The 144,179-nt window shown below is 35.4% G+C and overlaps 5 protein-coding genes and 1 long non-coding RNA gene across 14 annotated transcripts in view; 4 read left to right on the top strand and 2 right to left on the bottom strand.

Annotated features, from left to right (window-relative positions):
- Window positions 1–29,101: 29,101 nt before the first annotated feature.
- Window positions 29,102–102,500, top strand: LOC127845154 (glucose-6-phosphate isomerase-like). 2 transcript variants are annotated; one of them, XM_052375888.1, is made up of 17 exons: window positions 29,102–29,337; window positions 30,515–30,605; window positions 31,477–31,614; window positions 32,256–32,390; window positions 32,698–32,841; window positions 34,274–34,348; window positions 36,612–36,656; window positions 36,858–36,911; window positions 38,252–38,312; window positions 38,554–38,633; window positions 40,669–40,752; window positions 41,334–41,496; window positions 44,012–44,088; window positions 44,608–44,736; window positions 45,498–45,573; window positions 46,861–46,927; window positions 100,666–102,500. In XM_052375888.1, the coding sequence occupies exons 1-17, from the start codon at window positions 29,201–29,203 to the stop codon at window positions 100,787–100,789; spliced, it is 1,680 nt and encodes a 559-aa protein (XP_052231848.1). In that variant the 5' UTR covers window positions 29,102–29,200; the 3' UTR covers window positions 100,790–102,500. The 2 variants fall into 2 exon arrangements, with proteins under 2 accessions (XP_052231848.1, XP_052231847.1); XM_052375887.1 differs by lacking the exon at window positions 100,666–102,500 and adding an exon at window positions 47,506–48,548 and having other exon boundaries at window positions 29,103–29,337.
- LOC127845171 (uncharacterized) lies at window positions 91,677–93,848 on the bottom strand. Its single transcript, XR_008033081.1, has 3 exons — window positions 93,830–93,848; window positions 93,227–93,411; window positions 91,677–92,816 (listed from the first exon to the last, which is right to left on the bottom strand). It is a non-coding gene; the product is annotated as an uncharacterized LOC127845171 (long non-coding RNA).
- A 2,839-nt stretch (window positions 102,501–105,339) lies between the features above and the next one.
- Window positions 105,340–114,099, top strand: LOC127845150 (proprotein convertase subtilisin/kexin type 6-like). 4 transcript variants are annotated; one of them, XM_052375879.1, is made up of 12 exons: window positions 105,340–105,710; window positions 105,906–105,989; window positions 108,653–108,826; window positions 109,156–109,247; window positions 109,336–109,424; window positions 109,801–109,985; window positions 110,381–110,569; window positions 110,983–111,077; window positions 111,479–111,582; window positions 111,761–111,869; window positions 112,136–112,410; window positions 112,645–114,099. In XM_052375879.1, exons 1-12 carry the CDS (start codon window positions 105,531–105,533, stop codon window positions 112,875–112,877), a joined length of 1,809 nt encoding a protein of 602 aa, XP_052231839.1. In that variant the 5' UTR covers window positions 105,340–105,530; the 3' UTR covers window positions 112,878–114,099. The 4 variants fall into 4 exon arrangements, 3 of the variants coding, with proteins under 3 accessions (XP_052231839.1, XP_052231840.1, XP_052231838.1); XM_052375878.1 differs by having other exon boundaries at window positions 105,341–105,710; window positions 112,136–112,422; XR_008033078.1 differs by lacking the exon at window positions 112,645–114,099 and having other exon boundaries at window positions 110,983–111,072; window positions 112,136–112,175.
- A 5,784-nt stretch (window positions 114,100–119,883) lies between these two features.
- LOC127845148 (furin-like protease kpc-1) lies at window positions 119,884–129,930 on the top strand. Of its 3 annotated transcripts, XM_052375875.1 has the most exons (13): window positions 119,886–120,234; window positions 120,585–120,668; window positions 121,006–121,131; window positions 122,019–122,159; window positions 122,866–122,954; window positions 123,654–123,742; window positions 124,605–124,795; window positions 126,044–126,238; window positions 126,527–126,633; window positions 127,200–127,297; window positions 127,447–127,555; window positions 128,500–128,765; window positions 129,118–129,930. In XM_052375875.1, the coding sequence occupies exons 1-13, from the start codon at window positions 120,052–120,054 to the stop codon at window positions 129,342–129,344; spliced, it is 1,905 nt and encodes a 634-aa protein (XP_052231835.1). In that variant the 5' UTR covers window positions 119,886–120,051; the 3' UTR covers window positions 129,345–129,930. The 3 variants fall into 3 exon arrangements, with proteins under 3 accessions (XP_052231837.1, XP_052231836.1, XP_052231835.1); XM_052375877.1 differs by lacking the exon at window positions 128,500–128,765 and having other exon boundaries at window positions 119,884–120,234; XM_052375876.1 differs by lacking the exons at window positions 127,447–127,555; window positions 128,500–128,765 and having other exon boundaries at window positions 119,884–120,234.
- On the top strand, window positions 129,135–133,035 carry LOC127845161 (uncharacterized). Of its 2 annotated transcripts, none has more exons than XM_052375919.1 (4): window positions 129,135–129,283; window positions 130,320–130,411; window positions 131,258–131,980; window positions 132,316–133,035. In XM_052375919.1, exons 2-4 carry the CDS (start codon window positions 130,378–130,380, stop codon window positions 132,696–132,698), a joined length of 1,140 nt encoding a protein of 379 aa, XP_052231879.1. In that variant the 5' UTR covers window positions 129,135–129,283; window positions 130,320–130,377; the 3' UTR covers window positions 132,699–133,035. The 2 variants fall into 2 exon arrangements, with proteins under 2 accessions (XP_052231879.1, XP_052231878.1); XM_052375918.1 differs by having other exon boundaries at window positions 129,144–129,283; window positions 130,317–130,411.
- A 10,786-nt stretch (window positions 133,036–143,821) lies between these two features.
- LOC127845165 (leucine-rich repeat-containing protein 69-like) overlaps window positions 143,822–144,179 on the bottom strand; it is a 15,803-nt gene continuing 15,445 nt past the window's right edge. For both annotated transcript variants that reach the window (XM_052375922.1, XM_052375924.1), the window contains one exon: window positions 143,822–144,179. This exon is cut by the window's right edge and continues 3,104 nt beyond it. The gene's annotated coding sequence lies outside the window, so the exon portion shown is untranslated.

The raw sequence follows: 144,179 nt of genomic DNA, 5'->3' as shown, positions 1-144,179 counted from the left end.
CCGGTACATTAAAGGACCTTTTATATAATTAAATGCAGGTGCGAATATCTATTTCCAAACTGTTATGTGCTGAGTAAAGAGGTGTACCGGCCGTTTGTTCACAAGTTGTTAATGATGAGATGCTCGTGTGAATTTGTCTTGCACGCGTTTCAGTGAGATTATACCATTTTATATGCGTTAACTTGTACTTGATTGATAAAAATAACAAACACACAAAATTAGCGCCCAGAGCCGATAGTGACGAAGATATTTTCGTACATATTTTCCTATAATAACCGAAGCATTCGTCTTTAAAAAAATTGAATCATGCAAAAAAAACGTGCTTCCCGAGAACTTTCTGAAAATGAAAGTGAATTTCTGTAAACAATTACCGTGCGTTTAAATGTAACTAAATCATCTGGAAGGGGGTTTGTTCCGCTATGGAAGGGGGTTTATTCCGCCTGTCTGAAAACTCGAAGGGGGTTTGTTCCGCCTAGGCAAAACTAGCGAGGGGGTTTCTTCCGGGTATGCAAACTATGAAAGGGGGTTTCTTCCGCCCTGCCATTTTTAGCGAAGGGGGTTTCTTCCGGAGGGGGTTTCTTCCGTACACCAGGCTGAGGAACAAGGTCTTAGCCAGTTATCAGGGTTTATTTTCCACTTTTTGGGAAGATAGCCCATGGCTTTGGAATTGGGAATTTTATCGGCATTTTCATGTAATTGGGAAAATAAATTCATTAGCCTTTTTTCCACACGAAAAGTCCAGTGATTAGGGAAATACTAAATTTGATATAACTCTTTATAATCATTCAAATTAAAAGAACAAAATCATATAATACTTTGTTAGATGTAATTGATGTAAAATTGAGAAAAAATACGCATTAGACACTTCTTTCTAAAAAAAAAAAAAATTTTTTTTTTTTTGGAATTTGGGAATTTTTGGTCACATTTTGGGAAAAAAGTATACTTTTTGGGATTGGGAACAAAGCCGAATTTCGGCTATAAAATCGGGCCAAAAAAAAACCTGGTTATGATAGACTTTTTCCACAACTTGGTGACCTCCCTTGGAAATTACCTCCCTTTATTGTAAATAAGTTATTGTCAACAGTTTATGTTCAATTCCCGGTACTCTTTGTTTAGTCGTTCATTTTAAGTATGCAGCTCTTGATCATGTACATCACGTTGAATGTAACTTTCAAACTTATGACACATTTTAAAAAATAGTTTATTTATGCTCGAGTATAACATAAATGAACAAATAAAATCAAGGTTGTAATTTTTTTTAAAGAAAGCTAACTCAGTTGTCTTATTAGAGCCATTTTATAACTGATATATGACACCTGTTTTCTCAACAGATGATTGATTATATATATGTCTGGAGTTAAGGGTCATTAAAAAAAACATTCAAACCAGTGTTTCTCAATAGATAAGTGATTTTATTCCTGAAGTTATGGGTCATAAAAATTCCAAAGTCACAAACCAGTGTTTCACCACAGATTAATGATTTTATTCCTGAAGTTATAAAGGGTCATAAACATTTCAAAGTCACCAACAGAGGGCTGTTGTCACCATGCAGTTAGAATAATACCACTTATCCAAAGCAATTGCGCCACGATGATAAGGATCTGCAATACTGCATGTGATGACAACTGACATGTATACACCATGCATTGTCAGCAATATTTCTGTCTCAAACAAAAGTATACAAAACAAACTGTCATTATTTCCATTTGTGGCACTTGCTATCTCATCCACTAAACTCCCATCCTGGGGTTTTCTTGCTATTTAACCCTTTGCATGCTGGGAAATGTGTCGTCTGCTAAAATGTTGTCTGCTGAATTTCTAAAATTATCATTTTCTTCGATTTTTTTCAAAGAATACTATCAGAGAAGCAAACAGTTTAGATCCAGATGAGACGCCATGTTCTGTGGCGTCTCATCTGGATCCAAACTGTTTGTAAAGGCCTTCAAAATTCGGTTCCAGCACTGGAAGAGTTAAACAAAGGCACAAAGGCAGCACAACACACCACAACACACCACAACACACCCGATTCCAAACCAAAATGTTTAAAAAATATATCCTAAGTTCCACAATTTATTTTTTTTAGAGATAAGTGTCTAATGATTATAATAAATCAATTTTATTTCATTAACATCTAACAAAGTATATAACTAATTATAATTAATATGATTTGTGCTCCTAATTTGAATTATTTGTAACTGGACCGCGAAACTGTGCCCTTGCTATTAATAGCACAACACAACTCGCTTGCTGCGTTTACTCTTTTATTCATTCATAGTTCTCATAATTTCTCCACAAATTCCATCCTCCTGTATTGCATTCTTAAGTACTCCTTCCTAACTCTAATAAATTCCTATTGGATCTTTCCCAACTTAAATTGTTTCTAACCTATTTCCAACTGTCTCTCTAACTTGTAACTGACTTTCTAACTTTCCACTGACTTCTTACTTCTTCCTTTCTTTAACTCCTTACTCACTCTTTTAAAACCCTTTCATCCCTAATACCAAGTCACACCCACACATCTCACTGACCAATCATCTCTATCTCTCATCCACCTATCATACAGATCCCTAATACCAAGTCACACCCACACATCTCACTGACCAATCATATCTATCTCTCATCTACCAATCATTCAGTACCTTACTTCCTTACTTCTATTAGATTGTAATTAATTAGCACCTAGTCTAAGAATCTTTAGATCTTTAGTCACAGTCATTATTTATAGCTAGAGCTGATAAGCATACAGTCTGCATCATGAGTGTGAATTCAACATGAAGACTTCCAAGACTGTAACTAACACAATGTAATCAAGTTAAACATGTGGCTCCAAGTAACCTACTACTGCCATTCAGTATACAAAGAAATCATACTCAAACATATTCACAGAAATCAATTTGTTCTCTTTAAAACTGTAACTATGATATTGTATGAATTTATAATGCACTCAATAAAAATCAAATATTAATAAAACAAGACTATTGCCAAGCAATACATGTCCCCTACCGGCTCCACCATTGTCAGAAATATATATATTATTTTTTTACAGACAGACTCACAGACGCACAGAGCGCAAACCATAAGTCCCCTCCGGTGAAACCGGTAGGGGACAATAAATCACATTGCAACAGTAATCATTCCTATGAAAATAACAACTTCATGCTGATTTCTCGTGAATTTACCAGTGCACTTTTTATGCAATATCTTTTGGAACAGACCTGTAAAGTTCAACTGTGATGAAACTGTACAAATAATTACTTTAAAAAGGAATAATCCTCAGAACAGAATGATTGTTCACTGATTTACACACAACACAAACATATAGCAGCCAAGTAAAACACAGCTCAAACCAAACATGTGACAATCAATCCAAGCATGGGACAATCAATTTCACAATCAATGGCTTCAGTTTGAATAATGATATTGATTAGCAAAAGTAAACTTGGGAAACAATTCAAGACATAAACATTACAGGTTGGCATTTATCATTGACCTGCCTCTGCATTTGAGAACTCACTGACAGGTTCTTTTGTACTAAAATTGAAACTGAATCAGGACCAAAAGGTCAACATTGCCTTAGGTTGCTCACCTGAGGTTGATGAATCACGTTTTTCATTAAAGAACATAGCGTCTGCACTTTCACTTAATATTAACATAAAAACATTTACATTTGCTCTTTACAAGCATTTATTTGGCAAGAATTTAAAGCCTATTAACATTCAAAATCAACAAATATTTTGTAAATTATTTCATCAAATAAAGTAAACCCATACAAAATCACTGTTTCTTATAGCAATAGCCAAAATTTACGCTAGATGTGGTATTGTAACAAAGATTTAAGAAGATACAAAATGCTGGTATATATTTTTGGGGGACAATATATTCCATGTGATTTTCCAGTGAAATTTTGGCAATTGCTTTAAGGCACACTCCCTTTTTTTATGTGTTAACTTTATTTTACTAAATATTTAAAAAAATATTTGTTGATTCTGAGTGTTCATGGGGGTTTAATCCAATATGTTCAATGCCACAATTTTTATATCTTCCATACATGCCTTCATTGGAACTTGAACTTACACCTAAAAACATTGCCCACTTCAATGACAATTTTACCAGACCAAAGTATTGCTATTGATTGTGCATGTGTATAGCCGTGTCTCATGTACATATCATTCTTAAAAAGTACATTTCTATTAGTGATTTTCTTGCAAATGCTAAGTTTCCAGGTTAAAATTTTTAATTGAAGAAAAAAGGAAATAAGTTATCAAATACATTTTAATTAGCATTGATGAAAATAAGACATTTATGTCAAACAACCATTTCATAATAACTTTTTTAAAAACAATTCTAAATGCCATGGTTTTAATTAACCATCAGTATGCCCCTTAAATGCTTTCAAACATTTGATAGTTTGCAAATAAATATGACAAACAACAGAGATGTTTTTTTCTCATAAACTACCCATACAAGGCTAATGCCTAAGGGAGGAAGAATTACAGAATTCCTATTTGCCCTCAGGGGTTTTTACCTTATATAACAGTGTTGAATATCGGCGTCTTCCCCAACCAAACAAGGCTCTTCTTTCCCCCATTCCGGTCCAAACAATTCCCCCTAAAAAATTTTTTTTGTTTTGTTTTTGTATAGAAAGATGTGTCTCATGATTATAAAATCTCAATTCTTTTTTAATTTAATCTTGTCAAACGTACTAAATTATGAAAAAAGCAATGAATATAGTGCAAACATGTACAAATGTTATAATGAGAGTAAGTATTTTTCCCCCAAAGTAGAAAATCGTGCGTAAAATTTCCGCCACATAAGGGCTAAAGGCCCCATCCCCCACAACCCAAAAAAACCTCCTGAAATCAGAGCAGATGAGTTATAGACATTGATTAAAACAGTTTTCATTTTTTCCCCAAATATATCTCTTTTGCACTATATTTTCCCCTTTCACCCAGCGTCTTCCCCTTTCCCTAAAAACAACAACCTGGCCCTCTAAAAAAATCCTAAAAGGAAATAAATCAGCTGCATCAATTCATATTTAATTTCGTTTCGAAAAGAGCATACAATAAGCACTGAAACTGAACATTTGAGCAAAATGGCTTTTCAAAGAATATTCAGATGGGTTTGAGCAATAACATGTATGCAGTGTCCGACAAATTTCTTATTTTTCAGGTAGCCCACTGGGCTACCAAAAAAAATATTTGGTAGCCCATAAAATTTTCCTACAAAATGATAAGAGGCAGATTTTCATCTTTATTTTATTTCTTCATTTACATATACATAATATGTATCCATACATATACATAAAACAGCAAGTAGTCTGATGTACACAGTCAATATCGTAAATTAAAGTTACAGTACAGGCACCGTGTACTTAAATGTAAATGTACCAAAGAAAATCATATACTACATGAAGATATTACATGTATGAGCACATGTATGTGTACTTAAATTCGGACAGCACGTTGAGTCGTAAACGTAAATAAAGCATTTAGATGATCAATACGATTGACTCGTATGGTATTAATCAATGCAATTGCCCTTTTTAACAACAAATACCGAGTTTCAAGAAATCAAGAGCATCAAATAATTTATTTACTTGTGTCCGACTTTAAGTACTGTCCGAATTAACATATGGCATCCGTATGTTACAACACTTGTGTGCAGTCAGTATACAATACAATAATTGTTTCAATAATGAAGGAACTGATACAGCGTAACGGTAACGATACAGCGTGTTTACATGATATTTTATTAAGAGAAAATGTCAATGCCAAATAATTCGCGAGATACCTCGGTACTTTAGTTGAAATTCTCAACGAAACTTTTAATTGAAATTAAATTATCTCAATGTTGTACCCGCTACGAAATTTTTATTTACAAATAAATACACCCACGCCAATTTTCGCGCGCTTTTTATCAGGACAAAGAAATTCATTTCTTAAATGTAGAATTTTGTAACCTAAAATAGCTGTATAAAACGCGTGCAAACCGTGGCAGGTTATTTACGCATGTTGCAATACAACGGTCCTGATTGGGAGCTTATTTCATTATATCTTTAAATAGAACCATATGCCGAAATTCATTTGACACTTTAGAAAATTTCAAACGTTTGTGTTTATGACTCTTATCGTCTATATTACCCACCCATAATTTGGTTTTAAAAATATAAATCGGGCATATATGGGATTATTGATTAACAGTCGATTAATCCAATTATTAATTGACAATGCAAACTAATTAGCAGGTGTTAACCGCGTTTACAAAGTTGTCATTAATATTCATTTTCGGTTTCGTTACGGTTTTGAAGAATCCGCTATTGTTTTGATTTATTTAATGTTCGGCGTCCTTGGATATTTAACGACATCAAAAACGTTGTCGCTATTACTCATTGTTGCGGTTAACAAAGAATTCCAAACTGCGAAATGATGTTGCATCATGTGCGCCAACTATCCAACCGGCTCTCATTATATTATTAGCAGACGACAGATGTTGATTCTGATTGGATGATGATAATAATACACTGTTACTGTTAAAGACATTACCGCAAGTGATTGGTGACTGATTAGATAATTGATTGCACTTTGTTTTCGGATTATAAGCAATACACAGTGTACAAACACATGGTCAGCGTGTTTATCCTACGTATGTCTGTCAATATAACATTACATATCTTTATTCTGGCATAAAATAGCACAATGCATACTTATAGCCAACAATAGAATTATAGCGTGACCGGGCTACCGCTCTTATAGATTTATTAGTAGCCCGGCGGGCGTCAGCTGGAAAATTTCAGTAGCCCGATGAAAAATTTTGGTAGCCCCCGGGCTCCGGGCAATGGATTTGTCGGACACTGATGTATGTACCATTAAGCAATTAAAAAGACCCATATTTCCAAATCTGAATATTTCATGACGCAAATTTTCTAGATAGTAGTTTTTGATTGTAGTTTATTGGGGAAATTGTTCCCCAATTGACACATAACCAATGATTTTCCCAATTGCGGAAAACATCTGCATGAAAAACAGTTAACAGCAATCTTGCATTTTTTGTTTTTGTTTTTTCGCATTCATCAATAATACAATAAAAGTATACACATCTCCCATGTATACTTTTTGCACTGATTTTTACTTACTTTTTAATCCAAACACTTGGCAGTGAATCATCAAAATATCAAAGCAGTCAAACTTCCAAAATTGTACCTGTTCTGCTGGACAAAATGTTATTTTAATGTTTACAGTGTTGCCCTGAGAACCAGTATTTTCCATTTTTAAATCTTTCCAACTTATTTTAAGTTTGATTATTTTAAGGACTGTCCCAGAGACATTTTAATGCAACCAAATAAACTAAAGGCAACGTTATAAAATATCTGATGGAGTTGTCCAACAAAAGAGCCTCATTGATCCAAATAGCAAAAGAACTTTGAAACGCTCCAAAGGTGGAACTACAAGGCAGACTAGAATACGTTTGCAAGCCCCTCAGACCTCTATACTAGAGGCCTTAAGACAAAGGATCTTTAACATCAATCGAATAACAAGGAACTTCAATTTCCAGCTATTCTGAAAGGAGCTTCAGAAACAACCCAGCAGGGCCCACGCAAGAACTGCAGGCACTTTTGGATGGAAGAGCATTAGGATGAAGTCAGCAGCAGTAGCAGAACAGAAAGGCTCCCCTCCAGTTTCTTTCTGCTGCAGCAGCAGAAAGAAACTGGAGGGGAGCCTTTCTGTTGACAACGGAATTGCCCTAAAAGAAACCACTGCCAAGTACAGAGGAGTGTGCCTTCAAGCAGCAATATCAAGTCTGTGATAAAAACTGAGAAGTTGAACTTGGATTGTGAAGGAAACAAGCTGTGGAAGCTGACCAAAGTCATGAATGGTGAAGACGCAAGGGCAGTGCCAATTACAATCTCACAAGACCAAAGTTGCTTGTATAAAGAGAAGCAGCCAACCTTTTTTTAGATAGTTATGAGGAAGTCAGCAAAAGCGCTGTATCTGAATAAAACAAGACAGAGACTACCCTACGGGTGACTAAAGCGATAATTTCGCACTAACGCCCGTGATTTTGCCCTACGAGCCCAGAAAAGCGAAGATCAAGTTGCCCAATTTTTTGAGTAAACAAGACTGGAAAAAGCGAAAATGAAGCCGTCGGACTATTTTTGCTAAGGCGTGCTACCGCCATCAGGTGGTTAGCAAGTTTATTGTTGGTTGTTTATCTAACAGTTACACAATTTACCCCCAGCACGGATCGCTAATTGACCGTGACAAAGCAGTCGTTTAATATTGGTTGCTATAACAACACACTTGTTTCTCTTAGCGTGTGCCGTAAGTTGTCTTATGATTACGTGATAATTGATTGACCATCCGATAATTGCAGGTTTTTGGCAGACGGCACGGTTAAAAAAAGTTGGCAAAAATAATTAAATAAAAACATAATTGATCAAAGGTCTATTAATTACATCTACGTAAAGTCCAGCGAGTTTTGTCAGTTTGTTAATCCACTGATAATTGCAAGTGACACGCATCTTATATAAACTGGAATCACAGTTAATTTTTTATTGTACTGTTAATTTTGATTGATGGATTAATGTAACGTTAAATTGAACAAGAGATTGCCAAGCTATATGGTCACCTACCAATGAAACTCCACCATTGTCAGTAAAAAAACATATTTTTTTATATTTGTTGCCATAGCAACCAGAATTTGTGAGGTAGGCACAAAATTAAATGACGCGCATAATCTCCATATTGCCATCTATCCATTTTTCAAGTTTCATGAAAAAATATTGAGAACTTTTAAAGCTATCGCAGGATCCAGAAAAGTGTGACGGACTGACTGACTGACTGACAGACAGACGGAGTGCAAACCATAAGTCCCCTCCGGTTTCACCGGTACGTGACAAAAAAATGTCACAAAAGACTTCAAGTGGATTTGGATTTCTCAAATCAGGAAGTGTTAATAGTGGTGTAAAATGAAAGATTGATTCACCAAATTCAGAAACTGTGTTTACTCCTAAAAAGAAATTTGTAAAAAACTTGAATCATGCCAGTTTTGACTGGTATTTGTGTGATGACAAAGACTTTGGCATTGTTCTGTGTGTCGTGAAGCCAAATCTGATAATATATACGCACATGGTCACAAACGGCCCGCGAAAACGACTAACCACAAACGACACGCTGAATGTAAGTACGATTTTTTCCTAAAGTAAAGCTATTACAGTCCGTTGAATACCTCATTTAGAAGGGAGATATTGGCAATCTTCAATCTTTGAATTGCAAGGTCCGTTATTACAGTTATCAGACTAAGGTCTATGGTAAAATTTCATCTTGATCTCTATCGTAACCTCAGTAAGCTTTTCTTTCATAGCGAAATAAATAGCTCACATGTACACAATGTACATGTAATCTCAATTCTGGACTTTGCATCCAGCAACAGCAGATGCGCGATAACACGCTTGGTCGATAAAATTTAAAATCTACAAGCGAGACAACTGGTACATCCTCCTAGAAAATTACGTACTGCAGTTGTCTTTCAGAGTTTCTTGTTGATATTACGAGAACCAATACGTCAAAATGATAAGCGTCCCATGGGACGCAAATTAACAAATATGACGGGTCCTGACTCATGGCATTTTATGCATGTTTGACGCAGAATATCGCGTCCCGTAAAACCCTTAATCTGTTATGGAATGCCTTATCTGAAAATCAATTTAGGAACAAGATTAATGTTAATTTGACCGTAGATTCTAAGATTTGTACATTTTTTTCAACAGCTGGTTCCCACAAGTCAGCAGTTACCAAACAGAACTTCAAGGGTAAAGATGTTCTACCAAAACAAGTAGACAAGATCGTTACTCAGGATACTGAAACCATACCAACATACTTAGAGATAGCTTACCACCAGGCTAAACACGAGCTTCCTAAAGCCGCTTTCAAACAACTTGTGCAGCTTTCAGATACTTTGGATGTTGACTTAATTAAGGACAAATCTTCTGAAGTTCTTTATGAATGTATTAGTTAGGTTATTTGGCAGGACACCAATGATGATGAAAGTACTGACATAGGTAACAAGAAACAGTTGCTTGCGTACATACAATATCTAGACCAGGACGGTGTAAGGTGCGCACTGCTAGAGAACTTGCTTATTACTACCGCATCAGCATATGCTGATACCATTGTAGAGAAAATTACAGACTGCAAAGAAAAAGATTGACATTAGTAATATGGTTGAAATTGAAACCGACGGAGCATCAGTTATGACAGGTAGCAAAAATGGTGTAGTGGAAAAACTGAGAGACTCAGGCCCCTCCCCTGATTGGTGTACATTGTGCGGCACATCGCTGTGCTCTTGCTGCCTCTGAGGCTGCCAATTCAATCCCTGAACTCGCCTCATTTAATAGGACAGTATCAAACATCTACTACTTTTCCAACTCTGCCTTGAGATCAAACAGGTTAGCTGAAATACAGTCCCACTTGCAGTCACCAACACTGAAATTTGTTAACATTCATTCAGTTAGGTGGTTGTCTCTGCAGCATGCTGTAGAAGTTTTGTACCGCAGTTACCCCGCTTTAGTGACGGCTCTTGAACATGAAGCTATCAGTTACCCAGTTGCAAAAGGTTTGTTAAAGGAAGTTGTGCAGTACAATTTCAAATTATGTTTATTGGCCAGCTCAGTAAGACCTTTCAAACAAATGTAATAGACTTAAGTAAGATCAGACCAGCTGTCTCTGCCAATGGGATTCTCTAAAGGATCTCCTGGAAGCTACACAGATAAGTTGTCAGAATTCGTAACAAATGAAGATGGTTAAAATGAGTACAAGTGCCCTGTTTCAGAGAGCAACTTTTAGCTGCTGTTTTGAAAAACAATATATCAGAGAACACTGATGGTTTTAGTGGCTTTGAGCCAGTGTGTAGTAATGATTATGACGATGAAGATGACATTATTCTTGAGAGCAGTGCCCAGTTTAATGGTGAAAGTGAAATCATTCATTGTGTAAGTTTGAAATATGCTGATGTTCAGAAAAATGTGTTGCAAAGAGTACATTAACAAAGTTGCTCAGAATCTCAAAACATGGCTTAAAGTGAGGAAGGTTGAAAAAGCCTGAAAAAAAAACCCTGGGGGCCAGGAAGGCCCCGGTTAGCTCCAGGGCCATGCCCTGGTTGGGGGCCCAGGGGGCTGAAGGCCCCCGGAAGCTCCTGGAAATTAGCATTTTAGATGGCCAAGGAATGCACTATCCTGGCTTTAAATTTGGAACAAAAATTAATTCCAGAAATTTATATTAGAATTTAGAATGATAAGAAAAAAACATATCTCATACACCAATGACCATATTGCATTTTTTATACAGCTGCAGACCATTTCTTGTTTCTTGTCTTCATAAGCTTCAAAGCTTACCTTTTACCAAAAACAAATATTTAAAGGTAAAAATTCAAAGAACTAAAATCAGAACCAATTGATGGAAACTTTACACATATCACTATATCTATTAATAAAAACACAACAATATTGTTTGGTGAAGACACACATCACTATATGGATTGTTGGAACACATTTCACTATACACTATAAACACACCCTGATGATAGAAACTTGATTGATAATTAATTATGGAAAACAAATATCACTACAATTACACTTAATAGCAGCACTTCCGTTAGCTTTTATAAGTTGAAAGTCCTGACTTCCAAGCCTGAAATTTTGGACGTCCCAGACATAAATTTGAAATTTTGAAGTCCTACTTTTATTTCAGAAGTTTAATATAGGTACACGTTCCAACTCTATCCATTACCCTATAATCCAGTATTATTACGATTTCTATTTTCAAAACCAAAATACGGCCAATATTGACGTCCGCCATATTACGCAAGTGCATCTACAAATTGAATTTTGGGATGGGGGAACTCCCATTGAACAAGCGTTAATCATGTGACGCGATTTGAGAGCATAGAGCACTGGTCATATTTAGTAATTAAGACATATCAACGACTGAATTTAAAATGTTACATGTACCTCCTTTCAGAAAAGTTTGCAGAGGTGAAAGTGAATTTCGATGTATAAAAACGCGTCTTTCTTTAAATTTTACCGAGTACACTTTGAACATTCCGAATAGCGATATAACTTGTCAGGTCATTCATGCATGTAGACCAATATGTATGCATAGTTTGGCAATCTCAAAACATGTTATTTATTTACTTATTGCATTATGTGTTATGACTGTTGATATAACAAAATACATTATTCAATTTGTGTATTTTCAAATGCATATAATTAAACGTGTTATCCGAAATCATTTCCAGATTTTATTATTCACTGGAAGTTAAGAAAATTCTACAAATAAACATTTCTCGTGTATTGCGCGTACAGATGAAAAACATTCTTCCTCGGGGAAAGCGTGGACTTAAATAAATGATGATTGCTGAATAAAAACTTTGTAGCGCAGAGGCCCCTAATATTATTGTATACAGCTTCACGTGGGGTCGGCGTGTATTCGGCTGCCTGAGCGCTGATTGGCTGATGCGCTTACCAAGAAGAATTTGATTGACAGCTCGAAAAATCAATATTGGCCACTCGCTGAGAAATTCATTGACAACAGTAGCTCTTAGGCGGAGTTAATGTTCTGAATAACCCAATTAACTCAATAACTGTTGACATTTGTTCGTGTTGTGTATAAGAAAATAGCGTACATGCGAATTATCGGACGAACAAAGGACTCCCACCATTGGCATAATGGATGTACGACTGCCGTTTTCGGGCGTAATTTACGCCTGGACGTCCACTGACGGAGGCGCTGCATGAAATAAACATTGACTCACGAGTAGTTCACATCTTTATTGAATTACACAACAGTTCAACACCAATTAGCTGTCGAGGTCGTTTAACCTCTAAGTGATTAAAATCGGTTAAATGGACGGATAAAGCAATGAAGCTGTGATCGCCATCTTTGTACCGGATTGCCAAATATAAAATATCAGATTTCCAGTTTGCGAAGTCATTTTTTGCCAATTCCCAAAGGGCCGAATATTTATTACTTGGATTATTTACAATGTATCCTAGTTTTCGGAATGCATATTTCCGATTCCCATGTTGCCGAATTCTTTGATTCAGCTTCTTTTTTATTTGAATGAAAACCAAGTATGTATAATGTTAGTGTATATGTTACACGTACATGTAAGTGTAACTGTCAACGCAAATCGCGAAAAAATGTGAATCACGGCTGTTTGCACCGATTGCCTTACAGCGAGATACATTGCGCGACGGTCACAGTGGAATCGCCGAGACATCATCCAAATTTTCTTAAAGCTTGGAATCACCGGGATTTGTCACGTTGCATTGATTCCGGTGATCCGGTAATCGCGGCAAATATCACGGATCGAGTAGTGTATGTCCATGACAATTTTATAATACTTATACTGTTCCAAATTTCAACATAAAAATGTTAACAAGAATAGTGTGTTGAAAATTTGTTCTGTTTTCTAGGGGTTCAAGCAAAGGATAAAGTGTGTAGGTTGTCATTCAGTTAAATTGTACTGTGTTTATGAAGTTTATTCATCGCTTTCCTTAAATTAATCAGTTATGAACGACGTCTGTGTAGTGATAGGCACTGATCAGCAGCAGAGAACTGCGGTTGTGTTTATGAGGGGTGCATATGGACTCGCAGAGTTGTCACAACAAAAATTATCAAAGGCTCAAAGAGTCGTTTACATGGACTAGCAGCCTGGAGGACCTGCAGCGCACGGTTACCTTTGCGTGATCGGCCGCCGTGTTGATCTGAGTGATCGCCAAGAAAAAGATTAAATTTTCAAATAAAAAACAAACATTGGTAGGCTTTGTGATAAAATTGCCAAAATTATGCCATGTTTACCTTTCAATTTCATTTCTGACGGTTGAATTTCGCGGAAATAAGTACGAATGCTTCGCCGTACAGTGATTTACTCGATTAAGGTTACTCAATACCATACAATTTGTCGTTTACGCATCACCATACATAGACGTACTCTCCGGTTACAAGAAATACCGGATTCTACCAAAACCTACCGGAATCTAGCAAAATTCTACCGGATCCAGCCTAAATCTACCAAAATCTACAATAAAACGTTATATTTTGTATATGTATTGACAAGTATCATAAAATTGACAAAAAATAATGAAATTCTATCGAATATATAACCCTCCAAAATCATCACAAGACTTCCAATTGACGCTCTCGTTAGGGTAGGATATTACAATATGAAGAAGTGAATATGTAGATCTACTGTTTTAATGCAAACTACCGCGGAAAACTGCTTGCATGTATTGAATAAAAAGGTTGATACAATTTTTGCATACTGGAGTGTGCATAATGCGCATATAAACAATCATGAACGTTGATACGCTTTGTAATTTCATTGTGTTATTTCAAGGTAAAATGTTGTTATACAGTTTTTAATTTATTAATTCTTGGTTTCGAATTTGGGAAAGTGTATCGTTCATAATGAGGCATTAAATATTGAACAAAAACGGCAAAGTTCATGTTTGGGTATGCGGATCCTTTTACATAAACTAATTAAATATATAGCATTATGCATACATAAAAGTTCCATTGAGTTTATTATGAGCATACACATGAATCTTGCTACTGGTAACAATACATACTATATACAAGGTGCCGGATCACGTGCTTTTCATGGGGTTAACAATTGAAAGTAAATGGATGTAAACACACCGGTACGTCGGCTTTTCTCCAAATAACGCTCGATTAGTCACTGTCGGCTCGGGTACTACTTACATGTACCCCGAGTTCTATTAAGTATACTTACATGTACCCCGGGTACGGTAAATATACTTAAACGTACCCGGTCGATATTACACTGTTCCCGAGTTGCATTCCCGACCAAAATCCGATGTGGTTAAACGCGCTACAGATAACCGTAAAACGATATTGTTTATCTTAAACAAACTTCTCTGTTAAAAAAAATGCTTTAATATGCTTTTTGAGTATAAGTTTCGATAAAATAGAGGCCATGTAACAGAAAATTTGACAGAAATGTGAACATAATTATTAATATAAAAAATAGCCGACAACGACCGATTTAGCGTTAAAATCCCGGGTACGTTTTAGTATATTTACCGTACCCGTGATACATGTAAGTATACTTAAGAGTACCCGGGGTACATGTAAGTAGTACCTGAGCTGACAATGACCAATCGGGTCCAAATAACTTTATAAAACGATTATTCTTAATAATTTCAACTAGTGCATAAAATACAGTTTTTATGCTGCATTTGGCAATGTGAAATACATCAGAATTATTTTATTTAATAAGCCGGTGATCTTGGCCAAATATTCGATGTGTAACGCATTTATGTACATGGTTATGCTGCACGCAACGTGAAATTTTGGCACCAAGCTCAGACGTATTCAATGGTTTATTCTTTAATATTAACACATTGGCACAAACTGCAAGAAAAACGGTCTTCTTTTGCACTAAAGATTTTTGCAAGAGTATTTGAATAACTTTAACTATTAAAATAAAAATAAAGTTCTTAACGGCGTGTTTACATTCTGTCCAGCCCGTGTGTAAACCCAGTTGATCTTGCAACCTGTATATATTTCGATTTTTATTTGAGCTTACAGGTAGACTAAAATATATAAAATTGATGACAAGGTAAGTGAGTGAAAAGTTGATGACAAGGTAGTGGGTGAATTAAATGAGTTATTGAAATGTTTGTAAAATAAATCATGCACATGTTTACTGATACTGGTACATGTCTGAGGTTTATTTTGTACATTAAACAAGTTATATATTTTATCTATTTTCAAAGATTAAAGATGTCTATGTTGTCATATATATATGAATAAAAATTTAACACATTAATGCTAGATAACCGTACAATCGAAGCGTGATACTTCGCATAGTAACGGGAAGACACACATTTATTAAATGGAAGTACATGTTTATGGCGTTTGTTGATGTGCCACATATTCTGGAAATATCATTTTTGATAATGCACACACTATTAATAATGTAACATTTTCACACCTGCGATATAACGTTTGTCCATTGTCTTGCCAATCGACTTACCGATACTAACCACAAATCGAAAATACAGTCGAAACGGTTAACAGTAAAAATGCGGTAAATTGCCCGGATGTAGTACGATGTTGGTAGACGAAATATATTATATTGTTAACATCGAATTTTCTAATTCGTACAGTTCTTCACTTACAAACTTTTTTTCGATGATTTTATTCTGAGAATATTTTTAGCACCATTTTTAGTGCACTTTTTTAACGACCATTTTGAGTGAAAAAAACGTTCTTAGAAAATAAAACAAATATCGTTAGTAAAACTATTCTATTATTGGCAAAAGTGATAAACGTTTACTATACAGATAGGGGGGCTAATCACGTGATAGTAAAAAATGGCGACGTCTATGCCGAAGCAGGTTTTTCGCCGTTTTATACCCTTAATTACTTGTATTAATTTTGTAAATGCCTTTAACTTTCAAGCCATATCAGCAAGAAAGAAACTAGTGTTTACTTCGTATTAGTATTCATCCTATATCTCGACTTTGTTCGGTGCGAAATTTCTTAAAAGGATGACCTATTACCGCAAATTTGCACTAAGAAAATGTGTGGGAAGTAAAGTCGGGGTATCCAGTGTATTTTAATACGAAATAAACGCTAATTACAGTTCTAATGATATGGCTGGAAATTAAACATCATTTAACAAAAGCAATATTATATAGATATTGTAATGACCCAGTCCGGTTATTATATGCCTATTTGTTTACTGTTTATACTTACATGGAATGCAGTTACCAGAGTTCTAATACTAATACTTATACTTATAGTAATGATGATGAAGATGATAATGATGAAAATAATAATAATTGCACTTACCTCGTTATTCACGTAAGGCTGGCTATGTCCATTGTTTACATCATTTAACACCATAATCCATTTCTTTTCCATTACTTTTCCATTATACTTCGAATGATAAAGTGCACAAATAGAACACCAAGTATCAAATTAACTGTTTCCATTCGTTCCTGTTGTTTATAAACAGGCCATATTTATACATTCGTATATAAATGTTATGCATAAATCTGACCTGTCATGGCCGCTATGTTGCCAGCACCATGGTGGATTCTGACAGCTCAGGCTGACCGATTGTGATTGGTTGATTTACTTGCTCTCAGAATCCTATTGGCTGATTGTGATGATGCTGGCAGTCTGTCATATTGTCATTGGTCATTTGAGGTCATTTGGGCAATTTCGAGAAAGTATATAAGGGCGGTAGAATTCAAAATTGACAGCACAACTTCCTCTTCAGTTGCTCGACGTGGCAAAGAGTGTGAGTAAAACCATCTTTGGTAAATAGAATTAAACAGTAAAATATTGAATCCTCGAAAGTGCCCACCAAATCTCGCTTTATTTTAATATGCGTACTGTACTTTCCAATAACATACGGATTTTATCAATTTAATAAACATATCATATAAACTTCTGTACGTCTTGTTCTAGAGGAATAATAAAAGGACGACAATCCCAACACAGTCCGAGTTCCCCATCCTGACGGACGCCACAATATTATAATTCGCCGCGACAGGTGAAGGTGAAAGTCAGCGTGACGCATAGGTAGCGTATCCGCTTATGGATCGAGACATTACGAGTTCGAATACCGGCGGTGTACTTTTTTCATTGGTTTTCTTACTACAAAAATTAGTAAAGTATATATACAAAAATTTAAGATTTGTAACCAATCATATCGAATGACATTAAAAAAAGCAAGTTTCTAATAACAATTCCCTTAAAACGTGGATGGGAACGAGATTTTGATGAAATGCTCGTAGTTCCACTTGTTTCATTTATGACATCATTCCAATAAATATGTTCCTAATATTTGTTTGCTATTTATTTGCTTTTTTTGCATACTCAGTTATGTGTTGTTTGTTTAAAGTGCATCTCGTCGTATTTGATTTTGAGATAACATACTTTTTCAATGTATTTATTAATGGGGTACGTAAAATTACACAGTTTTAACAGATACATAATTGCATTGTTTCTTGCAGAAGACTGTCGACACAATCTAATTACATTTATAATGAACACCAATAATTTGGCTAACACGACAAGCAACGAAATTCAAGGCAAGCACGACAAGTCGATATTTGGCTAAAAGGACCAGTTGTTATTAACTATGTTTCTGAAGCGATGTTATTGTCGAGTTAATAAAAAAAAATAGAATTTCAAAATATTTTCTTGATCGGGCACATAAAACACAACAAATACAATAGCTTCGATGCTGTCTTGTACAATTGCTATAAACAATTGGAAACGTTCACACAAAAACAAGCTTCGGAATCTGATAGAGAGACTATATGTCTGAAACAAAGTTCCAACTTAATCTGGCGACTGTCTGACACACCTTTCTGGAGTTTGGTTTCAATTTTATCTTTTGATTTCGATGAACAGTCCACAATAACTCCACTATCGTTAAGAAGAACTGATTGATATAAAATGGCACATTTGACGCAGCATATCAACACATGTTTCTTTGATCGTTGTAAACTTTTGTAAAAGATGCTGAAGTATACTTGCACTTGTGTTTTTTTGGCAGGATTATATTACTAACATTTTATTTGTAGCATATTTATGTACGTTTTGATAAAAAAATTCTCAATGCACACATAGAATCATAACAAGTGATATATCGATCGGTATTGCAGTTAACTTGGCTTCGATTGATCCTTCTGTTGGTTATGTCCCTGTTCTTTCCAACTGTTAAGGCCATTGCAAGGATTAAACTGTACTGTTGTAAACGTTGATTTAAATTGCTTGTACATGTAGATTTAGTAATGCCCGTTGTCTTGTAATTATATATGGTTAAGTGGATATAATATTTGAAACGGTAACACACATGACACATACATTACATGTATATGATTATAATACTCTAATGGTGACAATACGGTGAATACAGAATAAAAATGCATAAGTATTCGATTTTACATATTTGATGTTTTCAGATACACAGCATGACGACAGAAGCGCGATATATATGTCCTATATGCGCCAGAGGATATAAGCACAGACGCAATTTGGTATATCATGAAAGATCACACGATGGGATATAACCCTTTAACTGTTGCGAGGCTGCATTTCCATCTTGACGACAATAACAGAGAAACAGGTCATTGTCATATAGCGCTCCCGAGAGATAGAGTGTGAGATATGTGAGCACAAGACAAACATTTGCGAGAACATCTGAAAACACATAATGAAGACAAAACACCTGTCTGCAGAGTGTGCATAGCCCCTTACACAAATATCAGCTAAATGTGTAGGCACTACGGGTAAAAACACAAATGACGTGTATAACGTGGTTTCACCTGTCTGTGATTTATTTGTTATTTACCCGTGATTTAATAATTGTGATAATAGCTTTATCATCAAATCTCAGTCATAATTAACATTTGAATCTTATCTGTTTATACCACGATGTTAACTTGTTTGTAGATTGTGATTTACGTGCGATTTAATGATGCCATTAATAATAAAATAATAATACAACATGCACTGCGTAATGTTCGTTTCTGAAACAAAATGAATGAAAACAAAACAAATCGGTTCAAAATGTATGCACAATCCGTGTAATTGGTTCTCACAAAGAGGGGGCAAATCTTCGTTGTTCGTAAACTGCATGGAGCAAATCACACGAAAAAAGAAAAGTCAAATGAGCATTTGTGTTATATTAAACATTACTTTTATCCCAATTTTCACAATTATCTCTGTCACACGATAAATAAAATGAAGTATTATCTTTTGTCATTGGCAGCTGAAATATTTGATAGTTTTGGAACATTTAAAGAGTTATACAAACAACGTTTGACTCAATGATGGTCAAAGCTTTTATTTATTATTTGTAAGCAATTGTGATCGGATAAACAAAAGCGACAAGAACACATAACATTAACATTTATTTGACCGAAGTAAATATTCAGCACTTCCATTACATTAAATACTGGACAATTAAAACACATATTATGCACGTGAATATATTTATATTTAAATATCTGTTTTATCTTAAGTCAAGCTACTTGATTTCAATCCCTCTACAACAAGGAATTCTACAGAAAGGAGGTATCTGATTAAATTTCTTGCATGTCGAGTCCAAGTCTATAAGTAGGTAACAACTTGCTCTCGTTTCTTCTCACACTATCCCACCGTACTCCTAATGTTCACCTTGCAACAGCATTTCGACTGGGACTGTGTGATGATTAAATATTGTGTGTTTTTGTATTCATATTTGACTTAATTGAATATTTCATCTTTGATTTTGATCCAGAATTACATCCACGTTGGACATTCGTGTTTCTGACGTCTCGTCTGGGTACTTTTGCTTCGCTTTTTGAGTTTGAGTGTTGGTTTTTGGTCTCATGATTCCTACAAAGAAAAAATAAATATTGTAAGAAAACAAAAGAAAAAAGTTCTTATTATACATGTAGTTCAAATATGAATCTGCTAACAATATTCACTTTTCTTTCGTTCATTTGATGTTTTATCTTTTTTATTTACATCACAAAAAAAGATTGGTCGGCATATTTTAATTTGACACTTTTGCGACTGTTCCAAATATATAGTCAACATAATTTCTGAATATAAAAAGGCAGTGTCATAACGTGACTATAAACTATAAAACTATAAAAGGCATTATTTTGACCGTACAAATATGTTGCATATGAATGCATACTTGTTTATACGTTTTAACAAAAACTGTTATCGGTAATATAAACATTAAATTCACGACCCTTCACCCCTCATGGGCGAAGAGTCTTAGTTATGGTAACATAATGTCTGATTCAGTAGTCATTTATAAGTGCAGATTGTGTTCATTTGTTCTGTTTTAAAATCATAAACACGTTACTTTATATACATTATACATGGCTGAACGCACACAGGACAGGGCACAGAATCTCACAAGACAGTAAATAGATACAAACTATTCAAGGGGCACACAGATTTAAATTAATTGAGATATATAATTTGACAACATAGAATTTACCAATTCTACACTTATAAATACTAGTCGTTCTAGCCAAATATCGACTTGTGCTTGCCTTTAATTTCGTTGCTTGTTGTGTTAGCCAAATTGTTGGTGTTCATAAGAAATGTCATTAGATGGTGTTTTAAGATATTTTTCGGACAAAACACATCTTATGTGGAATTATTTACGTCCGCATATATAGGTACACTGCAAAAATGAATATTAAACGGATATTTTGGAAGATTTAAAATGTGCTTGTCGTACTTGCGTGCATTGTAACGTAAAAACTAAGAATTTGCCTCGAATGATAGACTAAACTACTCATCTGATGTCAAATATTTATATAACCGAGAATAGTGCTCAAGTTTACCCATAGCCTGCGCTTTATTTCGTCAAAATAGAGTAAATAATAAGATACTTACGTGGATTTGAATTTTCAATTTTGCATTTTATCTAGATGCGAATAAATCGATTGTATGTGATGGGAAAATGTTTCGTCCGATAGTGGCCATTATACATCTTCATTTCCCGTTCTGCTTAATTTGTCTGCCGTACTGTTTAACGTACCACACACATGGTAAGCAGATAATGAAATGCCCTTTTGAATGCACCAAAACCAAATGCGCCTTGATATGGCATTTGTCAATATTGCCCATATAGACCTGTATATGTTTTAATAGTGACATGAATCCTAATTGGCATACTTGAAGTTCAAGGACGTTGATATGCGCCTTTTGTTCATTTTGTCGAATGCCCCCAAACATATAACTGGAAGAGTCGGTGTACAAAACGGCATCTGGTTCTTGTATCAGAATGCTCTTTACACATAGTTGAACGTGTTCTAACCACCAATTAAGACTGTCGACGAGTGATTTATTGACCGTAAACTATTTAAGTTTCCTTTGTGGGTCCGATGAGCGGCGTCTTTTATCTTCCCAAGAGGCCTTATGTATAGAGGCGCGTGCGTTACCGCTGGCTGTTTTGCCACGAGTTTCCCGATAATTTAAGATAATTTGTGTATGGTTATTCTCCGGCAGTTAATAATCGTCTTTCACGAGTGCACTATGTCATCGCACTTGTTTTTTGTTAATCTAACGGTCATTGATTTAGAACACAGAAGGAATCCTTAAAACAGTATTTGCTGTTTCGGTACTAGAACGAATATTTTGATAGAGATAGTGAATCCTAAAGCATCTAGTAAGTTTACTGTTTCTGTAATGTTTTCTTGACAAGACTGGGTGGAATCGCCTTGGTGACATGTGTCGTCAATGTATATAGAGCTAATGTGACCTTTCGCTCTGAGTATAGCAAACACGAGCTTTGTGAACACTAACGAACTTTTAGCGTAACCCATCACTAGTGCCCTGAATTGATACTAAACGTTGTGAATATAAAACACCGAAAAAAAATCCTGTCCTCATTGTGACTGAGGATTGTATAAAAAGCATCCGCGATGTCAACAGATCCAAAATAACAATTCGGTCGGATTGCAAATGTCACGGACTGTAGCGTTTCCATTTCAAATTTTAAAATGAAATTTGTTTACATATTGTGCATTAAACGATTTTAAAATATTCTCACACGCCCGTCTGCTTTTGGTATTAAAAAAATATTTGAAATGTATTGTCAAGGGTTATAACAAAAATCGTTTGATTTCCGTTTGAACTTTTGAATTTGTTCCTTGTTTGAAATTGTAAGGTGTAGGTGGATTGTATTGAGAATTTGAGACGGAATAATAGATAATTGTACTCTGTAACCGCAAACTGTATCTAAAATCAACCTATATGTGATAATATTGCTTCATTTTCTTAAAGCAATTGCAGTTTTTCACGCTTTAAAATTTTCCACTGTGTTGGTTAATGAATGGTAGTTATGGAGTATGGCATGACTTACAGGTGTTCTTATGGATTTCTGTTTTCCGGTTTGTACACATATATGTTGTTGTGGTTCCTGTTCTGTACGCGGAAATGTGGTCGTCCCCGTTCTGCTTTCTTTGTTTGTCGCTGACATGTATGGCGAACTTGCTGCTGGTGTTCGGGCCGGAAATCCCGGCTGCCTGGCTAAAAAACGCTGCTTGGTGATTGGCTGCGTCGTTTGTTTCAAAGATTTTAAGTCTTTGTCCAATGTGTCTCCGAACAGCTGTGTAGCGGAGGGGACGTTTTTGCAAACCGCGTGATACATAGGATGCAGCTCCTTTTTAATTCTCTTGGCGGAGAGATGAGGTTGCTGTCACTGCTTTGCTAAGGATTTTAAAACTGTCACCAACGAGTTCTTTGAGCTTGGGATCGTTTCCTTTCCGAATGGCTCCATGGATTGTAGTGTGGGCACTAACGCAGCGCAATAATTGTGTTACGCTTTTTGAAGTCCAAGTCCTTGATTGGTGTGACAGTTGTCGCCACATTGTGTCATTCACCTTCGGGACTAGCAGGTTAATAACGTTCTCGGGCCTGCTATACTTTAGCAGTTTCCTTTAGCTTTCCTTGCAATGCTGCATTGCATAGTGTTTTGCAGTTTTATTATATTTGCTAAATGAGGTATCTGTTAGTTATCTTATCTGATCCTAATGTACAGCAAACTTATTTAGAGCAAATCAACACTAGGGTCCAAATTTATTGAGATAGACACTTTGACGTTGTATCTGCATTTGGAATGGATTTTGTTCTTATGTTAGTTATTTAACAAAACAATAATGAAACATTTCTTTGTATACACAGAATTTTAATTGATTGATTTTTTTTGGTGTTTCCATGGTAACCAAGATAACTTTTATAATGTGTTCTTATTCTTGAGTAGTATTAACTACATGTATATGAATAAATAGCAGTTCCAGACAGAAGAGAACTAGATCTACATTTAAAGTTCCAAGTTTCCAAATAAAACAAGGTGCAAAATGACTAGAGATTTCGTAGACATACTTTTTTAGTGTATAAAAATATATAAAACATGAGATCATCAAGGTTTTGTTCTTATTCTTACTACACGCTGCAACATCAAGTTAAAAATAAATTTTCGTATGAAAACAACCGATCAGCACTTAAACTTATATTCATAACTTGACAAGAACTAATAAGATGACTAGAAACACTAAAATGCAAGGCAAATTAACATGAACATACACAATTATAGGCCGAACGAGTCCAATGCACGTAAAAGATTCCGGTAATTTAGGTATAAACAGAACCAGCATACATTGCAAAATAGTGCTATAAAACTGTCATCTTGAACTTACACCATGAGGGGGCAAATCTCACTTTTGAAAGGGCTAGGCAATCGATCCGCGGCGACAATGTACTTCTTGTACCGGCGTGAAAATACCCTAAATGACCGGAATGGTAAATGTGCTTAAATTAACCGGAATGCCTGAATAACAACACACTCCCCGCCTGATATCTGTAGATATCACAATCTTCGACTCTTTATAACAAAACTAATTTCTACTAAACTTAATAAACGGTATAAACTATAACACATGATGCACACCAAATTCTTTTCACAAATTTATAAATGTCTAACAATTATCCGATAAAAACATCATCAACACTTAAATATATAATTTCTCTCTGCAGTAAGAAAAATAAACAGGACACACTAACTAAAAATTTCTATTTAATTTCTATTTTTGCGAGACAGGTGTCAGTATTTAATAAAGTCAAAGATACTGGTTCCAATGATTAGTTAAGTTGTAAGGTTTCTCTCCTGTTTGCATCACAGTCTATATAATAAACTGTACACTTGTAAGGTTTTTTCTCCTGCGTGTATACTAGATGTGTGCAACATCTTTTCAATTCAGTTCTACAGCAAGGTTATTTCCCATAAACACATCTTAATGTTTAAATATGACCTATTTGTAAAGTCTTTTTATATAAACCTTATTTTCATGTGGCTGTACACACTTTTCATTATCAATGTTTTTCATTGAACAAATTTCACAAATTCGGTTTAAATCATTTGTACACACATAAAACAGTAATTAAAGTGTACAGCCAAAATAGATTCATACAAACACATGAAATACAATATACTATCTAGGTATAAACATATAGTAAATCTATAGGTGTATTAAAATGAGTTCACTAACCATAATATCAATTGTGTACACACCACTATACTTAATACTATCATTAATACTATCAATTTGGCATTTCACTGAGAGCCCAAAACAGACTATTTACAAGCTCTATTGTGTTTTAACCAAGGGAACTAATTCGACACCCGGTCGGATAAAGCAGGTCAGTTTTCCATTCTTTATCAAGCCGACTTCTACTTGGCGCACTCTGCCGTCTTGACCGGGGAATACGCGAGTAACTCTTCACATGAGCCAACTGTTGCAACAAACTTCGCGATCCCTTACATGAACAACATCATCAACCTGCACAGGAACTTGCTCTTCTGTCCAATAACGCATCGGCTGCAAGACCGTGGTACTTTTGTCGCCAATGCAACTAAAACTGATCAGCTAAATACTGAACCCTTCTCCATTCTTCCTTGTACAACTCTTTTACGTTAAGATCACCTAACAGATGTTGATCACACTAAATTTTCTGAGTCAATAGAGCAGAAGTAGACAGAACAGTTGGATTTTCCTATCATTTGAGACAGCAAAATGAGTCGAGCATTCATTATGGCAGCTACTTCAGCCACGAGAGTAACAAGGACTTCATGGGTAAAATTATTCACATCTGCTTGCATTGACTCGAGTATGCGACGAGCAAGCCCTATCATGCATTCCCATGAATCACCCATATGAGAACTATGAGGAGGATTAAACATCCAAACTGACTCTGCCTTCCTGAGGTAGGCCTGTGAAGGCGCTTTTCTACATTGATTTCTTCCACCTGTATGTTGTCAGTGGCCCCAACGAAGTTGGTCCCTCGGTCAGAGCGAAACTGTGTGACCTTACCTCGTACTGCAACAAACCTACGCAGAACATTAATGAAACTACTGGACGAGATGTCCTCCAATACCTCTATATGCACAGCCCGAATAGTTTGACAGGAGAAAATCACTGCCCATCTTTTTGAGGACGCCTGGTCTCCACGAGTGCATCTAGAGGTAACACGCCAAGGACCGAAAACATCAACAACAGTGTGAAAGGGGCGACTTCCTCAAATCTGTCAAGTGGCAAGTCCGACATCCTCCGACATGCAAACTGGCCACGCAATTTCTTGCATTTCACGCAATGGTGCAGAACTTACGATACCAAACACTTTCCGCCAGTTACCCAAAACCCTGCAGCTCTGACCGCACCTTCCGTGTTATGACGAACTTGATGCTGAACACGACAATGGTAGTGCTGCACTAGAAGTTTGGCTACATGATGCTTGCCCGGCAAGATGAGTGGGTACTTTTAACTCTGCAACAAGCTGCGGCGACTGAGCCGCCCACCCACACGTAACAAACCATCCTGATCCAAGAAGGGGTTCAATGACACAATGGGACTACACTTTTTGACTCTTTGCTCCTAAGACCCGATATCTTATCAGCATAGAACTCGCTTTGAACTTTTTGGATAATGAAAGACTCAGTTCTCGACTTACGCTCAACAATTCCAGAAAGCTCACACTGGTTTGAACCCTTTAAACATGTGGACCCTTTGCCCAGCAACTCTGCCTTTTAGTTTAGAAGATAAAAAGCTGAAATAAGAGAACTCCAAGTTGAGATTTTCTTGAACCTGTCAGAAAGTGATTGTCTACCCTGGAAATCTACACTGGTGGCAGATACTGTTAACTGACGCCGTACTTCAGAATCTGGCTCTAAAAGTGGAAAGAACTCGGGTATATGCTTGGGATCTCTGAAAATGGAGGTTGGTCCCTTTAACCAGAGACTGTCGGTCAGATGGACCGGTTCAATATCTCTGCTACCCACGTCTCCCGGATTTGACTCTGATGCAATGTAGCTCCACTGCGAAGAGTTACTACCGCTTCTGATTTTCTGAACGCGATTGCTTACATACGTGAAAAACAGTCTGGTCTGGTTATTGACATAACCGAGCACAATACGACTGTCCGTGAAAAACCTGACATCTGAAAAATCCATATCAATGTTGTCTAATATAGACTTGTACAGCTCAACTGCAAGGACAGCAGCACATCATTGAAGACGGGGTATTGTGTGGCCACTGGCGGGTGCAACTTTGGCCTTTTCAGAAACAAACCCATCACTTATCTCACCAGAGACTCGGAACCCAACCATGTATGAAACAGCTGCTATTGAAGACTCTGATGCATCTGAAAAGACATGCGACTCTACCCTGTCCATGCTTTGCGGTGACGTACGTACCGAAGTAGCTTCTAGGAATCTGAACAAGCCAGAGGTTTCGTAAATCAGCTCTCCATTTGACCCACTTGGCTTCAAGTTCTGCTGGCAAGGAATCATCCCAACCACTGCACTCCGAAACTACATCTCTCATGATCAATCTATGCTTCGAATCAAATTGGAATGACTTTGAAGTAAAATGCTCGAACATTTCAGCAATATTTTAAGTTACTTTTGAAAAATTCCAAAACCTCATTTGCAAGAAAAGGTCAACGAGCCAGCCAGGACCCGTATTCACCAACCCATTATTAGACTTAAGAATACACATGTATATAATAGACTTGGAACTAAGAACAATACGTCTTGCTTTTGAATATATACAGGCTTGCACTGGGGATTATGTCAGTAACAAAATGTTATAAAATAAGAATGATGTACAAAAACAAAATCAATACCAAGTTTGACTCAAAATTAAAGAAATTCTTCTGTTTTCGAAATAAAAGAATATGCTTTATTCGTAAACTTAAGCTTAAGAATAGTTTGTTGAATACGAGCCCAGGAATGGCAAGGTGACATGTAATTGGACTAATAATAATTTTGATTCAATAAATCATGTCCTGAAATAAATTGTCAATTAAACAACACAAGGTTTGATAACATTGACCAATAGTTACATACGTTGATTCATGGTCAATTTTAAGAAAATCAAAGTGTTCTGTTGGGTAGCGGAACATTGAAATAAGTTAATTCATGCAAACACTTAGGTAACCAAGTCACACTGATTTAGTATGTCAATCAAGGAATGAAACTGTCTGTAGAAATTGCGCAAGTACAAAGTTTCGGCCATAAAGATGGTTACTACGTCTAATGGTCAGGCCCGTACTATCGCCCCAAAGACGAACGGCAATAACCGGGCACGTGTAACTCGTAAAAGAAGCATAATTGTCAGAACAAATTACCCTGAAGTGCCCGGAAATTGCAAACTAAGATATAAATCATATTGCATAAAAGTATTACGGCAAAACATTGTAATTAAACACCTAAATGTAGTATATCAAAAGCTTTCTAAATAAATGTCAGAAGTTGATATACATGTGATTAATAAAATTGATACAACACATGTTTGGAGTCTTTTGTTGTATATATTAACTTAATATATAATTAATATATAACTTTAAATATTCAGAGCATACTGGATTTTTGGTGTTATTTAGATAGATTTTTGGTAGATTCCGGTAGATTTTGGTAGATTCAGTTAGGTTCCGGTATTTCCAGTGACCCCGTATTTCATCTATTAATGTATGTTTGGGTGTAGCCGAAAGTGTATTATTCGGTTGAACTTTTAAATTAGGTCACAATATACTAAATAGTTTCCCTATATAATTTAATGTAAAAGCAACATCTTTGAGCGAAAATAAATTCAACATTTTGCACATAGAGACCCCCATAACCATACCTTTTCTTAAAGGCCATTCTAAGCGGAATCGATTTATGCAATAAAAAAGATATGTCATGTTCAAACCAAAAAAGAACGTGACGCTAATCAAAATCGACTGTTTTTGCATCTTTTTTTTTCGGTCGTTTCTTAGTGGAATGTAATCTTTTTCAGTGCAAGGCTTTACTAAATTTTCCAAGTTTATCATATGTCAGGGATTCGGTCGTGAACACCTATTTATTCCCTACCATTATCTCCGAAAGATAAAACCCGAACAATAGTTTAAGATGTAAAACATGCCTTCGAGTCAACTATGATATTTTTTTAGAGAGTACAGCCCTACATGAAACAAGTATTCCTACATGAAACAAGTATTTAGTATATTGTAACCTTACATAGACAATGTCAAGGCCGTTCGGCAAGGTTACTTTCGCAGAGTCCGTAGCTTTAATTCTCATATCGTAAAGTTTAAAAGTTTTCCCAAAGATGACATCTATTAAAAGACCAGGTCTGACATCTGAAGCATCGTTTAAGGCGTTGCAGAATTACTTCGACAAACATGGACAATCGCTGAACATGCTTGACATGTTTAAAAAGGATCCTTCCCGATTCCAAAAATTTAGGTTTGTTTACATTTTTATAATTTTTCAACATTTCAGTTTTTTTTATTTTTGCTGGTCATCAGTATCGGAGGATTGGAACGGATTCCTTTATAACTTGGATCTAGTAAGAAAGGCTTTTAATTGAATATAACTTTCAAAGGGATACAATTAAAGATCAGTTAATATTTAAATTACTGTTATTTGTAAATAAATGTTTCCTGATCATTTACAATGTTTTAGTTCTGGCTACCATAACTTTAAATATCGCTTTTTAAGATTTTTTAGTCTTTTTTGACTGGCTGACTTTGAAGTTATGGACCAACCCCATTAGGAAAGTCAACCAGAAATACCCGAAAAGTTGACAGTTAACAAAGACCGGTCCAAAACAGCTTTTACAAGCAGTTATTGGGCCAAATGACCACTTGATCGGAAAGATTGACATATTTCACATTTAACTGATATATTCTTATACAAAATACTATCTTAAGCATTTAAAATATATCTTTTTTGCTCTAACATATCGACAAAAACAGCGATGCAACAAAAATTTTGAAATGCGAATCTCCCGAGATTTCATGGTCATATGACGTTATTTCTATTTTTAGTAACATACCATGTGCTTAAGTGTTTTCCAATTCAGAATGACATTTCCCGGTATTTTAAATTATTCTTTCTTGTTTTGTAAACAAATTGTAGTGTAAATACAAACTCAAAGTAAAAATATTTAAAATTACCTGATTCACTTTGAAATCAGTATTTTAATCCACCAGACATAAGTTGTTAATCACAAATAATTAATTTCAGAAAACGAAAGTAATGTTTACCATTTCAGCCATAATGTCAAGGTCGATCTAAAAGTATCCAAATGAAAACTCGTCACGTGACAAAGCGACAATGGCGTCGAAATTGTGAATTCAGGCTGATGAGAGTTATTTTCATCTGTTGTAAGATGCATTTTAATTTAAAACATTTGAACCTTAAAATATGCCTTGATGCAGTAATTTATATTCATTTACCAATATATGTAGAAATGTATCCAAGAAAATGCACTGTCTTTGATTTATAGCGTGACATAAATATGTTATGACTCTGGTTGACTTTCAATATGGGGTTTGCTTCAGCGTACAGGTCTGTCAATACTATATAAACTGTACGCTGAAGTTTCTTTAGCTAACAATGTTAATGCATCTTTTTTCAGTGCAAATATATCTGGCAAAGATGGTGATCTTTTGCTGGATTTCTCAAAGAATTTAGTTAATGAAGATGTGATGAAGTTATTGTTTGATCTGGTATGTGATCTTTTTGTTTGATTTGTATTTATGATTAAAATTTGAACTAATTGCATTAATCCAACTCCCAGCTATTAAAACTATTTTCTGGCATAAATAAACACAAACAGATCTTATATATATCACTAATGCGCAAATTAAAACAACTTACGTGATGTGTGCTCGCATAATAATGATATTAATCCAAAGTTTCAACACGTCAACGGTTTATGAAAAAGTGTAAGTTTTTGTAATGGAAAAAGCTGAGTATTCCGAATTTGAAAATACGCTATCGATTATCTCTGGAATCCCCCGCGAGATAGATCTCGTGTCTAATTAACCAATCGTAATACACCGACGTTCTACGGAACCTCCGTAAGATAGATCGAATCGTCAATTCAAAACATTGACTTTCTGTTTGATAACAGATTTTTATAAACTTTTAGTTTTGAGCATTTATCCACAAACAACACGCAAATTGATATTTATGGTTACAGGTATTGTGTTTGTAGCGCTGTTTTAGGTTGATTGAGTTCAAATTAATAGACAAAATTGAGACTTATTATTTGGACATTGAATTTGGTTTAATCAAGAAGAACGATGAGCTGTATGTATGTACCCATTAAAGCTCAGAACATTCAAGAAGAACTAAAATTTAAACCATTTCTCTGAAAATTATCCACTTTAACAATGACTTAACTATGTTAACAAATACTGATATAAAATTAAATTTTGCTTAAGGTGATTCATAAAAAACATTCAGATTTTTAACTAATAAGCCAGTTTCCGGTACTAAGGTACATGTATTTTACATTTCAATGTTTTTAGGCTTTTTATTGCTTGTTTTTTTAATGTGGAATGCAATGTTCTGAAATATATTTTTCATTTTCAGTGTCGTGAAAGGAAAGTAGAAGAAATGCGCAAGGCCATGTTTGGAGGGGAGAGAATCAACTTCACAGAGGATAGGGCTGTACTGCATATTGCCTTGCGCAACAGGGTTAACACCCCTATCTTGGTCAATGGCAAAAATGTGGGTGTATAATTTCTTATAAAAGCTTCAGTAGGAAACAGCAGAATGTTTAGCATTTAAAATAGCATATACTTAATTTTTTATCAGTATCTGTTTGTTTCATTGATTTCAACAACTTTGATCCTTGGTTAATAATGTAGATAAAAACACAATAAATCACCATTAATTTCTTATTAAAATACTCACATACCGGGTAACTCAATTGATATTGTTCTTTATATGTTTAATTCTTAATACCTGATTTTCCCTGCAAAATTTATTGTTTTACTTTTAAATATAAAGTCATTGTTTTACAGGGCTTTTGATAATATGGATGTGAATATAAACAATAATGGTTTATATGATAATCATTCAATGATAAAGTCAAATTATGTCTTATTTTCAATAACAAGTTCAATGTTCAGTTAAGACTTACTTGTTTTAGCTCTTTTGCAGCGAAAGCTTTACAACATTAAATAGTTTGAGAAGTTAATGAGCATATTGAGAAGTTTGATGTTTTACATGATGTTGTATGATCACTTCAATATTTTACAAACCGGTGTAAAATCAATAATTACTGGTAGTTCAATAATTAGTTTTACATAATTCTCAATGCAGTATTTTTCATAATAGCACAAAGCCATTACACATTTTCTTGACAGGTGATGCCAGATGTAAATGCAGTCCTAAAGCACATGAGGGAGTTCTGCACGTCCGTACAGTCAGGGGCATGGAAGGGATTCTCCGGTGAGACGATAAAGGACGTGGTAAACATCGGCATTGGAGGCTCCGATTTGGTGAGGAACAACATCTGTGGGATTGGCAGTCTTGATCATACAAATCTTTGCAAGGAAAATCAAATATTATTTCATCAAACTGAAAAATATTTTAAATATATAGGATTCAGAACAAAATCCTTCATTAAATAAACAATAAAAACATGTACTTATTATTTTTAATGGTAAATTGTGCATGTGATTTCAATTCTGTTTTTTTTTATTAATCTTACTTTACAGTTATTCTTTGTGAAAGATTTAATAAAAGGAATGTAGTGGTAATCAATTGTTCAAAGTATCGGTATGTTGATGTAATTGTGCTTTTCAGGGACCCCTGATGGTGACAGAGGCCCTGCAGCCATATCAGAGAGGCCCCAATGTGCATTTTGTTTCCAACATTGATGGTACCCACATGGCCAAGACACTGAAACGATTGAGGCCGGAAACCACCCTCTTCATTATTGCCTCAAAGGTAGGTGTGTTGACAAATTATATGTATAGACAACAACAATTAATTGAAATTAAGCTTTCCTTTTTTGAAAACGGATACAGGATTTGTTTTTGTTTGATCAAAACAAAATGTATCTTTTTTCTAGAGAAAGCTTGATATAGTCACTATAGAAAAGTGTTTGTGCAGGCTTAATTTATGCGTGCTTGTCTGGACTATAACTAATTCATTCATCATGCAGTCTTAAAATAACCACAAAAGACTACCAAGAAGAGACAACATGTCAAAATCAGGTCAAACGCTCTAAGAGGTCAAAGGTTAAATTTGACCATGAAACTGGTTATGCGTATTAAAACTTCGTCATTTATCATGCAAATCTGAAATAAATTATTACAAATGACCATCATTAGGACACTGTGTGTGGCTTGTAACAGCCATCCCTCTACCTCAAAGGTGAAGGTTTTGCTTAAGAGGTTAAAGTTCACATATTTCCATAAAATCCTTCCAGATTGTAACTTCATCATCATTCATAAGCCATTTTAAAATCATTTAACACTTATTGGGAAAAATCGTGTTGTTGTGACAAAAATTGAGAAATATAGTTTTTGTTGTTGCTTACAAATACTATACAAGTTACAATAAAAGTGTTTTAGAATTATAATGGCTAAGTTTCTATTCTCAGAACTAGATAGGTAGAAGATATTAACATTTTGATAGATACAAAAATAATGAAGAATATGACTTGCAATTAGGAATTTTAGGAATTCATTTGGGGAAAATGTGTACTTTTTTAGATTGAGAATGGAGCTGGAATTCAAACACAGGTCACTGGCAGAAAATGAAGGTTCTGTTTCAAAATGGACAAATAGTAATTAAATGGGCTGTTTCAGTACACTGTTTCCTTTATTTATGTCCATAGCCGTTTCCCCCATAACAAACAAAGTGAAAATGGCTTTTGCAACAGCATAAAACCAGAACAGCCTGCGAGTAACTCCCAGTCTGTTCAGGTTTTATGCTGTTTGCTGCTCATCAGTAATTACGGGTTGGAAATGAAGCCTTTAAAACTTGAATTTAGTAAGAAAGGAATTTAATTAAATGTAACTTACTAAGGGACTGCAAATGCGTCAAAATACTATCTTAGTGGTTAAGGGTTACATTGGCTGTTTCTGTACATGATTCTTTTATTTGTGTTTTTATTTGGTATTTGCAAACCACAGGTAACTCTTTCAGTGCGGGAACCGAATGTTGAAGGCCTTTGCAAACAGTTTGGATCCAGATGAGACACCACAGAACATGGCGTCTCATCTGGATCCAAACTGTTTGCTATTCTGATAGTATTCTTTGAAAAAAAACGAAGAAAATGCTAATTTTAGAAATTCAGCAGACGACATTTCAGCAGATGACAAATGTCCCAGCATGCAAAGGGTTAACCTTGCATAATTGGTTTCTGTTGTAGACATTTACCACTCAGGAGACTATCACCAATGCAAACTCTGCCAAGGCCTGGCTGCTGCAGCACTGCAAAGGAGATGTAGGTGGCCTTTTTTAGAAATAAAGGTGTTTTCTCCCACATCTACTGGTGTCGAAAGGCATACAGCAATTTTCCTGTCATTTTGATCACTGGTTATATTGGCAAGTCTGTTCCCTGTTTGTTCATTTGATTTTCCTTACATACGAATGAGGTTAATTCAAAATAACATACTTCAGATAATACCATGAATGCTTCCTACAAAGCTTTGATATTTGCATGGATGATTTCTTTGAACACTGCCAGACACCAACATCACCTGCTCTTATTTCAACATTTTTATATTTACCTAATTTTGGACTTATTGTGAGTGTCATAAATCCCTTTCCCACTCAGAAGCAAAGTGAAAATGGCTTTTGCAAACAGCATTAAAACCAGAACAGACTGCGAGTTACTCGCAGTCTGTTCAGGTTTTATGCTGTTTGCTGCTCATCAGTATCTAAGGGTTTGAAATGAAGCCTTTAAAACATGAATATAGTAAGAACGGTCTTTAATGAAATGTAACTTTCTGAGGGACCACAAATGCGTCAAAATACGTTTCTAAGTGGTAAAGGGTTAACCCAAATTGATGTGTTTTGTTTAATATCAATAATGCCTCGTTAAAGCGTTGATGCTTTTATGGATCATGTCTTTGAACTTCATCAACACTCCCATATCACTTGACTTCACTGTGACCTTGACTTTGACCTGTTTTTGAACTAATTCAGAAGGTTCAACTTCTGGTTAACACAAATTTACAGTTCGCTTAACGTCAATACTATTACAAAAAAGCTTGAGTAGTTCCATTCAACTGGAGGCTTCTATGATTATTGAACACAGCATCTTGTTTATTAATGAGATTATGCCAAATCTTTATTTGTGTGTACAAGCCTTAAGAAAATACTGACAATTAAATAAGCCCCACTTGTGAAAGTGAATAGAGCTCAAGTGGAACTATTTGAGCTGTGCTCTGTGAAAACAGGGTTTAATGCATATGCGGAAAGTGTTGTTCCAGATAAGCCTGTGCAGTCCTGATTTAAACTCCGTTATCACAGAGCACAACCTATTTTAATAATTATCCCCATGTTTTTCAGAGAATAAGTGGGATAATGTGATCATCTCCGCCGTCTGTCCGTTCGTCCTGGCCACTAACTTCTCTTAAACTATTAGCACTAGAACCTTGAAACTAACACACATGGTAGCTATGAGCATATGTGCGACAGTGACATCGATAGAATTTTGATCTGACCCCTGGGTCAAAAGTTATGGGGGTTGGGGTGGGGCCAGGTCAGAGAATTTACTGCGACCACAATTTGAAAAAGGCACATAACTACTGTGTCCCTTCAGATATTGCTCTCATATTTGGTATGCATGTGTATCTAGACAACACCTTTCCATGCGCATACAATTTTGTACCCCTGTGACCATGACCTTGAACTTGCGGTCAGCGTTCAGGTTTCGAAATCTGCAACTGCAATTCAAAAAGGGCTCATGACTACTGTGTCCCTTCAGATATTGCTTTCATATTTGGTGTGCATGTGTATCAGGACAACACCTTTCCATGCGCATAAAATAGTTGACCCCTGTGACCTTGACCTTGAACTTGGGGTCTGTGTTTTGATTTTGAAAACTATTATGTGGTTATCTCCGCCGTCTGTCCCTCAGTATGTTCTGGCCACTATCTCCTCCTACACTATTAGCACTAGAACATTGAAACTTACACACATGGTAGCCATGAGCATATGAACGACAGTGCACTGTTTGGAATTTTGATCTGACCCCTGGGTCAAAAGTTATGGGGGTTGGAGTGAGGCCAGGTCAGAGATTTTCACTCATTTAATTTACATTAACTTCTTCATTTCTACACCGATTAACTTCAAATTGATACTGAACATGTCTTATGACAATACAGTCAATCTTAACTATGCATGGCCCCATTACCAACCTTTGGGCGCCCCTGGGTCAAACATGCCACGTGGGGATATGTGTCGGCCTCTGTCACGCCATTTCTAGTTTGGTTTTTTTTTAACCTCCATTTTTGCTACATGGGTTTACTAAATATTGATCACTATCAGCTTTTGTGTCTTTGTTCATTCGCAAATTGTGGACTTTGAATATTTCTTGATGGTAAGAATTTTATTAATTCTCTTTCTAGCATGTTTCTACAAATGGAAATAATGACTGCTCTGGAGATATAATAAATGACAGTAAAAAAAAGTTGTAAGTTCATTAAAAGATAAGTTTCAAGTTTGAAGTTATTCTTTGATTATCTCTAAATTCATTTCAGGTTGGTGCAGTTGCAAAGCACTTTGTTGCACTGTCTACAAACACTGTAAGTACTAAAATATTTCCCTTATATGATGTTAAAATACAATTTGCTAAAAAGTATATATAATTGAAAAGTATATATAATTCAACCGTTCTCCTGTGTTAAATGTCATTGGTATATACATGTATATGTCTTGTCTTTGTTAAGAATTAACATTTTGCTGTCCATAGTATGCAGGGGCATGATGTGTTTCTTTTCTTGCAGAAACTGGTGAAAGAGTTTGGTATCAGTGAAGAAAACATGTTTGAATTCTGGGATGTAAGTATCTGTTATAAGAAATGTTGATTTGTAATTCGATTTTGTGTCTTGAGGCCAGGCAAACTACATACATGGTCATTGAAGGCAGAAATGGGTCTAAAGTGTAACGCTTGATAAGGAATAACACACTCATGTCAATAAATTATTCTTTGTCAGTTGTAAACAATATAAGTTTAATTCCAGTTTGAATAGATTTGCAGCTACCATCATTTTCCCTTGAGACTTTAGTTTTAACGATCTCATTAGGTAGAGTGCTAGACTAAGGACCAAAGGATAGTGTGTTCAATACCCAGCCTGACCGCATGACTTAAATGTGTTTCTACAGAAATCTTCCCCAATTTTTTATTAAAAGACGGTTATTGTCAGCTACTGGCAAAGGTATGTTTGCTGAGTTCTGGTAAACCAGATTTCCATCAAGAAGTGTATTGAGCAACTGAATTACTGATGAAAATTGTGAAAAATCCTACATACAAACAAAAGAACTCTTGAGTTGCAGTGGTGTAGAGGATATGGTGTCCGCCTAGCGATAGGAAGGTCATGGGTTCGATCCCCTTTGTGGAAGAGTTCTTTTGATTTCCCCCATAGACACAAAGTACTGGTTCTAGTCCCAGGAAATGGACTTGAGAGCGTTTCAAATTAGCCTTTGGCTTTCTGTGGAATCAAGCTTAAACAAATAGGTTTAAACTAAAAGAACTCTTGATATAAGTGTTTTATACATATGGGTAGCTTTGTTTTCAAAAAATCATGATTGGTTGTTTGGTCTTCAATTAAGCCTCCTTATGGAAATTGTTGCTTAATGTATGTTAGAATAGAGTCATCTCAGATTAGCCTGTGTTGTCCTCATAGGCTAATCAGGGACAACACTTTTTACCTAAATAGGTTTTTTGTTATGCCCCCGGATCGTTAGATCGGGGGTATATTTTTTTTGCCTGTCTTTCTTTCTTTCTGTCTGTCATCCTGTCCCAAAACTTTAATCTTACAGTAAAGTTTTGCAATAACTTTTGAAATATTGAACATAGCAACTTGATATTTGGCATGCATGTGTATCTCATGGAGCTGCACATTTTGAGTGGTGAAAGGTCAAGGTCATCCTTCAAGGTCAAAGGTAAAAAAACAACAACAAAAACGGCGCATAAGGGGGCATTGTGTTTCTGACAAACACATCTCTTGTTTAGAAGAGACTTCCCCTGAACAAAATTCCATGAAATCGGAAAGTGTCGTTCCTGATTAGCCTGTGCAAACTGCGCAGGATTATCTAGGATTACACATTAAGCCCAGTTTTCTCAGAACAAGGCTAATTTTATGTTCATCATAATTATGTATGTTATGTGTATTGGCAGTGGGTCGGTGGACGGTACTCTCTATGGTCAGCCATCGGACTTTCCATCGCACTCTTCATTGGTATGCTCGATTTATACTTTAATAATTAACTATCCCAAGTTTTTTCTGCTATCCTATGAAACCGCCCCTATGCTATTGTTGCCAGATTTATTTTATTTAACGTTTAAAACAAATTGCAAGTAACCAATAAAATACCATTTGTTTACCCTTAATCAAATGATAGCAAATAAAATGTTCACTGTCATTGACCTTTATTTTGTTTAAAATATCTCCATCACTGACCAAGACTCCTGTGTTTCAGGTATGGACAATTTTGAAGATCTGCTTGAGGGGGCTCATTACATGGACCAGCACTTCTTGAACACCCCTCTTGAACAAAATGTATGTATGTCACTTGCTATACACTACAACACCGTTATTTCGAAGTCCTCGGGACCGTTAAAAAAACTTCAGATTAACGATAATTCGAAATAAACATTTGACAGCAGACTTCTTTGATTCCTTAAAAATAAAACGTTGTGGAATTCGCATGGTTCGGTTACACGCTTACTTAAAAACGTAAACTAGTCAGATAGCAATATATTTCTACTCGTAACAAACGGGGGAATAAAACGATTCTTTTTCTTGTTTTTATTTTTCTCTAATTACAGAACATATAAAATAAAACGAATAGCACAAATTATCAGGCATACATACATATGCATACATTTTCGGAAATGAATTAACCTTTTTTTAAATAATACGCGATGTCTCTCTGAACACCGGTGTTCGCGCAGACAACAAAGGTGTAATTATCGGCTTTTGACGCCCCACGACAAAGGTGTGAAATTACGCTCAGTATTTTGCAGTGGTTTGACTTCGGATTAAAGATTGATAATTAGGTGCGAATTATAGTGTTGGGACCGACAGAATCACTTCGAATTAACAATTTCTTCGGTTTAACGAAGTTCGGATTAACAATGAAATTTTACATTAAACAAACAAGAATCAAAATCGGGACCAGAAAAATACTTCGAAATAACGGTGACTTCGGATTATCGGTGTTCGAAATAACGGTGTTGAAGTGTATATGAGTCACCCCTCTTGAACAAAATGTATGTAACTTGCTATGTATGAACACCCCTCTTGAACAAAATGTATGTAACTTGCTATGTACGAACACCCCTCTTGAACAAAATGTATGTATGTAACTTGCTATGTATGAACACCCCTCTTGAACAAAATGTATGTAACTTGCTATGTATGAACACCCCTCTTGAACAAAATGTATGTAACTTGCTATGTATGAACACCCCTCTTGAACAAAATGTATGTAACTTGCTATGTATGAACACCCCTCTTGAACAAAATGTATGTAACTTGCTATATATGACTCCCCCGTCTTGAACAAAAATGTATGTATGTAACTTGATATATATGAACACCCCTCTTGAACAAAATATATGTAACTTGCTATATATGAGTCACCCTTCTTGAACAAAATGTATGTATGTAATTTGCTATATATGTCTTCAATTTAAGCAATGTTAAAAGATTTACACTGATGTCTGCTCCTGAATTTTTATTACAAGTATCTATTTTCCATTGTTTACCATACAACTCAAAGAATTTTACAATAGAAATCAGTGTTATTATTAATCCTTCCAGTAAAATTATCCAAATCTTTGATCGACATTTGGGAACAGGCAAATTGTTTTTCTTGAAGTAGAGAGGGCAATATTTTGTAGTGTTGCCCAGAGGCCATAAGACTGTTATAATATTGCCCTTGATATTGTGGAAAAATGAATGCCAGACTGTTCCCAAATAAGAATAATAATTATATAAATGATAATGTCTTTAAATTTACTCAAAGTTCTACGCAGTGAGAATATTAATTAGGACAATATAACAAATCAAAACCATGGTACATCAGAAAATTGTGCCTGCTTTTTTTACGAAAGTGGAAAACGGTATAAACAGTATGTATCTAGTATGTTTCTAGTGAAGTAGGGAATAAAATGTGTATATTTTACACTAACTTATGCTTATCACTTTTATGAATGTCATGTTGGAATGACAAAAGTAGTGAAAATGAAGACATTCTCACACAAGTGGTACCCTATATACTAATTTTAAAAGTAGTGTAAAGTATAAGTATTGTTATTTTCTATATATGAATCTTGCTTTGGGAAAATGGGCTTTATGCATGTGCGTTTAGTGTTGTCCCAGATTAGCTGGTGCCGTCTGCACAGGCTAATTAGGGACTACACTTACTGCTTTTATGATATTTTTAATTTAAATTTTGTCTCTTGTGCGCAAAAATCCAGGTATTGCAGAAAGTGTTGTCCCTGATAAGCATGTAAGAACTGAACAGGCTAATCTGGGAGGACACTATATGCACATAAGAATACCAATCTTGACATGATGTTTGTTCTAGATTCCAGTAATACTGGCCATGCTGGGCGTGTGGTATGTGAACTTCTTTGGATCGGAGACCCAGGCACTGCTGCCATATGATCAGGTGAGAGTTGGACAGTGTTATATCACACGTTCATTTATTGTATGGGTTGTCTGTCTATGAATGAAAAGAATCAACATCATAAAATAGAAACCTTATTAATCAGCACTCGGTTTTAATACCACCTAGCGTGCAAATTTCAATATAGACATGATTGTTGTCTTATTTATTTATTTATTGTATATGCAAGCAACCTGCTATTTACTATTGTGGTCAGGATTTCAAGACCAGAAGTACAAAATTAGACTAAACATTACCCTCTCATATGGACCAGTGTCATGACACTTAGCTTTTTGATGTTCGAGTCACATTTTTTGATATTAGCCACAAAATGAGTCTTGCTTTGGGAAAAGGGTGCTAAATGCATGTGCAAGGTTAAACTTAACTCTCTTGTGGATTTTTTTTCGTTTAAGGAAGTCTCTTCTAAACGAACACCAGTTTAAGCGGAAAGTGTCATCCCATTAGCCTCTGCAAACTGCACATGCTAATCTGGGACGACAGTTTATGAACAAGAATTTAGCCCGTTTTCCCAGGCTAGTTCAGCTCAAGTAGATATTTCAGATGCCCAACATACCTACTTTCAGTACCTGCACCGGTTTGCAGCCTATTTCCAGCAGGGTGACATGGAGAGCAATGGGAAGTATGTTACACGCAGTGGGGCCACGGTGGACTACAAGACTGGGCCCATTGTGTGGGGTGAGCCGGGTACCAACGGGCAACATGCCTTCTATCAGCTCATACACCAGGGTAAGCTAATTGTAGGAAAATCTGTATGCTGCCTTACATATACTCCCCAATAACAGTCTTTTGAAAATAACTTTTTAAACATTACTTACCAGTCAGGCCATTTACTTTTGACATTTTACTTGGCGGAAACAGTTATGATGCCCAAAAACTTGTATGCCTGTCACAGAGTGGGAGACATTGAGCATATCACTTACCAGTCCGTTCAATAATACATACACCCATAAGATTGTGTTTTCAACTCCTCTTTAACTCTTGGGTGGAACTCCCGAAAACTTTTAGTTAAATGACCTGATTGTGTAGACGATCTTTTAAAAAGTAAATTTTTACTGCTATGTGTTTTACCAGAATTATATCTCCTTGTTTGTTTTTAAGTTTTAGAATATATAATCCCCAGAAGTTATGCCCCCGGTAGGAGTGCATATAGTGATCGGACTGTCTGTCCGTCTTTCCGTCACACTTTGCGTTAAGGTTTCGAAAAATGCTCATAACTTCTATGTCCCTTGAGATGTAACCTTCATATTTGGTATGCATGTGTATATGGACAAGGCCTTTCCATATGCACACAAATTTTGACCCCTGTGACCTTGATGTTGAACTTAGGGTCCGCGTTTAGGTTTCGAAATCTGTGTTATGGTTTCGAAAAATGCTCATAACCTCTATGTCCCTTGAGATATAACCTTAATATTTGGTATGCATGTGTATTTGGACAAGGCCTTTCCATACGCACAAAAATTTTGACCCCTATGACCTTGACGTTGAACTTAGGGTCTGCGTTAAGGGTTCGAAATCTGCGTTTGGGTTTCGAAAAATGCTCATTTCTTCCATGTCCCTTTAGATATAACCTTCATATTTGGTATGCATGTGTATATGGACAAGGCCTTTCCATAAGCACAAAAATTTTGACCCCTGTGACGTTGACCTTGAACTTAGGGTCCGTGTTTAGGTTTCGAAATCTGCGTTTAGGTTTCGAAAAAAGCTCATAACTTCTATCAAGCGTTTATAGGGGGCATAAGTCATCCTATGGTGACAGCTCTTGTTTATTTATTGGGTTGATATTGCTCAAATTTTCATGATTTGAAATACCTTTATAATTTTTTATTATGTAGACGATGGCAAAAAAAAGAATTTCTGCTGCAAAAAGTGTTGGCAGAATTATGGCCCTTTGTCTATTTTATTTTTCCACAATACACAGTATACTCCCAATTTTTTTTAAATCCTCACTAATAGCGATGTTCATCTTACTCAAACTTTCATCGTTGAATGAACTTAATGTTTAGATGATTGTAAAGAAAGGAATGTTTGCTGTTGCGAGTTTCTGCAGAAATATGTCCCTGTGTCTTGTTTTCCACAATAGAAAATGCAATTCGAAACTTGTATTTTCAACTCCCATTTAACTTCTGCGTGGACCTCACTCAAACTTTCACAGTTGAATTACCGTTATGTTAAGATGATCTTAATGAATGGACATTTGGCTGCAATGTGATTTTGCAGAGTTAAGGCCCATGGTCTGTAGTTTCACTACGGAATATATTATGTTCCCATTTTACTTGTGTTTGCATATCCTCTGTATCCCTTTCCCACTCAGAGGCAAATTGAATATGGCTATTTGCAAACAGCATAAAACCAGAACAGCCTGCGAGGAACTCACAGTCTGTTCAGGATTTATGCTGTTTGCTGCTCATCAGTATTTAAGGGTTGGAAATGAAGTGACTACAAATGCTTCAAAATATGTATATAAGGGGTAAAGATTTAAATGCTGGTTCGATCTCCTTCAAATCTTCACAACTGAATGACCTTTATGTATAGATGATTATTAAGAAAGGAATATTAGCTGCAACAGGTTTTCATAGAATTACGGCCCTTTTGTCTGTTTGTCCACTGTGGAAAATGTAGTAAGAACATTTAGTGTGTGGTTTTTTACCCCCTTAAATCACAGGATAAATCTCACTCAAATTGTCACAGTTAATTGACCTCAATATGATCTTACAAAAAGGAATTGTGACTTCAACTAGTTTTGGCTGAATTATGTCCCTTTAATCTTTTTGTCAACCGTAGAATATATGGTGGATTTGTCTTTTTCCAAATATGTGTTGTAGGATCATCAGTTTGTGACATATTTCAGTTTATTCCTTAAATAAAAACATTTTTCATTTGTTGCCATTGACAAAAAACGAAGTGTGGTACTTGAATGCATTAATCGTTTGTAACTACTCGAAAGCTTCGCAGTAAAAGCCAATAGATACAAAATGTAATTGATTAAAGTCAAATTGCATCCGTTATAGCAAAGATATGTCAAGAGGAGGAGAATGTATTGTAAAATAGAACAAATATCGCATACGATACTTTAACGATTTGATATGGCATATTTATGTGCACAAATAAATTTACTGAAACCAGTGCATGAGAAAACAGTTCCATTTGTCTAATTGGCTTTTTGAAACATGTGTTGTACATAAGAAAATGTTGTTCTAAAGCCCAAAGCGTGCTTACAATAATGGCTGTTGTATCTTAACAGGCACTCGGCTGATCCCCTGTGATTTCCTGATTCCAGTCGAGACTCACAATCCAATACAGGACGGGCTTCACCATCAGGTCAACTTTGTTTTTCATTCGGCATTCACAAATCACATTATTTTATTGTAATAGTAGACTTTAACAATTCAATGACCATTCAATACAATTCCATACATAGTAAGTGGTATATGAAACATTATTCAGAAAACTAACGAATACAGAACAGAAATTGTATTTGCGACTTAAGCATATACAGGTCATTTTCCAAAACAATAAATCCATAATGCCAACATAAATACACATGGGTCAAAGTAACAACAACAAAACACACAAAAGATAAAAGAAAGAAAAAAATACATTAACCCATTTATGCCTAGCGTCTAGAAAAAAGGCCTTGGCAAACAGCGTAGACCCAGATGATGCGGCGTCTCATCAGGGTCTGCGCTGTTTGCTTAAAGGAATTTCTGTAAGAAATATTCTTAATATAGAAATAAATATATTAAACATCCCTAATTTTGGAAATAAATTGATCCAATTTAGAAGGATGGGAGAGTCCACTAGGCATAAATGGGTTAAGTTCCATGTCTCATCCCGCAGATCCTGTTGGCCAACTTCCTAGCCCAGACAGAGGCCCTGATGCGAGGCAAGACAACTGAGGAGGCCCGGGCAGAGCTGGAAGCTGCTAAAATGGCTCCAGAGGCCATACAGGCCATCCTTCCACACAAGGTAATACAGTTGTGCTGTATACCTGTTTCTGAAAGGCTTTCCCGCCTCAGAAACATTTACCCTATTTTCTGTAATATAATATGCAACCTTTTTCCAGAGCAAAGTTTCCTGCATATTATATTGAAATAATCGGTCTTATGCAGTCCTTCGTAAAAATTAAAATTTATTGCCGGCCAGAAGGTCATATAATCATGCAGCCTTTGCCGGTTCGGGCCGATAATTTCCGGCCCAAATTAGAAAAATGATCATTAAAGACAAAAATGATATTTTTTTAACAATATTTTAATATTATTATAGTAAAAAAACTATTTAATAACAATATTCATGAATGATACTTTGGCTATCAGAAAATGCAACTAATAAAAAAGCATTTTACATTAATGGAGTATTCATTAATAATTTGGTAAATTCTTACTTTAGCCTTGAAACTTTTCTTAAAATAGCTTATAGAATTCCACATTTTGCCATAATTTTATTACCGGAAACAAGGTCCTGCAATGTAAGAATTATTTCCAGATTTTCCAAATTATGATCGGAAAAATCCGAGGACTGACGGAATTTCAGAATGACTGTCTTATGAATGGGCAGAATTCAAAATTGTATAGTTTGTGTGGGGTGTTGTTTTATTCTGAACTTTGTATTTTGATGTAATTTATTTTAAGATGTCAAGACATTAGCCTTTTTTAAGCAAATACAATTATTTATTGGACTTGAAGGTAGTGTATATGACTCTTTACAACCAGCGCTCCTTTGATTGGCAGGTGTTCCAAGGAAACCGACCCAGTAACTCCATTGTTGTCCAGAAAGTAACACCATTTACCCTGGGAGCACTCATAGGTATGAGGCTTTGTAACCATATAACATGTCTAAGTACCTCCTCTTCGTGAGTGAAAGTTGACAGTTGTTGCTGTGTCTGTTTGGTTTTGTGAAATAACTCTATATGTTAATGTCAGTGCCTTGTCATGACCTGCCTCGGTCAAAATAAGATTCGTAATTCAAGTCTGTATGGCATCTTTTATCAGGTTGCAATGATAAGGGTTTAGTTATATCTCAGACTTGTTGTTAAATGGTCTTTGTAAATGGCTAGTTTATCTTAAAATTAATTTTTGGAAACCTGGTTCTCTCAAATTTACTCAAATACACTTGATATCTTTTCAATTTTTAGTAAATAGCAAATATTACATGATTGTGGTTTTCTGGTGGTATGCAGGGCACAAGTTGATTGTGTGAGGATGTATTACATGCATATACAATGTGACCAAATCAACATTGCAATGCCACATTCATGTAATATTCCATTTGTATTAGACTTTCTTATGATTAAAAAAATCATAAGTATTTACGTAAAAATTATTTGGAATGGGGTATTTCCAATGTTTCTCAGAACCTGATGGATATTTACAATTCATGCAAAATAAAAGTAGTGTGCCTTCCAACTGTAAGTACAGAAATGGATTTCCTACTGTGAAATAAGGAATTTCTGTTTTTAGCTGGTATTTTTAAGTGGAAATTTGCTGATTTTAGAAAGAATATTTTTAGGTTTATTATCCAGAAATTTATTAGTCCTTTGTAGTGGATTCAATGATCATTTATAAAGTGTCCAGTATATCCAAACTTGATTTCAGTTATACAGTTTTAGTGATATATCATTGATTTTGACCAATAATATAGTTGACTTGCTTTTTAAAATTTAAATTGTAATACCGGTCTGAATATTATTCCAAATTTGATCCAGTTTAAAGTTACAAAAATTAAGCTGAACACACTTTAACCATTATAGTTTGACAAGAGAATGAATACTCTCAATACAGTGTATCCGTCTATTTTGTACTTTTTTTCAGTATGATACTCGTTCTGGGAAACCTGGGCTTAATGCATGTGCATGAAGTGTTGTCCCAGATCAGCCTGTGCAGTCCACTCACGCTAATCCAGGATGACACGTTCCGCATTCAGTGGATTTTTGCTCAGAAGAGCAAAAAATAGCATGACAAGTGCAAAGTGGTATCCCTGATTAGCCTTTGCCGACTGCACAGGCTAATCTGCGACGACACTTAAAGCACTTGCTTTAAGCCCAGTTTTCCAAAAATGAGACTCATTTGATATTATTTCTCATGTTCATTTCAGTGATGTATGAACACAAGATATTTGTGCAGGGTGTGATCTGGGACATCAACTCATATGATCAGTGGGGGTAAGCTGTTGTTGGTGTACCGTAGTCACTTTAGTCACCTTAGATAAAAAATATGTCAGCATTTGAATCTATGGTTTCAAAACAATACAGTGCCTGTTGGAATGTGCATAACATATACAATACAGGAAAAGACTTACATTGCAGAGTTGTATTAAATTTGGATTTTCACCCTTACAAGAAATGCATTTCTTTAAGAAATTCACATAATACAATATCAACATATAAAGATTCTGTTAATCTTTTACTAAGATTCTAAACTTATAACAAGCCAAGGTTTGTATTAATTGGCAACCTTAGTTTAAGAATGATTCAAAGGCAAATTCTCATTTTAAAGGCTTTGGAATGTTAAATTATTCTGGCTACCTGTTTTGTTTTTGTTTATATCAAGTATTTCTAAAATATAAATGTATAATTAAAGATGGTATGTGCCATGTTTCAAGTGTTATTAACACAATTTAAGAACATTTCAATTGTAAGGATATTCTTTATTCTTAGTCTGAACTTTAAAGAAAATTGCTGATGAATATGGGCCAGGGATCTATAAAAACAACAACAACATAATGTTCTCCTTATTTCAGAGTGGAGCTTGGAAAGCAGCTGGCTAAGAAGATAGAGCCAGAGTTGACAGGCAAGGACCCTGTGTCCACACATGACGCCTCAACCAACGGACTAATCAACTTCATCAAGTCACATAAGCTGTAGACCAGGCTGGCAGGCTTTTGTTATGGGACAGTGTGCTGGGTCAGCAGCCAGTTGCTCTAAACCATGAACAGCTGATTATGCTTGTAGATTAAAAAATATGAAGTTATTTATTTAATAGTGATAATAGACAAACTAATTAAACTGAGTTTATTCAAAATTGAATTTTCTTATTATTGTGAGTTTTTTCTTAGCAAGTTGCTCATAATATTTGAATTAATGGAAGACATTTATATGATAAAAATATTGAAAAAAATTAACTTCAAGTAGTTATATTTAAAAAAAATGGTATGCTTAGAGTATTTGGAATGTTTGCAACTTTCTTGTAATATTGACTGCATAAAACCTCTTAAGTTGAGGCGAATAAATCATTAAAGATTTGAACACATGGGCCATGATCATTTTTGTTTGGATGGATTAGATATGTTGATTGATCTTCGCAATATGGTGCTGTTGTCTCCCCATGACCTCCTCATTCCCATATCTGACTGTACAGTTATACTTCGCTTTAAGTCTTTCTTTTTTTATGAGTTTACATTTGTTATAAATATTTATATTTATCGTTGAGTTGATTATTTCTGTATTAAATACGTGTTTACTTTGAGTTGTAAATGGTATGTTTTTAACCACTATTCTGATGAAACAAGTATTGATATTAATTAGCTTAACAGGCATATTTTTAGTTAATTAAGTGACAGTTCTTACAGCAATTTTGTGCTTTCAATAACAAAGATTTGCATTCTTAAATATAGATTAGAGAAGCTAGTAACACTTAGCCAGATACAACAACTATTTAACCAGAACATTTTTTTCCAAGTTATAGTTTTTTTAATTGGTGGAACCTTCACTGTGATCATTCTTGTATGACACGGATGTATTATCGTTGTACAGTTTTGGTGTTGTTAATATATCTTTCAACTTTGTTTTGTGTTGTTTATTCTACATGTCCCAAATGTCCTTCTGCTGATTTTTACATGTACTCCTTGTGCAAATATATATTCTGCTTGTGTAGAAAAACGAAATAAAATAAGTAGACTTGTAATATTTTTCTTTTTTGAATTGTTATAGTGAAAAAGTAATAAATGAAAAATATACAGACAATTCGTAAGTTGGTTTGGATTTCTCAAATGCTATTGTGATTTCCCGCAATGACCTTGCTTCCAACTTGTTTGCATAAGTCCCTGTTCCTATATTTTGTTTTTGTCCCTACCATTGCCCTTTTGCTGAAATCATTTCAACATTATCTATTTGCAAGGTTTAAAATAACTTTGACCTAAGATATTTAAACAAAGTTGTTATCAAATGATTAGTTGATGTCTCAGCCTACGTAAAAACATAATAAACTCGTGTCCCGTATAATAATTGAACTATTTATTTCAAATAAATTGTTTCCAGAAGAAAAACTGGAGTGTGTATATATATATTTGTAATTATTGTGACAATGCTAGTATAAGTGCGCCAAGGAACATATTCGAAAAACGTTGTGTTGCGCTCCTTAGTGAGTAAATGAGATCCCAATGACAATGTTTGCTCAATTTCAGATGCATTTTGTTCAAAATGCTCTACATCTATGTTTGCTCATATAGCATATATATATATATATATATATATATATATATAGCTCCCCTCCCCCCCCCTCATTCTTCAATATTCTCGTAAATACAGACACAACCTATATCTTTTAATGGCTATTGATAATTTTATAAAGTATTGTACAAAATTACTTGGTTTTCGCGATTTTTTTAATAAGGAACATGCCCCAAGAATATGAGTTGATTGATGCTTGAGTATAACTAAACACAATACAAATAAGTCACTTGCAATTCCCAAAGATTTATACGACATAGTCATCTTACAATAGCATCCATATTATATTTTCTTCTCTAGTAACTCCAGCATGGAACATATTATCGCTTATTCAGCCGCTCTCCAGTCAGTGTCCTGTGTGTCACGGTTTACCGATGCGAGATATGTTTAACGGTTCGTGAACCAACTCATTTCTGCGTTTTCAACTGCCTGCAGTTTCATTTCGTTAAAGGCTATCTATTATATCGTGCGAACAAAGAAAGCATAACACTGATTCAGCCGCTCTCAACTCGGTATCCTGTGTACGTAATGGTTTACCGATGCGGGATATATTTAACGGTTCGTGAGGATACGTTCTCGTCTGCTTTTGCAACTGACTACAGTTGCATTTCGTTTAAAGCTATCTATTGTGATAGAGCCTAACTCTGATTAAGCCGCTCTCAAGTCAGTGTCCTGTGTATTTAATGGTTTACCGATGCGGGATATATTTAACGGTTTGCTAACCGACTCTCGTCTGCTTTTACAACTGACTACAGTTGAATTTCGTTTAAAGCTATCTTTTCGTCATAACACCGAAAGCCTTACGCTGATTCAGCCGCTCTCGAGTCAGTGTCCTGTGTATACAATGGTTTGCGGGATATGTTTAACGGTTCGTGAACCAACTCTCGTCTGCTTTAACAACTGACTGCAGTTGCATTTCGTTTAAAGCTATCTATTATATCGTGATACAGAGGCGTATTTAGGTGGGGGGCTAGGGGGCTAAAGCCCCCCCCCCCCCCAGCTGGCTGGCTAGATACGATTTAAAAAAATGAGCCCCTTACAGTTTCAATCCACTTGTGTATTTCCTGTCATTTGCCCCTAATTAGGCCATAAACAGCTGTCGATTTGTGTGATTAGCCCCCAGGCATGTGTACAGACGATCTAACCTTCGCCAGCTAAACTGCACGCTTCATTGACCGTAAGTGAAAAACTGCGCTATTTGATAGGCTAAAGGCAAAGACCTATAGATAACACAGATTGGAACTCTCGTCTTCGCGATAGCGATATGCGATAATATCTAACGGCGGACGCGGGTCACTCGACATCGATTTTGGAGATGCCGGTGTACCTGTAGATTCTTCCCTGTTCCAGCTACTGTCGGCCATTTTGTTTTAAAGCAATCAATTATGGGCAAAGTAGGTCGCCGCAAACAGAAATATTGAATATATTTTTGTGTAAATAAAAACAAGTTTTTATTTTCTGTGTTGATAATGCTTCAGGTTTTGGTAGTTATTATTTTATGTAATATTAATTTATCGGAATTTAAAAGAGAACAATGGATATGTTCATTTTCGATAATTTTTGAAAAATTGAAAGGCCCAAACGATTTTTTTCAAAAACCTTCATTTCTCATCACAGATTGATTAAGTAAGATGGTTATGCTAGGTGAGATGTTCATCTAGGTATGATTTATAAAAAGTAGACGAAAATAAGGCATTTTAAAGGATTTTGCCTTTGTACAATTTTATACTGTTATTTCATTCAATCATTTTCACACCTGTCGCCAAAGTGGTTGGTTTCTTTTTAAAAATCTTTTCTATTTCTCATCCCAAATCGTTGAAATATGATTTTTATGCTAGGAGAGATGTTAATCTAAGTGTAAATTACAAAAACGTAGAAGAAAATGTTCAATTAAAAGGATTTGGCCTTATACAATGTTGGTACAATTTTAAGCTCTTTTCCTCTGTTGTACACGATTGCTGTCAAACGTGTTTTTGTTCTTTTTGATAAACTTTTTCATTTTTCATCCCAAATAGATAAAGTCAGATTTTTATGCTTGGTGATATGTTTATCTAGGTTTGAATTAAACAAACTGAAGGAAATGTTCATTTTAAAGGATTTTGGCCTTGTACAAAGTTGGTACAATTTTTAGCTCTTATACCCTATTGTACACACCGATTGTCAAACGTGCTTTGGTTCATTGTGAAAACCTTTGTCATTTTTGGTTCATTGTGAAAACCTTTGTCATTTTTGTTATCTATAGATGAGATGTCAGGGGCTTGCTCCGCAAAAGAGAGAGAAGAAAGAGGCAGAGAGAAAAAAAGAAAAAAGAAAGAAAGAAAGTTAAAAAGAAGAAGAGAAAAGAAAAAGAGAAAGAAAAAAATAAAAAAAAAAAAAAAGAAAAAAAAAAGAAAAAAAAAAAATATATATTTTTTCATCTATAGGTCTTTGAGTTCGCTAATTGATCCGACAATTCACACGCGCGTGAAATGTTGTTGTTTTTTTTTCGCGAATTCCTAGTCCATGACACGTAGAGCTTTTATTAATTACCAATAGAAAAAAAACTTGGTTACAAACAAAACTTTAATAACCTATAACTCATGAATAAGATCTTAATAAAAAATAGAGAATAAAAAAATTGAAAAAATCCACAGAATCATTATTGAAATGAGACTAACTGAAACCGTTTTTGGATCGAACGATCATAGCATTTATTATACTGTATTCTATAGGTCTTTGGCTAAAGGAGATACATTCAACAGAACAGAACATAACTTAATTTTCACCCACGTATATAAGAAATACAATATTGGCAATATAACAAAGTACAATATTAAGTACAATATTTAGACTTCTTATAATTTTTACATCAACAACACATGTTATACAGTGAGAGTGGGGTATGAACGGTAGAATGAATATATATACCGGTATAGAAGATATTGAATTTGTAGAATGAAGCAACACCAATACTCGTACATAGTTGCCAACTAATAAAATTCATCGATACATTTAACTATAGGTAAATGTTTACAAATGGCTGCCGCATGGGACTTATGAAAAACAATATTTCAATTTGTAGCAATTAAAGAGTTTAGACGAACGCATTGGACAATCAGCATTATATTTTTATCAGATAAAATAGAAAGCATTACGCTGATTCAACCGCTCTCCAGCTGGTTGCCTGTGTATGTCACGGTTTACCGATGCGAGATATGTTTAACAGTTGGTGAACCGACTCGTTGCACGCTTGTCACTACTTTGGCGCCCAACTTGGAGCCGTGTTAATTGTAGTTCTCCATAGAACATACCCGTGTTTTCATCGGGATCAGTTATATACTGTTCACTGTGACACTCAAAGTTTAAGACTTGAACAAGGGAGAATTTATTGATGCCCGATTGGTAATAAGCTGTGTAATTGGCTCTGTAAGCTCAATCGGTAGACCACTCTCCTTTATAAAAGGAGGTCACGTGTTCGGGTACCGGACTGGCTGCACAGTATTCACCTGCCGGGGACTGGAAGAACCAGCTCTTTGTAACTTTAGGATATCATAGGGGATCGAACGCGTGCCCTCCCGTTCTCTAGGCGGACAGCATATCTACTACGCCATAGCGACATTAGTTGCATTCGTTGAAATGTGTGTACAGTTCGTGATCTTTTTTTGTGAAAACAACTCCGAAATGAGTGAACTTAAGTGTTCTTTCAAGACAAACGTTAAATAAACACATGTTAAAACTACCGGGATACTTAATGGGGTACTTTGTAGTTAAGTCTATCATCTTAAACGTACAGTCACAGTGACTTATATTGCGTTATCCTTGTTAAGTTTTATATATACGCTATCCACGTTTCGGCACACAATTAAACGAAAACTACAAAACATTCGAATGTAATCGACGGTTTCGCGTTTGCAGCGAGTTGTAACTTATGCGATTTCAAACTGTTAATTTATCATAAAAAAGAAAGTATTTTCAATACTCGTGTTATTTTGCTCCCTGGTTTACATTGTTATATTATTCCTTACCATGTAACAATCAAAGTACTGACAGTACTGGTGTGACGATGCTTTTGAACAGGATTGATATAAAAGCATCTATTTAAGTTTATCTACATCACCACAATTGTGTATGTGGGTACGAAAATTTTGGGTAGGACAAAAATGGGTACGAAAATTTTGGGTACAACAATTATGCACAAAAAAAAATTAAGTACGTAAAAAGATTTGGTTACGAAAAAAATTTGGGAAGAAAAAAAATTGGGTACGAAAAAAAAATTTGGTTACGAGCAAAAATTTGGGTACGAAAAAAAATTGGGTACGAAAAAAATTGGGTACGAAAAATGTAGGGTACGAACAAACATTGGGGGTACGGGGAAGTAGTATCCGTGGGGAACTTGATCCTTTCAGCGAAACTGGGAGGCGGGTTACATTCTCGATCAAATATAACAAGAAATATCTTTAAAAAGGTATTCGACGTGTATTTTCTGTACCACTTATCTTAAAAAACTGTCTGTTACAGTAAAACGTTTGTGGGTTATAACATTACGTTTCAGCATATAAATTCAAAACTTGACATGCTCTTTAATTACACCATGCTCTTTAATTTCACAAACTTTATATTTCGTAGTTTCCTTTCCTAAGTTAATGATGCTATGTGTATGGACATGATTTCACAATCCCATGTGCATGAACATATACTTTTTTCTCTTTTGAATATTGTTCTTTTTCTCTAATTCAATAAGCTTAGGCATGTTTGCTCATTAAGTACGGCAATAATTTCATGATGATTCCCGATCGAAAGTGGGTATGAGCACATAGTCGTAAGAGCACTTGAATACGTGAGTTCGCCCATGAACACATGGTAAGGTTAACTAAATCTCCGCGATATGACCTTATATGTGTTTAAAACAGCAAACAATATCCAACAAACGAATGAATTGTCAAACAGAGTATGTGCACTGATGTGGCTCCGTAATTTATGTTTGAAAAGTTTATAAAATATGCAAAATGAGAAAGCACGCAGAAGAGCGAGTATGACAGATATGATTTTTTTAGATCAGAGTTTATTTACAGGTCCTACCGGCCTCTTCACGAGGTCTTTGAGGTCCGACCTGCCACAAATATGTTACTGTGTGTGTGTGTTTCAGAGTTTATTTACAGGTCCTACTGGCCTCTTCACGAGGTTACGGTAGCCCGACCTGCACAAATATGTTACTGTGTGTGTTTCAGAGTTTATTTACAGGTCCTACTGGCCTCTTCACGAGGTTACGGTAGCCCGACCTGCCCCTGTGACCTCTCAGGGGAAAAAAATTAATTTTAGAGTCAAAGTAGGTCAAATTTACCCCGGCTTCCCGGGTATTCGCCAAATACTTTAATTTTTAAAAGAGTTCGTTGCACGTTGGCCAATGAGACCTTAATGTGCTATCTACCTAAAGGTGGTGATGAGGTGCGGATCCCGCCGAGTGTCCCGCACATTACTAATGTACAAGACACTCAACGAGACCCACATCCCAACACCACCCGGTACGTAGGACCCGGAACACACACACGTATCGCTCTCACACCCCCACTCATTACGGGTGGAGCGTATGAGAGCGCCACGCCCGTGTGTTCCGGGTTCCTTGGTGGTGATCTGTGTATGGTTGTGTATAGTGTGTGGTATGTGATTGTTGTGCATTTGTCTGGAGCGGAAGAGGAGGTGTCTGTCGGTAATTTACGGTCGTCGGTCAGTCGTGAAGGGTTGTATATTGTTGCAGTTCCCAGATCGCAGAACCCGCCGCCCCCGCACAAGCGCACCCACGCCGAGCGAGCCCGAGCCCCCCACAAATATGTTACGTGTGTGTTTCAGAGTTTATTTACAGGTCCTACTGGCCTCTTCACGAGGTTACGGTAGCCCGACCTGCCCCTGTGACCTCTCAGGGGAAAAAGATTAATTTTAGAGTCAAAGTAGGTCAAATTTACCCCGGTTTCCCGGGTATTCGCCAAATACTTTAATTTTTAAAAGAGTTCATTGCACGTTGGCCAATGAGACCTTAATGTGCTATCTACCTAAAGGTGGTGATGAGGGGCGGATCCCGCCGAGTGTCCCGCACATTACTAATGTACAAGACACTCAACGCGACCCACATCCCAACACCACCCGGTACATAGGACCCGGAACACACACACGTATCGCTCTCACACCCCCACTCATTACGGGTGGCGCGTATGAGAGCGCCACGCCCGTGCGTTCCGGGTTCCTTGGTGGTGATCTGTGTATGGTTGTGTATAGTGTGAGGTATGTGATTGTTGTGCATTTGTCTGGAGCGGAAGAGGAGGTGTCTGTCGGTAATTTACGGTCGTCGGTCAGTCGTGAAGGGTTGTATATTGTTGCAGTTCCCAGATCGCAGAACCCGCCGCCCCCGCACAAGCGCATCCACGCCGAGCGAGCCCGAGCCCCCCCCCCCCCGCGCCCGCATACTGCCCCGGCCCGAGCACCCAACCGCTGAAGACCCCCGAGACAAGCACCCTCATTCACCCACTTGCTGCGCGCGACAACAAATCAGTCGAGAACCAACCATGGAGCCATCCAAAGCCCTACCCAGAGTCACCATCGTTCCTTCCCACCCGCCTGCCAAACATCCAGACCATGTATCAAGCTGGGATGTATTAATTTTTCTGTTATGTTGTATTTGCTTTTATAATTGGATAGGTAAAGTAAATAAATGATCTAAAAACTCCGTTGATATATCATATGATTTATTTATGTTTGATGTTAATTTGTAAAACTCGTGGTATTATAGATTATGTCCTGTGTTCTAGCTTTCATTTACCCAAGTGTGGTTGTTGTGCTCTCCGCCCCATGAGAGGTGTTAGTGGGGGTTCGAGCAGGATACAGGAAACGCCCCGATTCCAGAGGCGCCCCTGGTTCTTTTAAGTGCCCGGTGTATAGCACCGATACACTGCACCCCCGTTTAACGTCCCTCGCGGAGGACATATTAGTACATAGTGTTAGTATTGGTGTTTATATACATGTGTAGTTCTGCTGTTTTGTGCCATAACTTGCGGTAACGTGGGCTCTCTCTGTTGTTATTTGGTATGTAGTTTGGATGTTATTGCGTAGGGCAGGCTAGTTTTTGAAAGATCATGTATACGATGATAGAAGAAGGGGACTATGTTTGTTTGATTGGGCCGAGATGACTAGTTCGTTGGGGGGCAGACAATCTTTTTGGAAATTCTTTCTTATTGATGTGTTAAGTGTCTTGTGAGACTGTGGTGTTGTAAGGGCCAGACAAGTTTTGATAGGTCATTTATTTGATGAAAGAAGAGAGGGGCTGAGTTTGAGTAAATTTGGTATTAGGGAGAGCGCACACGTTAGTGTTTCTGGTTATACAAGCAAAGACAGCATTCCTATGTGTTTGTGTAATATGCCAGGTTAGTATTGTGGTCTGGTCTAGGGCATGTCGAGCTAAGGGCTCGAGCCGGCTACATAGGAACATATTCTTCCAAGGAACAGACCCGGGAAGAAGCCTCAGGCCTCTACCCGAGACCAGATTGATGTGCTTGCAGAGGAGTTGTTTACCCAGGATTCCATCCAAGATGGTATCCTGGGTTTGCAGTCTCCTCATGCCAAGTGACAATAACGGACTAACCACTTTCACCCCTTAAAGGACACGATTTTGATTAACGATTTCACATACTTTTACAATGGACTGGAAACGAAACGCTTGTGTAATGGACTTTGAGTTAGCCTACTTCTTTTTATGCATATTCATGTATGCAGTCTATTTATATATGTCAGTGTTAAAGTATTTCTTGTGTGTTGGTCTATATGTTCTTAAAATTATGTTTAAAAACATAAATACTAATACTACTACTACTACTATTACTACTACTACTACTACTTCTACTACTACTTTACTACTACTGCTACTACTACTACTACTACTACTACTACTACTACTACAACTATTACTATTGCTAATAATTCTACTACTACTACTACTACTACTACTACTACTACTAATACTATCTACTTTCTCTTGTGTTATGTTTAAGTGTGTAGAACATGACCTTAGCATACATGTGAACGGCATAGCTAGGCTGTGCTGGTTACATGTATACATTTTGTGTTTTGATTGGCATATAAATCTAGTTATAAAACATCATGAACTTTTTCCTATTATCTCCCCTTTCCATTGCGTACAACATTATTTTCGTGTTTATATTTACATTGCACTTTTCCCGTAATAATTTTAAAACATTTAAAAATCTGGATATATAAATACATTGTATATGTATTAAATTGCACTATCCCCGTAAAATTTGATAAATATCTAGACATCAGTTTGTATAAATACATGTTTCTTTTGTACACATTTATTAATAATAAAATTATCTCCCCTTTTAAATACATGTTATCCTACAAATGCATATTGTGTTTAAATCATGTTGGAGATGATTTAAACCGTCGATACACTCAGTCACTGTTGAGTGTACATTTTCTAGACTTGAATAAATCGCTCCGTTTTGATTTATCTGTCGATTGCTTATTTTCCTGCTTTAAATCACCAACGATACACTTTTTATCGTCTGCTATGATTTATTTGTGTTTTTCCAATATTATTTGTCTCGATTTAAATCACAAATATGCGTCGTCTGTTGTATTTATTATTTGCCAATATGGGTATAACCCGCCTCACTTTAGATTTATTTTCTACCGTTTATTTTCTGGTAGTTTAAATATTTGCTTTAAATCTACACTGATATCGTCTGCTGTTTATTTAATCCATATAAATTGCCAGTTAGCTTTTGGTGTATGGGCGCTGCCATCTTTTTTGTACAAGTGTCTAAGTTTTCGGTCCTCGAGTAACTCGCCCCGTTTTGTATTTTCTATCGACTGCTTTATTTCAAGTAGATTTCTATTCTTGTCGTCTGCTTGTGTTTATTTTTACATTTTCAATATGCGTGTAGAGTATTTGTGTTACTCTGTGTATATGTACATTTATTTTCAACAGCTTTTTTACATAACACATAAACTTAAAAATGTCTTTAAATGTACATAGTATAAATATTAATGGATTTAGATCCAAAACTAAACATCAATATATTAAAGAATACATTCTTAAAAACAAGCCTGGGATTTTATGTATTCAAGAAACACATGTAGATATTTATTTTAAAGCTAAAGAAGTTGAAACATTTATTTCTAATGATTATAAGTATATTTGGAGCTTTTCTAATGGCCAATCATGTGGGGTATGTACTATTATAATTGATAAAAACATTTCGTGTAACAGTTTTCAAACTGATTATGATGGCCGCTTTATTTATGTTGATGTTCAGTTATTTAATCAAAACTTTAGGATATGTAATATATATGCACCGAATGCTCCTGGTGATAGGACTGATTTTTTCAATTCTATTAAAAAGTATTTAGTTTCATCCAATAATCTTATGATAATTGGTGACTTTAATTTTGTGTTTAATCCTAAATTGGATAAACTAGGTGGTAACATTGATAAGGTTTCTGTAGGCTGTAAAGTTTTTAAAAGCATAGTAGATAATTTTAATTTAAAAGATGTTTTCAGGCAGTTAAATCCTGATTTAAAACAATACACTTGGTGTAGAAAATCTATAAATAATGAAGTTATAAGTTGCAGGTTAGATAGGGTTTATGTAGGGAATTTAATAATAAATGCTTGTAATGATTGTTTAATTACTCCATGTTCATTTTCAGATCATGATTTTATTAGTATTTCAATAAAATGTGATTCCTCTAATGATATAATTAATGTTGGTAAGTCTTACTGGAAAATTAACAATTCCATATTTGATGATGAAGATTTTTGTTCAGCTTTTGAATTTTATTTTAAAATTGAAACAAAAAATACCAAACTTTCATTAGAATGGTGGGATGAATTTAAAGATAAGATTAAATTATTTTGTATTGATTACAGTAAATCAAAAAATAAAAACTCTTATAAAGAAATTAAAAATTTAGTTAAAGAATATCAATTATGTACATATCCTTCTAAGAAATTAGATATTAAAAATAATTTGAACAATTTGCATAATACTATTTTTAAGGGAGCTTATATAAGAAGTAAAATCAATATCATAGATTGCAATGAAAATTCTAATATTTATTTTCATGAAAAAGAATTTAGAAATGGTCATGATAAAATTATTTCTCATATTATTGATAATAATGTTGACAAAAAATCCACTGATGAAATTTTAGATGCTTTTAAATCCTTTTATCAAAATCTATACACTGAGGAACCTATTGATACATCTCTGAATGCAAAGTTTTTAAATAATTTACCTAAAGTATCTAATGATGATAATGAACTTCTTTCCTCACCTTTATCTTTAGATGAAATACATGAAGCTTTAAAGCAAATGGATCACACCAAATCTCCTGGTAGTGATGGCTTAACTTCTTTAATTTATGCCAAATTTTTTCATTTATTTGGGCCTATTTTGTTAGATTTGTATAATGTATGTTTTGAATTAGGCTATATGTCTAATTCCAAAAAATTATCTTTTATAACACTTCTTTGTAAAGATAACAATGAAAAAACTTCTGTTAAAAATTATAGACCAATATCTTTATTAAATATTGATAGGAAAATTTTGTCAAAGGTCTTAACCAACAGATTAAGTAAGGTTTTGGCCTCTATAGTTGGAATTTCTCAAACTTGCTCTATCCCTGGGAGGTCTATTTTTGATAATGTTCACCTTATTAGAAATATTATAGGTTATGTCGAGCAGAAAAATTTATCAGCTTGTTTTATCTGCTTAGACCAGGAAAAGGCCTTCGACAGAGTGTCATGGTCTTTTCTGTACAGTTCTTTGCAAGCATTTGGGTTCCATGATAATTTTATACATTGGATTAAGGTCCTATATGAGGACATAAGGTCATCGGTCATTGTAAATGGACATATTTCTGAGCCATTTGCATTGACAAGATCAGTTCGTCAGGGCTGTTCTTTATCACCTTTACTATATGTTTTATGTTTAGAGCCCTTTGCTAAAGTTATCCAAGATGATCAAAATATTAACGGTATTAAAACTCCAGGTGGAAAGTTTCATGTCAAGATGTCATTATATGCTGACGACAATACCACCGTTTTATCCGATGAAAGGTCAATGTCCTTCTTTTTTAAACATGTTTCAGACTTTGAAAAGGTTTCAGGATCCAAAATTAATTATAAGAAAAGCTGTGGAATGTTTTTGGGGAAGTGGAAATCAAGGTCTGATCATCCTTTTGGCATTTCGTGGGTTAAAAATTGTAAATTATTAGGATATAAATTTGGTCATAATTTAACTGATGATGATTTATTTAATGACTTATTCATTAATTTTGAAAGAACTCTTAATCTATGGAAAACAAGAGGTAAATCCTATAAAGGAAAAAGTTCTATTTTAAATACTTTTGTTTTTTCAAAAATATTATATTTCATACAGGCTCAAATTGTTCCTAGTCATTATGTCACATTGTTTCAACGATTATCTTTTAAATTTATTTGGGGTCGAAAATACGAACCCATTTCTAGAAAGACTTTATACTTACCATTTTTAAAAGGAGGCCTAAATGTTCCAAATATTGATTTGAAAATAAATGCTTTTTATTTAAGTCACATTTTTAAGATAATAAATAATCATCCTGCTCCATGGGTAGAATTTGCTATCTATTGGATTGGCATTCAATTAAGAGATTATAATCCTTTACTTAATGATATTAATAAACCACATAGTGAGTTTATTCCTCCGTTTTATGAAAAATGTTTAAATGTTTTCAACAATTTTGTTGAGAATTGTAATTCCCAAGTTCATTCTTCTTGGCCAGTTAAATTAATATATAATTATTTCATAGAATCTATGAATCAAATTCCAAAATGTGTTGGAATTTATAAATCGGTTGATTTTAATAATTCTTTCAAAAACGTGTTTTCTTGCGCTATTGATCCTGAATGTAGGAACACTTGTTTTTCACTGATACATAATGCTCTTTTCACAAATCAGTTTTTATTCTCAAAAAATATGGTTAAATCCAGTAAATGTACGTTTTGTTCTAAGCCTGAAACAATAGACCACTTATTTGTTCAGTGTTTTATTTCTACTTCTATAAATAAAGTGGTATTATTTTTAATGCATGTTATTACGGCAGATAACCATAAATTGTCTTTGAAGCAATTTCAATTTCTCAATGTTGATTACTCATATGGTCCGGACATTAATTATGTATTTTTAGTTTTATTATCCGAATCACGGAATATTATTTGGAAATGCAGAAATCAAGTGAAATTTGATAAAAAACTGTTTTCTCCTTTTGATCTTATATGTAAATTTATTAACAGACTAAAGTATCGAATTTTGTTAGATTTTAAAAGACTTAAATTTGAAAACTTTGATCGTGTATGGGGAGATTATTGTGATGTTAATAATGGAACTGTAGAATTTAGAATGGATTTGAACCCATTAGTTTATGCTAATATTTAATATGTTTTTATTAGCTGAATGTTCTTCTGCTGTTTGCTTTTTCTCTCTGATTTCAGGATGGTGGCTGCGGGGGCCGTTTTTGGCTGTTACTCGGGTTGCCATCCTGGATCAGAGAGTCAACGCGACAGTGGTTATATTGTGTTTATTGTTTATTGTGGTTGTGAATTTGTTACTTGTATATTGTTAATTGTATTATTGTATCATCTCTTTTATCATCAGTATTCCTATGAGTCATTTCAATCATTGTTCCATATATTATGTAACCCAGTATTGGGCTCATCTCATTTCACTCATCGAATTCCATTATCATTCATTTTTCATCACTATGTATTTCGACATACCATTAACACATTTTCAATCATGTAGGTCATAGGATACTTGACTAATATTTCCTCAAGTAAAGAGATTGTCTGTTTTCTTTCAAAAAATAATTTATATTTATTGTCACACTTTCTTCAAGCTTATCGGGGAGGTGGAGCTGAGGCGGGTTGGTGGTGGTACCGAAGGCTATAGACGCGCCTTAGCTCTATCTCCCGGTGCAGCTGTAGACTTGTATTTATTTTTGAAGTTTGTTGTGAGATCTCGCGGTGAGTGCCCGTGCATGAATTGAGAGAGCACACAGCAGACGATTTTTGTTTGTAAAATTTCTTGTAATAACAGTATTACTATTTTTCTTATATAAATTCTCACTTAGGTGTGTGACATATTTTTATATTTCTTAATTTAAAAATACTTGAAAAATCTCTTTATTACATACTAATTAAGACCCGCTCATTTAAGGGAGGCGACTTATAATTTGTATTATTTAATTGCTTCAATAGTATTCTAAATAGTATTTAAATGTTAAAAGCAATTATGCGTGCAGACGCAACGAAAGACTGTTTTTGAAATATAATATCATTATAAGCGTGCAGACGTTGTATAAAAGACTGTTTAATAAATGGTATATTTAATACATGTTAAACAAGTATTTAAATAGTCGCCTTATGTTGTATATTTGTATTTAGAGTTCTTTTAGCGGGTACCTGTGGCGCTTTACACCCCAGAGTAAGATTTAATAAAATTTTATGAAAAAGAAAAAAAAATACTGAAAAGAATTGCTGTTTGCAGTTCATTGGTACACTAACCTTTATATGTTCCTATGTAGCCGGCTCGAGCCCTTAGCTCGACATGCCCTAGACCAGACCACAATACTAAACCTGGCATATTACACAAACACATAGGAATGCTGTCTTTGCTTTTATAACCAGAAACACTAACGTGTGCGCTCTCCCTAATACCAAATTTACTCAAACTCAGCCCCTCTCTTCTTTCATCAAATAAATGACTAATCAAAACTAGTCTGGCCCTTACAACACCACAGTCTCACAAGACACTTAACACATCAATAAGAAAGAATTTACAAAAAGATTGTCCGCCCCCCAACGAACTAGTCATCTCGGCCCAATCAAACAAACATAGTCCCCTTCTTCTATCATCGTATACATGATCTTTCAAAAACTAGCCTGCCCTACGCAATAACATCCAAACTACATACCAAATAACAACAGAGAGAGCCCACGTTACCGCAAGTTATGGCACAAAACAGCAGAACTACACATGTATATAAACACCAATACTAACACTATGTACTAATATGTCCTCCGCGAGGGACGTTAAACGGGGGTGCAGTGTATCGGTGCTATACACCGGGCACTTAAAAGAACCAGGGGCGCCTCTGGAATCGGGGCGTTTCCTGTATCCTGCTCGAACCCCCACTAACACCTCTCATGGGGCGGAGAGCACAACAACCACACTTGGGTAAATGAAAGCTAGAACACAGGACATAATCTATAATACCATGAGTTTTACAAATTAACATCAAACATAAATAAATCATATGATATATCAACGGAGTTTTTAGATCATTTATTTACTTTACCTATCCAATTATAAAAGCAAATACAACATAACAGCAAAATTAATACATCCAAGCTTGATACATGGTCTGGATGTTTGGCAGGCGGGTGGGAAGGAACGATGGTGACTCTGGATAGGGCTTTGGATGGCTCCATGGTTGGTTCTCGACTGATTTGTTGTCGCGCGCAGCAAGTGGGTGGATGAGGGTGCTTGTCTCGGGGGTCTTCGTCGGTTGGGTGCTCGGGCCGGGGCAGTATGCGGGCGCGAGGGGGGGCTTGGGCTCGCTAGGCGTGGATGCGCTTGTGCGGGGGCGGCGGGTTCTGCGATCTGGGAACTGCAACAATATACAACCCTTCACGACTGACCGACGACCGTAAATTACCGACAGACACCTCCTCTTCCGCTCCAGACAAATGCACAACAATCACATACCACACACTATACACAACCATACACAGATCACCACCAAGGAACCCGGAACGCACGGGCGTGGCGCTCTCATACGCGCCACCCGTAATGAGTGGGGGTGTGAGAGCGATACGTGTGTGTGTTCCGGGTCCTATGTACCGGGTGGTAATGGGATGTGGGTCGCGTTGAGTGTCTTGTACATTAGTAATGTGCGGGACACTCGGCGGGATCCGCTCCTCATCACCACCTTTAGGTAGCTAGCACATTAAGGTCTCATTGGCCAACGTGCAACGAACTCTTTTAAAAATTAAAGTATTTGGCGAATACCCGGGAAACCGGGTTAAATTTGACCTACTTTGACTCTAAAATTAATCTTTTTCCCCTGAGAGGTCACAGGGGCAGGTCGGGCTACCGTAACTTCGTGAAGAGGCCAGTAGGACCTGTAAATAAACTCTGAAACACACACAATACACACATATATACTATTATAATACTTACTCCCTTGCGGCGTCTCCCGCACCAACGCGGCGTCCCACTCGGGGTCTACGGTTTAATAATTAGGTTGTTAGAGAAACAATTTATCTAGTGTATTTATATTGTAATATTTATAATATTTAGATTGCTAAGGAAACAATGTATCTTGTGTATTTAACTGGTAATATTTATATTTTATTTTAATAAGGCATACGCAGTGGAAGCTCGCTTATCGGAGTATTTTAACTGTTTGTCTAATATGCGATGTTATTAGTGTATTTATATTTTATTGAGATATCCCGTATCCCGCAAAAATTTAAAAACATGTTGTCTTATAACGGATCCGATCTTGTTCGGGGGCATTAACAGTAGGCTGCGATCAATTATAACAGAAATATTGTTATATGCTGCTATTATACCTGCACTTAGTTCTAGTCTTTGGGCCGCGTGTTGAGGGCATATGAAGAATAAATGTTCGAAGGTGTCTGGGACACAGCATTTGGGGCACAGAACAGTTTCGTAACTATCACCGTGTAACCTAGTCACCCCTAAGCACATACGCGTATATGCCCTATCTTCTTGCTTAATGGGGCTATAGATATGGATCTTATGGCTGGGGTTAGTGATAAGTGGTAAATCATGCTCAGTGCAGTATTTTGACCATTTGTAGTCCTGTTCATTGTACGCTTTTTGGTTTATAATGGCTATAATTTCGCGTGCGCTGGGTTTTAGCTCAGAGAGTAGGCCGTCTTGGGATCCTAACTTGGCAAGTTTATCTGCGTATTCATTGCCCGGGATGCCTACATGACTAGGTATCCATATAAGTTTAAGAGATATGTTTTTATTAGTCAGTTTTGTGATACCTTTTAGAGCTGCGTATATCAAATCTGGTCGCGTTTTCGAGGATCCTGCGTGTAGTGCTTGCAATGCGCTAAGGGAGTCGGTTAGAATCGCGTAGTTAGTCTGTTCGTGCGTGTTAAGCGTGTTAAGCCACCTTACTGCGTCATTAATTATTCTAGCTCGCAGGCAAATATGGAAAGTTCTTTTTTAAGTTTTAATCTGTTGTGGTGGATAATGACATTTTGAGGGTTGTATACTACGTACGCAGCGCCGGCTAATTTTAAATCCTCGTTTTTACTACCGTCTGTGAAAATCTGTGTATACCCGCCGTATGTATTATTTATGTAATTTAAGGCTATGGTTGCGCTATTGGAGTCGATTTCGGATTTTTTAATCAGTGTTGATAGATGAAAGTCGATGTCGGGTTTTACTATTTCACTAAGGCTGTAGTAGGTAGGTGGTTGGGGTTCAATTTCGTTAATTTTATAGTATAAATTAAGCGCTCGGACATTTTGCGCGTACGGGACTCCAATGCGACTTTTAGGTTTACGGTAGGCCGGGTCTTCGGTGACCTTTGAGTTGATCGGTAGGTTGTTTTCCATAGGATTAGTGCGCGCGTAGTACTTCATTTGATTTATTTGCCTTTGTTGGTCCAGGTCAAGCATTCCACACTCGAGATGGATAAGAACGGTGCTTGTGGTTTTACGTGTGCCCGTGATTATTTTGAGTGCCGTGTTTTGGATAACTTGTAGTTTTTTGAGTAGTGTATCGCTGGCTGAGTTATATGCTATGCTTCCGTAATTTATCTTTGCCCAGGTAGTGGCTTTGTAAATACTCATCAGTGCTTTCTTGTCTGTGCCCCAGTTATTTTTTTGGATGCATCCACAAATATGTTACTGTGTGTGTGTGTGTGTTTCAGAGTTTATTTACAGGTCCTACTGGCCTCTTCACGAGGTTACGGTAGCCCGACCTGTCACAAATATGTTACGGCTATTATGCTATTTATATACCATAGTCGCTACAGCGTTTACAAATGGCAGGTTCGAAATAATTCGTTTTCTTTATACTCATGATCGCGTTGAAAGTTATCATACACGTTTTAATTCGCAATTTATTTACTGAATCACGACAAATGTCAAATACAATACAGAAAATGCATAGTTGTTTCATTGATATATAAACATATAATGGATTGAATATAACTGATTTAAAATTAACGTTTTCATACTTTTATTAAATCTGTTCCCAGAATATGCTGTCCTATTTATAGCTGAGCTTCCTATATCTTTATCAATGATAATTAGCGAGATATGCCGATTAGAAAAATCGAGCTATCTCAATCGGACTGGCTCGGTCTTTTACATAGGTTGCCATTGTGAAGAATTTTTTCATGATATGATATCTTAGACGATACTTCGCAGCATCGTCAAAAAGTTGGAAAAATAGAATTTTTGTTAATCTGTAATAGTCCATTTAAGGAAATCAATGTTCATCGCTCAACCTTCTCGAACAGATATGAACGTTTTTATAAGCGAAAATTGCACATGCTACAAACAAAAGCAGGCAATTCAGCTGACACTATATCATTCTTTAGCAGCGATTGTTGCAATTGTCCTATTACACGAGTCGTGTTCTGAGAAAACTGGGCATAATGTATGTGCGTCAAGTGTCGTCCCAGTCCGCACAGGCTAATCAGGGACGACACTCTCCTCCTAAATTGGATTTTTGCTAAGAAGAGACTTCATTTAAACGAAAAATGTCATAAAAGCGGAAAGTGACGCCCCTGATTAGCCTGTGCGGAGTGCACAGGCTAATCTGGGACGACACTTTACGCATATGCATTATGCCCAGTTTTCTCAGAACGCGGCTCACACTATCTATGGTGTCATGGACACGGACCTACTTTGAAGTGTTAAAATATGTTTTATGAAACAACGATTGCATAAAACAAATAATAATACTAGCGACCATTTTATTCTGAAATTCATATAAACAAGGAAAACTTTACAACGTTTAGTTTCATTTGATGCGTTATAACTTTAATAAAGTATTCACTTGTACAAGCAGTTTGAAAATATAATAAGCATATTCGATAATCTCGAGCCAGTACAAAATCTCAAGAACGAAACTTTATTTGAAATCAGAAAAACACATAGTAAACAGAGACCCAGTGTCAATAAGTCAATAATGAAATCACTAGATCCAGTGTTACATTAAGTAATACTAAACACATTTCGCTCATGTATTGCCGAATCAAACGTTATGTTTTTCTACCCCTCTTGACCGTCATCTATCTGCTCAACAGTGTTACTTAAACGGACCGGATTCACTCGACAGCCGCAACCAGTGAAATATTGAGACGAAGACACATTGCTGGTTGTATTAACACGATTATGAAAAGTAGCATCCGCATATGAATGTCCGTGTTGCACGAGTTCTATGCGCAAGTCGATTCCATGAGAGCTGTTAGACGCATACAGTAAAGATTAGAGGCATGTAACGCACATTGTTTCCTTATACTAAACTGCATAAACATACAAAGACATCTGATACTGAAAGAAACTTTTTAGTAATAGCTCTATAAAATACATCGCAAACAATGCATGCACATAAAATAGTTCTTCCTGAATTCCATGAGCTTGTATGAGTAAATACTTGGATTAATTGCAATAAGTACATACAATAAGTTTAATGCTTTACCCGTTCGGCTGACTTGGGTTTTCGGTCCTCGAAAAAAACCATTCTTGTTGTTCGCAGCACCCATTTATAAATCCTACGATCATTTTCAAAATCAGAATTACTGCTACAGATATGAATAGTATAGCATACATTGTAGTTCTGGATTTATTAAACTTAAAATTCAATATTGTAATTCAAAACATAAAAATATAAAATATTGGGATTGCGTGTATTTACAATTTTGTTTTGCAAAAAAAGACAAATATAAAATTGATGGTAAAATTGTTAATTAATATATACACGATTTCCCTTTTATATAGATACATTATCAGATAACGTTACGCTGTCACACCACGTGACTGGGACCGCCCACGTGACTCTTTGTCCATCATGTGTCTGATTATGTCCATACATGTATCTGAATGATGTTTGGGTCAAGGTACATTATTAAATATCAGAGACGTATTTCATTGCCAACCAGTCAGTGCGCATGCGCGGAAAATCCCGAATGTAAACAATAACAATTAACTCGTTTTACTTTAGACGAGTTAACGCGTGACGTCACACGCACCTGCAAAGTTTAGACTCCGCCCACTGGTTGGCAAAATAGGTGCAATTTATATAAGCGCATATAGAGAAGGTTGACGAAATCTTCGATTTTAATGATAATCATGCACAATATCAAAGAATAAAGATCAAGTTTATCATGCGAGGCTTAGAACCGATGTAGCGCGAGGTTTGCCGAGCGCTATCATGGTTCGTGCCGAGCATGATAAACTTGATCTTTATATATATTATGTATTTACAAACTAACATAATATTCTATTTATCCTATTATTTCCTCCCTATTTTCGATTAATAATTGTAAAATATAGCATTTTTTGACGATTTTGTTTTTCTGTTGTTGACAAATCAGATTCTCCAATTTTCGGAAAAACCCAAATCTGATCTAAAAATAGCGAAAGTATAAAGCTAATGTTTATAGACGAGTTAACGCGTGACGTCACACGCACCTGCAAAGTTTAGACTCCGCCCACTGGTTGGCAAAAAGAGGTGGAATTCTTATAAGCGCATATAGAGAAGGTTGACATTATCATCGTTTTTATTGATACTCATGAACTGTATCAAATATAATTTTACTATTTATGTCTGAATAAAACATAAGCATGCGTGGAAATTCATTTTTGGAACGATTATATTGTTGTTATTATTTGTGTTTACTAAAAACGAGCTATGGAGTGGAACGTACACTATCTACGAGCTCGTTATGTGGTTAACACAAAAATCTCTACTAAACGCATCTTCACGTCCATTTTAGATACAAAATTTCAAAAATGGAAATTCTTTTAGAATAAATTAAATTTAATGAAAAAACACAAATAAGGATGAAAACAAACATCAAATAGATCGCTTTTTGTGCGCAACATATGGTAACTGATTTTAATCTTAATATATCTGTACAGACTTACCTTGTTACACAACAAATAAATTAATAAATCTCATTGTTTTATTTAATTGTGCACACCAATTTTGACACTATTATCTCGTTATGATCGGAGACTGCCCAGACAATTACACAGAAAACATGCCGGTGTCATAAACATAGTGACCAATACATTAATTGGGTCCCTGCATAGACCACATGTGGCAGACTTTATGATACCTCCATGCCATCTCTTGGCATATTCAGCAGTCATATTGAGCAAGCCAAATATTAAAGCCAAAATACGTAACATTTGCTTTAATAAATAATTTAACATATTAAAAAAGAAGATATTTGTCTGAAACGGATTAACAAGAACATGCGTATTTATATGTAAGCCAGTTTAATCATAATAATACAGTGCTTTATAACTTTAAATTTAAAATATTGTTCAATATTACTGCTACACAATTGATGTATTTACCGCGGGTACCGGCAAATGTAAACTCGTCAATTTAGTGTAAAGATTGTACGTTCTTGCATTGCACGTAACACCATCATGAAACCAAGCAATCACAATGGATAAACAATATTTGTGTAAAATAATTTAAATTAATATATATATTTATCATAAAATGCTAGATTGTTAAATGTATCACTCCTTATTACTTGTTAAGAGATTTCAATATACATGCAAAGACAGTTCAATTTGCACAAGATGCAGGTTTTATTTTCATTTGTATATTAAAATTTATTAATATTGTAATTCAATGGAAACGAAACGAAAATTCATTCTATGGAAAAGAAAATTACCACAACATTTAACGATTGTAATGTATTCCGTTTTTAATGGCTTTGTTTTATAATTGATTAAATGCGCCTCTTATAATACACTTTCGATCGCTGATGAGCAATAACTATATCCACACCGTTTATAGTTATAATCAAATTAATATATGTTTTATAAGTTTTTAAATATCATTTTTTAAAGTCTTACTATAAAAAAGAATACGGCTAGTTTATTGTTTTGTTGTGTGGTATTGTCAGTATTTAGTCTTCCGACCACGTTTACTCTGATGCTAATAACTAATTTGTATTTTTATAAAGAGGAAATTATACATATGATGATACATTTATTTATTGGTACTAAATATGATATATTTGCACTATTGTATAAGAGTTGTAATGTTTATTTCGGATTTTTTATCGTTTAATTGACTAAACAAAAGCCCTTTATACTTGTTTTACGTTACTGTAACCAGTGTTTTTGCCAACCAGTCAGTGCGCATGCGCGAAAAATCCCGAATGTAAACAATAACAATTAACTCGTCTATAGGATCGTTGTTATACTATCGATTTTCATCTGGTAATAGGATAAATCTGTATCTGCAATCATTCAATGTTCAAAACATGATGTCAATTTTATGTAAAATTGCTAAAAGGTTTTGATTAAATACTTCTGATAACGGACTTTAACAGTAACCTTTATTTTAAAGGGGCCTTTTCACGTTTGGGTAAATTGACAAAATTGAAAAAAAAGTTGTTTCAGATTCGCAAAATTTCGTTTTAGTTATGATATGTGTGAGGAAACAGTAATACTGAACATTTACTATGCTCTAAAATAGCCATTATATGCATCTTTTGACGATTTAAAAACCCGAAAATTATAAAGCGTTGCAACGCGAAACGAACAATCTGAACGCATCGGACAGTGGGCTACACCACACCGTCTCTCTGATGTACGTAGGCGGCCGTCATATTGGATTTGGAACTACTTTAGAAAACAAGATGGCGGCCCCCTCGTAAAAATGAAAAATTAAACGTGTGTTTTAGCTCGTCTTTTTCAAGATAACATTCTTTAAGTAATAATTTAGTGTAGATCTGTGAATTCCCACAACGTACTAAAAAACTTGTTAGAATTTAAAGATGCCATTACTGACATACATGTAACTGATAGGAGGGGTGATGGAGGTTTCGTCACAATGCAGTTTCGTCACACTGATATTATGAAGGAGGGCAGTGGAGGTTTCGTCACACTGATATATTGTATAGAATAAAATGATATTGTAATTAAATATGATGTTGTTAATAAATATATTTGGATATATGCTTCTTTATGTTATTTTTTAGCGTTATTGCGTGCATATTATCTTTTTTTCTACCATAATATCAACATTTTGTGTGCGCGTAATATATGAATAAAACACATATTTGTGGAGCACATGAAAACACGTCCACACCCTATCGACTACCAATCTACGATTATGAGATATTTCAATTATTGATTACTTGATAGTGCAAACATATTAATTAGCGCATTGCAAACAATCAATTAGCGACACACGCCTTTAATTGGCAATTAAAGAAGTTGACTCAGGAAAACCATCAGAGAAAACTGCTAGAGTCATGATGTACCATTCATCTATGGTAGGCTCTAATGGGAATGTACGATGTTGTATTATTTAGATTTACAAAAATACAGTGATATGAAAATCAATCATAGTGTAAAATTGCATTTTTTTGTTTTTCTAAATTGCTCAATTTACATATTTGAATTATGTAGTTTCAGTAAATATGACACTAGTTTAATTGTTACTTGTTAGAAACTATTTAGTTAGGTTGATGTTTTATAATGAATGGATCCAATGGCGACCGTGAAAGGCTTCGTGTTCCACTGGAATTAACGTGTGTACAGGAAGGTGGTGAATGAGGGTCTCGCAACAGCTTATGCGGCAAAGGGCGACAAGTTCCTCTTCTTGAGGAAACTCATGTCCTTGCCGTATCTGCCGAGCGAACACATCACTCCTGCCTTCGAACAGATGATGCTACAGGCTGAAGAGGTACTAATATTTTTATAACTTACCTCATTATTATTTACTTAACACATGTGGTATTTACATGTATTATTCGCTTAATTACTTCAATGGTCTTCTATTGTTAATTATATAAATACAATAATTAAACTGTAATGTACGCATATGTCATAAATTTTGCTTATTCCAGGTTGGCAGTCCTCTTCTGAATGTCGTCAATTACGTTGAGCGCACGTGGATCCGGGGATCAATGTGGAAGCCGGAGAACTGGAGCGTCTATAGACAAACAGTTAGGACTAACAACGATGTTGAATGTATGCTTTTATTCAAAGAACAATTTATGTTATTCTTTATTTTTTCATTTTACTTAACGTAATAACAACATCGTTTACAGCATTTTTATTTCGCCTAACATCATAAACAACAGTGTTCACAAACTATGCTCAATAAATAAACATTATTTCAGGGTGGCATCGAAGAATCAATACGCGAGCCGGGCGTGCTGACCTTGGATTCTACATGCTCGTTCCCCTTTCTCTTTTATATGTAAATATTTATGTTTGGTGTAATATTGTTTGCAAATAAATTTGTGTTGTGTAAAGGTAAGTATATCATTATACCGTTTATTGAGTAGAGTTGTATTTGATTATATCTTTATGTTTTATATGTAAATATTTATGTTTGGTGTAATATTGTTTGCAAATAAATTTGTGTTGTGTAAAGGTTAGTATATTATTATACCGTTTATTGAGCAGAGATGTATGTTAATGTATTGTGTAATATTGTGTTGTATGTGAATAAATGGATTTTTGTGAACCATTAACAACATTGTGTTATGTAATTTAATTGCAACATTTTAAATACTTCAATTTATCTAAATGTATTTAATATAACAACAAAAACATGTTTTTTAACTTAGAAGAAAGGTGTCAATCAAAGGTGCTAAAGATTCCCGGTATTATTCACACCTATATATTACCATTGTGACGAACCCTCTACCCGTTTTCTACAGTAAATTCAGTGTGACGAAACTGCAGTGTGACGAAACCTCCGTAAACCGATAGGAGTACTTATAAGTTATAGTATTGACATCGAGTAAATTTAAAAATTAAATCGACTGTTTTCGTTATATTTTGTGAGGTACTGAAACACATCACTCATTGTATGAGCATGGATGGCCGAGTGGTCCAAACGGTAGACGTTTACTCCATGGTGTCAATGGTTCGAGCCCATTCGAGGGTTACTTTTGCTCGATTGGTCATTGTCGGCTCGGGTACTACTTACATGTACCCCGGGTACTCTTAAGTATACTTACATGTACCCCGGGTACGGTAAATATACTTAATCGTACCCGGTCGATTTTAGACTGTACCCGAGTTATATTCCCGCCCAAAATCCGATGTCGTAAAACGCGCTACCGATTATCTTAAAAAAACTTCTCTTTTAACAAAACTGCATCAACATGCTTTTTAAGTATGAGTTTCGATAATATAGAGGCCATCTTACAGAAAAATGACATACATGTGAATATAATAATTTTCAAAAAGTAGCCGACAAAGACCGATTTAGCGTTACATTTCCCGGGTACGTTTTAGTATATTTACCGTACCCGGGGTACATGTAAGTATACTTAAAAGTACCCGGGGTACATGTAAGTAGTACCCGAGCCAAAAATGACCAATCGAGCGTTACTTTTATATTTTTATTCAATTTTATTCTTTTTTTTATATTGCAGCTTTTTAGATCCAATGTTTGCATTTATCAATATAGCATAGTCTATAATGAAAAAAATAATTTGGGGAGTTCTTATGTTATAGTTACAGGGTTCGCACAGACCTTGAAAAGTGCTTGAAAATCAAGGTTTATCTTGAAAAGTGCTTAAAACAATCTGGAGTGCTTAAAAGTGCTTATTTTCATCCATAGCCTTGAAAAGTGCTTAGAAAGTGCTTGAATTTGGCTGGAAAAGTGCTTGAAAATGAAATAACAGCAATTAAAAATGTTAAAAAACAGATTATTATTTATTCATTATTTCAAAGCTTTCACATAATTTCACGTCATATGGATCCGATGATATTGATCGCTCCTCCTATCTGACCCATGCTAATTTTCGCGCGCTTTTTATCAGAACAAAGAAATTCATTTATTTCATGTAGAAGTTGTAACCTAAAATAGCTGTACATGATGCGTGCAAACCGTGTCAGATGATTTACACGCAACGAAAATTGCAAACGTTTGTGTTTATGACTCTAATCGTCTATATTACCCACCCATAATTTGATTTTAAAAATGGAAATTGGGCATATATGGTATTATTGAGTAATGAATAAAGATGGGAGAAATTGCATGTATGCGATTGAGACAGTTGAAACGTATGTATCGGGGAATCTGGAGACTCGGGATAATACGATTTCTACAATCAGTTATGAGTTCTCCTTGGCTTTAAACTGTTAATTGAATAATCAAACACTCAATTAAAACTCCTCCAGGTGCTGTATCCTACAGCTAGGTGTGAACACTGTTTTCTTTATAAGCGGCGTTTTATAAGACAAAAAACACTGTCATGGGCATGGGTGTGAAATACATTATTCATTATCACTTTTAAATGAAAGGGATCAATACAATGCGTTTATGTTGAATTATTTTATTTTAAGCGAACACGATGAACATGGCGGTATATATTATGGGTCTGTGGTGATTCGCAATGTTCGCCTTATGGCAAACAGCCCTGCGACATTTGATCTGAACACTCATCGCGGGGTTTATATTGGTAAGCGAACACAGTAAGATGAACACCGCAGCGAGTGGCGTTTGTTTAAGTACACGGTGCCTGTATGAAGGGTAAAAATACATATTTTCATGTCTTTTCCATGAGTCCGAAGTCGTAGTTTTTTTCCAGATGTATGACAGTTCCGATCTGTTTATACTAGCAGGTACTGGATCGGTACGGGTTATATAATGTAAGGGAGATAACTTCTACTCATCTGTCGCCAATTGGTCTACTTTGTTGTTGTTTTTTTTGTATGCATTATGCCATTACGGTGCTGACAAGTTGAAATATGCCAGTGAATAAGTGCATTTTTCAGAAAGGGTTGCTTTTGAAGTACCCTTGGGTTATTGACATCGCCAATTCTAAGTATGCAGAACTATGGAAGCATATTTGTGCCACCACTTAACAACTTAAAATAACATGAAAATAATGGAGGATTTCGCGAAAAAGAAATTCTTTTCGCGAAAACAGATAAATTTTTACGTAAATAAATATATTATGTTAACACGAATTTATGCATGTTAGTGCTCTAAACTGCCAACACATACAGATAAAATGTTCATGAAAATAATGGAAGATTTCGCAAAAACAAATAACTTTTCTCAAAATCAGATAACTTCATGAAATTATGAATATAAATTCGCGAAAGATGCCAGTTATATAAAAATAGATGCTTTTCAATCGGTGAACATTGTCTTTATCCTACAGACCAAGAACTGGAGTGTACGTGCATACTATAGCAAGTAGTAAGTTTCCTTTTATTGTTTTATTTTTAATGTAAATGCATCTTTGTTGACGAAAATACATGAAGCTGTTTTTACATATTTATTTTCAGACACAAAAATGGATATTACTGGGTGAGAAATGGATGTGTGATTTTTCTGTATTCATTAATGCAACAGTCTATACAGTGTCAATGTCACATTTAGAGTTCAAAGGTCGAAAACGGTACAGTACCAAATTCCCCCTTTGGAAAGCCACCTGTTAGACCTTTGGATTTTTTATTTGAATAATAGATCTCTCATTTTCTTTATAGTAATTCCAGATCATGCCCGCATACGATATTCAGGACGCCGATCTTCGGGGTATGTCATCATCACAGCTTATTGTTTTGTATCGTCAGAGAGGTTATTCTATACGTGAAATTCTTGGAGTTATGGCCATACGACATGGAAAAATAACAAGCGAACGATCAATTTTCCGAGTCTTGAGACGTTACCGCCTGACTAGAGGCCAAAGTCAGCACAGTCTCGAAGAAATTATTCAAGAAATATTGCTTGAGTTATCAGCTTCCGGTGAAAATGCTGGTTACCGGCAAAAGCGTCAAAGACTCCTGATTAATCATGGACTTGCAGCTACATTTGAGATGGTTCGTCTAATTTTAGGACTCATTGATTCACAATGTGCTGCATTAAGGCAGGCGGAAAGGTTAAGGCGGAGAATTTATATAAATAATGGTCCCAATTTTGCAATCCATCTAGAATTCTGGGAAAAATTGAAGCCATACGGTCTGTCAATCCATGGAGCTATGGATGGATTTTCCCGTAGAGTGTTGTGGCTGAAATGTTGTGATTCTAACACAAAGCCGATGTACATATCTAGCTTTTATTTAGATTACATTAGGGAAATTAATGGCATTCCAGTTCGGGTTTACGGTGACGCGGTATAGAAAATTCTATTGTCCGTGATGTGCAAATGGCATTACGATGGACAGACGCAGATCAGTACCAGGGGATCCAAAGCTTCGTCTATGTTTCATCTAACAGAAATGTCTGAATTGAGAGGTTTTGGCGAAGTATTAGAGAAATGTGTGGAAATGTCTGGATGAACCATTTTAAATATATGAGTGATTTCGGATTACTGGACACATCTGATAGTGTGCACTTAGAATGCATTAGATATTGTTTTCTTCTTGTCATTAGTAAAGACCTGAATGAAGTTTGCAATATTTGGAATACTCATTGTGTTCGTCGAAATAACCGAATTTCATGTCCTCCAGGAAAACCTGAGGTGTTGTTCTTTCAGCCAGAAGTACATGGCGCAAGAGATTGTAAAATATCACTGGTTGACCAAAGGGAATTAAATGATGTGGAACGGGAGTATTCTCATCGCCCTCCAGAACTTGGTGTATCACAAGAGTTCCTGACAATTGCAAGAGCAGCTGTCGGAGATTTGAATCTTCAATACCCACCTAGAAACAAAGAAGAAGGAACAGAGCTTTTTGCTGCAATAATCATGTACATTGAACGCCTCGATTAACACGGAAATGAAACAAAAATGAACTTAATGATACTTCCTTACAAGCTGGCTAACTTGTGCATTGGTTGACAAAATGTCAATTAATAGATATAGTTGTGCCTGAAAGCAGAGCAAGTACTAGTTTTAAACAAGCTGTTGGCTTTGTATGCGCTGTCATTGCCATGTATGATTGTGTGTTTATAAAACAATACATGTTTTGTCCGTTTCGCTTTAAAATATCATTTAAATATGGGGCCAAAATGCTAACTTTATTTGTTATGAACACCCTGAAATAAAGATAAATCACAAACCAGGTTACGGTGTATATGGAATCAATACCGTCACGGGGGAAGTACTGTTACACGAAGGGTAGAGTGTCTGGAAATATAATTTTTTGATCACTGCACTGTTTGCGTAACACTTTCAAAGGTCATATGAACGGTGTAATGTTTCTGTTCTGCCCATGTGTGGTAATCGCCCTTATACTGTCAAATAGTTATAAATTTTTTGGGCATACGATATGAACAGTGCAACACAAGGTGAGCCTTGAGACGGTTCTGTAAAGACTAAAGATAAACGAGAGAAACTGACTCATTACGACTGTCAAATTTGATATCATTGTTTCTTGCCGTCGTGTCAGAGGGCTGTCAGGTGTCATTTACTCGTGTTCCATTGAATGCAGGGGTTGTCATAAGGCACTTCTCGTCTTGCATTGTTCCGCCAATGTGGGGTGAGAATAGCAGTTTTATGCCATACCATAAGAGTGTTTCATATCCAAACTAATTTTCATTATGCAGTGGTCTACATGTGACCTTGACCTTTGAGTAACATACCTCAAACACACCAGTAAACATGAATAAATACATCAATAGTTATGTAAAACTAACTGTTTGTTAAGGTACAACTACACAGAGTATGTGAAAGTGCAAAAGTAAGTCATAGGTGGCTGTATTAGTTGAATTTGTTTGATGGTAATCAAGATGATATTTAAACAAGAACCGTTCGACATCCACACATTCGACTTTTCTCAGGGCAGTGCTAGATTATTATTATAAAATGAAAATCTAAGTGATCAAATATACGTTGAACATGGGGTATTATTCTGCCAAAATATTTTTTAGATTATCTGTCTTGCAAGTTGGTGTTCTCCTTTTGATAGTTAACAACAGCCCATTGTATAAAACTTGGATATCTTATCCGCCGGTTATCTTTGCCCACTGCTTAAATTTGTCCGAATTGGTTAAGACCTTGGTTAACTTTAACAACAACAAAACAATATCCAAAGCATGTGATGGTCTCGTGAATCTTTTTATACAATTGGAATCCAAATTAAATTATCCAAACACCAGAGATATTGAAAAAGATAACCAATGATAACTTTTATCAAAGTTTACACAACTGGCTGCAAGTGTTTAAAGTTAAAGGTGAAAACCTTTGATAGTTGTTGAAAAATGGACACCAGTCACACACTTAAACAAGACTGATGTCCTCAACTACAATGGTCTGACAACAATTACTCAACATGCGTCGAAAAGTAGGGCTAAAACACATTAACATGATTCAGTCAAGCAAGGGCAAATAAAATTAATAATGACACTGTTTATTTTAGAAATTATTTATATAAAATAAGACAGACTTTTTGTCATATCACAGCAAAGCAATCAATGTGAAATCAATGTTATCAAAAAGGTAAGAAAATAAGAATGAAAAAAACAACAAAACAACAAGAACTTCGCGGACGAAATTGTGCTACGGACGCAGGCAGGACATGCAACATTGTACCATAAATAGTGATTTAACCTATAAATCTTAGTGTAACCTTGACCTTGTGGGTAGGGACCTGGCTGTTAAGCATGACACATTGGACAATGATGATGAACCTTTGTGCCGAGTTAAATGAAATTCACTTGAAAGATGACGAAGTTATTCTCCAGACACGAATGAGACATGAAACTGTATCATATATGGGGATTTGACCTATAAGTGTTACCTTGACATGTTAGGTAGGTACCTGGGTGTTTAACGCGACACATCGTCTAATGATGGGGAACATTAGTACCAAGTTAAATGAAATGCGCTTAATAAATGACAAAGTTATGCTCCGGACACGAAACATTGTACCATATAATCATATATGGACATTTGACCTATAAGAGTGACCTTGATCTTGGAGGTAAGGACCTGGGTGTTAAAAGCAACATATAATCTAATGATGGGAAACATTTGTGCCAAGTTAAATGAAATTTGCTTGATAAATGACGAAGTTAGGCTCAGGACACAAATGCTTATATCATATTTTCATACATAGACATTTGACCTATAAGTGTGACCTTGACCTTGGAGGTACGGACCAAGGTGTTAAGCGTTACTCATCGTCAAATGATGGGTAACATATGTGCCACGTTAATTAAAATTCGCTTAATAAATGACGAAGTTATGCTTTGGACACAAAAAATTGTATCATATTGTCATATATAGACAGTTGACCTATAAGTGTGACCTTGGTCTTGGAGGTTATGACCTGGGTGTTGAGCGTGACACATCGTTTAATTATGGGGGACATTTGTGCCAAGCTAAATGAAATTCGCTTGATAAATGACGAAGTTAGGCTCAGGACACAAATGCTTATATCATATTTTCATATATAGGCATTTGACCTATAAGTGTGACCTTGACCTTGGAGGTACGGACCTAGGTGTTAAGCGTTACTCATCGTCAAATGATGGGTAACATATGTGCCACGTTAATTAAAATTCGCTTAATAAATGACGAAGTTATGCTTTGGACACAAAAAAAATTGTATCATATTGTCATATATAGACAGTTGACCTATAAGTGTGACCTTGGTCTTGGAGGTTATGACCTGAGTGTTGAGCATGACACATCGTTTAATTATGGGGGACATTTGTGCCAAGCTAAATGAAATTCGCTTGATAAATGACGAAGTTATGCCCCGGACACGAAACACTATATCATATTGTCATATATGGACAGTTGACCTATAAGTGTGACCTTGAAATTGGAGGTAGGAACCTGGGTGTTAAGCGCGACAAATAGGCAAATGATGGGGAACATTTGTGCCAAGTTAAATGAAATTTGCTTGATAAATGAAGATGTTATGTTTCGGACACAAAACATTATATCATATAGTCATATATAGACATTTGACCTATTAGTGTGATCTTGACCTTGAAGAATGGGACATGGTTGTTATGTGCCACTCATCATCAAATAATGGGGAACATTTGAGCCAAGTTAATTAAAATTTGCTTGATAAATGACAAAGTTATGCTTCGGACACCAAAAACTGTATCATCTTGTCATAAATAGATATTTGACCTATAAGAGTTACCTTGACCTTGGAGGTAGGGACCCTGGTTTGTAAAGCGCGACATATCGTCTTATGATGGGGATCACTTTTGCCAAGTTAAAAGAAATTTGCTTGATAAATGAGGAAGTTATGCTCTGGACGCGAAACAATATCATATTGTCATATATGGACATTTGACCTATAAGTGTGGTATTGAACTTGGGGGTAGCAATCTTAATTTACGGCGAGACACATCGTCTAATAGTAGGGAGCCTTTGTTGCAGGATGAGTGAAATTTGATTAGTGATAAATGGCAAAGTTATGATCCGGACAAAAACGGGACGGACACACAGAGGGACGGACGATCGCGATTCCAATATCCCCCTCCGACCTATCAGGGGGGGGGGGATAACAACTTAAACTGAAGGATATAAAATGCGAAAAAAACTTGAAAATTTGTGTAATACAGAACTATTTTAAACTCTTCACAGACAGGCCTTTTAAACTGAGTAAGCTTTATTCAATAATAATCTCAAAGATGACAATGTATAACATTTATGTTCGTTGGTATTTGCTATTTTTTTTAATTAAAATGTTACTAAAAGTATACATAAACATTTTATTAAATGTTACTAAAAGTATACATTTTTTATCAGAAAACTTTGATTTAACTTTGTTCTCAAGAATAAAATTCTAAAATACCGTTTTACATAAAGGGACACAGTTTCCTTTTCATTAGCAGGAATATTTCTACCAGCTATCAAGCAATGTCTGGGGTGAATTAAAAATGTATTTTATAGTTAATTTTACAATATTCATTATTTTCAGCCTTATCAAAAATGACTTCCATTGTCATAAATTTGTTCATTTGACACTATTGCTAAAATATACACTTTCATTGTGTAAGAAATGAAATCTGGAAAAATTTCAACAAAATATGTTATTTATAAAAATATCCAAATATTTACCAATGTAATGTCAATGTTACATTTAGAAATTTGAAATCCATATCCAAATTTGAACAAATTAATATCCACACTTAAGATACCCTGGTTTAATAAGTGCTCTATAAGAATTGTAAAAACATAGCAATTATAAAACACAATCCAACAGTACACAAGTATACATGAACATATATGCTGGCATCTCAAGTTTAAAACCCTCAAGTCAAATAAACAAGGCCAAGATGGCGCTAAATAAGTCTATGTAAAACTATTTACCAACAGGACAGCAAGGAAATCAAAAGAAGAAATACTTTGTGCTCAAGTGTGTAAAACCTAATTTCCAAAATAATGAAAAAACATCATAATATCATGAGTGTCACCCTCCTTGGGTATTTCTTAATACTTTTCATTAAATATTGATTAAAACTACATAGTACATAGTATGAGCTTGGTTACGGTTGTATAAAAAACCCATCTGGGTTTTCATTGGTTAATCAATCGTACCCAACTACTCCCTCGCCATAAATCAGTCCAAGAAATATAGTTTCATTAAGTAAAACAGTTTTTTTTGACATGTTGAACTGACACCTGCAAATGGGGCATATCGAACCCCTTTCTTCGCAGCTGCAAACGTAGCACAGTATGTGCTCACAGTCTAAAAAGGTATCGCAATATCTATCTCTGCAAATCTGGCATGTTGGAATTCTAGGATAGGTAATACTCTGAAAAGAAAAAAACAAAAACAACCGCAAAAGACCATACTAACACTTTTAACACTTCATGTTAAATAATTAAGGTCTTACGAGGTTTTATTAAGTGCCTCAGACACAGCAAAAAGTAAAAAAAGCTCTGGGACAGCTGTAACAAAAAAAAATAAGTTTACCACTGAAAACATTGATTTTTATGAATACGTGCTTTCCCAAATTATATTTATAAAAACATTTTTAATAACGATTAATATCACTCTATTATACAGTTAATAGATCTACTTTGTATAAGTTAATTAAAACATACTAACAGACCACGCGTAGAACACCACGTTAGGTATTCACGTTAAAGGCTCTGAAGTGCATCTATTTTTAGATCTGGCAATTTTCGCGATTTTTTTAAGGTTTCGTGAAAAGTTTTCACGAAAAGTCAGGTTTCATGAAAAGTTATCTGTTTTCGAGAAAAGTGATTTATTTCGAGAAAACTTTAATTTATCTTTATGTGGTGGCAGTTTAGAGCACTTACAGGGAAAAATTCGTGTTAACATAATTTATTTTCTTTTCGTGAACATTTATCTGTTATCGAGAAAAACAATTTTTTTTTTTTCGCGAAATCCGCCATTATTTTCACGTTATTACATCTGGTAAGTAGTGGCACAAATATGCTTCCATACAGAACAGATATAGAGATGGCTAGTATTGGGGAATCCGCGTCGTAAAGCCACCAGAAGAGTGAACGTTTAGAATACATATTCAATACAAATAACGGGTTTTGTTTTGGTATGTGTAATGCCTTTGGTCAATAACGGTACTATATCATAATGAAATATCTTACTTTTGATTAAAACAGTTGTTACAGTATCAGGGTAGTGCAGACTGTTGTAAGTCACAAAGAATGTTAAGCAAGAAGGGACCAATTTAGCGAAAAATGTTGTCAGTATTGGACACTGAAATAATATACATTTTTCAGTATGTCGGATTAAAAAAGTGCTTGACTTTGGATTTTTTTCCCTTGAAAAGTGCTTAAAATTTCATTCAAGAAAATCTGTATGAACCCTGAGTTAGATTTTGTGACATTTAAAGGATTGCTTATATAAAGTATACAGTAAACCACTGACTATATGGGAGCACTGATGGCCCATTGGTTTAAGCTTTTACTCCAAGGGCCAGTGGATCGAGCCCAGTTAAGGAAGACTTCCTTTCTTTTTTTTTCTTTTTTTTTATTGAGGTTTTTTGCTCAAATGTTTACTTATCAATTTTAAGTATTTAATAACAAACTTCAATACATGTCTAATCTGTGAAAACGTCCCTTTGAAATTGCTAGTTTTCCTCTTACATGCCCTTGTATTTTAAGATAGAATACTTTCCTCTCCAGAGGAAAGAGGTATGGGTTTGAATCCCATCGGGGGCTTCAGAGGATGATTCATTTTGAGACAAATGTTAATATTTGCTTTAGTGTATCCCAAAATTAGCCTAATATTAAATATATAACTGTGAAAGATAATTCAAAATAATGTTTGTTTCTATATACATTGTGATCCATGGACATGAACATTCAATTATGCAAGAAACATGTATGATTTGAGGGAAGAATACGACAGCAAACTTAGAATGGACATTCATTTAAGATTGTTAAGTAACTAAAACTATAAATGTTGTAAAGCTTAAAATTGTGTATGACGTCCTTGCTTCTGGACAGCAGAACAGTTTAGGCATAAATGATTACTCTTTTTCTTTAGAATCAACATTGATGCATTATTACTTAAGCAAAGTTGATGAATTGGGAACTGAATTTTTCATGTTCGTTACCAGTACTGAACATAATGTTACTGGTGAACAAATGCCTTTTCTCTTTACACTCTACAGGGAGATGGTGTTTTTCATAAATATCCAGGTTAATTTGTATAAATACCGGGTAAGACCTCGTATCATATTTATATACATGTAAGCTATACATTTATGATGATGACATTTTGTGTTTTGCTGTAAATTTACAGAGAAAATATACTACAGCCGCATGTCACCATAGTTGTCAAAAGGGCATTTAGAAAGTATTGTCCCTGACTTTTGCCCATTTTGACATATTCTTATAAACAAGAGGGCCACGATGGCCCTGTATCGCTCCACTGCTGAAAAAAAGGCTGAAAGAAATATTCTCGGCATGTGCAAATACTTAAGTATAGGCCCTATTTAAGCACATGTACACCTTTGTGACCCCCTGGGCTGGGTCAAAAACCCCAGGGGCATAATTTGAGCAAACTTTGTAGAGGACTACTATACCTCACTACATACAAAATGTGGTAGACCTAGGTCCTAGAGTTAAGGATAAGAATAAGCGTATAATATAACATTCAATTTTGTGACCCGCAGGTCAGGGTCAAATTTGACCCAAAGGGCATAATTTGAACAAACTTGGTAGAGGACTATAAGATGTTACTGCATACCAAATTTGGTAGCCGCAGTCCGAATGGTTTTCAACAAGAAGATGTTTAAAGATTTCACAAAATGGGCGCTTTATAAGCGTTTACTCAATTTTGTGACCCCTGGGGCAGGGTCAAAGTTGACCCCAGAGGCATTATTTGAACAAATTTGGTAGAGGTTTATTAGATGCCACTACATACAAAATTTGGTAGCCCTAGGCCCAATGGTTATGAACAAAAAGATTTTTAAAGTTTTCACAAAATAGGCCCCATATAAGCGTATGTTCAGTTTTGTGACCCCCCGGGCAAGGTCAAATTTGACCCAAGTGGCATAATTTGAACAAACTTGATAGAAAACTATTAGATGTCATTACATACCTGATTTGGTAGCCCTATGCCTTATGGTTAAGGACATGAAGATATTTAAAGTTTTCACAAAATAGGCACTATATTAGCATATAATCGATTTTGTGGCCCTTAGGGCAGGGTCAAATTTGACCCCTGGGACATAATTTGAACATACTAAGTAGAGGACTATACAATATCACTACATACCAAATTGTGTAGCCCAAGGCCTAATGGTTATGGACAAGATTTTTTTTTAAGTTTTCACAAAATAGGCATTATATAAGCATATGTTCAATTTTGTGCCCTCCGGGGCAGGGTCAAATTTGACCCCAGGGATAAAATTTGAACAAATTTGGAAGAGGACTATTAGATGTCACTACATACCAAATTTGATAGCCCTAGGCCAGATGGTTATGGACAAGAATATATTTGAAGTTTTCACAAAATAGGCCTTATATAAGCATATGTTCAATTTTGTGACCCCCCGGGGCAGGGTCAAATTTGACCCCAGGGATAAAATTTGAACAAATTAGGTACAGAACTATAAGATGTCACTGCATACCAAATTTGGTAGCCCTAGGCCCAACGTTTATGGACAAGAAGTTTTTAAAGTTTTCACAAAAAAAGGCTCCATATAAGCGTATGTTCAATTTTGTGACCCCCAGGGCAGGGTCAAATTTGACCCCGGGGGCATAATTTGAACAATTTTGGTAGAAGACTATAAGATGTCACTACATACCAAATTTGGTAGCCCTAGGCCCAATGGATATGGACAAAAGATTTTTAAAGTTTTCACAAAATAAGCACTTTATAAGCATATATTCAATTTTGTGAACCCCGGAACAGGGTCAAACTTGACCCCAGGGGCATAATTTGAACAAACTTGATAGAGGACTTTATATGCCACTACATACCAAATTTGGTAGCCCTAGGCCCAATGGATATGGACAAGAAATTTTTTAAGTTTTTACAAAATAGGCCTTATATAAGCATATGTTCAATGTTGTGACCCTCGGGGCAGGGTCAAACTTGACCCCAGGGACATAATTTGAACAAACTTGGTAGAGGACTATAAGATGCCACTACATACCAAATTTGGTAGCCCTAGACCCAATGGTTATGGACAAGAAGTTTTTTAAGTTTTCACAAAATGGGCCTTATATACGCATATGTTTAATTTTGTGACCCCCGGGGCAGTGTCAAATTTGACCCCAGGGGCATAATATGAACAAATGTGGTAGAGGACTATTAGATGTCTCTACATACCAAATTTGATAGCCCTAGGCCCAATGGTTATGGGCGAGAAGATTTTGAAAGTTTTCACAAAATAGGCCTTAAATAAGCAATTTTCAATTTTGTGACCCCCGGGGCAGGGTCAAATTTGACCCAGGGGCATAATTTGAACAAATTTGGCCAGTGGAGCTAAAAACTGATTCTTTGTTTAGCATGCAAAGGGGATGGAGGAACATTTGTTGGTGCCTTTTTGAAAAGTTGTTTCATTGTGTGGAAAATTGAGTTTAAAAATGTATACACAATGCCTAATATGTGGCAAATTCCAACAATGTCTGTGGTTTTTCATGTAAAAATAAGAGATGTGTTTGTAAGAAACATAATGCCCCCTATTGCGCCGCTTTGAAGCCATATATTTGACCTTTAAGGATGACCTTGACCTTTGAGTACTCAAAATGTGCAGCTCCATAAGATACACATGTATGCCAAATATCAAGTTGCTATCTTCAATATTGCAAAAGTTATAGGAAATGTTTAAGTTTTCGGACAGACAGTTAGCACATATAAGTTGGTTTTACAAATTCACTGAGTGTAAACATTGGGCACTTATATCGCTCAAAGTGACCGGGAAACAAATTCTTGTGTTCTGATTTACATACATGTATTTACACTTGCAAAATTCAAAGTTAAGAATGGTAATTGTTCTCTTATTGCCAACAACTGCATAAATCTTAACATTGTTAACTGGTTGTTTTGTATTTATTACTACTTTTGTACATTCTTTTGTATTGCCCTCTTTATATTAACTTTCAACATATATATTATATCCAGTAATTGTAGATATCAGATGTTTTGTGATGTAAATGTGTAGGGTTCTTGTTACTTGTCACACCCATTTCCATTTCATAATGCCTTAACACTGATATAGGATATTAGTGATTTTTGATTATTGTATTTATGTAAACTTATTCTATATGCTGATGAAAGTGTCATCCTTTATTTTCACAAAGATCCTTGTATCATCAGTAGTGTTTTTTGTAAAGAACTTGAAAATTGTATTAAATGGTTAGTGGATAACAAACTGTCTTTACACCTTGGAAAAACTGAATGTATAGTGTTTGGTTCCAAAAGGAAATTATCTAAACTTCATAATTTTTATGTAAAATGTAATGATCACACTATTGTTTCTCAATCATCTGTTGAACACCTTGGTTCAATATTCGACACTGATCTTTCTGCTACATCTATTGTTAATAATATTATTAAAAAGGTGAACTCAAGAATAAGATTATTCAGGGGCGTAGCTAGCATTTTTTTGAGCTGTAGGCCCGAATATGTTACATGAAAACATACATCTAAATGTGATAACAAGATAATAGTATAACCAGTGCTCTCTAATAATATATGCTATTTACTATTTGATCTCAAGACTATCGTCTCAAGTTTAAATGAATGATATTTTTATGTGTATTAATGCCACCATTTTTGTACATTTGCCACCCATATATAGGACCCTATTGGAAATAAGTTGCAAAACTTTCATGGGACATCCTGTGGTATATATATCATGTCTTGGTTTCAACATCTTGTAACTACTTGTTATTTCAGATCTCTGCTAAATACACTGACTAGTTACTTGTAACTGAATTTAACTGATTAACTTTGACTGTGATATTCAAAATGTGATATATCAATGCATTGTGATCCAAAACCTGTGATAATTGTTTTCCAATTGTTAAATGTTGTAAATTTACTGTATTGTATGATCTGTACTTGTATGACATATATATACATATGCATGAATAATTCAATATTTAGAAAAGTGTGACTTACACTGTTTCCAGACATATTACAGTTAAATTACTTTATGTCAGTAATGGCAGTCAGGGATGGAAAATATCTTTTTACAATTGTTGCCTGCACTGTCAACCATATTTTGTGTTTTTGTTTCCCATCTAAAGAGTACCGACCCAAAACCATGTGCATGCCTGTGATATGTATCTTAAAGTTTCTTAAAAAATAAATAATATAAAGTTTAACAACACCACTGCTCAGTTGTAACATTTCCAATACAGTATGTCTTATTTTGAGAGGCCATTCTGAATGGAGTTCATTTCCAAGGGCAACGTTATGCCTTAATATATTAATATTACCAAAACTGAACACTGTTACACTGTCCCTAATTTTAATGGCACTGGATTGTTTAAGGCTTTGAAAAGCTAGTTGCCTGGCCAGGATAACAACATCTGGAATTAAAATGCCTAGGATAAAATATAAAAAATATCTGCCAGAAGTACTGTAGGGTTGCCATCATCAAATGTACAGAAAGAATCGTTTTTAAAATTCAATCAAGCCCCACTCAATGTTAGTTCTCTGACATTGAGATACAGTTTGTGACTGCCTGGCTGGTCACTATAATGCCATTGGGACCAACGTGGAGTTTACTATTTCTTATATTACACCGAAGAGTTTTCTCTGTACCACTTTACAGTGTTGTACGATTGTTTATGGTATAGAACATAAACATATTGATTAAATCTCAAAGTTTGTCGCCTTCAGCCGAACATCAGCAATGTTGCAATGAGTATAATTTAAGAAATACTGATTCTTTTAAGTTTGAATAATGTTGTTTTTTTCACTTCAATAAACAACGAATTGGCTTTCTTAACATTTTATTAAAATTTGAATATTTTGCATGCAATAATATCTAATTTTAAACAATAACATTAATAAATATTCTATTATATTACTCCTTAAAGATATTGGTCCTTATATATCTACATTATCGGTTATTTTAGTGCAAATTTACTGGTGTGTAACCCGAACTATATTTTCGGTGTAATATCTTCCGCCTAGAGGCGTTAGACATATCCTTCCACCAAATACACCCGAGAGACGATCGCCGATATGGCGGAATTGTCCGAGGTGTCCCGATTGGCGAAACGAATTAATAATTTGGAGAGTTCTGTTGTTGTCGGTATATTTTGTGAAAGTACGAGGATTGCTTATATAAAGTATAAAATACATCGGGCATTGTATTCGGAAGAAAAGCCGAGTGGTCTATTTAGTAGACTTTTTACTCCAGGACTCTAGAGGTCAGCGGTTCGAGCTCAGCTGAGGGTTACCTTTTTTTCTTTTTTACATTTTATTCGTGATATTTACTGGAGCTTTTTGTATCCAATGTTTACATTTATCAATTTAAAGCATTGAATGACAAACTTCAAAACATGCCAAAATCTGTGAAAAGGCCTCTTTAAACATATTTATTGGTTCAGAGTACTTCATATAAATGTTCCAAAGATCTTGCTATATAAGTAGAAGATGCGGTGTTATGAAACATTTTGCGCAAAATTACTATACATTGATAAGGAAATACTGAATTGTTGAAGATCTCAAACGCAGTTAAATAAAAGTTTTGAATTACAATATTGAATTTTAAGTTTAATAAATCCAGAACTACAATGTATGCTATACTATTCATATCTGTAGCAGTAATTCTGATTTTAAAAATGATCGTAGGATTTATAAATGGGTGCTGCGAACAACAAGAATGGTTTTCTTCGAGGACCGAGAACCCAAGTCAGCCGAACGGGTAAAGCATTAAACTTATTGTATGTACTAATTGCAATTAATCCAAGTATTTACTCATACAAGCTCATGGCATTCAGGAAGAACTATTTTATGTGCATGTATTGTTTGCGATGTATTTTATAGAGCTATTACTAAAAAGTTTCTTTCAGTATCAGATGTCTATGTATGTTTATGCAATTTAGTATAAGGAAACAATGTGCGTTACATGCCTCTGATCTTTACTGTATGCGTTTAACAGTTCTCATGGAATCAACTTGCGCATAGAACTGGTGCAACACGGACATTCATATGCGGATGCATATGAATCAGCGTATGGCTTTCTATTTTATCACGATATAATAGATAGCTTTAAACGAAATGCATCTGCAGTCAGTTGTCAAAGCAGACGAGAGTTGGTTCACGAACCGTTAAACATATCCCGCAAACCATTGTATACACAGGACACTTACTTGAGAGCGGCTGAATCAGCGTAAGGCTTTCGGTGTTATGACGATATAAAAGATAGCTTTAAACGAAATTCAACTGTAGTCAGTTGTAAAAGCAGACGAGAGTCGGTTCGCAAACCGTTAAATATATCCCGTATCGGTAAACCATTAAAAACACAGGGCACTGACTTGAGAGCGGCTGAATCAGCGTTAGGCTCTATCACAATAGATAGCTTTAAACGAAATGCAACTGTAGTCAGTTGTAAAAGCAGACGAGAAAAAAATCCTCACGAACCGTTAAATATATCCCGCATCCCGAAACCATTAAGTACACAGGATACCGAGTTGAGAGCGGCTGAATCAGCGTTATGCTTTCTTAGTTCGCACGATAAGATAGCCTTTAACGAAATGAAACTGCAGGCAGTTGAAAACGCAGAAATGAGTTGGTTCACGAACCGTTAAACATATCCCGCATCGGTAAACCGTGACATACACAGGACACTGCCAAGAAAGCGGCTGAATCAGCGATACTATGTTCCATGCTGGAGTTACTAGAGAAGAAAATGCAAGATGGATGCTAATGTAAGATGACCATGTCGTATAAACCTTTGGGAATTGCAAGTGACTTATTTGTATTGTGTTCAGTTATACTCAAGCATCAATCAACTCATATTCTTGGGGCATGTTCCTTATTAAAAACAAATCGACGCGAAAACCAAGTAATTTTGTACAATACTTTATAAAATCATCAATAGCCATTAAAAGATGTAGGTTGTGTCTGTATTTACGAGAATACTGAAGAATGAGGGGGGGGGGGGCAAAAAAGGTGGTGCATAAAAATGGAAGCACAACCCCTCCAATTGTTCTGCAGCTAAATCCCTAAATTAACGTGTTAAATTCTGATCAACCATTCAGTTTATTTTGTCATACATACTATATGAGCAAACATAGATGTAGAGAATTTTGAACAAAATGCATCTGAAATTGAGCAAACATTGTCCTTGGGATCTCATTTACTCACTAAGGAGCGCAACACAACGCTTTTCGAATATGTTCCTTGGCGCACTTATACTAGCATTGTCACAATAATTACATATATATATATATACACACAATCCAGTTTTTCTTCTGGAAACAATTTATTTGAAATAAATAGTTCAATTATTATAAGGGACACGAGTTTATTATGTTTTTATGTAGGCTGAGACATCAACTAACCATTTGATAACAACTTTGTTAAAATATCTTTGGTCAAAGTTATTTTAAACCTTGCAAATAGATAATGTTGAAATGATTTTAGCAAAAGGGCAATAGTAGGGACAAAAACAAAATATAGGAACAGGGACTTATGCAAACAAGTTGGAAGTAAGGTCATAGCGGGAAATCACAATAGCATTTGAGAAGTCCAAACCAACTTACGAATTGTCTGTATATTTTTCATTTATTATTTTTTCACTATAACAATTCCAAAAGAAAAACATTACAAGTCTACTTGCTTTTTTATTTCGTTTTTCTACACAAGCAGAATATATATTTGCACAAGGAGTAAATGTAAAAGTCAGCAGAAGGGCATTTGGGACATGCAGAATAAACAACACAAAACAAAGTTGAAATATATATTAACAACACCAAAACTGTACAATGATAATACATCCGTGTCATACAAAAATGATCACAGTGAAGGTTCCACCAATTAGAAAAAACTATAACGTGGAAAAAAATGTTCTGGTTAAATAGTTGTTGTATCTGGCTAAGTGTTTCTAGCTTCTCTAATCTATATTTAAGAATGCAAATCTTTGTTATTGAAAGCACAAAATTGCTGTAAGAACTGTCACTAAATTAACTAAAAATATGCATGTTAAGCTAATTAATATCAATACTTGTTTCATAAGAATAGTGGTTAAAAATATACCATTAACAACTCAAAGTAAACACGTATTTAATACAGAAATAATCAACTAAACGAAAAATATAAATATTTATAACAAATGTTAACTCATAAAAAATAGAAAGACTTAAAGCGAAGTATAACTGTACAGTCAGATATGGGGATGAGAAGGTCATGGGGAGACAACAGCACCATATTGCAAAGATCAATCAGCATATCTAATCCATCCAAACAAAAATGATCATGGCCCATGTGTTCAAATCTTTAATGATTTATTCGCCTCAACTTAAGAGGTTTTATGCAGTCAATATTGCCTGTGCATTCCGCACAGGCTAATCAGGGACGACACTTTCCGCTTTTCTGACTTTTTTCGTTTAAATGAAGTCTCTTTTTAGCAAAAATCCAATTTAGGCGGAAAGTGTCGTCCCTGATTAGCCTGTGCGCATTGCACATGCTAATCTGGGACGACACTTTACGCACATCGTTATGCCCAGTTTTCTCAGAACGCGACTCAAATAATCAACATGTACACTTGTGGCAACATACCGCATGATCGGTGCGGCTGTTTTGCCCTACGTATGCCGAGACGAGGACAGCAGAGCTCCGCTTACTGCTGACGAGCCCGGTATGGTTGGCAAGGAGTCCGTTCACTGCAATGGTGTAGATGCTGTTTGGGAAACAGTTTCCCACTGGCCCCGATGGAAACACAAAGATCGAGCCCTTGCCGTTGCGTCCCTAATACATAACCATAGTGTATCTACACCCAATGGCATTTCTAATTGATTACCTTTTATAGTTCTAATTTCTATTAAAAAAAACAGCCCATTCTATGAACTTGACCTTTTGCCGATTTGAACTGTGCTAATCACTTCGTACGTACGGGTATTTTAAACATGAAGAATATATTTTCAGGAAAATAGTGGTGCATATTTATAAGACCTATTATTATAACTATTTCAAAGCTTGACCATTGTGCATACCTTCGACGGTATAGATCTGAGGGCTTCAACAAAAAACGGTTTATGTGTAACATAAACCATATTCTGATAAGCCTTAGTCTGACAAATTATAATTAAACAAAACAAACGTGTAATATTATATTGAACTTTTTCCGCCATGCCAAGTTTAGAAACTGGATTACACACCTGATCTACGCCAGTTTTGAGAACGTATTGCACGAAGTTATCGCAAGGCGACAACGGCTCCTCTGTGCGCCAGCTATTGGCGTACACGTCTATCTGGTCCCTGCGGTACTGTAGAGCCTGGAAGTACTTATTGCTGTCAGTGGCTATCGAGTGATCGCGCTGGTTAATCGACCCTATCTTCAGCACTGGTATATGCAATAGTGAACTGTGATCAGTTTCATTTATAACACATATGAACAACTAAAGAGCCCGGAAATAATTGTAATCATTGTATTTAATGTGTTTCGATTCAAATTAAACTATTTGCTGCTTATTTTGCAAACTATTTCTTGTTTGGTTTGTCCAGAGCATGAATTTATATGTTTGGTATTTGTTATTAACTTATTATGTTGTACATTTAAAGTGTTCAATTGTGAAATACAATTTAAAATTTAAATACGCAACTTTGTTTTATAAGAATCAAATTTATTGACCAAACATCCTGTTTAGTTACTCTTAAATAACATAAAATGCACAATGTATCACATCTGAAACATCAACCTAGTGTTTTCTCTTTAAATGTTGCCTCAAATTTGTATTGCTTCCAGATTAAGGGTAACTAACGTCAACAAAACACGTTTTGACAGTTGCCTTTGCATCAGAACCTTCGCGAAACCTGAAATGTTCCAATACTTTTTATTTTAATTTTGACGGTGCGTCTTTCAGCGCGGTTGAAGAAGCCATTTTACCGGCTGATGTAATGCTCAGCATGTTATTCATGCATTCATTGGATGCCATATTGGCTATTGGCCAATCACAAGCGGTATTACAAATGGCAAAAAAGTTAAGACGACGGATTTGGAATGTAAGGTTTAAAATGCGGATCAATCGGGATTGCAGTGAATCGAATCGAAATTGGCCGTATTGGTATCGAAATCGAATCGGCGACGTTGAACCGGTTTTTCGATGCATCGAACCGAATCGTTACAGCTCTACTGGAAACGAGGTTCTGCAATATAAGAATCATTTCCAGATTTTCCAAATTATGATTGGAAACATCCGAGGACCGACGGAATTTCGGAAAGACTGTCTTTTATGTATGGGCAGAATACAAAATCGTATAGTCAGGATTGCATAAAGGTGCGAGTAATTATTGTTACATGTTATTTGTATTGCGGTTTTCATTACACAATTTTATTTACACCAAAATTGGAAACACACTACTACAAATACTACTGTAGTACTTGGTATACATGCAACAAACGATAACTTATGTTATTGATAGTATGTGTGGTGTGTTGTTTTATTCTAAACTTTGTAATTTGATGTAATTTATTTTAAGATTTCAAGACATTAGCCTTTTTAAGCAAACAAAATTAGTTATTGGACTTGATGGTAGTGTATATGACTCTTTACAACAGCATCCTTTGATTGTCAGGTGTTCCAAGGAAACCGACCCAGTAACTCCATTGTTGTCCAGAAAGTAACACCATTTCTCCTGGGGGCACTTATAGTTATGAGCCTTTACAACATGTCTAAGTACCTCCTGTTTGTGAGTGAAAGTTGACAATTGTTGCTGTGTGCGTTTAGTTTTGTGAAATATCTTTAAATGTTCTTTCCCCAATAAGAAGCAAATTGAAAATGACTTTTTCAACCAGCATAAAAGTTAAAACCAGAACAGCCTGCAAGTAACTCGCAGTCTGTTCAGGTTTTATGCTGTTTGCTGCTCATCAATAACTTAGGGTTGGAAATGAAGCCTTTAAAACTTTGGGAATGGGGTATTCCTAATGTTTCTTAGAACTTTATGGATATTTACAATGTGTGCAAAATAAAAGTAGCTCTAGTGTGCTTTTCCAACTGTAAGTACAGAAATGGATTTCCTACTGTGAAATAAGGAATTTCTGTTTTTAGCTGGTATTTTGAAGTGGAAAAACTCTGTTATATTAGAAAGAGGGAAAATACTTTGTTATTTTAGAAAGAGTGGAAATTTTAGAAAGAATATTTATAGGTATATAATCAAACATTTTATCAGTCCTTTGGAGTGGATTCAATGATCATTTGTAAACAGTCCTGTATATCCAAACTTGATTGTAGTTTTACCATATTTTACCATATTTACCATATTACCATATCGTTGATTTTGACCAATAACATAGCTGACTTGCTTTTTAAAATTTAACATATCTATATTATTCCAACTTTGATGCAATATATATACCAAAATTTAGCTTAACAGACTTCAACAATTATAGTTTGATGGGAAGATGAATACTCACAAATCAGTGTATCTGCTTATTTTGTACATGATTTCAATATGAGACTTGTTCTAGGAAAACTGGGCTTAATGCATGTGCGTAAAGTGTTGTCCCAGATCAGCCTGTGCACTCCACTCAGACTAATCCAGGATGACACGTTCCGCCTACAGTGGAATTTCCCTTAGAGGAGACCTCTTCAAAACAAAAAATAACATGAAAGCAGAAAGTGCTGTCCCTGATTAGCTTGTGCTGACTGCACAGGCTAATCAGGGTTGACACTTAAGGAACATGCATTAAGCCCAGGAGACAGATGATATTATTTTCCATGTTCATTTCAGTGATGTATGAGCACAAGATATTTGTGCAGGGTGTGATCTGGGACATCAACTCATATGATCAGTGGGGGTAAGCTATTGTTGATGTAGATTTGATCTGGGATATCAACTCATATGATCAGTGGGGGTAAGCTATTGTTGCTATAGATTTGATCTGGGATATCAACTCAAATGATCAATGGGGGTAAGCTATTGTTGCTGTAGATTTGATCTGGGATATCAACTCATATGACCAGTGGGGGTAAGCTATTGTTGCTATAGATTTGATCTGGGATATCAACTCATATGATCAGTGGGGGTAAGCTATTGTTGCTGTAGATTTGATCTGGGATATCAACTCATATGACCAGTGGGGGTAAGCTATTGTTGCTGTAGATTTTGTAGCCCAGTGGGGGTAAGCTATTGTTGCTGTGGATTTTGTAGCCCAGTGGGGGTATGCTATTGTTGCTGTAGATTTTGTAGCCCAGTGGGGGTAAGCTATTGTTGCTGTAGATTGTGTAGCCCAGTGGGGGTAAGCTATTGTTGCTGTATATTTTCTAGACCAGTGGGGGTAAGCTATTGTTGCTGTAGATTTTGTAGCCCAGTGGGGGTAAGCTATTGTTGCTGTAGATTTTGTAGCCCAGTGGGGGTAAGCTATTGTTGCTGTAGATTTTGTAGACCAGTGGGGGTAAGCTATTGTTGCTGTAGATTTTGTAGCCCAGTGGGGGTAAGCTATTGTTGATGTAGATTTTGTAGACCAGTGAGGGTAAGCTATTGTTGCTGTAGATTTTGTAGCCCAGTGGGGGTAAGCTATTGTTGCTGTAGATTTTGTAGCCCAGTGGGGTAAGCTATTGTTGCTGTAGATTTACACAAGTATTGTAAAATTCCCCACAATGCATTGCCTATATTTATCAATATTTTTTAACTATAGTTACCTCAATAGATTAAAAATAAGTAAGCATTTGAATCTATGGCTTAAAAACAATACAGTACCCTTTGGAATGTGCATAACATATACATTACAGGAAAAGACTTACATTAGTTTAAACATATTTGTTTAAGACTTACATTGTAGCATTGTATTAGATGTTGATGTTTACCCTAAGAAGAAATGCATTTCATTAAGAATATCAAATAATAAAATTTCAAAATGAAAACATTTATGCTAATCGTTTACTAAGATTCTTTACATATAACAAGCCAGGATCGCCAAATCTTAGTCTAAGAAAGTCTAAGAATGAAAAAAGACAGAATCTTTTTTTTTTTTTTTTTTTTTTTTTTTTTTTTTAATAAGAAAACTTTATTTACCTCGTCAATAGGTATGTGTAGGTCGAGGCCATCCTACTCCATACCTTACAAAAATTATGTGTTAGTAGCAATTAAATACAGCCTGTGTTAGTATACAACTAAATGATTTGCACGTTTATAAACAGCGGATGCAAGTTTATATTTAGCAATGTACAATGTATGCATGTATACATAGATACATAGTAGATGACAAACTTTGTGAAAGTACAGAAAATACAAGTAGCAAATATACTTTCTATATAACACAGGGATCTTCATACTTAATATGGAGATTTGTACTACACATATCATTGTTTTCTTTTGTAAAAGGTAAAGAAAGTGTAGATTTGAACAAACAAAATATGTGAAAACAAAACCACAGTGTATAGTTGAAATCATTCATTTCAGTGCACATCAATGTAAAGCAAGTACATTTTAAGTTATGGGTTCATTGATTAATAATCTTACAACTGACCAATTTGGAAATTCCGATCCTTGGCAAATGGTGTGCTTTTGAATTTCCCATGCTAGTTGAAAACTATTTTTTAGCCCTGGTACTGTTGGGATTTTACTATGTTTTTTACAGATAAAAACATACCTTTTCATTTCAAGAAATAAAATATTAATGGGGGTCATTTTTTCAGAACAAATCCCAAGTAGAACATCTTGGCAAGAGATGTTGGGAAAATTGATGTTGTTTAGATTCATTGAATATTTTATATAGTTGATAATGGGTTGAATGTGTTCACATTCCCAGAAAAGATGAGTTAAGGTTTCCTCATGTTTTTTACAAAAAGAACATAGATTGTCGTTAACAATTTTCATTTTATATAACAGAGATTTTGTACCCAAGATTCTGTGTACAATTCTAGTTTGAAGCCATTGTATATATGTATCTCTGGAGTTTTCAAAAACAAAGTTATGTACAAACTTCCAGTCAATGTTATTAAATATTTCATTCCACTTATTTTGACATGTAGGTTTTTCTTTATTAAATGTATATGTGCTATATATTGATTTATTTGGTTTTGCTTTAAAAACAATAACATTCAGATATGAAGAGAAAAATACTCCAGTGGTGTTTGACTTGTTAACAGTAGCAAAACTTGATTTTTTAATAAAATCTGATACAGTTCTTTTAACTCCTTCATAGAATAAAAAATTTAGCACTTTTCCAGTGTAATTCTCAATATCATTCTTGGTCTTAAACCCTCCAGAGGTACATAATATGTCTCTAACAAGTCTAATTCCTCTTTCATACATGTTCTTATCATAAATGCAATTCATACCAATTTTAAAGTTGTCATTGTAAAATAATGGCATATTTAATACATCATCAAATGTACAAATCTTAAATGTGTTAACATATATGCTATAGTAATTAAGAACATCTTTCCAAAATGTGTTAGTTAATCTTTTAACAATTTTTTGCACATATGCATTACCCATATTTAACATTTTTTTAACATCAAACAGTGAATAGACTAATACAAAGCATTTACCTGTACATAGTGCAAGTTTCTTTATCCATGTTAGCTTCATACTTTTTTCAAATGAGTATATATCTATCATATTCAGCCCTCCCTCTTCATAAGGTTTGATAAGAATATTGTGTTTGATTTTTAAAGGACCATCCCATATGAAGTTGTAAAAACAATTATGTATTTGATTTAATATATGTACTCCTGGACTGGGAAGAGCAATAAATAAATGAGTGAAAAGGGGGAGTAACATGGATTTAACTACAGTAATCTTTCCTAAAGGTGAGATATTTCTCCTTTTCCAAAAATTTATGATATTTTGTAACATTGTCAATTTGCTAGAATAATTATAATCAATCATTTTCTCTATGTTGACATCAAATATGATACCTAGTACTTTGAAATTGGTTGAACCCCATATAAGTTTGTATTTAGTTTTTATTGAGTGTGTACTATATTTCTTGGAGCCTATCCATATGAGTTTTGTTTTGTCATAGTTAATTTTTAGTCCAGATTCCAGGGCAAAGGTATGCAATAGGTCAAGTGCTGTGTTAAGAGAACTTTCAGAACCGTCTAATAAAAGTGATGTGTCGTCTGCAAATTGGGAAATTTTGTATTCAATGTTTTCAATAGTTATTCCTTTAATTTGTTTTGAGTTTCTTATTTTGATTGCCAATGTTTCTGCACATAGTATAAAAATGTAAGAACTGATCGGATCGCCTTGACGGCAGCCTTTTTCAATTTTGAATGATTCAGACAGGAATCCATTGATTTGAATGGCTGACATAGTGTTGTATAAAAAAAGAGAGATCCATTTTCTGAACATTGGACCAAAGTTAAAATAAATTAGAGTTTTTTCAATGAAATTGAATGCCAATGAGTCGAACGCCTTTTCAAAGTCTAACGTTAATAAGAGTCCTGGGATTTTGTTATCTTCTGTATATTTTAGGATATCATACAATAGTCTAGTATTTTCACCTATATATCTTCCTTTTATAAATCCAGTCTGATCTTTGGAAATTAATTTGTCAAGAACTGTTTTAAGTCTGTTTGCAATTGTGCCTGAAGCTATTTTGTAAACAACATTTAAGAGAGTTAATGGTCTAAGATTGTTAAAGGTTGTTCTTGGCTTATTTTCTTTTGGTATACAGGTGATAATACCTTGTTTTTGAGTGATTGACATAGTTCCAGAAATAAAAGCATAATTAAGACTCCTTAAAATGAAATACTTAAGATCTTTCCAGAAAACTTTAAAAAATTCTGTTGTGAAGCCATCTGAACCTGGACTTTTAAAATGTTTCATATTTTTCAAGGTAGTTGAGATTTCTTCCATTGTCAATATGCCTTCTAATGCTTGAGCTTCATCGTTATTCAATTTTGCACCGTGTATCAAATTAAGTTCATCAAATATAGCGTTATCACATTCTTTTGTTTCACCTTTGGAGTATAAAGTCTTGTAATATGAGGCAGCTTCTGCTAAAATTTCATTTTGATCATATATATTGTGGCCATTATTGTTTATAATATAAGGTATTGTTTTGCTAGATGAGTGTTGTTTTTCCAAATTGCAAAAGTATTTCGTGGGTTTTTCGCCTTCATCAATCCATTTTGCTTTGGATCTTATGAATGATCCTTTCATTTTAATATCACGGATATCAGATAGTTCCTGCTGTAACAAATGAATGAAAAAAGACAGAATCTAATGTAAAAGGCTTTGGAATACTTGATACCAATATTTGTTTTGTTAGTATCAAGTAGTTCTAAGAGATAACACAATTTAAGAAATTAGCAATTGTAAGGATATTCTTTATTCTTAGTCTGAAGTTAAAGAAACAGGTTTGTGAATATGGCAAAGGGATCTAAGAAAAATGTATGAGCTGTGCTCTGTGAAAAGGGGTTTAATGCATGTGTTTAAAGTGTCATTCTAGATTAGCCTGTGCAATTTGCACAGGCTAATCAGGGACAACATTTTCCGCTAAATGTTGATTTTGTTAAAAAGAGACTTTATTGAAACGAAAAATATCATAAAAGCGTTAAGTGTCGTCCCAAATAAGCCTGTGTGAGCTGCACCCGCTAATCCATTTTCGCAGAGCGCAGCTCATATAATGTTCTCCCTATTTCAGAGTGGAGCTTGGAATGCAGCTGGCTAAGAAGATAGAGCCAGAGCTGACAGGGAAGGACCCTGTGTCCACACATGACGCCTCAACCAACGGACTAATCAACTTCATCAAGTCACATAAGCTGTAGACTGGGCTGGCAGGCTGTTGTCATGTGACAGTGTGCTGTAGATCAGGCTGGCAGGCTGTTGTCATGGGACAGTGTGCTGTAGACCAGGCTGGCAGGCTGTTGTCATGGGACAGTGTGCTGTAGACCAGGCTGGCAGGCTGTTGTCATGGGACAGTGTACTGGATCAGCAGCCAGTTGCTCTAAACTTTTTACGGCTTATTATGCTTGTAGATTTAACCCTTAACCTCTTAGATAGTATTTTGACACGTTTGTAGTCCCTTAGAAAGTTAAATTCAATTAAAGGCCTTTCTTACTAGATCCAAGTTTTAAAGGTTTCAGTTCCAAGCCATAGATACTGATGAGCAGCAAACAGCATAAAACCTGAACAGACTGCAAGTTACTCGCAGGCTGTTCTGGTTTTATGCTGTTTGCATATAGCCATTTTCACTTTGCTTCTAAGTGGGAAAGGGTTAAATAATTACTATGAAGATATTAATTTAAAAGTAATTATAGAAGAACTTATTAAAATGTGGATTAATTTAAAAATAATTTGAATTTTCTGATTATTGTAAGTGTTTGCTAAGCAAGTTGCTCATAATATTGACATTAATGGAAGTTATTTATATCATTAAATGTTTTAAAAAATAAAATGCAAGCAGTTTTATTCAAACAAATTGGTATGATAAGAGTATTATAAATGTTTGTAAAGCAACTTTCTTGTTATAGTGACTGCATAACACCTCTGAAGTTGAGGTGAATGGGTCATTAAAGATCTGAACACATTGGCCATTATCATTTTGTTTGGATGGATTAGATGTGTTGATTGATCTTTGCAATATGATTCTGTTGTCTCCCCATGACCTCCCCATCCCCATAAATGACTGTACAGTTATACTTTGTTTTAAGTTTGTTTCTACTTTTTAAAGGGGCCTTTTCACAGATTTTGGCATTTTTTAACTTATTCATTAAATGCTTTATATTGATAAATGTAAACATTGGATCGTAAAAGCTCCAGTAAAAAATCAAGAATAAAATTTAAAAAAGGAAAAGAACATTGCCCGGAGCAGGTTTCGAACCAGTGACCCCTGGAGTCCTGCCAGAGTCCTGAAGTAAAAACGCTTTAGCCTACTGAGCCATTCCGCCGAATATACATACTTAATGTATTTTATACCCTATATAAGCAATCTTCGTAGTTTCACAAAATTTAACGACAAAAACAGAACTCTCCAAATTATTCAATCGTTTCGCGTTGCAACGCTTTATAATTTTTAGGTTTTATAATCGTCAAAAGATGCATATAATGGCTATATTAGAACATGGTAAATGTTCAGTATTACTGTTTCCTCACAAATATCATAACTAAAACGAAAATTTGCGAATCTGAAACAACTTTTTTCAATTTTGTCAATTTACCAAAGCGTGAAAAGATCCCTTTAATGAGTTGAAATTTGTTATAAGTATTTACATTTTTCGTTTAGTTGATTCTTACTGCATGCAATAAGTGTTTTTACTTTGAGTTGTTAATGGTATTGAGGATGTTTGTTGGATTTGGTGGAATATCTGGAATTAACCAGATACAACAACCATTTAATCAGAACAACATTTTTCTCCAAGTTACTGATTTTCATAAATTGGTGGAACCTACACTGTGATCATTGTTGATACGGATGTAAAAGCATATTATGCACACACCATTCAACAGATTGGTTTTGTTAATAAATATATAAACCTTGTTTTGTGTTGTTCATGCTTAATGTCCCAAATGATCTTTTTTTGACGTGTACTTAATAGGCCACACCACCCTCGACACACATTTCCATTGGGCAGGAAAGGAAAAGTAACTGACAGTGACAATGGTACATGGTTGTTATTCTTGGATAAATATTACATTTTATCTTGCATGTTAACAGGTTTTGAATGTACTGAAAAATATTCGAATACAATTTTTCAATGAAATTGATTTTTTTCAGCAATGAAACGCACTTGAAAAGCTTTAAATAAACTAGTATAGTGCTAACAGAGAGTCAGTTTTTTCAGACATACGACCTTGCATTCTCACAGTACATAACATACATTGTATTCTATAGGTCTTTGCCCAGATACGATAACCATGTTAGTATGCCCAAATATTATTTTTTTACAAAAACTTAACATTTTAATTTGCTTTGCTAAGCACATGTATTCAGATTATTAAATATTTTAATCTTGAGTTATTCAGATTTCTAAACAGATCACAGAGCGTATATTGAATTTTAATCTGGAGTCCGTGAATAGATGCATTTTTCACTGTAATTATTGTGGTTTACCGTAAAACCAAAATACGCACACACCGTTGTACATTTTATGTATTAATGATGTATTTACAAGATAAGTATTGATGCAAAGCAACAAAGGGCTTCGGGAATTTCAGTGTAAAACGCTTTCAATGAAGTTACATGGAACGATTTTTTTGTACTGTAAATATCAATATATTGGACGATTATTTTAAACAAAATAGAAAAAGATACTGGTATAACCATTATCTATGATTTTGAGTTATAACCTCCAAATAACTATTATCTATGATGTTGTGTTATAACTCCCAAATAACCATTATCTATGATTTTGTGTTGTAACCCCCAAATATTTCATAGTTTATTTGAATTACATTGGTTTCCTTTTTTTACTGGCATCCGTGTGCAGTTTTCATTAATGGAACAGAACTGTGTAGGTTTTAAAAAATCTGCTTCATCTTGTAAGCGTAATTTCATATTTTTCTCAATTTCAAGGGGAGATGATTCTGAACTTATTCTTACGTTGCTCATTTACGATAGGGGTTGAGTACTCATTGATATGAAAACACTGTAAAAGTTTTAATGTGTTTACGAACCCCCACACCCTCTCACACATATATTTCATGGGCATACTAAAAAAAAGGTTACAATAAAACAGCATATTTATTTAAACTAACATGTCTAAATCAAAACAAAAAGTTAACACAGAACACAAATTTAATAATTTGATTCTACTGGGGCTCGAACCTTGGGCCTCTCATATGTGGATCGAGCGTGTAACCACTACACTACGGACCGCTTGAAAAATCACCTTCTAACTGAGATATTAATAAGCTATTAATAGTCGGTTTAAATGTAAACCCGGAAGTTTAAACGCTGGATAGTGAGCGGGGATAAAGGTCCATACCAAAGGGTCCATACCACTGGCACGATACGGGTCAGGCCTGCGGCCTTCTATATGTGGTTCTTAAAAAAAACCTGTAGGAGGACTTGATAGCAATCGGACTGGGGTGCTGTGATGGTGCTCCTTATTGATAAGCGGCTGCTTCCTTTATCAAGACTCATTATTACAATTAATAATACGTGTCGCGCTTCGCGCTCTATAGCGCCTTTATTAGTTAGTAGGTGGTTGTTAGGATAGTGGAACAAAGAAGTTTTGTTTTTATACAAAACCAGAAAGTTTCACCGGTTCGCGTAATTGCCCAGTCCCTGTGATCTTGTGTTATTGCCCAGTCCCTGTGATCAGTTATTAATTAAAAGAATAAGCTTTGCGTTATTGGCAATACATGTTGTAGTAAATGTAATAGGCACAAATGCAGTACTTATTTACACTAATTTACACACAAAAAATCACCACTATGCAAGATATTCTGACAACAAAAATATATACATTGATCCGTAAAATAGCTTCTCCTCCCATGAGCGGAAAAAACGTATTACATACGAGTCGCCGCACTTCAGTGCGACGCAAATTAGATTCTTGTAACAGTTTGTCTTGTTTTTCATGTTCTACGTGTCCGTAATGGTCCTCTGTTAACGAGCATTTTAGGCCTGTGTATAAAAACATTCAGTAAAATATAGAACGTGATCTCTTAGCTAGTAAGGCTTGATTGGTCATTGTTGGCTCGGTTTCTACTTAAATGTACCACGGGTACTCATAAGTAAACATACATGTACCCCGGGTTCGGAAAATAAACTAACTCGTAGCCGGCCAATTATAACTGTACGCGCCTTTATTTCCCGCCCAAAAACCGATATCTTAAAACGCGCTACGGAATACGAAAAAATCTCTTTGAACAAAACTTGCCTCAATATGCTTTTTTTTAAGTAGGATTTTTGATAATATTCAGGCCATTTTACAGAATATTTACATAAAAATGAACATTATTAATTAGAAAAAAGATGTCAATGACCAATTTGGAGTTAGAAGTCGTGGGCACGTTTCAGTATATTTTCCATACCTGCGGTACATAATTAAGTCATTTAAGTATACTTATACATGTAAGTTGTACCCGGGCCGACAATTACCAGTCGAGCGCTAGTAAGTGAACATAAAATGTGTCATAAAAAACACTCGAGATTGGTTCTTACTGAGCTATCTGTAGACTTCTGACCTCTTCCGTTTGTATGCTATTACCGTTAAAATATGCATACTATGCCTCACCGCTTTTTAGTCCAGTATTTTATCAATATTATGATTACTGCAGACGCATACGATCTATTATCAAAAACCCTATCTGTTAACAAGCATTATCTATTCATGGAAAAAAGCCTAATCAAAACTTATTTATATCTTGAAATCGCAATGAACACTTCATAAACCCGGTTTTTAAATTGTACGGGTGTAGTGACATAAGCTTGTTTTAAATGTGTTTAAAAAGATTTCGTATCAATGTCATGCTTATTTACTAAAGCAAATGTGTACAAATACCATACTTAATGAATCCAGCTAGTGATGTATTGATGAAATCTGCAAAGAGGCCGCCAATATGGATTCGGAGTCCTCTTTTCTTCCCGGCGGACGTTTACTTTTGCTGGCTTTGTTGGTCGCAAAGGCATTTGGTGATGACGGCGACTACACCGACACATACATCGTGAAAATGAATGATGCTTCCGTGCCTGACGTGAAACCATGGCTAGAAAGCCACGACTTTAAATTTCTCAGTAAAGTAAGCGTTTGAATGTTTAACAACGCATTTAATGATGTGCACTGTAGTTATTTGGACACGAATATAAACAATACAGTGGGATTTTGTTCCTATTTACAAAGTACATAATTTTAATGATGATTAATTTCTTGCCATCAAGTTTTTCGAGGTAGAATCATTTGCGTTTGTTATACCTAAATTTTCTTTCCATTTCAGATCTCAGATATGCATATTTATACCAACACCAAGCCGCCACCGACTTATTCAATTTCACGTATGTTGAAGATTTGGCCAGGAAAAGTACGTTAGACCAAATTGAATTATTCAATAGAGAACTTCATACTACAGTTATCGCGCCAAGAAGTTCGCATTAAAGCGTTACCATGATTCGTAATTTCGCGTCATCGACATACCACTGTATATTGAATGTTTTAACCAGCAAAATATCACGTTATCATTAGCAATATTTCGCGTTCATCGTCATTGTCAATTCTTTGATCGGTCTGGCCGTTGAGATGGAGTGAATGAGAGACATCTCTGATGGACGCGTCGCCTAGTGATGTACCGAATAAGTTTTCCATTCTGTCACTTGAGAAGTACTGTGCTGCTGGCGTTTCCTCAGAGTTTCTGAATGAGTTTCACAGCCGTTCAATGTTGACTCCTGTCATAACCTGCCAAATGTTACCTTGTCACTAAAGCTTTCTTAAAGTCGACGAAGTTGTTGAAGAGCTCATGTTGGTGCTGCAGGTAATTCTCAATGAAAACGCAGTTGAGAACCGTTCCACTGTGCTCCCTCCAGTTATGCATCCAGCCTGTTCTTCCGCAAGCAGTTTTTCGGCTTAACTTTCCTATCGATGCAGAATGATTGGAAGCATGACTTTGGTGGGATGACTGACGAGGCTGATGGTATTTCTTGCACAGCTTGATGTTGCCTTTTAAGTGTATGGGGATGATCAGAGACTAGGTCTACTCTCCCCCCCCCCGCCCCCGAGATCGTTTGCCGAAGTGCCTTTATTGCTGCAGTCATTGTCTCTCCCTCGTGATAGTTAGCTCATACAGATCGTTGTCCACTCCTTGAAATATTCCTGAAATAGTCTAATAAATGGACTTTCGTCGTTCGCTTCTAGTCTGTAATCGTTCGGAAGGAGGCTGGTCTCAGGTTGAAGCAGATAGTTATAGAGGTCGCTGCTGTTTTCGGACCACCTGTTAAGGACTGTGGCACTCTCGATCAGGAGGCATCCATCAGCGTCTGCTATAATACTGGCCTTGTGCTGACTGGTCTCCGCGAAGATCTCGAGAGTGCTGTAGGACATCTTACTGCTTACTGTGGTAATCTCTTTGTCAATGTTGATACATTGTATTGTTCCTAAATCAACTCCTCAGTGGCCTTTAATCTTTTTCCTCACATCCTAGTTCGCTTTCTATTCAGGCGTCATAGTCAGACTCTATATATAGAGTCCAAGCTTGTGTAGTTCTCAAGCATTTGCTCACTTTTCTTGTCAGAGAGATCCATTGTCTCGGTGACAAGTCATGGCTTGTTCTTTCTTTTATCTGTCCGAAGAAATTCTCCGGCCAATGACAGCAGAACATCCTTGATTTTGTTGGTGATGGTATCGATGCAATTAATTTAAGATATTAAGGGCTGCAAACTTGTCAACCATCCGTGCTTTAAATGCCTCTGTTATCTTGGATCTGTAAGTTTCTACAAGTCATATCTGATGCGATTGCTCTTGTGGATATGCTTGTTCTTTAGCTTCAGCTTGATGGTGTTGAGCACTAAGTCTCTTCCGATGTCGCGCCAGGAAACGTTCTTGTTTTCGCCTTGTTGATGCTGGACTTGAACCTTTGGGGCGCCAGCATAAACTCGATCTGGTTGTGTACTTGTCCATTTGAAGCTTGCCGTGACGCTGTTCTGGACGGTCAACGTGTGTAAAACATTTTGGTAATGGTGAGTTGGTGGCTTCTGGCGCACTCAATGAGTCTCGATCCTCTGTCGTTGGTCTCTCCTAAACCAAATCTACCTACTGTCCTTGACCAATCTTTTAAGGCGTCTGGTCCAACCTTGGCGTTCCAGTTTTCTGGCGCTCTTATTCTTCATTGAACCGTTAAATCTCATCGTCTCCATAGTCAACTGTTGGTGCGTAGATCTGGATGGTGGGAATAAAGCGAGATCTTGCTGAGAAACGGACGGAAATGAGACTGCTGAAGACTGAAGCAAAAATGATGATGCAGTTGACTACCTACTTCCTTGCGATAAAAGAAACCCCGTGACGATGTAGAGAATCCTCACCGCCGAACCATATCTTGTGGCTTCTTTTGATGATTCTCCGAAGCCTAGCCTCCTTGCCTCGGCTAGTAATATAATGTCCCAGCTTAAGCTCTTGTCCCAGCTCGTGCGTCAGTTCGTGGACCTTGAAGCACGCACAGAGTGCTCTTTCGTTTTTCGCCTTATTCTAATAAATAATGGCGTTATAGCAAATCTCGAATTATCATCAGCGTAACATTCCGTGTTCACCAGTGCAATATTGACGTTAGAATAACCCTATCTGTAATTAAGTCTGAATTTTGCAAAAACATGACGTATTTCATCAAATTTGCTGGTCGAATATATGCGCCAACAGGCGTTGGAGTGGAACGTTTCAATGCAATGTTTAAAATGCGTTAACAAGATTTTGAAACACAATCTAGTCGGATGATATAAACGCTTAAGTAGGAAGGAGTTGAAACGAAATTACGATGATATTTACTTAAGCTGTTTATAACGAAACAGTATGCTAATGCAAACTGTGTAAACGAGACAGAATGCAGCTTATAACGAAAGATGTTGAGGACGCAACAGTATGATATTATAAACGCGTTAATACCAAGTCTGTTCGATGGTGATAACATTATAGTTTATGATATTAGAGTTTTATCTTATTTATGTATATTTTAATAACACAATTTGTCGCTTGATGCTACAGATTATTTCAATGAGAAGAGTAAGGAAACAATTTATCACTTACGGCGATGACAGGGTCGAGGAGACAGCTAGCATGCCCTTGTGTTCACTTCTGTCCGACACATCGCACGCTGTCGAGTCTGCGCATGCGCTGGGCTTTACCGGAAAGGGCGTGCACATGGCACTCATAGATAAGGTAATCGAAATAGCTCATATAATGGCAAAAAGAGTGAGGATGACTTTAAAGAGCAACCTCGATTTTAACGTGTGCTCTTACAGTGCAAGAAGCACCGAGGTACTAAAAATAAACATCAGGTTATAATATGTTTATTATATTCCATTATTTTATGATGAATAGACAGGTATGCTAGTTTTCATTAAATTATAAGCGTACTCGTATCATTAAACATTTGCGTAATGCAACGTATAAAACATTATTGTAATCCATTTTGCATTGAGAGCTCCTTGCTGAATCAACATAAACGACATGTATCATGGTTTGAAAATACTATTTTGACAACACAGAATCGAGAGCTCTCAAAGAACTCCGACAGCGAAAGTGCCGACATGGGACTAGAAGACGACAAAGAAGACCCGGAAAATATCAGGATCGCAAGGTGAGCCGCTGCACTCAAATGCACGACCCGACCTATACGTTCTCTACACATTAAAGAGTTGTACAGTATTGTCTTTGTTTTATTTCAGTCATGGCAATATTGACAGCAGCTTAACTGAAGAAGACGATCGCCCGTTGTTGTGTGCCAAAGGGGTCGCTAAAGGGGCCGTTGTGACCCGTATGTATCCAAAGTGTGCTGTGTTCTTTTTTTATACGTTTTGTTATATATACACAAGCTAAAATACGGATGTTATATTCGCCGAACCCTGATTCGCCTTTCGGTTTAGCTGATAACATACTGTGGAGGCGCAGTGACCAGATATTGTCGATTCACGAAATTTCATTTATTCAGACAAAATCTCAAAATGTTTTTGAATCACCATCTTTTAAATTATAAAATAACTGTTGCAAAGAGTATTTTTATGTCAAGCTTTGCGCAAGAAAACAACAGTGAATCAAGTTAAAGCCCATTCAGGTCAATGGTTGTTTTAATAAAAATGCATTCACCATATACAATTAAGCAATTGATTTAAGTCCACTATTTCGCTTACCAGTGCTGACCATCGGCTCGGTAAATCGACGCGATCACACGATAGCCACTGACATAACCAGGTACTCAAGGGCTCTGCAATACCGCAGGGACCAGATAGACGTGTACGCGAACAGCTGGGGCACGGACGAGCCGCTGTCGCCGTGTGATGACATCGTGAAAGACGTTCTCAAAACCGGCATTGGACAGGTGAGTCCAGGCCCGTAGCAAGGGTTTTGAAATGGGGGTTCCGAATTCCATCAACGATTGTTGAGCAACGAAGGGTTAGGTGCAGGAGGTGGGTTTGGAGGTCCTCCCATAGAAAATGTTGAACATGAAACGTATAATCCTGCATTCTAGTGACTTTTTATATGTATTTAGAGACTGAAGTTATAGAGCATTTTAATATGAAATTTCACTTTAATTGACCTTACTCAGTGACTATGATTGACAATAGAGGGATCCAGTAGGCAAATAATTCGTCTAAAACCTAAGAATGTTTGATTTTGCAAACTTTTACCGTCAATATATGACAATATATGCCAGTCTGTAATAACAATCAGTACCTATCGAGACGCATTCTGATAACAGCTCGATGTTGTTAGGGCCGCCGCGGAAAGGGATCAATCTTTGTGTTTTCATCGGGACCAGTGGGCAACTGTTTCTCAAACAGCATTTACACCATAGCTGTCAATGGACTGCTCGCAAACAACACGGTGCTCGCCAGTAGTAGACGAAGTTCTGCTGTCCTTGTCTCGGCGTTTGTCGGGGAAAAAAGTCGCATCGACCATGCGGTATTGGGCTACAATTGTGTTTAATTATCTGTCGTGTATGTGTAGTATGATTATCATTTAAATGCAATGCTTGTAAAAGCACCAGCAGGAATTCGCTGTTTTAAAAACATGCATTAAAACCTATTTGCACAAAAAATGCCTTTTTTAATGATGTGTCTGTGTTTGGTTATAATTTCCCATCGAAAGTTGCTTGGTGAAAGGTATAGATGTTCGCAAAAAACAGCTGCAGGAGCACCTTTAGTGGTCGCTTCTTGACTACATGTTTAAATACTAGAACAACATGATTGTGAAGATGACATGGAACACACTGAAAATAATATTAATTGCAGCTTTATATAATATACATGTATTAACATAAATTGTATTATAATTATGTACATGTAATTTAATTTTTCACTGTGCTACTATTACAGGAATATGAATATACGCATTGCGTCGCCGAGTTTGAAACTTTATCCTCACCGACGGCAAAAGTCGCTGGCATCGTCGGATTAATCATTCAGGTCAAGTAAGGAAGGACTGTAGATGATTGATCGTGTATTTAGCGACGCAATAATAATATTCAGATGTTGACGCAATTCTGTTGTTCTATTAAAATCAATCGCTTTTATGATATTCACCTTAATAAGTAAGCCGCTTTTCTATACAATAAAAATGAAAAACAAACTAATGTAGTTATTGAATGCAATGTTGTTGGTGTAATATAGCATGTTCATATTAGTATACTGTTTTAAATTGTTATAGACTTTGAAACATAGAAACAGCTATATGCCACTTTTGTTCACAAACACCAGTATTCGGGAAAAAACTATATGAAGAATGTGTGGTTCGATTACATATTCCAACAATATATTTACTACAGGGCATGCTAGAATTTGTTCTGTCATACCACATTGTTGTTGTTTTCAGTCCAAAGCTGTCCTGGCGCGATGTACAGCATCTCCTGGTAAACAGCGTACAAAAACCATACCCATGCTCGATGGGCTGGACGAAAAATGCAGCTGGACATTTCTGTAATAAAGTGTTGTTGTTAGTGTTTTGCAATCATTTGAATATATGTAAATGTTGAGTTAATTTTATCTGAACGTCATTTACTACTGAAGGTACGTTTCTCATTTCAAACAATTGGATTAAAATCGTGTTGGTCCTTATCCATTCGCTCTGTAAGCATGTTATAATGTTATTTTACAGTTGACCATTTTATGGGGTTTGGGATTGTGAATGCAACACAGGCAGTGTTGTTGGCACAGCATCATAAAAGCGTACCAGCTCAAGTCAGTTTCCAGACTCAGTTCGAAAGGTGAGGCAAATATATATATATATATATATATATATATATATATATATATATATATATATATATATATATTGTACATTAATACGAAGTATAATGGCACCATATGTAAAACAAACATTAACAATTGTCAAACTCCATCGCGATTAAAATGTTGTACTAATAAACAACCGTCTAGCATCTGCAAAGTATAATGGATCACTCAGTTCGTTAACCAATGTTCTTTAAAACGAAACATGTTTAATTGACCTTAACTTTCGTTCTTTTTTTAGAATAAGCGGCAGTTTCAGTCGTGCCAATGTGACGTGTACACACGGCTGCGTAACATGGGTGGAGCACGTTGTATTGACGATTGAATTCACACATGCTCCGGTTGAGCCATTCAGGCTGACGCTTGAATCCCCAAAAGGTACTGTTTCGATATTGATTGACTGTGACGACCTGCTGAACCACAGCGTTAACGAGCTCAAAGCGGAAATAATGTCAGTGCATTTTTGGGATGAGCCGAGCGAAGGAATTTGGTTCCTCACGGCGTTCAAGCCTTGTGGTACGAAGAAAGGTTCGATTAGACTATGCTTCTTTTCTAAATATCGGCAAACTTGACAACCTTATTAACCTTTGAATATAACCTCCTCTGCTGTTGTATACACTCGATAAACTTCACAACGCGCTTAAGCGAGATTATATCACTGGATTTATTTGTACGCTTTTTAGCTTAAATGTAACTTATGATAACTCGGTTAATACGAAATATAACACATATTTTGTTGATGTATTTCAGCGTCATCTGTGCAATCAGATATTATTTCCAATGCCATACTTGTGATGTATGGGTCTGGTCATCCAAATTCATCAGCAAGAAACAACGTACTTGTGCCCATCGGTGATAGTGCGATAATTTTTGTTATATGTGTATGCGTTATATTTGTTCCCATACTTTCATTTATAATGTATAAAGTTGCTACCAAAAACTACCAGAAATCTGAAAAACTCGACGTGTACTCTCACTACTAATGTTCTTCAAAAACACATCAAGGTCTCGTTATATTTAAAGTCTGCGAAAAATGTACTAAGTTATGTTCTTCGCACATGTATTTGTGTAAAAAATAGTTTAAGTCTGTGAAAGATATATGCAATATTGTTATTTAAATAACTATTCGAATTTACATACAATCTTCAATATATATGTTCTTAACACGTTGTCTGTTTACAGTTTTGGATTAATGTGTGTATAAATAATCCTACATACTGCTTTAAAAACAGCAGATAATTGTATTACATGACCTTCTTCTTTGGACATTGGAGTTAGCCATGATCACATAAACATTTTATGTAACCATAACCATACTTTATGATGTGATTGTGTCCAATAAAACCATAACCAATATAGTTGATCTGCTATTTTACACCTAAGTTTATTCGGGTTGAATTTTTGTTTTTCAAATATTTACCTTTAAGGGTCAGTTATTAGGACTGTATTGTTCTTGAACACTTATGGTTTCAGAACATATGATGATTTGTATGTACATTATTGCTCTGGTGTACATATTTTGCAGAAAAGTATACATCCTTACTTTTTTATTTGAAAAATGTGTCTGCTTATTCTATTTTTGTACGTTTTCTCTGTATGCTTTGTAATGTTTAAGTTGCATGCATCTATAATTGTTTTATTGAAACTGTTTTATTATTTTCTTATTTCCCTGTAAAGGGTTATTACTCGACTATTAAAAGTATGACACTGTTTGTGAACATATTTGTGAAGTGCACCAATAAATGTTATTGATATTTAAACAACATGCAAGTTGATAAAAATGAATTTTTTATATAAGGGGAAGTGCTGTTGCTTTCTTTATATGTTTGTATACATTCTTTTGTGTTTTCTAATAAGTGTGCGTAAAGGTTTTATTTTTAATATAATAAATATGTTTTGATAATGTTTAAGCTTTCCTAGCTTAAGAATGTATTCACGTGTGTTAATATTGAAGTAATACTTATAAAAGCATGACGAAGGAACTGACTTATAATCTGTTTTCTTCAGTTATTTAGGTTATTGTGCTACATATTTTGTGATCAGGTAATGAAAAATCAGTTGCTTATTTGTGGCCCATTTAAATCATTTGTTGATATATTTTACATGTGTGTTTGAGGAGGGATTCTTTTGCAATATAAATGTTTGTATTTATTCAAAGTATCCGAACTTTGACTTATGATATAAGATTAAAACAAATATATGTAAGCAGTTGTTATACCTAACAATTCAGGTTCGGTCTGAATGGGTTATTTTATGTTTTGTTCATCTCATCATCAGATTAGATAAGGTGATACACCACTCTTACAATAGTATGCGAGTTACCATATCTATTGTAAAATCTTGTATATGAACCGCATTGTTTGATTGCATACACAATCATTTCTCATACGATATTGTTACATTACATGTTTAATCTAAACCCCTGTAGGGGTCATAATAACAGTAAAAAGTACATAGGGTGCAGGATCACGTGACAATTGTGGGGTTCACAATAAAACTTTAATGGATTTAAACATCGAACTCAAAAGGTATTTAAGCTCTTTTAGGAAGCCCTTATCAAATATAGTAAACCAAACTGGAAATGACTCTTTCATGACAAAAAAAACAGGTTTATCATATGAACATTATTCGGGCTTAATAAAGAAACGCCCACCCTTTTTTACAGACCTCCTTAAAATAAAATATGTTCAAACCCATGCATATACCTTAGGCGGAGACATAAATCGTATTGTCATGCCCTAGATCGTTCATGTAAACATGTGTACGTGTAGATTGTTCATTTTATTCTTTATGTTTTGAAATTAAATGCCTTTCATAGGATATTATTGTGTATATAGATTTGATAACAGCTAATGCTTACCTCTTTCACTTCATTATTAATTGTCAAATCTTTTAAAAGTGTCTCATTGTATTAGCGTATGTTCATATGTCAGCCATTTTGGATAAACAAGAAGTTGATTTCCTGACGGTGACATAAGTGCAAACTGGGTAGTTTACACTGACTACAGTATTTTTGACAGTTTAGCCATTATTTGCTTAATACTCATATTCCTTCTTAATTTTTTTTTAAAAAGGTTATAGTTGTCTTTATAAATGATTTATTTATTTAAATGATATGTATTTGACTATTGTTTAATTGTAATATCGTCAGAAATATCATTTTAAGACGAGTGACATTTACCGTGTCAAGAACGCTCAAATTCTATTGTGCGCTCTTGTGCGCTTTACTGAGCGTTGTTTGTGCGCTTTTTGCGCACATTTCATTTGAGCGCTTTTATGTTAATATTGCACAACGTTATGCGTGCGCTTCTGAAGAGTATAAAAGGCAATGAAAATCCTCATAACTTTGATTTCCTAGGTGTGAAACCTATTTTATTTTGTTATTACAAAAAGGCATTTCATTCAAATGATAAAGATTGGCTATCAAAATTTAGGCTACATAAATGAATTCATTTGTTTCAGGTCATATTTAATAGAGAGTGCAAATACTTACTGTTCCAACTGAATTTGACGATAACTACAATTCTATGAAGAATTATTTATGATTTGTATGTTTTATTAGAGTTTTGTATATATTGAAAATTTTCATTTATACATGAATTAATTGTGAAAATGTTATAAATCTTGAGTTTACATTTTCTTTTTATATAACAAGGAACTAGGGTCAAATAGTTTTATTTAGTTTTCTGTTTATCAGAGTCCATTTTTGTTCCATGTCAAAGTTAAAATATGCATAAAAAGGTGTTATAAAGAAATCAAACAGAATTAAATTAGAAAATAATCACAGCTAGCGCTCGGCTCGGGACATTATATCAGACATTAACTTGGACTTAATGGTGCATTAGTTAATAATTAAACAAGAGATGTGTTTGTCAAAAACACAATGCCCCCTTATGCGCCGCTTTTGCTTGTTTTTTACCTTTGACCTTGAAGGATGACCTTGACCTTGACCTTTCACCACTCAATATGTGCAGCTCCATGAGATACACATGCATGCCAAATATCAAGTAGATATGTTCAATATTTCAAAAGTTATTGCAAAACTTTACTGGAAGGTTAAAGTTTTGGTACAGAATGACAGAATGACAGACAGAAAGAAAGAAAGACAGGCCAAAAACAAAGAAAGACAGGCTATCGATCCGGGGGCATAAAAAAGCAAGAAAACACCACAATCTCTTATAAGAGATAACAATATAGCTGATACTTTGAGATATTGCGGCTCTACAAAAAATAAACACCATTACAGCAACCTAGACATGATTGTTAAGAATGTGTCACGTTTATTGAAACATGTTATAAATCAGATTATTCCATCATCGACCCCGAAATACGTTTTAATGTTATAGTACACGGAAAAGTCTTAGGGAACTGTAACAATTCTCTGTAATAGGATATTGACGATTTGAAGCAATACTTATGATAGAAGATGTTAAACAACAATTTTGTATTTATTCTACAACACATTACTAATTGAAAATACAAAGAATTGAAATCAACATACAGTTATTTAAAAAAACAGTTATTAATTGAAACATAAATCATGAAATTTAGAGGGAAAACTATTTAATGTCAACGTATAAAGCTAAATTAAACAAGCACAATGAATCTGATGAAAATTGACAGACATAAACAATCATGAACTGAAACGAATTCAGACCAACTTCTTCATTTGCAAGATGAATTAGCAAAAAAACAAGGGAACATAAGCTTAGTGGGTATTTTATGCGTTCTAGAGCTAAATGGATAGAAGATGGGGGAAAAACCTTCAAGTACTTTTGCTTGCTTGAATCAAACAATATATAAACACTTCCATACATTTCGTTTAATGAGAAACGGGTTAAACGTTGCAGTGACAAATACTATTTTAAACAAAGCTGTTTCATTCTTTTAAAGGTTATATAAAAATAGAGGCACATACATCGAATATGATATGAAAGTTTATTTATATCATACCAAAATTAAATAATGCTCCATCTGATAAATTAGTATGACTGCTTAATATGAAACATTACAAAAGCCCAGGTTATAATGACTTTACTGCTTAATTCTGTAAGGTGTTTCGGTGAAATAACAATGCCCAGCTCAATATTCGTCCTTGGGTAGATATTCGCAATAGTAAAATATATATTCGTGCATCGTTGGAAAATCGCTAATGATAGACAACTCAATTTATTGCTGGTATTCAACATTGGCTCGATTGTAGCAGCAGTTCGAGTTGAAACTTTCAAGCTGGATATTCCACCTGGCTCGATATTTGATTAAGTTCAAAGACCCCAAAACAAGCATGTTATTGGTATCCGCCTCGATATTCGCTAAAAGCGAATACTACCCAGTTGGTTATTCGACTTTGGCACGAAATTCGTACTAGTTAGAATACCAAATACCCAGTTAGGTATTCGAATCTGGCTCGATATTAGAAATATTTCGTATACCAAATACCTAAGTGCTGTCCGACATAAGCTTGATGTTCGCAATACACAATTCCTAGCCACTTACTCAACGTTTGCTCGATATTTGATAAAGATCGAGAACTCAATATCCAGCTATGTAATCTACGTAGGCTTGATATTCGCAACAATTCATACACCCAATAGCCTGTTGTGTATTTTTGCTTGAGTCGATATATATTTGCTTATGTTTGAATAACAAATACCCACCTGGGTATTCTACATTGGCTCGATATTAAAAATAGTTCCAGTGCCCAATACAAAGCGAAGTATTTGCCCGTTGCTCGCTATTTACAATAGTACATACATGTATACAAAATACCCATCCGAGTTTTCGACCTTGTCTCGAAATACGCAATAGCTGAAATACGCAATACTCAGTCCGGTATCGACCCTGCCTCGATATTCGCAATAGTTCGAATGCCCACTTCTTAGCTTGGTAGTCGATATTGGCTTGATATTCAAAACATTCCTTATGCCATGCTGGATATTCGACCTTGGCGAAATATTCTCAAAATTACAAGTACCATATTCACGATAGGTATTTGACATTGGCTTGAAATTCGAAATAGTTCGAACACACTTTCCTCATCTGGGTTTCTGGCTCAAAATTACAAACCTAGCTGATGTTAGAATACCCAATACTAAGCCTGATTTTCGAAACTCCATATTCGCTTAAGTTCGGACAATCGATATCAAAATGCGTTTCAACCCGTTCTGGGGATTTGTTATTGACTCGATTTTTGCAATAGCTCGAATAACAAATACCAAACAAATCCCTGACGCATTTTGAGCATACCCAATACCTTGCTTGGTATTCTTATCTGGTTGGATGTCAGTTAACTTGACTGTTCGCATACCCAACTGGGTATTCATGTGGCTCAATAATCGCTTAGGTAAAGTACCCCACATCACGCTGCGTATTCCTTTGTGGCTCGATATTCTTTATAATTCGAATGCACTACACTTATCTGGCTAATATTCGTTACTTAATATTCGATAAAAGTCGAATTGACAATATCCAACGTGGTTTTCGATCTTTGCTCGATATTTACACTAGTTACACAACCTAACTTCCAGCAGAGCTTTGTATGGTTGGCTCGATAAACGCTTTAGTTCGAATACCCAGCTGGAAATTCGACCTTGGCTCGATATTCGCTCCAGTTTGATAATTTGAAAACCCATATCCAAGCTGAGAATTCGATCGCGGATCGATGTTCGCAACATTTTGAATACCCATTACCCATCTGAGTATAGTTCGAATACCCAATACCTATTGGAGTATTCGACCCTTGCAAATATTTGCAATAGACCTGATTCCTAATACCAAGCTGGGTATTCGTCATTTGCTCGATATTCGCAATACTTCGAATATTCAATACCAAGCTGCATTGTGTACACACCGGTCTTACTGACGCTCGATTGGTCATTGTGGGCTCGGGTACTACTTAAGTATACTTACATGTACCCCGGGTACGGAAAATATACTAAAACGTACCCGGGAAATTTAACGCTAAATTGGACGTTGTCGGGTAATTTGTTGAAATTAATTATATTCACATTTATGTCAATTTTCTGTAAAATGGCCTCTATATTATCGAAACTCATACTCAAAAAGCATGTTTACGCAGTTTTTTTTTTAAAGAAAGTTTGTTAAAGATAATCGGTAGCGCGTTTTACGACATAGGATTTTAGGCGGGAATACAACTCGGGTACAGTCTAATATCGACCGGGTATGATTAAGTATATTTACCGTACCCGGGATACATGTAAGTATACTTAAGAGTACCCGGGGTACAAGTAAGTAGTAACCGAGCCGACAATGACCAATCGCGTCTTACTGACCCGTGTACTAACGCGAACGGAATTGTGGGTAGCACTTTATTTTACGAGTGAAAAGTGAAAGCGAAAGTAGGTCAGGTAATCGTGCTTCTGATAATCGCTATCAGTCTTAATAGATATTCAAAATCACATTCAACATAATTAAATAACATTTCTTTAAACAATATTCTGTTTTAAACACACAATAAAAAACGATTTTTCTTTCATTATTAACATGTTCATTCCTACGCAGAACTACTTTGGCGGAAGCATAATTCCCCAAACCAGGGGAATGTGATGCGTCTTAGAATAGAGGTGACAATAACGTAGTGACGTCACCATCTTTGAATAGAATGTACCGAGCTGTGTATTCTGTATTGCCTCAAAAATTGCTAATATTCGAATGCCTAACAATAAGCTGCGTTACAATCCCTGACTTGATATTCGCTTAAGGTCGAGTGCCCAATATCCAGCTAGGCATTGAACTTTGGTTTGGTATTGAGTTCCTAATACTCAATACCTTGCCGACTTGAATGATCTAAGTTCACTGCACGTGCATGCTTTCGGCTGATGTCATGCTATATTTGTTGTCATGCGACACAACAACTGACTTTATCAAATGCGTTTCATTCTATCTGATTAAATTATCAATTATCTTAAATTTTTCTGATAATCTTTACATTCCTAAATACCAAAATAATAATGATTTCATCACAATCTGTACGTGTGTAATTAATATTTATATAATCGTTCAGTATATCTGATGATTACGTTTGTTACCTACCGATCTTCTTCTAAATTTTCGCGTATGCACTATACAATAATGTGATTTACGTAAAACGAAATTGTGATGAATTAATTTTGAAGTCAGAAGTTCGCCAGAATCGACATGTCCTACGACATTGGACAAATAGGAATTCTAGTAGTTATATTCACGCTTATTCTAGCGTGCGGTAACGGGGGTGTAAGTGATGATGATTACACTGACTTGTACTCGGTCCACATGGACGCAAAACATGCGGATTATGTGACAGAATATCTGGAAAACGTGGGGTTTGAGTTCCAGCATAAGGTAAACTTTCAATCTTTTCCATGTTTAAGTACATCAAATATATGCATACTGGTAGATCTGGAACAAGCAAAATGCATACCATTACCAGTACTAAAGGGCACTGATCTTTTGTCGTGTCTAATAACGACACAAATGGATGATGTGGGGGAGTCTTATCGAAATTTTAAACATGTAACACTGCACTAATTGATTGTGGTATGGATACTATTATTATGATATCATGATATAGACATAGTTTGTAATCTTGTCTACAAGATATTCACATAGTTATAGTTCACATTTCTTATTGTTTGCATGAAAATGAAAAGTAAAGTGTTAAATGATTGTTTGTACTGCATTTCATCGGACAGGTGGCAGACTACTACATTTTTAAAGACGTGGAATCCCAGAGTTCGACCAGTATAGCTGTCATTCGAAGTAAAATTAAAATGAAGGCAAGTTTTAAGCAAACAACACGTAAGTGAGCATTATTTTTTGTTTAAATCAATACGCATATTTTTACCACCTGCACGAAGCATAGAGCAAACGTTAATAAATGGAACAAAAATGGAGCAAAATGGTAGATATTAGTGTGAGTACCATCTGATGTTTAAAATTTCGTATATACATTTTTGAAAATCGCCTTACAGTGCTTTAAACTGATTTTATGTTCCCTGAGATTACACACTGAGGAATCTAATTGTTCTTGTTAATATGGAAAATGACATCATGTGTACAACTGGTCCTAATGTTTTTATGCTTCATAAGCGCCTGTATGGTCAAAATGTTCAGATCAGGTCGATGAAAAGAGTCCGCAAACAGTACCTTTCGTATGAGCCGGACGCTGGCAACAGCGAAAAGACCAGGTCTTCCAAGATTCTGCATATGAAAAAAGGAGGTGCCGCACCCGGCCGCAAAGTATGTGTTGGTTTAAAGAAAAATACTTTTAAAATATTGAAGCATACATGCGGGATGGATCTATAGAACAAGGGTCGGTATTCGTAAATCTTGAATGTGACACAGACAATTTAAGATAAAAAAAAATCAGAGAGGTTTTTGCTTACAAAACGCGAAAACAATATCATTCTCGGCAATATTTACTTGTTGTAAACATTGATGCAAAAATACGTTACATCAGCATGACATAGATTTTAAAAATTGTATGGTATTATGGACTCAATTGTTGAATGCGATCCCAGTTATATAACTGATTAAATGTAGGTTTCTAAATCCAATAATGTAGGTATTTCTTGAATTCATTAAAATTATATAGATATTTGTTTTGTTTAATTTAAATACATGATACGTCAATAATTGCATCATATACTACCAAGTATTCGGAAAAAAAGGTTGAAAAAGGTGGAAAAAAATGTTTATGGTGCGCACCAAACTGCCGTTTAAGCTAAGAATCCCATCTCCTATTATTGTTTAGACCAAACATACTAGAAAAGTACGTTTCACCATGTTAAAGGCAGGAATTCGCCGCTGTTTTATGGAGGCATATATCGTTAATCAGGTATATGTTCGAATCCAAAGAAAATAAATTGTTTAATTTTCAATATTGGTTAATTTGTGCGAAATGCGCTTTGACAATTATTTTAGTCAAATCTTACATTATATTACGTTAAATAACTAAAGAACAAATTTGGATATGCTCCCACCCATAGTTCACAATATATTTGTTTGTGATAATGAGTAAATCGGCGTTCGATACATTAAAATGATATTGCATCAATGTGTGTTCATACATGTGCTTCAAATGACATGCCATGTATACATGTGTTTCTCAATTTCTATCCCCTTAGATTATTATGTGCGCGCCATACTACGATGCCTTGCAAGGCATAGACGAGGCGTGGAAACTCGGCTATACGGGTAAAGGTGTTGTTGTTGCCGTAACGGACACTGGCTTTACCGTAGACCACCCCGAACTTAGCCCCAATATTGTGAGTATGCCCGACTAGCTATGGGGACCAGTATTTCGAACGCATAAAACATGTCGAGTAAACCTGCGGGAATATCGAAATGCGTGCGTTAGCGCTTTTTTAAGTCCGTTATCAGTCATCAAAGCATTGTTCAATAACTCAAATGCCACACTTAGAGGTGTCTAATATGGAGTGTACGGACTGCGACTTTATAATTCGTAAAGAAAATATCGTATACATTGCATAAAATGTTCCGAGGAGACGACGCGTTGAATGCCCATATCTCACAAGACAATGGGTCAACACACTAAGGGGTCAAATGTCAGCTTTGTCATTAAACCCCATGCCCAATAATAAGTTACCGAGAATGCTTACCACGTGAAGATGGTATTTCACATGTTTGACCCGTCTTTCTAGCTCAAATGTCAAGGTAAATTCGATGTCTTTTGTATACTAGTAATTACAAACGAATACACTTCTTAACTACGGTCATGTCAAGTCGCATGAGAGCATGTTGTACAAGTTTAGTAAATACAATAGGGATGTCACTGGATGAATTGGTACCTAGCCCTATACAATGTACCAACTTCCCTATTTATTTCTAAGAAATCAGTCCTTTTTTAAAAACATAAATCACGCGTGGTATGCGCTACGCTGTGATGCTTTTCGAGGCGCGTACCTACTAATGACACAGATAGTATGATTAATGTATTTTATATGTTTTTAGAATTTAGAGTTGTCAAAGAACTTTGTTCAAAACGACACATCAGACCTTAGTCCTGGGGACAACAGAGAATACATGTTGTCGCATGTTAAGTATGTGTTATTCACGTCCTATCATGTTCCTGTTTATTTTTGTATTTTTCTTTTAGTTACATCTATATATAACATGAATCATTTAATTTGAAAGTAAATAGTAATGCAATGTCATACAAGTGGAGTGATATATCAACCATTTTCTTTGCACGGTATCAAACTGAAAATATTAATTATCTTTAAATGGCTAGCATATGTAAAATAACTGAAGGAGGTTAAGTCGTTTGTCTTTAGTATGTTATTGTTTTGAACTTATGTTTTTTTAAAGATTGATTAGGGAATTGTATATATTAAGATTAGACTACTCTTTTCTAAAAGCACACAGAGTGGTCCTGAGATTCAGATTGTCTTTTTTTAATTTTTCAGACTGGTTCCATTTTTATTTTGAAATGAAAAAAAAACTTCCCCGGCCGTCGATTGTTCTTAGAGTGTATTAAAACAGGTCTTGTGATACATTTATATAGGTGAATGCTATGGTATATGTTTATATACATATTGATGAAACAAGACTACACCATGCAAGTGCGTTTTCTCTTCAGAAACAACATATTAATCATTAATAATGGCAAACATAAAAATATCAAATCATTCGTGTAGTATTATTAAATGATAATGTAATTTGAGCAATTTGCTGTACTGATCCACAACTACGAGTAAATATGAATCGGGGTATACTTGTAGAATCGATTTTTTTTTCAGTCATGGCAATGATTGTGCAAGCGTGATAGCAGGTGTTCACAACAATAACCTGTGTGGGACAGGTGTAGCACATAACGCCACGTTAGCAGGTGAACAAATCCATGGGCTGTTGGGACAGCGTCTTTTTTACAAGAGGGGCAATATGACCCTAGATCACTTACCTTATCATATATCATATATCATTTATCGGTCTTTTGCAAAGTTTGTCCAAAACATGCCCATTAGTTAGTTAAAAGGGCCTTTTCATAGATTTTGGCATGTATTTAAGTTTGTCATTAAATGCTTTATATTGATAAATGTAAACATTGGATCTAAAAAGCAAGTAAAAAACAAGAATTAAACTTTTAAAAAGTAACCCTTAACTGGACTCCATCCATGCACTGACCCCAGGAGTCCTGGAGTAAAAAACTACTGCTTAGACCACTCGACATCCGTCCTCATAAAATGAACGATGTATTTTTTCTTTATATGAGCAATCCTCGTAGTTTCACAAAATATAACGACAACAACAGAACTCTCCAAAATATTCAATCGTTTCGCGTTGCAACGCTTTATAATTTTCATGTTTTTATATCGTCAAAAGATGCATATAATGGATGTTTTAGAGTTTCCTCACAAATATCATAACTAAAACGAAAATTTGCGAATCTGAAACAACTTTTTAAAATTCTGTCAATTTACCTAAACGTGAAAAGGTCCCTTAAAAGATAAATCTGATAGTTGGGGGTTAAATAGTTAATATGGATTAATAAAGAATGATAACTCACAAAAACTCAAAGACAACAATGTACACAGCCTAATAGATAGTTGAAGGCTTATATCTCTTACATAAAGTACAGACCACATTAGCGTAAGTTTTGCTAATGATTTGAGTTGACAAATACTGCGTTAAAGTTTAAGAGCTTTATGTTGGCAAATATAGCTTTCATGCTTAACGTATGCAAATTTCAGTGTTAAAGATTGGACGGTTGATTGAAGTCAGGAATAAATATATATTTGACACCGATGAAACGAAGTATGGAGAGGGGCTAATACACAAATGCTCAGAGATTGATATTTACTCAAATAGCTGGGGTGCATCAGTAGGCCCACTTGGAAGCTGTTCTTTCATTAAAGAAATCCTAAACATGGGCACACAACAGGTATGTGCAATTTAATATACTAGTACCTCAACTAGCTGAAAGTGAGGATATTTTCGAATCTTTTGGTCAGTAAGTCTTTGGGTCCGTCTCGAAACTGATCTGGATTTTGGTACGTAAGTCTGTTGGTCTGTCACACAGGCGGGCTCACAGGCGCTCGATAGCAATGACTCAATGATCGACTATCCGTTGTGACGCAATTTTAGTGACCCGTTGTTAATTGTCATGCATACACATACTAAATCAATAAAAAACTTCCGACAAAACGTCTTCTTAAAAAAAAAAAATTCGACTATGCATATAGAATTTGAGAAGATTTATCTTTAGCCATTTTCTGAAGCAACGGAAGTTGCCCATAATTAACTCGTCTTAACTCGGTTAAGTATGTGTATGCATTATAATAAACAACGGGTAACTAAAACTGCGTCACAACGGATAGTCGATCATTGAGTCATTGCCATCGAGCGCCTGTGGTCTGTCTCGAAACTTGTCCGCACTTTAACTTCCCCATGCGGTGTAATTATAAATAGAATTGACATACATGTTTTCCTATATAATTTTAGACGGTGTGTCACACGTTATTACCAAATGGCTACTTTCATATAGCAAGGTCAAACGTTGAGTCATAGGTCAAATAATGACTTTATTGTCAAAAATGAATATATGGTAATTTGAGGTCAGAATTTGAATCAACTGCCAACATTTAAAACTACATAGTCAAAATACGTCGTGTTCACTGTAACTTGACCTTACTTTAAAGGATTAAAAAATAACAAAACGTGTTTATATATTTGAAACTGTTTGCTGCTATCAAGAACCACGTGGTTATCTGTACGTTAAATGTCAACCTTTGATGTCAAAGGTTTAAACCCTTAAACAGCGCGCTTAATTGTCAAAATGGGACGGTTTGCTCTGTAACTCGACCATTAGGTAAAGGTCATACAAAGAGGTAAACGCTCAGATAACAGTAGTTGTTTATTTTCGAAATAAGCATGATCTGTTATTTAACAGCAAGCTAGTATTTGAAGGATTTTAATATAAAATTGCTCACTTGCTAGTTCTAGTTTACAATTGTAATAATAACCGCTTTTATGTCAGTTAATCTTTCATACAAAAACTGTTAAAAAATAATTACTAGCGTAAAATCTAGATTTTACATCACATAGAATGCTTCCTATTTGGATTTCAAATGCGTAAATTAACGCCACTGGTGTAGCGTCATTGAGATTATGTCAGTATTTTGTTGATAAGGGACGCGGCTCCAAAGGCTCAATATACGTGTTTCCTTCCGGAAGGGTCGGCGACTGTCTGACCTCCAGCATATATACCATCACCGTGGGTGGTCTGAACTATGACCGCTCGCTTCCGGGAAACAGCGTGCAAAGTTCGGCCACTCTTGCGTCCGCATTTTCCGGTCAGAATAGCAGCTTTTCGGACAAGAAAATGGTAAGCGGATTTCACTTTTTACAAAATTTTGACATAATTTTCAACTGATTCATGACTGCTATCAAATCAATACATGATGAAAACGAATACGCGTTTTTACTTTTAATTGAGAAGGCACGAAATCGCTGCAATAGAAGTGCATTTTCTTTAGACAAAAGTACACTAAATGAACAAGACAAACGCTGGTTATGCATTCGTTTTTTTTTATCGTACACATGCTTGATGATTCAAATAAAAAACAAACAAAAAATAAATAAATAACTGTTCTTATTTTTTACTAATTTTTAGGTAACTGCCTTTTTACGCCATGACAAGCCCTGCACGAACTCATTTGGCGGTACATCAGCGGCTACGGCTGTCGTTGCGGGTATCACAGCGCTGGTGTTACAAGCAAAGTAAGTTCAGTTCAAACAGCCAAAAGTGCATATTCGGACATTTATTTATGAACTGTTTTTATAGCTAAATCGAATATTTTAAGAATCGATCAAAAACGACATATGCTGCAATAAGCAGCTATAATATATTAAATAATTCGCATGGATGATGAGTCCTGTATTGAAAACGTTATAACAGATAAAGTCATGGTTGCAATGATATGGGCACTCGGTGCGGCTTTGCTGTTCTGTTCCAAAACTTACAAAAGTGTGTGACATCTTAGGAAATGCTTTCAGCAATAAATGCAGACACCGAATGAAAACAGGGTTTCGACAGAAACATTTCCACAGAAACCATGTAACATAAATACCTCGGATACCTCACCCTTAAAGGAAATTCTAAGATTTCTAATTGCATGTATGCACCAGAAGAGAGAATAAACTAAACACACACACACACACACACACACACACACACACGCACGCACGCACGCACGCACGCACGCACGCGCACACACACCAACACACGCACTTTCTTAAGGTATTCACAATGACACACTAATAATTCTTCGATTCGTCTCTTTTAGCTCCAATCTGACCTGGCGGGATGTTCAACATGTCCTTGTTCAAAGTGCACTCAATTGTTGTTTAGAGAACTTCAGGTTAAACGCAGCCGGTCATTATTGTAAGTGTATTTCACTATTATAACTCACTAACATTACAACTAGAAGTAAACATAAAATATTTAAACTAAACAACACCGTGTTGATGAACTTTATGGGTATATAAGGGCATAATCCGTATTGTTTCATATGCAAATCATACTATTTGTAGTTCACGACACGTTAGGCTTCGGGATCGTAAACGCTACGAAAGCGGTCTTGTTGGCCGCGGAATGGAATGCTATTTCTCAACAGGTCAATGTGAATGTCAAATTCACAAGGTTAGTGACGCCTATCGAGCAATAGCAACAACAGCAAAACCCCCAACAGCAAATACAACTAATACTACAGCCACTACAACTCCTCCTCGTCCTCCTCAATTCCTCCTCCTCATATTTTCTTCTTTTTTGACCTTCTTTTTCTTCTTCGTCTTCTTCTTCTTTTTCCTCCCCCCTCCCCTCCTCCTTCTCCTCCTCCTACGTCTAACTAATATTAAAACTGCTAGTACTACTACTACCACTACTACTACTACTACTACTACTACATCTACTACTACTACTACTACTACTACTACTACTACTACTACTACTACTACTACTACTACTACTACTACTACTACTACTACTTCTACTCCTACTACTTCTACTACTATTACTACCACTACTACTACTACTACTACTACTACTACTACTACTACTACTACTACTACTACTACTACTACTACTACTACTACTACTACTACTACTACTACTATTATTACTACTACTACTACTACTACTACAACAACTACTACTACTACTACGACTACTACTACTACTACTACTACTACTACTACTACTACTGCTACTGCTACTATTAGTACTACTTCTACTACTACTACTACTACAACAACTACTACTGCTACTACTACTACTACTACTACTACTACTTCTTCTACTACTACTACTACTACTACTACTACTACTACTACTACTACTACTACTACTACTACTACTACTACTACTACTACTACTACTACTACTACTACTAGTACTACTGCTTTTACTAAAACTACTTCTATTACTACTTCTACTACTACTATAACCAATAATAATATTACTTCTAATAATAATAATACTTATAATAATAATAATGATAATAATAATAATAATAATATTATTAATATTCATTATAGTAGTAATTTAAATAAAATATAATATTTATAATTACAATTAAAAATATCTAGAAAGAACGCAAACTTATCAGCCAATGTTACCTGTGCCGATGGTTGCGTTGAACACGTGGAGCACGTTAAAGTGACATTCAGAATTGCCACACAACAACAAGTTCGCCTGACGTTGCGTTCGCCGGCAGGTACAGACTCCATTCTGGCCAACGTCGTTAAAATTCTCGTTGAAAATAACTTCCAAGAAGTGGAGACATTGTCTGTGAATTTTTGGGACGAATCAAGCTACGGAATATGGACCATGATCATCGAGACGTGCGAAAATGGTAATCGAATCGAACATTAGCTAAACTTGTTCATAGCGCATCGAAACAGAACGTCGTTTAAATCGGTCGTGTTATCAAAAAAAAACACAATTTGTTATGGAGAACATGGCGGGGATAATTTTGACACCTGAGACATTATTTGAACATACATGTACTTGGTAGAGGACAATCATGCGATGTGGCACGCCAATTGCCAACAGTTACAGCGCGATTTGTTTTGAAAGACGTATAAAACAGTAAATTGGATGTGTCTTCAAAACTGAAGTTACAACACAATCACATATGATCGCCCATAGATACACATATACATGTAATATATACAATTTAATTACGCTAAATGTATGTGTTGCAGGTTCTTTGGTAAGCTGTGCCGAGTCCAGAGACGTGGTCACAGACATCAAGCTTGTTATTTATGGGACAGGCACGAAGGGAAACGACACAGAGGACAACGCAGCTACCACTGACAGCGGCGCTGATGACTTTTCACCTGTTAACGACCATCCTCAGAGTAACTCTTGGTCAGTTATCGTAGTACTAGTGTTGTCTGTCGTTTTCGTTTTTGCGGGTATCGTGATGTAGATGCAAGAACAACAGACCTAATATTCCGCACAACATGGATATTAAGATGAGTGAAGTCGCTTTAATTCCTGAACATGACCATGATGATTAGACGGATGAATTTTAAAATGCATGGCGGATGTTTGCGAAATTCAGAAATACAACAGAACAATCATCTTTTTTTTTCAGAAAATATACTTGACTTGTATAATGACAAAATGAGATACTGTAGTTAAGTTCAGTTACAATAATGTCAAAATATTCATAAAACACTAAAATTGTCTCTTTAGCAACAGTGAAAAAGTCCAAACATGACATATAATAAATGTGGATTTTTTTCAAGGGTCTCTGTAGACATTTTGTTCAATAATGCAAAAATCCTAGCAAATATTTATCCGTCTTAAGTGGTCTGCTTAATTGATGCCCGATTGATTTTGCAATCACAAATCGAGTCTGGCCATTATAAACATACACTAAACACGAGAAACAGCTCAAGTGGAATTTTCTCCCTGATCGGCGGGCTGTAAGACTGTGACAATTAGAAACCTATCAATTATATGAGGCCCTTCTTTGTATTGTGCGTATTCCGTTGTTGTTGTTGTTTTTTTTTCAAAAATAAAATGTAAATGCGATAAAAATTTGTTCAGATCGTTTAATATATCATGATACATTCGTAATATATTTACATGTTTACCTATTTCAAATGAATATAAAAACATAATTTCGTATATCATTGTAACATCATTTCGTATATCATTGTAATGAAAATGCACACACGCACCATTTGAATTTCACTAAGGAAATACACAGTTAAATCATTTGTTTTTATTTGAAATGCAGACACGTATAACAGACATTTTTTTTTAAATTGCCGTACTGTGGATGTAACATATGTACAAACGTTAGCCGAAAGCGTTCTGGACACGTGATACGAGTGTAATCCAAACATGTGTCGGGCCTCCAAATCAGGAATGTTCCATTTTTTTGTTCAAGAAGAACGCTGTCTCAGGGGATTATAAATGTGTGGAAAAGAAGTTTAGTAGTCTGCTTTGAAATGGGTACATCACGACAGCTGGTCCTGTTTGTATGTAAGTATTCGTTTATTACCTTACCAAATTTGTTCAGAAATATACGTGTTGAAATAAATAGGAAATATAAGGTGAATTTCCTATCTTGTTGTAATATATCAGGTGAGGCAAAGAATAAAATAACGGCGATGCTTGTCTAGACTTTTTTTTATTTTTCCAGTCTGGTCTGATATATTATGAAACGATAGGGCATTTAGATGTTTTCTGTTCGTCTAAACGATAGAGCTGTTACCTGTTTTTTTTTCCAGTGTATAATTCCGACACACCTCAATTTTTTAAGAAGCAATAATATATTATAGATAAGTCTCTTCATTTTTGGCGGAAAGAATTTGTTGTATAACTTTGTAAGTGTAAATAATGAAGTCTCGAGCATCCTTAATATTTGTAAAATAAGTTTAAAAACAGTTATCCTGCTTTTTATGTAAGTGTAGTATATTGTGATGCCAAATTGTCTGTTTTGTTAAATCCGATTCATTTCTAACCCAAAATGAAGACTCGATAGTGGATTCCGAGCAATATGTCGTACCTCAAAACATTAACTGGTATGAACGCAAACTAACCTGATATTATTTTTAAGTACCTCTTAACCTTTCAATAACAGCTGACCATATCAGTGTACCGCTTTGATACAAATGCACCATGTATTTTATCCCAAGGCTTTTTTTGAAGAGATTTCAGACAATACAATTATTAAATTTAATAAGACAATCACAATGTTTTATATAAAATCATGACAAGCAAACATATGAAATAACGCCGTGTAGTACTAGTATATTTGGGCATAACACAAATTCTTTGACGTAGATAAGTTTAACTGAAATAATTTAATACCCGTTTGTCTTGCAGGCCTGCTGTTAGCTGCAAGGGTATCATGCAACCTAAAGAGCACCGCGCCTATACACGTGTGGCCTATCTCAAATATATCTATGTTCAATGACGTCATGGGGCACGTCACGATAACGCACGATAAGGCCTCAGTTTGTTTCAACTTCAAGGAAGGCCCGCTCGATCTTCCGTACTCAGTGTTGGACCTTCAGCACCAGTCGGACCACTGCTATGACGTATATTTCAAGAACGCTGAACCGTTTCGAGACTTAACGTTTTCCCTTTTTGTCTATGCCGATAACGACGTAGAAGACATTAAAGGGACGATGATACATTATCAGGCGCAAGACCGGGAGATTCTCCGCATCCGGATGTTGGCAAACACCCTGTTGGTCTCTTTCCGGGACGAGTATGGGATGAGCGCCGGTATGATGTATCTCGTCAACTTCCTCAACCCTCGTGTCTGGAACCACGTTATCATCACACGTGACTACGTCACTGGGAGAATCGTCGTGAACAAAGATGGCGTCGAAATGTACAACGACGATGACGAGTTCTCTGACGTAATCAGTTTCCCGAGCGCGGGAAAACTGCGGATGGGCAAGTCGCAAGACCCGGATGACGAGGACGTCTTCAACGGAGAAATAGCGTGCGTTCAGGTGTACGACTACGTGGTGCCCGCAGACGGCAGTGACATGGTGAAAGACTTCTGCCAGCCGAACAATTGGAAGAACACGTTTAAATGTAAGTACGCTGAAATACGCTATCACTTGATTGCTCACTTATGTCAAAGAAATTTCGCGCTTGCTAATTAACATGCTGTCATAAATTAATATTGTTACTAGAGAAGACATCATGTTTGTTCACATTTCTTGTTGTATATTTTTTTCCTAAAAAGACGTTTAGATTAAACATTAATTACAATTTAAATGGCGTATAAATAACCGTGTGCAATATTAAAATGCTCAATCAGGCATTTGCGAGCTGATATTTTATATTTCTTACGTTTGTGTTGGTGGTCGCGGTGCCATCAAAAAGCAACCTCAAATACAATCAAAATGTTTGTTCGTATTTTTCAGATTTTTACCAGTCTCGGGCCGGACAGATGTGCGTGACGGATCCACCCAGCAACTCGACCTCCTCCTTCGTCGTTACCATGACGACGCTAACGAGCGGGGCATCGTGGGGTAAATTCCTAGAAATGTCGCACCTTAACGAAAGCGACAACGAGGCTGGTTATTTGAGATTGAAGTCACGTGACATGAAGCCTTCAACAGACAGAGCTCTGATTGGTCGTTTCAATGCTACCAATCAGCAGGTGTGCGCGCGCCTGTGTATGCGGGTGGACGGATGCAGCGCAATTCTTACCGACAAGTCTGGAGTCCAATGCGACCTGTACCACGACAATTCAGATTTGTTTGTCGATTCATTGGGGGCAAAGTTCTACATACTGATGGACTAAAACGCAGCGTGATGTATCTAGAGTTACTTCGTCTGTACCTTATTTATTTTGATGGTGTGAAAAATTGATATTGTGAAATATATCTTTACAATTGCAGTTTCTCAGATATTAAACAACATGAAAATCGGCTTAAAAATTGAACTGTTATACAAGCTTACACAAGTAGTATCAACTGACATGTATTGCTTTAAGAATTGTTTTTATATTAAATTCTGAGTCGCTTCATTGCCATCGCACGAAACAAATGGATTTAATATTCAAATCACACCATCGTTCGAAAGAAAAATCGATGTATTCACAGACCGCCATCGTACGAAAATAAATCGATGTATTCACAGACCGCCATTGTATTAAATAAATCGATGTATTCACAGACCGCCATCGTATTAAATAAATCGATGTATTCCCAGACCACAATCGTACGAAAATAAATCGATGCACTCACATCACCCCCAGTCATGAATTACCATTTAGGTGGAGAAGGATACTGCCTATTAGCTCCGCGAGAGGTCAGGGGGCCCCATGAGGACGAAAGAATGTTTTACTTACTTATCTAGCATACCAGTAATCTAATTTCTTGACAAAGCCCATCATTTTTAGTTGTTCGTATCCGCGCGAGAAAGAGTTGTATAATTTATGCAAGAGGTTTGAGTTCTCCAACTATATTCATTCACAAATGGAAACATTATGTGAATATCGTGTTACAGGGAATATTTTTGAACGGAGCTTATATAGAAAAGAATCAATAAACAATCTTTGTATTAAACGTGTCGCGGAAGAAATTATTTATGAATTATTAAAATAGTCCACTATCTGCTGCGTCTTAATGACGTAAGGTCATTCATAATCTGACGCTTTTAATAGATTCGGGAAAACAACGGAATAGTATAAGGTGACGTCTGTTTATATTCTCTATAAAACGTTGAACGTGAGTTCAACAATAACTTCAGGGACAAAAATGCTTCATAATCGCTTAAACCGAATATAAAAAACAACTAAATATAACAATAATTATCTGTTTCGTAATCTCGTTCATGCTTCTACAGCGGGGTTAAATCTTATATTTCTGTGAAACGTTATTTTGTTCTGAACAGATAGCGGCGATCTTTTGTATTTACGGGTGCTAACAACGCAATAGTAGAAGGTTAAGCTTGTTTTCATTCACAGTTCTTAATTTATAAAGACAAGACAAGACGTATAAACTTGTAAGTCGCATATTCACCGCATGAAATGTGTGTTATCATTGTCAAACCACAAATTAGTGTAAGTAGATAAAATTATACTACGGGAGTGCACATCATATGTGTCCTCACATGCCTTATTATGAGTATATTTCTTCACTATCGAAATATATCGTATGTTAATATTTGATTTAAACGCAGTTTTCTTTCGACACACATTTAAATCACACTTTCATAGCCGCGTCATGCGAAAATGGGTCGTATGCGTTTCGGCCATCTAAAACCCAACATGTGCATTTGCGCAGTCTGGTCAGAGGCGATGCTGCTCGCTATAAAATCAATCAATGTGTTATGGTCTCATTATGTATCTCCTTACCAGACTGAGAGATGCGCAGGCTGAGTGGGCTATATATATGATGGGCGCATATGGAATAAGACCCATTTTCGCATGACGAGGGTCATTAAAAATCTCATTGCGAATTGTAAATGACACATTTAAGAACAATGCTTTTCAATGAAAAATTGAAATCAAAATAGCAAACTTGTAAATAAGGGCAGCCTATCAAGGCGTTCAGGAACGATTTCCAGACATGCTGACCGAGTACGGCAAACATTGTGGTTGGATAATTAAACGATTTTCCTCTTATCGTGACACTATACTATTTCGGTAATGTTTGTTTTTTCATCTTGAAAGCAAAACTGTGTTTATCGATAGTCAATTATATATTCAACGGTCGATTTAATGAACGAGTACTGACCCTAAAATTCTGCGAGATGGTTTTCAACGCGTAATTATACCTGGGCCACAATTTGTATCGTATGAACATACAGAGAGTAGTCCGGAATTCCTTACACTGAACAGTGCTACAACCTTTGCGCTGAGCACAGACACCGGGATGTAGCCAAATTCAGAGGTTTTATCTCGAATCAGCCTATGAAATATTCGAAAATATTAACGCGTGTCTGCTGGCGTTATATACAAGTAATTTAAGATGAAAAGCTGGGTAAAACAGCCTCGCCGAAAAGTTTATGTCAGAGTTGTTCACGGTGCCTATACCACGTGACTTTTTAAGATCTGTGTGGGGAGTAAAATATCAACAAAAGCGCGACGAAGGTAAGATTTTTAAGAATAACTTTTTTAATATGTCACCATTTTTAATGGGATAAAGTGGAGAGCCCGCTCATTCATGAGAGTTTTCTAAAGGTATCATGATTTTATAAAACAAATAAGTATTTTTTCAGTAAAGTGCAACCGCGCGTTTGAACGGTTAGAAAAGGGTAGGATCAGTGTGGGGACATTATTATTTTTTTTACACAAAAACATCACCTCTGGTGAAATTAAGAAATAAATTTTATGGGCGGAGCTTACACTATATCATTTTGCATCCATTTTCAGGTTTCTGTTATTTATTTACGAAACAAAATTCAAGAAAACTATTCTTACAGTTATATGATCTGTGTGGTTTACGTTTTTCAACGGATCTGTGTGGTATACTGTTTTTAAGTTTTTCAGTTCTATTTAGTTGTTTAAAAAAAATACTTGTCAACAATGTATTTGAAACGGGATTTTTAAATGCGCTAGCATGTAAAACACATAATGGCTATACACTACGCTTGCACCGCTTGTTGAACTAATACATAATTATGATTTACAGGCATTCTGTACAATCCCCATTATAATATTAAAATCTTACGCTGGAGCATCTTAAATCGATGACAAGTCCATGCTTACCTTAAATGAGTGTACACTTTATGTTATTGTATCAAATTCCATTTTTATTTTGGCGCCAAACACTACTGTCAGGTGAAGTAATGTATCGTATATTATTTTTGATATTATGTTTGCTTTAAGGTATGGCTCAATGCTCCAAATGCGGAAAAATGTCGAAGACCAGAGCTGGATTATTGCGCCACATTAGGGGACACGCTAACTCTGGAAACTATAACTGCTGTGGGAAAGCATTTCAGGTAAGATTAAATACCTTAAAAATAGTTACATTTTTATACAATTATGCTAACCAGACGAACGGATTTTCTTGAAACAACACAAATATACAATATATCTCATCTCTCAGGTTATCATATATTTTGAAATAACTCAATAATCGTCAAATCGTTTGTAATTTAAAACTAACGAACGCGTGTCCTCAGATACTAACATTTTTTAAATAGCGTGTTTACGCATTGAAATGTCACGTGAATAAAATATGTTGTTTTTTTCTCAGGATGCCTACAATCTTAGAAGGCTTCAACGAACAAAGGACCCCAATGTCACGTGTGTGTACAGTGCGGCAGGAGCTTTGCGGACAAGTACCTACTCGTGGCTAGAGAGAAAAGTGCAAAAAAGAGAGATTGGTGAAATGTTACCAGTGTGGGTTGGCAGTTAGGAGTGAGAATGACCTCAGAGAGCACGTCAATACCCACATGCACGACAAGTGTTACAGTAGTGAGGAGTGTTTCAAAGCGTACAAACGCAAAACAAACCTTTCTCGATACGTGAGGACTTCACATAAATCCGTGAATACTGATTAAAAATCATAATAGTTTACAGTTTGTCTGTGTAACTTCATTATCGTTTTACGTTATTTTATTCGTTGTTTTACTTTTACTTTACTTTTCAAAATGATTCTAAAGTTATCCGAATTTGATTAATTTGTAGGTTTCGTTTAGTTCGTTTGTGTGTTTGAAATCATTCTCAAATAATTGTGCAATAATTTGGATTTACGTTTATTCATTAATATATCGCATCTGTGACTTGCATTATCGAATCTGTGATTCTTTTTTAATTATAACTTGATTAAAGTTTTGCGATGTTTTTTCGTTGGTTTCAATTTTAAATACCGCTGTCACGAGCTAGTTCGATAATCATAAGCACCCAGGGTTTCTAATACTAGGGTTTTACACGATTGCTTTACATAATTAACTGCCTGCTTATAATTACTCTAGGCCCTGGTGATTGACAGTAAACAATGTATGCAATGTGGTTGTGTATACAATACAATACTCCTTAATTCGAAATACGTCTTGACATTCTTCAGAGCTGCATCCATCCACAACACAGAATCGTACATATATAATCATATAATATAATATTTATTCATTTACTTTTTATATTCTCTTCAAAATAATTAACGCTAAAGATAAGCATACACTTGTTACACTGAATACAACGACATAATTTATAACATGACATTATCACCAACACAAGGCGAATGATTGTTAATATGTATACTATGTAATAAACTAATGCAACAATATGAATTCCATATATGAAATAAAACACACAAACACACACATACATATATGTTTCTACTATGACCAGTATTTTGTTTTTAATAAACATACCGTTTACCTTAAACTTTAAATAACAACAAAATGACAAGCCAATACGTCTGGTGGATTTTGTTTTATCAGTTTGCATTCCAAATTTGATTTTAAAACATACGTATTACTCAGGAAAGAACATGCCTTTGCTTTTTGTCAACCTGTGTAATATTTGACACAATTTCTATTGCAGAATTTGTGTCAGAATTAAAATGTCCATTGTGTTCGTCTATCCGCATTCTTATTGTTGGCAACAGTTTGCTATCGTTTCGTCTCGCCCGCTCCCACCTTACTCCTAGTGTCCCCTTCTGTATAGCATTCCTGTCTCGTGAAACTGTTTCCTCTATTTTTTCTTCCCTTAACCCTTGTCCGCTCACTAGTGCCAAATAGGTGATTACTGAAATGAATGAATTTTTAAATAATAATAATAATATATCTACTACTACTACTATTACTACTACTACTAGTAGTAGTAAAAGTTGTGGTAGTAGTAGTAGTAGTAGTAGTAGTAGTAGTAGTAGTAGTAGTAGTAGTAGTAGTAGTAGTAGTAGTAGTAGTAGTAGTAGTAGTAGCAGTATTAGTAGAAGTAGTAGCAGAAATAGTAGTAATAGTAGTAGTAGTAGTAGTAGTAGTAGTAGTAGTAGTAGTAGTAGTAGTAGTAGTAGTAGTAGTAGTAGTAGTAGTAGTAGTAGTAGTAGTAGTAGTAGTAATTGTTGTATTGAAATAATTGAAATTAATTTAAAAAAATATATATTGTCGTTATTATCTCAATTTATCCGTAAATTGTAGAAACACGGATACCACACAGATCCTTCTAAACACGTATACCACACAGATCATATTACTGTTAGAATAGTTTTCTTGATTTTGTTTTCATAAATATATGAAAGAAACCTGAAAAAAGAATGCAAAATGATATAGTGTAAGCTCCGCCCATAAAGTTTATTGCATTATTTCACGGGAGATGATATTTTTGTGTCATAATAAAATAATGTCCCCACACTGATCCTACCTTTTTCTAACCGTTTAACTTGCCCTATAAGGGGCATCGGGCGTAGGGTCCAAACGTTCCACTGCCTATGGGCCTCCAGGATCTTAATCCGACACTGATCATGACATCGTACGAAATAAATCGATGTATTCACAGACCGCCATCGTACGAAAAAAATTCGATGTATTCACATCATACAATCGTACGAAAATAAATCGATGTATTCATATTACGCCATCGTGAGAAAATAGATAGATATATTCACAGCACGCCATCGTACGAAAATGAATCGATGTATTTATATCATGCAATCGTAAGAAATAAATGGATGTAATCACATTATGCCATCGTCGGAAAATAATTCGATGTATTCACAAACCGCCATCGTACGAAAATAAATTGATGTATTCACAGACCGCCATCGAACGAAAATAAATCGATGTATTAACATCATGCCAGCGTACGAAATAAACCGATCTATTCACGGACCGCCATCATACGAAAATAAATCGATGTATTCACAGATCGCCATCGTACGAAAATGAATCGATGTATTCACAGACCGCCATTGTACGAAAATAAAAAAACGTGTTCACAGACCGCCACCGTACAAAAATAAATCGATGTAATTACAGACGGTCATCGTACGAAAATTAAAGTGAATTATTTACAGACCGCCATCGTAAGAAAATAAATAGATGTATTCACATCACGCGAACTCACAAAATAAATGGATTTGCGGCTATATTTTTGTTTTAGATCCGAAAATGAATGTAAAATGTCATATTTAAATTGACTAAAGAAATAAAAAGAATAATTAAATAGATGTATGACATAATTAGAAATAGGTATAATGAAACAACAGGTATTATGCCTCTATTATAGCTAATAAGACGTTTTTCGTATGTCTTGTCAGTATACATTACAAAAAGAACATCTATTTTTTTGTACTTCTATATTGAAGTATTATGAGTATTTAACAGTATAGCAACTATGAGTATATTAGAAGAACGCAGGTACATATTTCTATTCGCGATTTTAAACTCGTTGTTGGAAGCAACGTATTTGACAGATATTCATGAAACTTGGCACACTTGCTTGGATCAATGATCCAAGCATGTCTGAAGTGTCGCCGACTTTTCAAGTAATGTCATTAATGTCTTCAAAATGACGTCAAATTGGCAACTTATGACGTTAGCGGCACGGCCTTATGACGTCATATAAAGGGCCGGACGGACGTACTTCGACGGGTTTCGATGACCTCTTCAAACGTACCGAATTTTGCGACTTTATTCAAAGGCGTTTGCGAGTGGCGCCCGTTTAACGGTTACGTGTAAACGCCCATTGTTACGTCATCGGCTCGCATTCCTTATTATGGTAGCGGTTCTCTCGTTGCTTGAGGCATAGTATTTGACCGACATACATAAAACTTGGCACACTTGCTTGGCTCAATGTGTTTATCATGTAAGAAGTGTCGTAAACTCTCCCAGTGACGTCATTGACGCTATAAATGACGTCAAAGTGGCAACTTATGACGTCAGTTTCCCGACGATATGACGTCATATAGCTGCCTGACTCGTTATTCGACGGGTCTCGGTGAGCTCTACAAACTTGCAACGTTGCCGACCTTTGCATTGCTGTCATTGACGTTAAAAATGACGTCAAAATTGCGCCTTGGACATAAGACGCAATAATATGATTATAGGTGCTACCTTATTTACGGGCAAAAGGTTTTTTGTTTTTTTTTTGATAACCATGTATTTTTAATAAATATATGGACATGATTGTGTTCAATATATTATAATTGTTGCAATAATTAAGTAATGCATCCAAAAAATCAATCTCAAAACGAGTTACATGTTCCAAGCTTACAGATCTAGCATCTGATATTTTTTTTGTTTTCTAGCCATAGGAATTTATAGCTGGTTTGGTGTCTGTGGTATAGTGGATGGAGTGTCTGCTAACTGGCTTAGTCACTGGGAGGTCTCTGTATTGATCCCTTAAGTGGGTAATTTATACCAAATTATGCGACTACCGCCGCTAACTCATATTGTGCGTATTTGGTATAAATTATAATAATAATAATGTTTAATAAATACGCACAATATCTATGAGTTAGCGGTCGATAGTCGCATAATAATAATAATAATAATGTTCAATGTCAAATATCTCTAAAAGCAACAGACGTATGGTGTCTTCTGTTTGGCTAACACTCAAGGGTCGGTGAAAATTGTACGTCGAAGTACATTTCTCCTTCTACCTAGTAGGTCTTGTAGACTTTCGACGTCATGGTACGTCATATAGAAACTACGGTAAGTAATGGTCCTATCCAGGAAACAGTTTGTTTCATCAAATGTCTCAATTCAACTTGACAGCTTGCTAAAGCAGTTGCATTTAGCATACAGTACACTGATTAAACATAATCAAATTCATGTGATGTGTCAAATCAATTTTGATTGACAAATTTGACAGGATTTTTTTTAATCCAACAAGTTTTAGACTGTCAAATAACACACACTACGTATTGAAAGCCATACCTGGAGCTTTCGTCTGTATATCACTGACTTCATCAGAAGAATGATTTCTACTGTTGGGAAACGTTTACACCACTAATTGTCTTCTTTTTTATTATCAATGTATAATTATGTGTAACAGCATAACAACATACTTGTTTTGCAATTAAAATATTTAATAAATACAGGTATCTTGCGCAGGTTTCTAAATTTCTTTCGCAAACTATTGTTGAATTTTTAGTTTAAATTTTGTCGCCACTAAAAAACTAGCCATTTTGTAGCAATTCTAAAATCACAGTCTAAACTGCATACACTTAGCTCTATAGTTACAATTTGAATGCAAATATAAGAATGCATCATGTTATATCATCCTTATTTTTTTTATTTAAACATTTAAATAACACATAACACAGTACATATATAAAAAGGTATGTGGTATTGTGTGGAGATACAAAACACTTCACATCATTTATTTGCACATAAAATAATAGTTACAAAATAAGTAAAACTAAAACACTGTCATCAACCTACATTTCAAGAATATTTACGTATATGAAATTACAAAGTGGTGTTATTGTATTACCTTTTACAAAATAACATTGCTGGTTTTGTACTAGCCATAAAACATTTATCATGGATTAACAAGTAACAACCAATTTATTAATTACACAATAGAACGAAAATCATATTAATTGCATTATGCATTTACTAAACAAGCTATTTGCTACTGTTTAGTGTATCTTACTAAAAATGATCACTGGTACTTAGTGCTTTTACATACTTGTGGTTAAGTTTTTGTATTACTAGTTTGACAATTATCAGCAGACATTTGTCGATATACAGACAAAATTTGTATGGGAACTTTCATATTTTTTCAGCATAATTGCCTTCAAATTGTTAATTTAACAACCCTTTGACATTGTTTGCACATCTGATCTTATTATACCATAGCTGATTTTTGTTTATAGATAGACATATATAGACTTTTCAAAGTTCTATAAAAGTTCACACATGTTCCATCCAAGTAAACAAACAGAACCAATAAAGATCACCATAAATTATAACTGTGTGTATAGCTTGGAAATTTTGATAGTTCAGGAATCCCTCCTTTGTTGATTTCTGTAAACCAAAACTGTCAGTTTTGCTGGATAGAATGACTTGTATGATGTCCAGCTCTTGCCTTGGCAGAACAGCTTCTAAAAACGGAAAACCAACAAATATCTTAAAATTTGATCAATAATGCAGACAATTTATAAATGTCTTGTTTTTTGTTGATTTCGAATCTGGAAGATTTTTTTACGTAAGATTGTGGTACGAAAATTCAACGGTATCGGATTTTGTGGTTTTAGGCCTAAACTAATTATAGCGATATGTAACCTTTCGGGATATCGGTAAAGTGCGAGCAGACGAGGTGTAAATACGTTAAAAATTAAAGCTAAAAGACTAAAAAGTTAGATTGGAATATCTTTAAATTTTGTGAATAAATGTGTTTCTGGTGGATAACAACGACAACTTACCAGAATATTGCTCATGATCACACGTAAAACCTCTTTCTGAGAGCGAATGGAAAATGCGTCACAAATTCTGACAAATAAACAGTAGGGTGTCGTTATTGAAATACCGCGAGAATACTGGAAGAATAGAGATGCCAACTATAATGTTTAAAACAAATATTTTTTTACAAGCGTTTGTGATTTGTCAGGATAATAATAACAATAAGATATCGAAAAGACCAAAGCAAATAAATTCGACAGAAATCTGAGATTCGGCAATATATTAAAGACGGGTTATGTTCACCTAAATTGTGTTTGGTAAAGACTGTCACTATATGTAGTGAACCAGTCTTCGGCTTATACCCACTGAAGAAGAGCATTCAGGGGAGATCATTGAGTAATGACTTAATTCTGGAACGTTTGCGAAGAAAAACAAATAATCCTGAATATTTAGTGCGATTCGCTACACAATTATGATGTCATTGGTATAACTTTTCCTGAGGTATGTATTTACATGTGATTTAGCATATGTCAAAGTGTTTTTGATTTGTTTAAGTTCATAAATAGCATCGCGAAAATATATGTCGCGTGGCAAATTTTTTTGAGACGTATCCATATGTGGTATTCTTATGTAATTTTATGTCTAAATTCCCATATGTATGAACGGTCAACGCCCGCTTCGCGGGCTTTTGCCCGTATAACTGCTGGACTGACGCCATTCGACGAGTCTCGGTAAGGTCTACAAACGTGCCGAATTTTGCGACTATATTCAAAGGCAGGTTTGATATAAATGTGGGGCTGTTCGGCTAGCGCAGCGGTTGGTGCACTCGCTTCTCACCTGGGCGACCCAGGTTCTATTAGTTTCAGGCAGCATGTGAGTTTGGTGTGTGGTCACCATACCGGACAGGTGAGGTTTCCTCCAGGTACACCAGCTTCCCCCATAATATAAGACCACCCCAAAGTCGAAAAATCCTTCAGTAATTGCAGCTGTATTTCAAAATTCGTCCCAACTTTTATGAGTCTCAGTAGGAGGAGTGTTGGGGCTCACTTCGGGTCCATACATAATTTAGCCGCTAGCTTAGAAAGGACCTGATAATTTTCTAAATACACACGATACAGTATTTCTATTATGGGGAACATTTTGGTACTTTGTGTCGGACTGTGCTGTTGGATAGTGCTATACAATGTTGGATTGTATTATACAAGTTATATGTTACAAGAGATTGCCAAGCAATATTGTCCCCTACCGGTGAAACTCCACCCATGTCAGTAACTTTTTTAATATATATTTGTTGCCATAGCATCCACAATTTTTGACGTAGGAACAAAATTAATTGACGTGCATAATCTCCATATTGCCATCTGTCCATGTTTCAAGTTTCATGAAAAAAAATATGAAGAACTTTTAAAGTTATCGCAGGATCCAGAAAAGTGTGACGGACAGACTGACACACGGAGCCCAAACCATAAGTACCCTCCGGTTTCACCGGTAGGGGACAATAAACAGCTCTAAATGAATCTTTACAATGCATGTTTATTATAAGTGTGATTATTTTTACCAGACGCAGAAAACAGACATGTATAGTAGCTACCCACACACAAAAATACTCAAACACTTACATGATGTTAATGTTTATTATAAAACAATATATGGAAACATAAAGATTTATCACAAATAACAACATTTTAAAGTGTATTCATGTTAGTTTGAAGCATAAATGCCAGAGTTTACGTTAAAAAATACATTACTAACATTACATGTTTGTCATTTCAAGGGTCCAGCCCTTAAATAGATTTTTAAGTCCATGTTTTAATAAATAATTACTGAAACAAAACTGAAGTGCCTTAATTGTGTTTGCCTTACAAAATAAGTTAATGAACAAGAACTAGAAATGTGCATTAATGACACGGATGGCTCCCCGTTATATTTCACTGGACACTAAAATAATTGTTGTTGGACACCCATTAAGACGATTTCA

The sequence above is a fragment of the Dreissena polymorpha genome, chromosome 9 (genome assembly GCF_020536995.1).
Source record: "Dreissena polymorpha isolate Duluth1 chromosome 9, UMN_Dpol_1.0, whole genome shotgun sequence".
NCBI lineage: Eukaryota > Metazoa > Mollusca > Bivalvia > Myida > Dreissenidae > Dreissena > Dreissena polymorpha.
This window is presented reverse-complemented; position numbering and strand designations above follow the sequence as displayed.

Coding starts and splice junctions, on each gene's coding strand:
- LOC127845148 (XM_052375875.1), top strand. CDS start 120,052: ATGTCCTACGACATTGGACAAATAGGAATTCTAGTAGTTATATTCACG. Junction 123,743..124,604: donor ACATAACGCCACGTTAGCAG/GTGAACAAATCC, acceptor TGCAAATTTCAG/TGTTAAAGATTGGACGGTTG. Junction 127,298..127,446: donor AAACGCAGCCGGTCATTATT/GTAAGTGTATTT, acceptor TACTATTTGTAG/TTCACGACACGTTAGGCTTC.
- LOC127845150 (XM_052375878.1), top strand. CDS start 105,531: ATGGATTCGGAGTCCTCTTTTCTTCCCGGCGGACGTTTACTTTTGCTG. Junction 110,570..110,982: donor AAAGTCGCATCGACCATGCG/GTATTGGGCTAC, acceptor CTACTATTACAG/GAATATGAATATACGCATTG. Junction 111,078..111,478: donor GGATTAATCATTCAGGTCAA/GTAAGGAAGGAC, acceptor TGTTGTTTTCAG/TCCAAAGCTGTCCTGGCGCG.
- LOC127845161 (XM_052375919.1), top strand. CDS start 130,378: ATGGGTACATCACGACAGCTGGTCCTGTTTGTAT. Junction 130,412..131,257: donor ACAGCTGGTCCTGTTTGTAT/GTAAGTATTCGT, acceptor TTTGTCTTGCAG/GCCTGCTGTTAGCTGCAAGG. Junction 131,981..132,315: donor TTGGAAGAACACGTTTAAAT/GTAAGTACGCTG, acceptor CGTATTTTTCAG/ATTTTTACCAGTCTCGGGCC.
- LOC127845154 (XM_052375888.1), top strand. CDS start 29,201: ATGACATCTATTAAAAGACCAGGTCTGACATCTGAAGCATCGTTTAAG. Junction 30,606..31,476: donor TGAAGTTATTGTTTGATCTG/GTATGTGATCTT, acceptor TTTCATTTTCAG/TGTCGTGAAAGGAAAGTAGA. Junction 40,753..41,333: donor CACTGCTGCCATATGATCAG/GTGAGAGTTGGA, acceptor ACCTACTTTCAG/TACCTGCACCGGTTTGCAGC.